At 44.1% G+C, this 144,179-nt stretch overlaps 2 protein-coding genes, 1 long non-coding RNA gene and 1 pseudogene across 11 annotated transcripts; 2 read left to right on the forward strand and 2 right to left on the reverse strand.

The window, feature by feature from the left end:
* Nucleotides 1-1,764: 1,764 nt before the first annotated feature.
* SETD9 (SET domain containing 9) lies at nucleotides 1,765-11,791 on the forward strand. 2 transcript variants are annotated; one of them, XM_051853773.2, is made up of 6 exons: nucleotides 1,765-1,936; nucleotides 3,109-3,473; nucleotides 5,989-6,112; nucleotides 6,370-6,485; nucleotides 8,243-8,348; nucleotides 9,793-10,280. In XM_051853773.2, the coding sequence occupies exons 1-6, from the start codon at nucleotides 1,839-1,841 to the stop codon at nucleotides 9,878-9,880; spliced, it is 897 nt and encodes a 298-aa protein (XP_051709733.1). In that variant the 5' UTR covers nucleotides 1,765-1,838; the 3' UTR covers nucleotides 9,881-10,280. The 2 variants fall into 2 exon arrangements, with proteins under 2 accessions (XP_051709733.1, XP_051709734.1); XM_051853774.2 differs by having other exon boundaries at nucleotides 1,769-1,936; nucleotides 10,247-11,791.
* Nucleotides 11,792-12,023: 232 nt separating this feature from the next.
* MIER3 (MIER family member 3) lies at nucleotides 12,024-45,774 on the reverse strand. Of its 8 annotated transcripts, none has more exons than XM_070056722.1 (13): nucleotides 45,490-45,604; nucleotides 43,755-43,779; nucleotides 41,027-41,172; nucleotides 32,360-32,494; nucleotides 31,132-31,252; nucleotides 29,814-29,899; nucleotides 29,558-29,630; nucleotides 26,578-26,729; nucleotides 23,812-23,893; nucleotides 21,678-21,772; nucleotides 16,332-16,459; nucleotides 16,106-16,248; nucleotides 12,024-15,996 (listed from the first exon to the last, which is right to left on the reverse strand). In XM_070056722.1, the coding sequence occupies exons 3-13, from the start codon at nucleotides 41,123-41,125 to the stop codon at nucleotides 15,539-15,541; spliced, it is 1,572 nt and encodes a 523-aa protein (XP_069912823.1). In that variant the 5' UTR covers nucleotides 41,126-41,172; nucleotides 43,755-43,779; nucleotides 45,490-45,604; the 3' UTR covers nucleotides 12,024-15,538. The 8 variants fall into 8 exon arrangements, with proteins under 8 accessions (XP_069912823.1, XP_069912817.1, XP_069912816.1 ...); XM_070056716.1 differs by lacking the exon at nucleotides 45,490-45,604 and adding an exon at nucleotides 45,207-45,346 and having other exon boundaries at nucleotides 21,678-21,769; XM_070056715.1 differs by lacking the exon at nucleotides 45,490-45,604 and adding an exon at nucleotides 45,207-45,345.
* A 2,751-nt stretch (nucleotides 45,775-48,525) lies between these two features.
* Nucleotides 48,526-119,535, reverse strand: LOC127492822 (uncharacterized). The gene is made up of 5 exons (XR_007922613.2): nucleotides 119,426-119,535; nucleotides 62,923-63,055; nucleotides 62,455-62,591; nucleotides 59,587-59,670; nucleotides 48,526-49,638 (listed from the first exon to the last, which is right to left on the reverse strand). It is a non-coding gene; the product is annotated as an uncharacterized lncRNA (long non-coding RNA).
* A 163-nt stretch (nucleotides 119,536-119,698) lies between these two features.
* On the forward strand, nucleotides 119,699-120,642 carry LOC100349843 (large ribosomal subunit protein eL6-like; annotated as a pseudogene).
* The last annotated feature ends 23,537 nt before the right edge of the window (nucleotides 120,643-144,179 follow it).

The following is a 144,179-nucleotide window of genomic DNA, read 5'->3' on the forward strand; positions in this document are numbered from 1 at the left end:
CAACATAGCACTTAAAAACACACAAAACACTGTTTCTCTGTGGACACATACAGCTATGTAAATACACAGAAATAACACTGCTGGAAAACTAGAGTCCGGTTACTTGGAGGAGAGGCAGCCAGCACCAGAACTGGCCAGGGCACAGGGCTGGTTAGCAGACCCCAGCCTTACCTATCACGTTCCTGTCTGTTACAAGAATGTTGTTGGCACGAATTGTTCAGCTAAGCAAAAATTATTTTTAATCCATCAATATAAAAAGCCCTTGGAAATATGTACAAAAACCTCTCTTCCTTTTGAAGAGAAAGGATTCAATTAGTTCTTTTTGGTTCATTGTAAGTTTGTACAGGCACTTTCGTTGTATGCTATTTCTTAATATGCCTGAAATGGGATTAACTCCATTTAATCTAGATTATGCCAAAAGCTACCAAACAGAGTACGATGGAAAACTCTCTAGCGTTTGCCAATATCCACTATGATGTTAGAGATAAAGGGAGACATTTGAGATACGGTTTTTCCCCCCTTTTATTTCCTTTGGAACGTAACAAAATTAGTCCTGAGGCCCCCTGGAATCTGCCTGAATTTTCACCGGAATCTCAGCTGTTCAGTAGGGATTTTAGGTTAGGATTCATTCTCTCAGGCAAAGAATAAAGAAACCACATTTGCAGCCTGAAAAACTGGCACCAAGACATTTCCTTTCTTTTTTCTTTTTAAAGACTTATTTATTTATTTGAAGGTCAGAGATGGAGAGACAGAGAGATCTTCCATCCATTGGTTTACTCCCTGGTGGCCACAACCGCTGGGCTGGGTCAAGCCAGGAGCCGGAGCTTCCTCCGATCTCCCACGCGGTGCAGGGGCCCAAACACCTGGGCCACTCCCACTGCTTTTCCCAGGCGCACTACAAGGGAGCTGGCTCCAGAGTGGAGCAGCCGGACTCGAACCTGCACCCATACGGGATGCCCGCACCACAGGCGGCAGCTTCACCCTCTATGCCACAACACGGGCCCCACGACATTTATTTCTCAGCACTCGCCGATTTAACGGTGATTAGGGGGTTCCTGGCGTCTGCCGCCACTGGCGCTGAGCGGCCCTAACCCGTCTTCGTTCCAAAGCCTGATAAAAGACATTACAGGAGAACGACAGGCCAGTAATCTCCCGCGAACTTAAACGCAAAATTCTAAACGAAGTCGAATCCGGGAATATAAAAACAGGACGATCCATCACAAGGAAGCTAACCGAGAGCGACAGGAAGCAGAAAAGCGGTGGACCGGGGCCGGGGCCGGAGGGATTCGGCTGTGTTCGCTCTCTGGAGTCCGGCGACAGCTCCCAGGTGTACCGAGCCGTTCACTGGCGTGTGGGCAGCTTGAGGTAGACCGACTGCACCTCAATAGAGGTACTGCTTAAAAAGCTGCCCGTGCCGTCCCGTCGTGGGGAGTGTGGAGCGCTCAGAGGCTCCCCCACTTCTGGCTGTCGTACCCGCAGGACCTCCGAGGTGGAAACTAAGGAACGCGGGCGCGGTGGCCCGACGTCCAGGGGAGGATGCCACTTGCTTGCCAGGGGCGACAAGGGCGCCAGAGACGAGAAGGAGCCGCGCAGGGACGGAGGAGGGCGCGGGACCCCGGGGAGCGGACGCGGGGCCGGGCCACCGCGACAGACACGAGGCGCCCGGGGCCGCGCTCCTCGCGGGAGAAACGCGCTCTGCGGTCCGGGGCGGAGGAGCCAGGCGGCGCCAGGGACGCGGAGGGCGGAGACCGAGGAGGGCGGGACCGCGCGGCGCCTGCTCCCCGCCCGCCCGCCCGCCCGCGCCCGGGCCGTCCTCGTCACGGCGCCGAGGGGCAGCCATGCCCGGCCGCCTGCTGCGGGGCCTGTGGCAGCGATGGCGCCGTTACAAGTACCGCTTCGTTCCTTGGATCGCGCTGAACCTAAGCCACAACCCGAGGTGAGCGGGCGGGACGAACCACGCCGCCAGGGCCTCTGGGCAGGAGGCGGGTGGAGCCTGAAGCAGCAAGAGCCAGCGGCGACCGAAGGGCCGGCCGAGGGGGGCGGGGCCGAGGAGGGCGGAGCCAGAGGCGGGCGGGGCCAGAGGCGGGCGGGTCTGAGGCCAGCAGAGCCCGAGGAGGGCGGAGCCCGAGGCGGGCGGGTCTGAGGCCGGCGGAGCCCGAGGCGGGCGGGTCTGAGGCCGGCGGAGCCAGAAGACGCGCGGAGGCTCGAAGGGGGCGGAGCCTGAGGCGGGCGGGGTTAGATGTGGGCGGGGCTGAGGCCGGTGAACCCCGAGGCGGGCGGGGCGCCCGTAGCGGGCGCTGGCCCGGGGTGGGCGTGGCCTGTGACTGCTCCTCTGTGTCCGCGCTGCGAGGCCTGCGAGGCCGGCTTCTCCCTTTGCTGTCTTTACTGGCTGGGGCCCCTGTATGCGCGCCAAAAGTAGAGACCTTTAGAAAGAAGACTCTGCGTGAGAGTGCGTGGCCTTTCCCCGCGGAGCCACAGTCAGGAGGTTGAATTTCCTCAGAAAAGCCAGACCAGGTTTATTTTCACGGCCCTGTGGGCATCATCTTTGTGCAGACAGTCCGTGCGGAGCTAACGCGTGAACCCGAGCAGAGTGCGAACTGCGGGCGTGGGGTCAGGACCCGGGCGACTGGGTGGGCGTGGGGCCTCGGTCTCTGCCGGCGGAGCTCCCCGAAGTCTCTAGCTTGCTGCCCAGAGTGGGGGGGCGGGAGGTGCGCCCGCTCTGTCCGCAGAATTACGGGGAGTGCAGCAGGAACCCCGGTTAGGGAAGCCAGCGAGGCAGCCCCTGGAGGGAACGTGACTGCGGGCGGCGCTGGAGCGGAAGCTGGCCCAGGCCTGTGGAAGACGCCGCGGGTGGACCAGGTCCAGGCGCCCAGCCGCGTGGGCCTGGCAGCGCCGGGCCGCAGTGCGCGGGGCCTAGACACAGGCTCCTGCTGCGGGTATTGTCGGCGCTGCTTAGCTGAGGCGACCCTGACAGTTCCTTCCTGGACCTCCTCGTCCCGTGCCCTTCGGACACACGCCTGGTTCCATCAGCCGGTACCCCGGGCCGCGTCCGGGCAGCCCGGCCTTCATCGTTCAAGGGTGGTCAACAGAAACTTTTCCCGTTTCCAGGACCCTTCGATATGTTCCAGAGGAATCCAAAGACAAAGTTCTCTCAGATGAAGATGTCCTAGGAACGTTACTGCAACTTTTCCAGGCTCTGTTCTTAAATGATTTCAGTAAACAGTCAGATATCTTGGCCGTGCTGCCCGAACCTGTTAAATCAAAATACCAAGACCTGTGGGCGGTTCAGCACCAAAGGGAAACACTGCTGGGGAACAGTCAGCCGCAGAACACCTTTAAGCCGGAAGAAGTTCTTTATAAGACGCTGGGTTTCTGTGTGGTCCGAGCACCTAGCTCAGTGATTTCTGCTGGAAAAGGTGTCTTCGTTGCCAAAGGATTGGTACCCAAAGGCGCGGTTGTATCTATGTATCCTGGTAATAGCACAATTAGTTCTTGGCTTAGAATTTCTATATATTGATACATTCAACAAAATACTTAGCCCTGTGATCTTTGAAATAGGGTCTGAATTGCAAACTTGTGTTCCCGTAAGTTTTTAAAAGTCTGATCTGGAAATTAACTTTATAAATGATGCCATGTGTTCGGCCATGCCCTAGAGTGTTGGCTGACTGGGGCCAGTGTCCGCGCACTGAAGGCTACGCTGCCGTTTGTGATGCCGGCATCCCGTATCAGGGCACGGTGTGCATCCTGGCTGCTCTGCTTCCGGTCCAGCTCGTGCTACTGTTGCTGAGAAGGCAAACAAAGATGGCCCAAGTAGTTGGGCCCATGCCACTCATGTGGGAGACAAATGGAATTCTGGGCTCCTGGCTTTGGCCTGGACCAGCCCTGGCCATTGTGGCCGCTGGGGGAGTAAACTAACAGATGGAAGATGTCTATTCTCTCTCTCTTCCTTTCAAATAATAAACATTCAATGCATTTTTAAGGAAATTTTTAAGTCAGTGTTTCCACTTGGAACACAGTATGGCCCACTTTGACAGATTACTTAGAAAACAATAAGAGAACAGCTCAATTTGGCTTATTTGATAACTAAAGAAAAAATGGTATGGGAGCTAGTGTTTAGCTTAGTAGTGAAGGTATAGGCTGAGATACCCACGTCCCACACAGGAGTACTGGGTTCAAGTGCTGACTCCTTCCTGATTCCAGCTTCCTGCTAACATGCACACTGGCTGGCAAGAGGAAGGCTCAAGTGCTTGGGTTCCTAGCACCCACGTGGGAGACCAGGATAGAGCACTGAGTTCAGGCACCCAGCTCTAGCCTGGGGTGTGTGGGAAGTGAACCGGTGATGGCACCCTCTCTCTCTCCCTGAGCCCCCTGCAACCCCCGGCCTATTTCTGTCCCTCTGTTTCTCAAATACATAAAAAAAATTCTAAATGTCATGGATTAAAATTCAAAAGGTAGACACTTAAATCCGTAAATCGCCGAGTAAAGACTTTCTTGCCATTTCTGTCCTTGGGCAGTACAGCAGCTTCTTTACAGAAGTTCACCAACTGGGATGCTGACAGACTATGTTGGTAAACTGCCTTTATCTTACATGGTATAGTGGAAAGGGTGTGGGTGTTTGAGTCAGGCTGACCTGTATCTTTAAAATGCATTCTGTTATTTTCTGCTTTTGTGTCCCTAAGCAAAGGCACATAGGAGGCATCCTGGTACATATTAATTTTTTCCTTTTCTTCCTTTGTCAGTGAAAGGAAAAACAAAGGGGTCTAAATTGCAGAGTCATCTGCAAGGGTAGTTCAAAAAGTACATGGAAAAATGAAAGGGTATGACTTTATTTTGATGTGAAAAATTTTTTGTGTACAAAAGTTTTCTTCAAGGGCCGGCGCTATGGCACAGTGGGTTAAGCCGCCACCTACAGCACCAGCATCCCACATGAGCACCGGTTGGAGTCCCAGCTGCTCCACTTCCAATCCAGCTCCCTGGTAATGTGTCTGGGAAGGTAGCAGATGATGGCCCAAGTACTTGGGCCCCTGCAGCCCACCTGGGAGACCCGGATGGAGCCCCAGGTTGCTGGCTTCAGCATATCCCGGCCCTGACTGTTGCAGCCATTTGGGAATACACCAGCAAATGGCAGATCTCTTGCTCTAGTTCTTCCAAATAACAAATAATTTTTAAAAAGTGTTCTTAGTATGTAGAAAAGGTGTATTATCCATGAATTGAAATGTGTCATGCACCAAAATAAACTCATAATATTAGTTCCATTTTCTATGAATTTTTTGTTTTTAAAAATTTATTTATTTGAAAGGCAGAGTTACAGAGAAAGCAGGAGAGACAGACTGACCTTCCATCCTCTGGTTTACTCCCCAAATGGCCAGGCTGAAGCCAGGAGCTTCTACGTGGATGCAGGGGCCCAAATAATTGGGCCATGTGCTGCTGCTTTCCCAGGCACATTAGCAGGGGGCTGAATGGAAGTGGAACAGCTAGGACTCGAACCAGTGCCCATATGGGATGCCGGCACTGTAGGCCGTGGCTCATGGCTTAACCAGCTGTGCCACAGGTGCCGACCCACCAAGAACTCTTTGAAGTACCCTTACAGTCTCATGTCTACATTATTTAAAAAATATATTTCTTAAAAATCTCTTTACTAGATGTCAATCCATTCATCTTTTTAAATGTCTACATATTTTAAAAAATATGAGTGTATGACTTTGTAAAACTGAGTCTAAACTGTGATATCATCGTTACCCAACAGTCAGATTTTATTGTGCTTTGTGAACAAGTTGGTCTGTGCACGACTTGCTGTTCAGCACTTACTTTTTAAAGGGAAAGTAACCAAAGAGAATGTAATACTTTAGATTGGAGGTGAAGTGTTAGAAAAATATGGATGAATTCATACAGATTCTTCCATTTTATGTTTATGTACCACAGAAAGCTCATTATGATGCTTAGGAGTCTTGCATGCTGGCATAATGTCTTTGTCTGATTGTATAATAGGCACAGTGTATCAGAAGCATGAACCAATCTTTTTCCAGTCCATTGGAAATCCATTTATCTTTAGATGCCTTGATGGAGTACTCATTGATGGAAATGACAAAGGAATATCAAAAGTCGTATACAGGTGAGTGGTACCCATGTTAAGATTCATTTATAGGGGACAGAACCACACACTGGATTCTGACCAGCGGCTCGTGTACCTTAAATAAAAATCGGCTTCGTTAACTGCCGTGTAGCAACTTAGTTGTCCTACTGATTAAACAAACAAACAAAAAAGCTGTTCAGGGGAATTGTTTAGTTCTAGAGTTAACTTTGTATGTGTGAACTGCATTTGGAGAAACAGAAGAACAGTCCCTAAGCTAATGCTTTCCTCTCCTGCAGATCTTGCAGTGGCAGGGATCGCCTTGGCCCTTTAAAAATGAGTGACAGTACATGGCTGACAGCAGAGACTGACAATCCACTGGCTGTGGGGCAGTATGTCAATAACTGTTCGAATGGTAAGTCGGCACGGTGAGACTGGAATAAAATCTAGCGTGGTTACTTCTCCCCTGCCACATGACTGAGTGCCAGACACATCAGTGTAACACCTCCGCTGCTCAAAAATGCTTAAGCAACGGTAACTTTCTGAGGGAAGACACCACAGAGAATTTGGGCAAATATTCTTATACGTTATTTGGATTCTTCATTATCTTTGTTCCAGTTTTGTAATAAATAGGTAACTGATAACAACTGCCCTTTCAATTATTATTTTAGCATTTTTGTACTTAGAGATTATTTTGTCACTGCCCTCAATATAGCCTTATAATTTTAAAATCCATGAATAATTTTTTCAAAGTACACATTTTCCATGATCTTTTAATACTCCTTATATGCATAAATTTCAAAACTTTTTGTACCAAAATAAAATTCTCTTTAAAACAATTTTAATGAATTTCTTTTTCATTCTATTTGAAAGGTAGAGAGAGAGAGAGAGAGAGAGAATCCTCCATCTACTGGTTCACTCCCCACATGCCTGTAATAGCCAGGGCAGGGACAGGCCAAAGCCAAGAACCTGGAACTCCATCTGGATTTCCCACATGGGTGGCAGGGGCCAGAATCCTTGAGCCATCCATCGTCTGCTGCCTGCCAGGGTGCACATCAGCAGGAGGCTGGAGTGGAAGCAGAGTGGCCAAAGCTCGAATCAGGCACTCCTAGTTGGGAAATGTGCCGCCTGCAGGCCCCCAAACTTACTATTGTTTAAAATGTTTTATTGAAATACAGTATACATAGCAAGAAATACACATACGTGTGTAGCTAAATGAATTTTTGGTCCTCTGAGCACACTTATAACCAACATCCAAATTAAGAACAACACACTCTAGTACTCTAAGAGTCTCCCTATTCCCTGACTCTCCATTTTTCTTTTTTTTTAAACATGGGAAAGAAGAATATATTGTCATTTACATGGTATGATTCAATGATAAACTTCTTTTAATTCTATTCCCCACAACCGTCTTGAAGTGCTCTTACCTTAATCACTAGACTGGAATCCCCCTCTCTGTTGCTAAGTTTGTGAATTACCATCTTGGAACTTGATGTTCTCATACATTTAATCACTGGACTACATTACACAGTCTGGTGTTAGGCAGCCGTGAACTCAAAGCCTGGTTCTTGGGGCCTGTATTGTGGCAGAGTAGGTGAAGCTGCTGCCTACAGCACCAGTGTGGTTCTAGTCCTGGCTGCTCCACTTCCAATCCAGCTCCCTGCTAATGCACCTGTGAAGGCAGTGGAAGGATGGCTCAGGTGCTTGGGCCCCTGCAACTACATGGGAGACCCGGAGGAAGCTCCTGGCTCCAGTCTGGCCCAGCCCTGGTCACTGCAGCCATTTTGGTAGTGAACTAGCAGGTGAATGATCTCTCTGTCTCTCCCTCTCTGTAACTCTGCATTTCAAATAAATATATCTTAAAATAAAAACAGCCTGATTCTTATTTAACCATTAACCTTTCTGAACCTATTTTTTGATATCTAAAAAGCAAACACACAGTGAAGCATATATATATTTATGAATATAATACAAATCTATATTATAAATATTTTTAAAGTTGTTATTATTTACCATAATATATAAATATATAAAAATCAGTACCTGGGACATAAGTGCTATTTTGATTATGTTCTAATAATTTAGAAAACCATACATCGAGTGTCCTAACAATACCATTTTCCATGACCTGGAATCGCGGCTCCTTTCTAAAGATTGTGTGCTTGTTCCTAGAGAGAGCAGCGAATGTCTGTTACCAGGAGTTTGATGTGCCTGCTGTGTTCCCTGTAGAACTGAAGCAGTACCTTCCAAACACTGCCTACAGCTACGACAGACACAGGTTAGGCTTCTAAAAGTAATTTCCCATCTTCTTTCTTAGGTTGTACTTTCAAAATAGATATTTTCTTTAAATAAGCTGTATAGAATCGGGGCAAAACTTTTTAGTACAAGATTATAAGTAACTTGATTTTCTATCTTCATCACCCCTTAATGTGTTAATTATCATTCTGCTTATCACTGTGTAAAATACATTACAAATTTTGACTTTATAGTTTTCAAGTAATTTGTTTGCCCTACCTGTAAAATCCTCAATTTTTTGCCTTTGTCATGTTTAATATAATGTTCTGTACCTCACAAGAGAGCACTCAATTGAAGAAAAAGGGTCAAATTACACCATAATTTCTTTTGCTCATTTCACTATTAGGTTCTGAAACCTAATCATAAAAAAGGGCTTTAACCAGAAGACACATATTTTTAATGTAACATTCATTTTCAGATTCATTAATGGAAAGTTTACTGAGAATATGCAAGTCAGTTTTTAAATTTTTAAAAAATGATCTGTTTACTTCCATGAAAGGCAGACTTAGAGAATTTTCCATCCGCTGGTTTTCTCTCCAAATGGCTACAATGGCCAGGGTTGGGCCAGGCTGAAGCCAAGAGCCAGGAGCTTCCTCCAGGTCTCCCACATGGGTACAGCGGCTCAAGCTCTTGGATCACCTTCTGCTGCTTTCCCAGGCACATTAGCAGGGAGCTGGATCCCAAGTGGGAACAGCCAGGACTCGAACTGGTGCCCTTCTGGGATGCCAGCACTGCAGATGGCAGCTTAACCTGCTGCACCATCGCACCACCTAACTTTGTAAACAATTCTGGAGAGCTGAGTTCCTTAACAATGCTGTAGGAGGATATCAATGTAAGATTTCACTGAGCTGCTGGCAAACTTTATTTTACATGGGAAATATTAAATTGTATTGAGATGAATGCTATTTAAAATTTGGACTATTCACCAATCTTACACTTAAATTTTCTGTCTGCATATATGTTAATAGGCTATATATTCTGGGACATGATATACGCTTCACAATGTCTTATTGTGTCCAGAAAAAGAATTTTTAAAATTTCACTTAGCCTTAGGCAGTGTTCCCATCTTTCAGAACACAAGACAAAGTAATCAAACAAAGTGAAACTGTGATCCTATTTGAGAATCCTTTTTGTGATGCCCGTTCTGGGGGCCTACACCTAGAAGCCACATTTTCAGAAGAGGTAATCAGTGGTGTAAGACACTAAGCTGTGGTCCTTTTTAACTGACAGAGAACAGACATACTGTAGAATACCTGCCTTGGGGATAAGAATTATTCCCTTATGGAAGGTGAACACATAAACTAAAGTGGAATGAATCTGTGTAGACAGAATTACCCCCTGTGAAGTCCACAGTGTTAGAGGTATGAGCCTGTGGCTGGTAATGTCTACAGTACTTACACTGCCTGTATATTTGTTTTTGTTTTCAGCCTCCTTCGCTGTGTTGTTCTCATTGCACTCAGGGACATCAAGCAAGGAGAAGAGCTTTTTTCAAACTATTACACAATTGTCAGCTAACTGTCAATTAGACATTAGATTTTTCTATCCAGTTATTAATTCTTACTGCTTTTTGCTGATCACTTCTCCAAATTCCACCTTTAGAACAAATACCTTGAGACTTAATTGGAACAATTTTTTATGTCTTGGTTATGTTCTGATTTCATGATAAAAGCTATTGGCTTCACTGCAATTTCAAATCTGTAATACAATTAGCTTTCACTGGCTTTCACCTAAATATGCAATAGCTTATTAAAACCTACTACTTGAATCTATAATTTCATTTTGTGTATCTTTGTGGTGGTTTATAAAACTGTAGCCACACAACAGCAATTCTTGTCTTACTGTGGATTTATACAAACTTCTGAAAAAACTTTTATTTTACAGAATAAAGTCAACAGGTATTGTTGTGTTGCCCTGAGAACATTGTGTGTGTATATTAAAGACTGTTCTATGTGGGTGAGAAGAAAATGTGAGGTCATTATACTGTTTACTCTTTGAACACTTTGACATAAACCCCAAATGATTAAAACAAAAAAAGAGCACCAAAGAGATTACCTTGAGATTGGAGGTCAAAGACAGCAGTGGTGGCAACACCCATCCTGCACCTCTCAGCTTTCCCGTGAAGAGCCTCCATGCTAGCCTCCTAGCCCCCTGGAGGAGCGAGCCCACACCCTGGTCGTTCCTTCTCTCTGGACTCTGCCCGCCAGCAGAACGTGTCCTGCGCTGTTCTCCACCGTGAAGCCTGTAGACAGCCCAGCCAGGGACAGAATGACTCTGGCCAGGTTCCCTGGAGTTTTATTAGCAGTTGATCTCCATCAACCTGACCCCTGCTCTAACTCTCAATTCCTAACTTGGATGAGGAAGAGGGTGCTGTTTGTGGGGCCCCTTAAATCTTCACGGAACCTGTATAACCAGATTCTGACCACCGTCACTGCTATGTCACGAGCTGGGCTCATCTGAGGATTGCAATTTCAAGACTTCTGATCGCCTTGCCTTTTCACTCTCACCCCCACCCTGCCCCCGCCAGAATGTATCACTAAGAGCCGTTCTTTCTGAAAGCGGGACCTTGACAAACTCTTGCTCAAAACCCTTCTGGAATCCCAGAGTGCGTGTCCCAGTCCTTCACCCATCTGGCTTGGCCTCACTGCTGTCCATCTACTCCTTGAACCCACCTGGGGCTCGTATTCTCTCCTCCTGCCAGGACCCCTCACCCCCTTTTCTGTCCTCAGGTGGGAGCTCTACTGAAATTTACAGTCCCCACCACGCTGATACGTGGGGCCATTTTTCCTCTAAGCACTTACCACCACCAATGCATGATAAAAAAGCCCACTGGTGATGAGAATCACAGCCGAAATGACTTTCAGTGGCTTACTCTGCGTCCCAGGGCTTTTCCTCCCTCCCCTAGAGCCCACCAACCTCAGCAGCTCCCAGAGCACTTACCTGTGTTCGTGGCTGCACTCACAATCTCTGCGCCTGTCCCTTGAAGGCATTCCTGAGCACACGGTCACCAAAGCCCTACAGTCGTGCCCTCCAGTGTCTGAGAAGGAAGGAATGCCACTCTAGACAAGTCATCAAAGTGGAGAAGTCAGGTTTTTGCTTTCGTTTTAGCCCTTTCTTGGCCTTCACAAACTCTGGATCTGATCACCGCTTAATAGGAATGGGACAAGAAAAACTCTGGTCATAGCAAACAAAATACGGGGTCAAACTTGGGAAATGCGTCTTAGACAAGATCTTCAGTTTGGAAAGATGAAGGCTTAGCCAAGACAGGACTAGAGCCAACGAAACTACAAATAGCATAAAAGAAGCCTTGTGGACCCTAAATGTGAGAGTCTGCAGTGTGTAATCAAACTTCAGGTGTCATGTTATAAGACACAACAGCCTAGACCTGTATTTGAAACACAACAGTCAATAAATGTTTCCTGAATTAAACTAAGAGCACAATCCTTGCTTTGGGATGGCTAGAAATTTACATTGAAAGCTATTATACAGGATTTGAAGAAAACTTCACCTACCAACTTTATTATCTGCCTATCAAATATCTTCCTAACTATCTAAAAGCAACTTAATGGTGGCACAATATCAACCTATTTTGTATAGCTTAACATTCGTTAACTAAAAAAAATCTACTTTTGGCAAATATTCACACAAACCAAGAAAAAAAAAGATTTCCAGATTTTTATTTCTGGAACTGTACACCAGGTATTAAAGTACAACAAATACAAAATAATGCTCAAAAAAATCAGTGTTTATGTACAAATATTAAAATCAACGCAACAATAGCAACTTCCTCTTGAACATCTGATACTAAAACTTGTTCTGATTGTCACTAATTTATCATTCTCACAGGGTACTTAGCTCAAACTGGGACAACTGGAATCACTGGTCATCTAAGAGGAATATTAATAGCTACCATATGTAACAATAAAACTAATAGCTTCCTCCTTTCAGTGAAAAAATTAGGAACTTTTTAAAAAACATAGTAATGTCAATATTTTTATAAATTATTTCAGTTTCCATTTGTAGACAATGTGCTTTGAAACTCGGGGAAAACAATCTCCTTGGTGGTCAGGTTTATTTGTTAGTTTACATTCAAAGTTGGAATATTTACTAGAGACTTTGGTTAAATTAAATAGTGTCACTATGCTCTATTAGATCTGACGTTCTCAAATATTTATGACCCTCAATTTTAAAAATTAAAAGGAAACGATTGCACAATTCTTTGACCTAATTGTACAGACTTTAGTATTTTTTAAACAGTATCCTACATCCTTCAAGTAAATTCAGCAGTTGACGATGACAAGAGGAAAACTAAACATTTAAAAAGCTAGCATGAAAAAGATGAAGTACGACTAGCAAAAAGTAAAGTATTGCTATAATCACAGCACCAGTTACACTTCTAAATGAATCCACTGTCCTCTTGAATTCCCTGTACATAAAGATGTATCAGCCAACACTGCAAATGCTCATCATGAATTTTTGGTTTGTTCATACAAAAATAATGTGGCAAAGGAAAAAAAAAGAATTTATCACAGTTTGTTATAAGAATTGTGCTTAACACTTGATAATAAAGGCATTATTGTTTCATCATATGATTGCAAATCAGATATTCCATGCTTTCAAACGCAATTCTTTTAATAAACAGTAACAAATTCTGTTAAGATGTTTCAACAGAGGAAAAAAAAACAGTAAATCCAGCTTTTAAAAGAAAATTCAATAAATAGCTATTTTACATGGATAAAGTCATAGTGGTACAATTGATGAATGCCACATCAAGCATGCACAAAATGGTATTATACATGGCAGAAGTAGTCAGAAAATATTGAATTAGATCTAAAAAGATAGGAAGAATTTACAGATATATACAAAAATCTTGCAAATTATTGCCTCATTTTAACAAGGAATTAAAAGTAAACATTACCAGCTAGTTAGCACTCTCTAAGAGGCTAAAATCAGGTTGGTATTTAAAAATCTATTAAACTAGCTGGAATTTATTTTTCTCTCATACCATTTTCTAGATTTTGGTCAAAAATCTTTATTTAAATAACTAAAGTGTCCATTCAACTTGCTGATAATCAAAACTTTAGATAAGAAACACTGTTTCCATCTTGTATCAAGATCCCAGCAATGCATAGATAAACTGAATATATTACTGCATCAGCTAATGAGAATGGGCATGTTCATTTAAGTGCAACTGGTATTAGCATTCAGTCATCTTTGTGTAAATTATTTATACAGACCAGCCACAGTAAACCCAGAGTGAAAACCAACGTTATAACAATGGAAGATTATGGCCAGTATCTTACTAAATTATAGAAAGTGTACTGATTTTTAACAAAAGAAATAAGGTTCAAAGTTTAGCATAACACAGCAATAAGAAGCTGACAACTTGGATAAAAATATTGGAAAGCGACACAGAGCCCAGGCTACCCATTATTTACTGTGTGCATACAGGAATGCTATTTTTTTAGATGTATAAATTAGAGACTGATTTTAAGTTATTAATTTAACTACTTTTGTCCACTGTGCTAAACTAAATTTATAGTAAATGTGCTACTGCGTAAACACTTCAAAGCAATCTTCATTAAAATGCTGCAAAGGAAAAATAAGAATACATATCATCCAAAACTCAGGATGTCATTGCAGTTCACAGTTTGTATAATAAATACCCTCCCTTTCAATCACTACTAAGATCACTACAGCCTATCTAATCAGCACAACCTGGAAGCAACTTAGAGTTACAAATATTAGCAATGCAGCCGAACACTTAAAGTTTTTTGCAAAGCAACACAACTAGTAAGAATCAAAACTTCTAATTAAGACGGTGCAAAAAGAAAACTGCTTTAACTGTACTAGAAAAGCAAAGCTTATTACATCCTAATACTGTATTACACATTGTTTGATTCACCTTATAACTTAAAGATGCCCATTCATAGAGCAAAATGGCCAAGGTTTACGACAATGGCTTCTCATTCACAATGTTTGGATAAAAATAAAACTGAGTATGAGATGCAACTGAACGTCTATCACTTTTTGAAACTTAAAGTGGTAACGTACCATTCTGTTTCACATAGGAACTCACATTTTTCTTGCCAACTCTTTAAGCTAAACAAAATAGCTTCAATATACTTCAAGGTTCGACTGCATTGTGTGTAAAATCTCGAAGTCCCTCTCAACATAAACACTTGGAACTGCAGTGCTACAAACAACTTAAGAGGTGTCCTCAAATGTAAACCATCGAGTGGCAACGTCCTAGGCCTCGTAGACTGTGCCTCTGCAAGTCAACTGCCCAGGACAAACTAAATCATCAACGTCTGGCGTGACAGTGAAGTTTACGATCTTGATCATGGTGGACAGAACCCCACATGCATACCACATCTTCAAATGCCAAATTTGTAGCCAATAAATGAAGTTACACAGAAATATCCTGGCAGGAAAATGACCAATTCTGTGCACGGTAGCCCTGGTCTAGAATTTTGAAACAGGATCCAAGCAAGCGTCTTCATAATCTGCACGTAGTTCTTCGTGCTGGCTTCCATAAAGATGGACTTGCTGTTTTGTAAACTGAAGTGCTCTAGTTGAATAACATGAGAGAATTTCCATTTTAAAAAAATCCTTGTATGTTTGTGCAGTTTAAAGAAACCTACCCCTGCTTTTATTAATTAAGAAAATAAAACCAAAAAAATGCTACATTGAGCAGGGATTGGGATTGGTACCTGTAAACATTGTTATTCCACTGCATCCATTACGGCAAAAGGAATTTACACAAAAAGAAGCCACACCATTCAGTTCAGAACATCTGTGCTGGTTTTGAGCTGGTGGCCTCTGTCTACAGGTGTTAAAACTGGGAGTGAGGGCAGTGGGGAACAGAAAAGAATAGAAAAAGGAGGGCATGGGGAAGAGGTATCGGGGCATGAGGAAGAGAGAAGCAGAGCTTAAAGCTGCACCACAGAGTTCAATCCTAGTTCCCAACTCTGCTGATCATAGTTCATCTCCACATTTATGGATCGAAAAATGAAAATACTCTTGATAAATCAAGATATAGTTCTATACATACTGACATCACTGATGTCATAGTGAAAAAGGTTCAAACTTCCAGTGAAAGACTATGCAAACCTGATAGCTCCCCTCAAGTTTACTGGTCCTGCACCCCCACTGTTTCGGGGCTCCCCGCTCGTGTCACTCCGAGTGAAGGGCAGCGTGCTGATGCAGAGCATGGGCACTGATGAAACCATTGGTCTCATTGGCAGACAGACTGCCGAAGTCAGCCACAGAGACAGCCATTTTGGCACTGGTGATGTGGTGTGTGTGATTTTCAAAGTCCACACCCAGATTATTTACAGAAACCTCATTCATGAAGGATTCAGGGACAGCAATGCCCATTTTCAATCTCTTTGCTGGTCTTTCTGACTCTTCACTGCACATGTTCATGGGGTTTAGTTCTGAGTGATAAAATCCAGTCTCAAATAAATTAAAACAATCACTTTCCCCATTGCTGGGCAGGGTGAGTAACTCTTCTGTTACAACAGGCACATGATTTACTTGTCCACGGGGTGTGTTGCCCAGTGGAGGAAAGCTATCATCCAAGCAATTCACTTCCGTGGGGTTGCAGACGGTCGCTACACTGTTGGTCAAAGCTGTAAAGAAATGGGAAATGGTTTCAGTAACTGGTCCTTTGACACGAAGCGAAGAGGACACAATTTCCCAGCATGTCAACTAAAGCACACCCAGGGAGTGCCATTCTACCTGTCAAGTCACTGGCAGTGAAGGAGTTGAGAATGCTCAGCTGTTGATCAGGAATCGGCTCAGGCCGGTTAGAAGTTAAGGCTGGAGAAGTCCCCGTCCCACCCAGAGCTTCTGTTTCATCTACCAAACGATCCATATAGTCTCTGAAAAACAAGTCACAATGATTCTCTCCCTGCACTTCACAGGTGAAAAAAAAAGTCACAGCAGTCAAGCCCTGGGGACTTACGTAACTCCAGGGTGATGGTTATACCGCTTCTTCCCAAACCTTGTCTGTTGAGCAAAGTAATCATAGCGTTCAGATTTCTTCCACATGTAGTAGAACGCGACACATTCCGCAACAGTTCTAGTTCTCACCTAATGAAAAAGATGGAGTTTTAAAAATAAGCCACAAACATAACTCATTTCTTAGCAACTCCTCCCCCCCCAGCACTGAAACGTCTTCAGTCTCATTTTCCTCGTCCCAGTTATGGAATTCTGAACATGAGGCCACTTTCAAAAGCCCAACGTGGTGGTGTTTTGACCAGATGTACTAGTTTATAGAACAAATGTGCATTCACAAGTTTCCTTACACCTGTACTGAGGAATCTTAACGCTGGCCTCTTTTCCTTTTCTTCACTGAACTCTCACTATGATTCCGACTACAGCAGAGGTTCTAACCTTAGATTAGCAAACCCTCAAGGGAACTATGAATGAGTTTCACTGGGATCTATTAATTCCCAAAATTATATGCAGATGCACTTTTGTGGGGAGAAAGAATGCAGCCTCATTAGATTATCAAAGGGTTCCATTATCCAAAAGATATATGAACCCTTAGGAAAGGAATCAGCGATTTATAGTATCTGGAATCGAAGATGATTTGCTAACTAACGTGAGGTCTTTGCCTCTACAACATATGTTTGAATCTCAGTTCCAAAAACTTTCAGTAATAACTACAATAATACAATTTGAGCCTCACCAACATGGCTCCATACTCAAATGAGGGCTCTTCTAGCTACTACAGCCATAAGTACAACTTTGCATACACAGACAACATTCGTAACCCTTAACCCCATAAACACTTCCCTCCTCCTTTAATCAGTACTCAGTAAAAAAGTTTCAGCATCTCTGAATGAGTTGCCGTGTAAGATCACTAATGTAAGTACAAGCATTTTAAACCAAGTTGCAGTGTAAGATCAGTAATACAGATACAAGCTTTTTAAACCAAGAAATACAGTATACCTTTCAATAAACATCATTAACTATAAGTCTTCGCAGAGAATGCAGGCTTCTCGGAGCTACAGACCTTTTCTGTCTTATTCACTGAGGTGTATCTCTAGTGCCTAAAATCGCTGGTAAGTGGAAGGACATAATCGTTTACGGAATTAATGGATGGAGGAAATTTCATAAGTCAATGCAAAATCGATGGCTTTCTTTTGCCCTAAAAGGACAACTCAGTCTTCTTTAAAAATGTTTACTCACTATATTACACATTCTATCTTTGGGAAAACATCAGGTTTTCACACATATAAACAGCATGAAATTTTCAACATCATACTAGAAAGTCTAGCTACTGCAGTTTTAAAGAAAAAGAAAACATACACAGTTTGCAAAGGAAGAAATAAAACTGTCTCTGTTCACAAATAACATAATTGTCTATGAAGAAGACCCCAAAGAATCAACAAAAAGTCTTCTGGAACTAATAAACAATTACAACAAGGTTTACACAATACAAGGCTGATAAAAAAAAATCCATTGCTTTCTTACGTATTAGTAATGAACAACTGAAATTTGAACTTAAAATCACCACTGCACTCACATTAGCATCCCCCAAAACTAATTATTTCTGTATAAATCTAACAAAATACATGCATGGTCTAGCTGAGGAAAACTAATTCTGGCTAAAGAAATCAGAGAAGACTTAAACACACAAGAGAGACAGTCTATGGGGCCAGGAAGATTCACTATTGTTAAGACGTTAGTTCTTCCCAACTTGATCTACAGATTCGCTGCAATTCCATTTAAAAACTCCAGCAAATTATTTTGTGCTTACCAACTAATTTTATGTTTAAAGGGAAAAGACCCCAAATACACTGAAGCAAAAAGGATGAAGTCACAGGACCAACACCACCCAGCTTCAAATCTTCCAGTACAGCTACAGTAATCAAGACAATGTGGTATTGGGGTAAAAAAAAGACAAACAGATTACTAGAATAGGAAACAAAGACTATAAATATATCCACACAGCTCCAGTCACCTGATCTCTGAGCAAGGGGCAAAGACAATTCAATCAAGGCAAGATAATCTTTTCCACAATGGTGCTGAAACAACTGGATATCCAAATTAAAAAAATAATATATCCAGTTTCAAAAAATTAACAGACCTGAATATTAAGTACAAAACTAAAGCTCCCAGAAGGAAAAAAATCTAAGTCACTGTTAAGTTTGACAATGACTTTTTAGATATATCACTAAAAGCATGAAGAATGGAACACATATACCTGATAAGGGACTAGAATCGAATACAAAGAACTCCTGGATTTTACTATGAAACTTAAAAACAACACTACTAGTCAAACAATACCCTATACCTTGTGCGGTTGTGTGAGTGCAGCCTGTTGAAATCCTTGCTTAACATATACTAAGTTGATCTTCTGTATATGAAGGTAATTGAAAATGAAACTCGATGAAGGGCGGGATGGGAGAGGGAGTGGGAGAGGGGAGAGCCGCGGGAGGGAGGGAGGTTTGGGGTGGGGGGAGCCACAACAATACAAAAGTTGCACTTTGTAAATTCACATTTATTAAATTAAAAAAAAAACTCCTCGAATTCAACAATAAGAAAACAGTGAATTCAAAAATGGGAAAAATATCCAAATAGGTTAAAAATACACAGAAATGGAAATAAGCATTTAGAAAAGGTGCTCTACGTCATAAGTCAGTAGGGAATTTGGAAATTAAAATAAGATATCACCAAAAACCTGTTAGAACAGCAAAAATTCAAAACACTGACAACAACAAATGCTGGCAGAGAAGTGAACGACAAAATTTTAATTCACTGCTGGTGGGAATGCAGCATGATACACCCACTGGAGCAGTTTCTTACAAAATTAAACACACTTAACCATGCTATTAAGCAATCTGACTCTTTGGAATTTAACCAAAAACTAGAAAACATACACCTACATAAAAATGTGCTCCCGAGGGGCTAGCACTGTGACTTAGGGGGTTAAAGCTGTTGTCCGCAGTGCAGGCATTCCATATGGGCGCCAGCTCCAGTCCTGGTTGCTCCACTTCTGATCCAGCTCCCTGCTAATGACCTGGGTGGGCAGTGGAGGATGGCCAAAGTGCTTAGGCCCCTGCACCCATGTATGAGACCCAGAAGAAGCTCCTGGCTCCTGGCTCCAGCCTGGCCCAGCCCTGGCTGTTGCAGCCACTTGGAGAATGAACCAGCAAATGGAAGCTCTCTCTCTGTCTCTCTTTCCCTCTCTCTGTGACTCTACCTTTCAAATAAATAAATCTTCAAAAACAAAACAAAACAAAACCAAACCCTGCACCTGAGTGTTTATACAGTAACTGCCAGCTTTTGGAAGCAACCAATATATCTTCCAATAGATGAATGAATAAACTGGTATATCCATATAATCAGCTAATACTATTCAGAGATATAAAAATGAGTTATCAAGCCACAAAAAGACATAGTGGAGGGGCTGGCACTGTGGTGCAGTAGGCTAATCCTCCATCTGCAGCGCCGGCGTCCCATATAGGCACTAGTTTGAGTACGGGCTGTTCCTTTTCCAATCCAGCTCTCCGCTATGACCTGGGAAAGCAGTGGGAGATGGCTCAAATGCTTGGGCCCCTGCACCCATGTGCGAGACCCAGATAAAGTTCCTGGCTCCTGGCTTTGGATCAGCGCAGACCCAGCCGTTGCGGCTGCTCCACTTCTGATCCAGCTCCCAGCTCACGGCCTGGGAAAGCAGTGGAAGATGGCCCAGATCCTTGGGCCCCTGCCATGCGCATGGGAGACCTGGGTGGAGTTCTAGGCTCCTGGCTCCTGCCTGGTCCAGTACTGGCCATTGTAGCATCTGGGGAGTGAACCAATAGACAGAATATCTCCTTCTGTCTCTCCCTCTCTGTTATTCTTTCAAATAAACAAATCTCAGCAAAGCTGAGCACCAGTGCACAGAGTCCCCATATACACACTGCTGCTCTGCAATCACAGCTTCCCTCAGCATCGACATCCAGCACCAGGATGGCGCATCTGTCCACCTGGAAACCCACTGACAGCACTGCCACGCAAAGTCCACCGCTTACATTAAGGCTCATGTGAGGTACATTCTTTGGGTTTTGACAGATGTGTAATGATATGTATTTACCATTACAGGATGACACAGGGCAGTTAGTTTCACTGCACTTAAAATCTTCTGTGCTCTGTCAATTCATCCTTCTTCCTTCTCAACCCCTGGCAGCAATGATCATTTTAAAGTCTCTGTAGATTTGCCTTCCAGATCGTCACACTGTTGGATTTATATGGGACTTTGCTGATTGCACTCTATCACTTAGTAACAGCCTGGAAGATCTCTTTTTGTGCTGAGTAACAGTCCATTGGCTGGACATGTCAGTTTATCCATTCACCTCAAATACAGATTGGTCAAGCTTTGGCAATCATTTGGGTAAACAATAAGAAACAATGTTGCTAAATCATATGCTTAGAGTGTGTTTAGGCTTTTTTTTTTTTTTTAGAGTCATATATTTGAAAGGCAAAGTTAGAGAGAGAGAGAGAGAGAGAGAGAGAGAGAGAGAGAGAGAAAGATATCCTCCACCTGCTGGTTCACTACCCAAATGGCTGTGACGCCCAGAGCTGAGCCAGTCTGAAGCCAGGAGCTTCCTCTGGGTCTCCCATGTGGGTGCAGGGGCCCTGCTTTCCCAGGCACATTTTTCTTGCAGCAATTATAGATCTCACAGCTGCAGGAAAACATTTTCGAGGCCACAACTATCTGAATAGCTTGGAAAGACAGGAGAATCAAGAAAAATGCAGGGGCTGGTATAGCAGGCAAAGCCGCCACCTGTGACACTGGCATCCCATATGGACACCGAGTTTGAGTCCTGGCTGCTCCACTTCTGATCTAGCTCCCTGCTAATGACCTGAGAAAGCAGCAGAGGAAAGCTCCTGGCGCCAAGCTTTGGCCTGGTCCAGTCCTGGCCGCTGCGGCCATTTGGGGAGTGAACGAGCTGGGAGAAGATCAGTCTTTCTCTTCCTCTCTCTCTGTTTTGTCCTCTTGCTCTGTAACTCTGCCTTTCAAAGAAATAAATTAAGAAAAAAATGTAGAAGTGTATGACTTCCTGAAAAATACAGTAAACACAATTTCCGTGGATAACTATGTCAAATGATACATGAGTATACTATCAGCCATCCCTCGAGCAGGCTGTGTGGCATTTGTGAACAATTCCAGTCGTGTTTAGAGTGATATTAGGAAGGCTAATGGTTGAAGAACATTAACAAGGTTTTGCTTTTTTTCCTACTCAAATCAATTATAAATTAGTTGCTTATATTCATGGTAACTAGTAGGCAATTCTCTGTCTTAATCTGTCTGATTTACCTTGTTCTTCTGTATAAGATGAAAATCTTTTCCAAAAAGCATGAGTGCATGTTCAAAGCTTCGGCATTCTTCCTCCGTCCATGCAGTCATTCCTTCTAAAAAACATTTAAAACAACATTTACTGGCATCAAAACTCTTACATGAACCACTGATTTTCAGTATGTTGTCCTTTTTGTAAAACACAAAACACACTGCGTGCACACACACATATACATTCTGTATATGGGAAATTTCAGTGTGCTGAAGTATCCATATTATAAATCTTATCAAAAAATCTAGAATACAAAAATATAAACGTTTTTCTTCTGTATTTAGGAATAAGAATTTACCATTTCCCCCACAAATCTTGCCTGTGTTCTTAACAATGAGTACACACTACTTCTAGCTGGGGGAGGGCTGTTTTATTTATGGGAAAAAATGCCTTATTTTGATCTTACCTCAAATCCATAAGTTCTTTAATTAGAGATCATAAGTAAAATATAATCAATGCACATTTATTTAAAGTTAAAAACACATCTGGGAACATAAAAGAGACAGTCCATGCTCTCAAAATACTAAACCCCATTAAACTTCCCAGATGTTAATGTTGAGGAATTCAAAATTTGCTTGGGGCAGTGACCTGGAAGGTCTTCCGAGAATAACAGCATAGACTTAAGAATCAATTTATTATTCCCCTTTATCTCTAAAGAATCTCACTCCATGATACTGGGATCCAGGTTCCCAAAGCCATTTAGAGTAGTCTGCTGGGGTCTGGTGCTGTGGCACAGTGGGTTAAGCCTCCTCCTGCAGGGCATCCCACATGGGCGCCCAGCTGCTCCACTTCCAATCCAGCTGCCTGCTAATAGGTCTGGGAAATAGCAGAAGATGGCCCAAGTGCTTGGGCCCCTGCACCCAGAAGAAGCTCCTGGCTTCTAGCTTTGGCCTGGCCCAGCTCTGGCTATTATGGCCATTTGGGGAGTGAATCAGCAGATGAAAACCTCTTTCTCTCTCTCTCCTTCTTTCTCTCTGTTAACTCTGCCTTTCAAATAAATAAGTAAATCTTTTTTTAAAATTTAAAATAAAGGTATGAATAGGTTCAACTAAAGAAGTTAGTTTTTTAGTTTTGAGAGCTTGAAACAATTTTTCAAAGAATCAGTTTCTATAAGGGAAAACATCTCAATAGACTATTTCAGCCTGTAACTTTAAATGTACTATTTATAGTTTTATATTTTTCTAAACCATTTATGTATTACTATTATTTTCACTCTGTAGTGTTAATGAAAACAAAACAAAAATGACAAAAACATTGAAATAAGTTAATCATTTTCCAGGTATAGATAAAACAAAATCTAAGCATTGTAAAAATGTTATTATATGATTACTAAAAATATATCATTTGCAATAAATTTAATGGAATATACTATACATATTTCTTTTTTTACTCTTTAATCTCCTTTTCATTTCCTGTCTGGTTGAAAAAAAAGAAAAAGAAAAAATAACTTTTTTTCCAATGAAGTCATAAAATCATTCTTTTTTTTTTTTTTTCTTTTGACAGGCAGAGTGGACAGTGAGAGAGAGAGACAGAAAGGTCTTCCTTTGCCGTTGGTTCACCCTCCAATGGCTGCCGCGGCCGGTGCACCACGCTGATCCAATGGCAGGAGCCAGGTACTTCTCCTGGTCTCCCATGGGGTGCAGGGCCCAAGCACTTGGGCCATCCTCCACTGCACTCCCGGGCCACAGCAGAGAGCTGGCCTGGAAGAGGGGGGCAAGTGGGACAGGATCCGGCACCCCGACCGGGACTAGAACCTGGTGTGCTAGCGCCGCAAGGCGGAGGATTAGCCTAGTGAGCCGCGGCGCCGGCAAAATCATTCTTTTTAAATTACTTTGGATACACTGTCATCCCTGGGCTCTGCTTTGTTTTGTAACTATTTCTTCAAGAAAGTGGAGGTGACATAGGGCTAACTAATTTGCATTTGGACAGTCTCTGGTACATCTAAAAAGAGAGGGCAAGGAAAGGAAAAAATTACTTGCTATGAAGATGAACGCAGATCTTATAAAAGTGTTATAGGTTTACTCTGTCCTTTTTGATACTTAGCTTATTCTGATCCCCAATGACCATCCCATTACTTCCCTCTCTTGAACCCGTGTTCCTTACCTTGAGATGCCTTTCCATTGCAGCAGTACCTTTCAATCGCTTCTTTTATATTATGGTTACACTTGAGAAGTTCATATAAAGCCTAGGAGATCGAGAGGGAAAACTACTCAGTAAAAATTACCAAAGTTCACATCCAGCAGCATTTTAAAACCACAAGTACCTAGTGAGAGTCCTGACAGGTACTGGCTGAAATGCCTGCTGCTTTCAGGCCACCTTAGGGCAAGTGCGCCCGGGGAGTCAGTCTACACGGCATCCCGCGGACGGACTGCTAATCCGTGAGCCTGCTCATCTTCATTCTGCCTCTCAGAAGCCATCTATTAATACCACATTTTTTTAAGATCTATTTATTTGAAAGGGAGAGTTACAGAGAGAAGGAGAGGGAGGGAGAGGGAGAGAGAGGGGGACAGAGGGAGTCAGAGAGATCTTACATCTGGTGGTTCACTCCCCAGATGGCCACAACAGCTGGGGCTTGGCTGGGCCAAGCCAAAGCCAGGAACCTGGAACTCTAGCCTGGTCTCTCATGTGGATGACAGGGACCCAAGTACTTGAGCCATCTTCTGCTACCTTCCCAGGCACATCAGTAAGGAACTGGATTGGAAGTAGAGCAGCCAGGACTCGAACCAGCACACAAAATGTGGTTTAACCTGCTGCACCACCACAGCGGCTCCAGCAGTATCATTCCTGACTTTATTTTTTCATTTTTTTAAATTGTTAGGCCTTTCTGAACAGGGAAATTCCCCCATTTTCAATTCCAATTGGGAGAAATTAGAATTATCGTCTGTCTGCTGATGTCATTTCCTGCGTCGTTTAGTTCTGATGAAAGGGAATATCATCAGGCCTGGAAAAGAATGGGCACTTCAGTGACTGGGGCTTTATTACGGCCTCAGTTAATTCTACTATGAAAGGTATCGTTTCTTAAATTATAATTTCTTCCTTTTCAATCTGTTTGGAACTATGAATATAATGAATAGAGGCAGACAGAATTCTACTGAAAGTTTAGTAATGATTATCAAACTTCCCATGAAAGTTTTGAGGAAAACTTTAGAAACAATTTTAGTATATAATAGATTACATCAGAAACAGCCATCTCAACAGCTGCTAAAAAAAGCACCTGATTAATCAATATTCCTTCCTAAATTTAAAAGAACAAAAACTGTAATAGTTTTAAGTAGATGCATACTGCCTTGCTACAATGTAAACAGCCTATATTAAACCAAGGACCAGTATTATTCTTAATGTAAAAACTTAGATGTGTTATTTCTATCAAAAGCAGGCTCAAAGTTATTATTATTACCAAATGTCTTTGAGAGTTATGGCTAAGGGGTTAAGCTATGTAGCAGTAATAAGAGCAATATTAAAGGCAAGGAAGAAACAAAACTACAATTTAATAATGACCTTAAGCTAGAAAACTACTCCATAAATGAAATTATAATTTTTCAATTAAAATATTGATAAATTTTTTAAAACTAGAAAACCTGAGAAACTAAAAAATGAAATAAAGTTTCGGTAACTTAAGATAAAATAAATTTTATAATAACTGGTATTTCTCAACATCAATAATATACAACTATAAATATAACAGAAATTCCACCTATAATGCCATTAAATCTCACATACACATACATTCTCAATACAAAAATCCAACAGGATTTCTTTTTGGTAGCTGACAAAACTACTTTTAAGATAAGCTATTATGGCTGGCGGCGCGGCTCACTAGGCTAATAATCCTCTGCCTGCGGCGCCGGTACTCTGGGTTCTAGTCCTGGTTGGGGCGCCAGTTCTGTCCCAGTTGCTCCTCTTCCTGTCCAGCTCTCTGCTGTGGCCCAGGAAGGCAGTGGAGAATGGCTCAAGTGCTTGGGCCCTACACCCGTGTGGGAGACCAGGAGGAAGCACCTGGCTTCTGGCTTCAGAATGGCACGGAGCGCCAGCTGTAGCAGCCATTTGGGGGGTGAACCAACGGAAGGAAGACCTCTCTATCTCTATTACTGTCTAACTCTATCTGTCAAAAGACAAAAAAAAAAAAAAAAAAGATAAGCTATTATGACTTCTTTGTTATTCTATGTGACTTGGAATTAAAGTTTGAGTCTACCTACTTATGGGTACTCACTAGTCGTGACTACAGAGGTTGGGGACATAGAAGATATGGAAAGGGGTAAAATGACGTCAAAGAGGCAAAACTAGGGACATTCAAAAACCCTTAATAGGCGACACTCACAACCCCAGCACCTTACACGAACCAAAGAGTACTCCGCAGCTACAGGTACGTTACATGCTTGACAAATGCTCCTAAATCAAACACCCAGTATCTTAACACATGTTACCTTTTAATCACTTCCTAAATAAGGAATAATTCAAATACCTGTAGCATGAAATCTAAAATTCCAGCCACAGAGACAATGTTTAAATAAGCGATATTATAAGGAAAGGATGGAACATACAGTCGTCAAGAATGAGACCATTAGAGAATTTTCAATCGCAAAGGAAAATATTAAGTGATGAAAAGGATATAAAATGGTATCTAAAGGAAAACTTGTGTATATATGTAGAAAAAAGACCAGAAAAGACAAAACTATGCAAAGTTGTTCACCTTGAGGTCTCAGGATTATGCTTTCTTTAAAAACCAGTACTTGTATTTTGCAAATTCAAAAACTGAATCCAAAAAGGAATTATCCAACTTACATGTGAGAAATACTTGAATTAAACACAGGAAATCGAGAAGATACTTTAGGTTAGCTGCTGTTTCAACAGAAGTTGAAGTAAGCATACCTGTTCATTGTCCCTTGTGTGTGTTCCTGCAGCCATCTTATCCATTACTTTTTCATTTCCAGTCCTTAATGAGGTCTCAACAAGGTACTCCTTTACTTTACTCTCCAAAACCACATCTGGACGCCAAAGTAACTGGTCTTCATTTTCATACACTGATAAAGAAAATCCCATCAGCATATTAAACAGACTGAACACACTGAAAAATGGACATTAACTGTTCTTCTTCCTTAATAGGATGCTATCCACTGGGACAACTGAGTACACCACTAATTTAATTGTCTATCAAGTGGAGCCTTCACTAGCTTTAAAACAAAAAAATGTTTTTTACAGTAATATGGGCTCAGGGCCGGCACTGTGGCATAGTGGGTGAAGCCGCCGCCTGCAGTGCCTGTATCCCATATGGGTGTCAGTTCAAGTTCCGGCTGCTAACTTCCAATTCTCTCTCTCTCTCTCATTCTGACTTTCACATAAATAAATAAATCTTAAAAAAAAAAAAAAAAAAAGGTCATATGGGCCAGGGGTTTCAGCAGCCAGAGGAACTTTTTTAGTGGTTGGATTTATTGAGAAATCAGAAGGCTTCCATGCCCAGCAAAGTCTAATGTAAAATCCCACATACAGAAGAGTGTGTGTGTGTGTGTGTGTGTGTGTACGCTCTTATAATAAACAGGTAAAAAAAAAAAAGTGTATGACTTCACTGGTATTTTCTCTTAAATTCCCTACATTGCTCTGTAAACTGTCTGCAGGTTAAAAACTGCAAACAAATAAAAGCTAAACTATCTGGTAATAATGAAATACCTAAGAAAGTCCTATTTTCCCTTTATTGATGTCTTCCCAAAAGGAGAATTTTTTTATTTAAGGCAGGAAGCAGATCAAGTGAACCTCTCTTGGGAGGTTTCTGGAAAGAAAGGGAAATAAGTAACAGAACTAAACTTTTCACAATCTTACTGAGACTTAGAATGAATGAAACATTATTATAATAAGCAAAGTTTATATTTACTAATGCATTCTACACTTTACAGCTTTTATTTACACCATAAAGCAGTCCAGATGCCACAAGTATTTATCTCAGTATTTCACGTGCAACACACTTCTCAAGTACATAATAAATACTAAACATAGGGCCAGGGCTGTGGTGTTCCAGGTGAAGCTGCCACATGTGACACTGGCATCCCCACATGGCTGCCATTTGAGTCCAGGTTTCTCCACTTCCAATCCAGCTCCCTGCTAATGCACCTGAGAAAGCAGTGGAGGATGGCCCAAGTGCTTGGACCTGTACAACCCAGATGAAGCTACTGGCTCCTGGCTTCCAGCTTCCTTCTGGCTCAGACCCAACCACTTAGGCCATGTGTGGAGTGAACCAGCAGATGGAAGACTTCCCTCTTTCTGCCTCTGCCTCTCTGTAACTCTGCCTTTCAAATTAATAAAAATAAATATTAGAAAAATAAATAAATGGATTATATTAACTATAACTAACAATTTATTGAGAGCTCATTAAGTACTAAGGACCATGATAAATGGCTTATGTTCACAAGTATATGAGGTAGACAGTATCATTCCCACTTAACAGGAAAGTTAAAAATTAAGTGTGCCTGTGAAGCAGTAAGACTGACTTTGAATTCAGAGTAGTTTCTGGAACCAGTTTCTTTGCTCTTTGGTTACAACAGAAATAGGTAAAAATAGTTTGGGTTTATTCCCTCAAAGATAGGAAAGGTATACCCTCCCTCCAGAATTGTTCAGAGTGATTACCGCTGTCATGTTTGACCCACGGACCTGTGGCAATCAAGCAAATACTAGACCTTGAAGGTGTGTGTGGCATCCGAAGGCCATTAGCTGTTGTCTGCTTCCTCTGGACAACTGTCCTCCCGCACTTTGGAAGCAGTTCAGAAGCATGGTGTTGCTAGTGGTGCTAAGGTTAATGACCCCACGGCAGTTAGGCCTCACTACTGTTTTTACAATTTTTAATTTATTTATTTGAGAGGCAGAGAGAGACAGACATCTCCTATTCACTGGTTCACTCCCCAGATGCCTATAACAACGGGACTGGGCCAGACTGAAGCTGGGAGCTGGAAACGCCATCTGCATCTTCCATGTGAGTGACAGGAACCCAGTTCCCTAAGCCATCCCCTGCTGCCTCCCAGGGTGCACATTATAGGCAGCTGAAACCAGGAGTAGAGCCAGGACTCAGACGACGGTGCCCTAGGATGAGATACAGGTGTCCCAGGCAAGGTCTCAACCACTCCTCCTTCCTTTAAATGGGAGCTGGGGTGGAGGAGGCGGGAATTTTGAGTGGCTTATGCTGCTTTTGCCATTGTTACTTCACAGAGACAAACCAATTAGGGACAAGGCCAAATGCCTATGGAACTATTCCAAACCTACTTGATTCCTGAGTTCAGCTGGGAAAATATACCTGCATTTTTATTTCCTACAACCTTACCTCTCCAGACTTTCAGAACCACCTACACCTGGAGCCTACCAAAAGCTGTGAGGGAAAACTGATCACAGGTAAGTAGGGGTGTCCTTGGAAAAAGTATCATATCAGAACCTTTATATTCTACCTCCGGCTCTTGGAGGGCCGGCGCCAGAAAATTCCTTCTAGTCCTTTTCCTCAAGAGTGTTTTTCCCACAGGATATCTTCCTTAACATTCTCACTGTATCAGCAAATGAAACTACTGCTCCCACGTGGGTGTGGGCCATGTGCTGAACCTGGGAAGCCCTCCACTGTTCTAACCAGCACTGAACATTCTGGCTAGGAAGTACCGTGTGTGTGCCTGGCACAGAGGGCAGGACGACTCTGAGTCTCTTGGTTAATGTGGCAACATTTTTCCTAAAATCAGACTTAAATATCCTGACTCAGGAAGCTTCTCTGGCCCCAAATTATCTTCATATTGCCAAGGTTGCTTAAATAATCAGGTATTTAAATAAATGTATTAAGTGGTAGTAACCTGGCCTACCAAACATCAAAATCCAAAGCTGTCCTTACCTTTCTCATTACCATCATACTCTCCAAGATAAGGGGGAATCTCTGCTTGATATTGTAAACCAATCATTATTTCCTACAGGGAAATTGAGAAGTAAAAAAACAGATTATAAAAAATATTTTAAAAAATTCCCAAACCATTAATCAGTTACTATAACTCAAAACAAAGTGTATCTTGCCATAAGAAAATTATCAGTAATCATTTCAGAAACATTTTTAAAATCACTTTAGTCCAAATGGTCTACTATCCTAAACTTACCTTCCTCAAATCTTCAGGTGAGTTACCACTGTCTGTTTCAACATCTTCAACCTCTGATTCCTTATCGCCATCATATGTAGTATTAGCTTAAAAGAAGATTTAAAAGGTTTTTATTGCCTATTTTTTCAGCACCTGAGAGAATGCCTGTAGTATTTTACAAAAATTAGTTAAATAAATGAAATCAATATAAATATACTAAAGTTTCTTTCTGTACTATTCTCACAATTAACCCTAGTCAAAATGAGACAGTGTAGGGGCTGGCACTGTGGCACAGTGGGTTAAGCTGCTGCCCACAGAGCCTGCATCCCACATAGGCGCCAGTTCATGTCCCGGCTGCTCCACTTCTGATCCAGCTCCCTGCTAATGCACCTGGGAAAGTGGTGAAAGATGGCCCAAGTATTTTTACTCCTGCACCCATGTGGGAGACTCAGAGGAAACTCCTGACTCCTGGCTTCGGATGGGCCCAGCATCAGCCATTGCAGCCATCTGGGGAGTGAACCAGCAGATGGAAGAACTCTCTGACTCCCCCCCACCTCTGCAACTCTGCCTTTCAAATAAATAAATAATAAATATTTTTTAAAAATGAGACAGTGTAAAGCCTAATAAAACACGTAGTATCTTTATAATTGCAATTATTATGGTGTGCTGGTAGGATAGTTTAGGAAGTAAAGTCAACTATCGTGGTCACCTTAGAAACAAAGTAAGGCAATGGCACTGTGATGACACTGATCCAGAAGGAGACACACACACAGAGTTGCAGACCACACTCGTCAAATTGTGCTTGCTCACATACCTAGGCATGTGTATGTGAGCTTGCTGACGGTTCTTCCATAAACATACCCCCCAAAATAAACGAGACTGTGTATAAGAAACTACTCAGTCCAAAACTTTTTTAACACTACCAATAAACACCAAGGAGTAACACCAAGAACTAAAAGGGGAAAAAAAGTTAAATAATCACTAAAATTTGTGAGCCCTGATACATTTTCAAATCAGGAGAACAAAGGCCTTTTAACAGAAACCCAAAAAAAAAATTCTATAAAATTTCATGAATAAGACTGGTTACTAAAGCAACATGTGTGTCTTGGGAAAGAAAACACAGAGCCTTGCAAAACTAAGAAAACATTTCAATTTTCATGGCATATTAGTACACCTCTATCCCAATAAAAAGGTTATGATTTTGCTTGGATTACAGTAGCATTTTATCTCAACTATATAAAGCATTTAGAATGTTCTGACACAAACCACTACATAAAATAAAACTACTCAAACTATACTATCAATGCTAACATTAGTTAGCAATGATTGGGTTTCTTACATCGTAAAGGCCTGGGGAAGAAATCCGAAGTTTCGTGGGAAGTCACAGACGGCATCAGATCATCTGCAGAAGACTGAGTTTCCTCATCATCGCCTGACAAGAGATCCTTTGCTATTTCTTCCTGGAAGAACAGCAAAGTGGTGCTAGAGTTAGAGGTGATTATACACCATCATTGAAGACAAAGAGCTTCTTACCACCCAAATACAACTAAGAGCTAGTGGAAACCCCTCTAGTTTCGAGACAAGTAAATTCAATAGCATTTTATTTTTAAATTACATGTAATATTTAATAATATATGATAAATAGTAATAGCTGAAGTGCTATTATACCCTTATAACAACTTGCCTAATTATAGAGTATATGAAAAGCTGACTGTGAAGTTGCAGGCTAATTTCTAGTGAATTTATAAGAAACATAATCTGACTTCTATGTAGTTGACACATGTACTACCTGCCATTAATAAGTAAAACAAAACAAAAGTCTCCAAATTCTCCTCTTCTGACCATTTAAAAAGTCCACATAACGACCAGCTCGCCTGTCTGAATGAACTCCCTAGGAAGCACACGGCAGGACTCCCACAGGACTCCCTACGCTGCTGACTGGGCACGCTCACTGAGCTCTGTGGCACACTACAATCACATCTGACTGAAAAAGGCGACAACTCAACTCACAGGAAGAGGCTCCAAGCTGCACTCCCTCTCCCCATCTGAGACCTGAAAGGCAAAAGGGAACTGCCCAGGGCTCTGAGAACAGAGCCGCGGCTGCACGGGCTGCCCTGGGCGAGCACTGTGCCTCCCACAAGCAGCCTGTGTAGGACAAGTCACCAAGGCCTGGGCGGCTGGCACTACCAGAGCAGGTTTTAACCACTCCACGCCTAAGCTGGCTTGGTCTGAAGATGTCTCGGGGATTTAGTAAGCAAGACATTCATTTGTCTACAGAAGCAAAAGAAATCAAGCAAAAATTAAGCTTAGATAAAATGTGTCTATGCAGGAAAGAAGAAAAAGCTGTGGGGCGGGGAACTCAGCATGCAACACAGCACACAGCTACCACTGCTCTTCAGAAACTATGATCAAAGCAAAACAATTTCTTAATCAATTACCCAAATAACAGCCATGATCACCAAGAAGTTTACGTTCCAGATTTTAAAAATGCTTTCAGTGAAGGAAAGCTAATAAAAACAGCCAGTGGTAATGGATCTTGAATTTCTCTTTAAGGTGCTTGTACTTACTTTGTCCAATGTCATATCTGGTAATTCATCGGCAAGTTCACTTGGGGAGCTATTTGCACTGGAGTTTGCAACTGCTGGAATTGCAGGTTCGTAGCCATAGAATGCCAGTAAATCTTCTAGCGGCATATTTCCTTCCTATTCAAGCCAGGGCAGAAACAAGAACTCAGTAGATACCACATACTGAACTGCAGATAAATCGAGATGTCCTTAAATTCATACAGCTATCATCAAAACCAAGTTAGAATTTTTCTTTTTGAACTGTTGTCAGAACCAGGATTAAACACCTGGAACTATAAATAGTGTATTAGCAAAAGACTAACAACATCTTAGTTTTTATTATCTTTTCACTTCTTAAAAAATTCCCCAAATATCTGCTCTTTAGAGCAGACTATTTTTTTAAACCTTTCATGTTAGTATAAAGATTTGCCTTGAAAACATTTCCAATTAATCAACCAAAAGCTTCATGAAAATTAGTTTGCTTCCTTGCCACGAAGGAACACGTGACTACCTGGTTTATTCTTCACGTCAGTCAGAGGATACCTAGAGGCAGCCTTCGCTGAACATTTATTAACACCGGCAATATTTATATATTAATGTCCAAAGCATAATTTTCCTTTTTGTAGTCCGTGATATCCGTTACTTTATACCAGTTTTGTTTCTAAACAATCACCTGAGGAAGGCTGCATTATCACCTTCTTACAGGTGAAAACACTGAGGCTGTGTTCTGGGTTCAAATCTCAGCCCTTCAGCTCTCTTACTGGCTGAATGGTGTGGGCGACGTTAACTACTCTGGCTAGGCTGCCAGACAGCTCTGGGAACGGAGTCACACGAAGTGAGCTGTGCGTCCGTGCCACAGGGAAACCTCCATGAATACTTTTTCTCCCAACGCAAAGAAGCCCTTGGTGGTGACCAGAGCCAAACTTCAAGCCACTCCACAGCCCACCCCCTCTGGCTCAGATGGGTCACCATATAACCGGCGCCCGCACTGCAGCCCTGGCTAACCACCCGTCAGTAGTAGTTTCCCAAAACCTGTTTCTTTTATTTTTTTTTAAAGATTCATTTTATTCACTTGAAAGGCTAAGAGACAGAGAGGGAATTATCTTCCGTCTGCTGATTTACTCCCAAAGTGGCCAGGGCTAGGCCAGGCCAACACCAGGAGCCTGGAACTCTGCCCAGATCTCCCATGTGGGTGCAGGGACCCAAGGATCTGGGCCATCTTCCTCTGCTTTCCCAGGCCATTAGCCAGGAACTGGATTGGAAGTGGAGCAGCCGGGACTCAAACCAGTGCCCATATGGGATGCTGGCATTGTAGGCCATGGTTTAACTAAGTCACAACATTAGCCCCAAACCATTCCATTTCATACTCCCTCTTTGAGCTGGGGAGACGCAACCCTCCCTCATCATGCACTGAAGGACCACCTCGACCCACTGGGCTCTAGTTACTCTGCTGAGTGCTACTGGCTATGAATTTAAAAGTGGAATTTACACAAAAACCCCTGCTCTCAAGGAATTCAGTCTTAGTGGAGAAACTGATTAGTTAACAATTCTAACACAGTGTGGAGGCTGTGACACCCAGATTCGGAACTGGCACTATACATTTAGAACACGGAGAAGAGAAGATCTACGCCCAGGAATAATGGTTCAGGCTACTGAGGCACACACAGAAGACGAAGGCTGAGCAACCTCTTGAAAGAGGAAGAGGCTTTGACAGATGAGAGCTGCGTCCCAGCAACACGTGGTCCACCCTCAAAAGCAACGTCATGCACCAGGAGGCCGCCATGCTGGCTGCTCTACAACACAGGCACTGCCCTTGGGAGCTTACAGACTGGCAGGGGGCGAGGCAGTCCCGACAGCACACAAATACAGAACTGCCAATGACGAGCGCAAAGGAAACGAGCCGAGGCCCACTGGAGGACCAGTCTGATGTGGCAACAAGGGAGAGACAGCGAATGGTCTGCAGCTGAGGCAGCCAGGTCCAGGCACGGGAAGTAACACACGAGGCCTCCTGGAGGCTTCCCACTACGCTGTGACCAAAGCTTGGTCGGCAGAGTGAGCGCACTTCACTTGAGAGGAGAACAGAAACAAAGACAGGACCAGAGCACAAAGAGCTGCATGGCCAGGGCAAGGGGAGGCCACTGAGGAGTACAAATGACATGTCATTACTCCTTCTAAAAATACTGGGTAGCTTCACAAAGACAAAGTGGGTGGAGGGCATGGAGAGACACGGGGAAGCAGGGAGATGGCTTCAACAGCTTCTTGCTGGGTTAGGCAGTGATACAAACATGGAGAACACTGCCTAGAGTAGCCATATTCCGAGGTGGGAACGAGAGAGACAGAAGAGCAGCTCCCAGGTAGCTATTTGAGCAACGGCCTAGAGCAGTCATTTTCACTGAGACAGAAAAGACTAAAGGAAGAAGAGGTTTTTAAAGTAAAACAGTCAGGAGTTCTGCAGAGGACACAGTTAAGTTTGACAGGACTAAGAAACATCCAAGTAGAAAAGTCAAGTTGGCCAGGAGCCTGGAGCTCCAAGAATCAGGCTGGGCTAAAGATATAAATCTGGCATTCATTAGTTAGATGGTATTTAAAGCCACCCGAGTTGATGAGCTCATCCACAGAGAGTACAGAGAGAAAAGAGGGGATCAATGAAGTATCAGAGGAACTTTCAGGTATACTGCGACCCTACCAGCAATGGGGTATATCTAAAAAATCTAAAAATCTCAAATGTGCTTTGCATTTTGGACATTATGTTCCAGGGGAAGCAGAACTACAGCCTGCACTAAGAAAGGGAATATCTGAATGAAATCTAGGGGAATCTGGTTCTTGACTTACTTGGTAGAGGGAATGAAAGTGACACAGGAGTCTAAATGGATGCCAGGTTTCTGGTCTGAGAAGTTGGAGAGTTGTAGCATCACTATGAGACAGAAACACCAGACAATCAACTCGAGGGTGAGACGGCAACGATGAGTTTAAGCTGAAGCAGTGGGCAACAGTGAGAAAACAAAAGCTAAAACCTTGAAAACACCAGTTAAAATATGGATAAGCAAAAAAGAGGATGTAAGTAAGACACAGAGGGAAACAGCAGAGTTGAATAAGGGGAAAGTGAGGGCTGGCACTGTGGTACAGCAGGTAAAGTCACTGCCTGCAGTGCTGGCATCCCATATGGGCACCAGTTCATGTTCTAGCTACTCTGTTTTTTTTTTGTTTGTTTGTTTGTTTTAAAGATTTACTTATTTATTTGAAAATCAGAGTTACACAGAGGAGAGGCAGAGAGAGAGAGGTTGATGGTTCACTCCCCAGATGGCTGCAACGGCCGGAGCTGAGCTGATCTGAAGCCAGGGGCCAGGAGCTTCCTCCCCGTCTCCCATGCAGGTGCAGGGGCCCAAGCACTTGGGCCATCTTCTACTGCTTTCCCAGGCCATAGCAGAGAGCCAGATTGGAAAAGGAGCAGCCGGGACTAGAACTGGGGCCCATATGGGATGCTGGTGCTTCAGGCCAGGACATTAACCCACTGTGCCACAGTACCAGCCCGCCATCTACTCTATTTCTGATGCAGTTCCCTGCTAATGGCCTGGGAAAAGCAGCGGAAATGGCCCAAGTGTTTGGGCCCCTCACATCCACAAAGCTCCAGGCTTTGCCTTGGCCCAACCCTGGCCATTGTGGCCATCTGGGGAGTGAACCAAAGGATGGAAGATCGACCTCTCCCTCTCCCTCACCCCTCCCCATCCTCTCCCTCTCTCTCTCTGTCATCCTCTCCCTCTGTAACACTTTCAAAATAAATAAATAAATCTTTAAAAAAAAAAAAAGGAGTAGGGGAAAGCAGAATTACACAAGCTCAAGAAGACACAAATATGGAAAAACCAGGGATGTTCATTTGGGTCAAATACTAGAGAAAAATCAAGTGAGAAAAAAAAAAGAGAATTCTTTACGTCTGGCCATCAGGAACTCCTGGTGACCTCGCAGAGCAGTGGAAGGAGCCGAGCCAAGGACCAAATGGAAGGGAAGAAAGTACATAGAGGTCTCGGAAACTTGGCTGCAAGAGGAGGATGACGGGGAGCAATACAGGGTCAAGAGAGAATTTCCTCAAAGCGTGAGAAATGTGTGAGGAGGAGTCTACGTTAAAATAATAGAAGAGAGAGAGAACAAACCAAGGGCAGGAAGGATGGGACCCAGGGCCTGACCTGGGACACAGCATACTTCTGTGAAATAACAGAAGGATACAGAAGTTCAGTCTGCATACGAAGAGAGATAGGCGCTTCCAGGCGGTCTCTGATGAAAACCCCTAACTGCTCTACAAAGACCCAAGCTTGACCATCTGAGTGGAACCCGCGCTAATAAATTCAAAGGATGACACTACAAAGGCTCTCTGGAGGGGGCTGGTGTGAAAACAAAAATTAGCTGTAGCAAAGTTTTTGAAGCAAAACTGGGAAAGGTGAATCCACTGTCTGAAGCACCTGACAAACGAGCTTTCTACTAAAGCATATTAATAAAGCATTTAGTCCTTTGAAGCGTAAAAACCATGTTCAGAACTGAATTAGTAAATCTCAAAATCTCCGAGGATCTATGGAAGGCTACATCAGCTCAGAAGTTTGATCCAGCACTTTATCCCAGGTACGAGAATTTTTCTCTTGTTTTTTTCCTTTGGTGTTTTGCTGAACCTATTTTAACTTTTAAGGGACACAGTCTAGTTACACTCGCAACTGTATTGCTTTATAAGTCAAAGGGTTCACAGCAGTTACAGTACAAGATTTGGAGGCAGGGGACCCACTAACTGCTAACCATGACCTCGGGCAAATCACCTAACCTCTTGCACCACCATTTCTTCATGTGCACAAAGGAAAACACCGTCACATCCTCGAGCCTATGATGCACACCAGTACCACAGGGATATAGTCCACTATCAGAATACAAATTTCCCTTGCCCCCACCTATGCTGTCTGAATGAATGGCACACCTCACAATCAACAAGGCCTCTGTGCCAAGGAAGCAATGCCAGTACTCATCTGAATGGGTCAAATGGGAATGCATACATTTGTACATAATCAATTTTATAACTAATGTAACACCTGTGTGACACCTTACAGTGGAGGATACAAAAAAAATACGATTTTTTTTAAAAAACGCTTTCAAAAAGAAAAAATATTTTCTCATTTATTTATGCTTTTCTGAATTTTTTTGGAAATTTCAATATTTATAATAAACTGGGAAATATAGAAATAAAAAAGAAGAACTCTTAAAGAAGCTGTAAATCTAAACATAAAATTATTAAATTAAAATAAGCCCTCAAAAAGGAGTAATAAAGGGTTGGCACCATGGCATAGCAGGTTAAGCTTCCCACCTGCAGTGCCAGCATCCCATAGGGGCACTGGTTCAAGCCCTAGCTGTTCCATTTCCGATCCAGCTCTCTGCTAAAAAAAAAAAAAAAAAAAAAACAACACAACACAAGCAGCAGAAGATGGCACAAGTGCTTGGGCCTCTGCACCTACGTGAGAGACCCAGAAGAAGCTCCTGGCCCATCTTTAGCCACTGAGGCCATTTAGGGAGTGAACCAGCAGATAGAAGATCTCTCTGTCTCTGCCTCTCTCTGTAACACTGCCTCTTAAATAAACAAATCAATCTTAAATAAAAAAAAGTAATATGAATAAATTAAAGCATATAAAGATGTGACATAAACTTCCTATGGATATGTCTAATAACAAAAATCTGAATACATCATCTGTACTCACCAAGAGCTAGGATAAGCACCTGATTTTGTATCTTTCATCTTATTTTTCTTATCACATGTTATACTAGAGTTTCCAAACACTAATATGAAATACAGGCTATATTTACCATTGACAGTCAAATGTAGTTAACTATGAGCATAAAACTTAAAATTTTTATAGGTGAACATTAGCATCATACCCCAAAGACTGTTAACATGTACCAATACCTAAATCATTGTTCCGGTAATAAAAGATTAAGAGAATACATAATTTTAAACTACAAAAAAATAATCAAAACATAACTTGAAATATATTCTAAAAATTTAACGGAGCTTACTCGTTATGTATGTGTCTCTTTCTACTATTTCTTCAATTCATTTTCATCTTTCATTAAAGAGCAAGAAGACTAGAGACCACATCGCCACAGTTACGCTTTACTACAGATAAGAACCACAGATCAGAAGTGGGCAGTCGGTCACTAGCAGAAACAGCTCCTCTGGTCCATTACTCAATGTGAGAGGGGTTAGCCTTCTGAATGGAGACACAGCTCTTGGGTCTTCCAGAATTTGTTTAAGGGTCATTTCTATTTTTCTTTCCAATTGCCAAAAGTGTGATAAAATGCCAACAAACAAAACTGTCCACGTATGGACAGAGAAGATGTATTCAAAGGCCTACAACTTTTCCAAAATGTCTAAATCCAGTGCAAAAATTCAAAAATCAAGACTGCACTGCTAGCATTTACTAAGCAAAATGAAAATCACAGATACAGAGATTAGAGATTTCTGTGAATACCTAACTTACCAACTCTTGGCTATTGATACTTCTCTACATCTTCCAGTTTCCTTTGAAAAACTAACTATATATAGATCAAAGTAGCTATTAATATAGTATCTGAAAGAACAAAACCTAAAATCTGAAAAAATACTTTTACCAGATCACAAATTTTCTACCAGATTATCCACACTCAAGCAGTAACTTAGTTAACACAGTAAAACAAAGGGGGCCTGCACTGTGGCACAGCACAACGCCAGCACCCCATCCGGCACCAGGTAGGGTCCTGGCTGCTCCACCAGGTCTAGAAACTGACAGCTCCTGGCCTTGCAGGCACTGGGGAATGACCCAGTAGACAGAAGATCTCTCTGTCCTCTGTAACTCTTCATTCCAAATAAATAAATCTTTAAAAAGAAAATGCAGTCTTACACATTTCCATCAAGTGTTTTCTTTTATCACATTATGATCAGACTGCTGTCTCCCTACCTTTAGTGACAAACAAGGGACCAAGGAAGGCACACTCAGAGACCTCCTGGGACTACTGCCCCACGCTCACAGCAGTGTCCTGACCCAGGCCTGCAGGGAGCAGCACTGTCGATGCGAAGAAGCTTGCTCTGAACGTCCACCTTTTACTAAATATACACACCTCTTTCCCCGTACCTCTCACTGCTTATCTTTCACGGTTCTCAGAACTGCAGGTTAAAAATCTTGGTGCCCACTTTCACTCCACACTGGACTGTGAACTCCTGGAGTCTGAGGACATTGTCTGATTGCTCACTTTTGCAGTCCCAGGACCTACCAGTTCCTAATGTTGGAGATAATGTTAGCCAGACTGAAATTCTCAGTTATTTTCAGTTAGGAAGGAATTGCCTGAATACAATCAAGGCAAATCTCAAAATCTGGGGGCGTGTTTTCTCATAAACAGTTAGCCTTTTATAACCACTCCTAAAAGTTACTATGAGCAAAAGACTTTCCTTCTACCACTTGAGTATTCCATTATAATTTCAGCTTTATTATCTCAAATCCATTTGGTTTTATAGAAACTATTTTTTAAAAAGAAAATAAATCTAACTGCAACAATGTTGGATTAATAGGTTGAATGAATAAATGTGTTCAGAAAATTTGAGATCTTCTAGAATAAGTCTGCCTTCTGTTCCCCTGTATGTTAACACGAAGGAAGAAACACAGTAATACCCTACCTCTGCCTCACAGAGACAGTATGAGAGATATGTAAGAATGTGTTTTGCTTTCTTCAATATAGAGAGGTATGAGAACTCAAAGGATTAGTATCAGTCAACGTATTCTTGAAAGCTTTGTTATTCTGGGCTGATTAGAAATGTCTAAATAAGGTGAATTTATAGATACGTATAATCCTACAACTTTTCAAGGTGGCCCCTATGAAGGTCTCTACAGACCTGATATAAATGCATGTATAAAGTAAAGTTATTTGAATTTATATTGACTCTGGGCTTAAAAGGTTATAAACTACACTCACTCCTGCCAACTTTTTAAAAAATAATTGGAAGGTACAGGTGTGATGCAACTAATTTACATTTGAAAATACAGCTAAGGGAAAGTAGTAGAAGATGGCCCAAGTCCCTGGGCCCCTGCATCCTCTGGGAGACCCACAAGAAGCTCCTGGCTCCTTGCTCCTGGCTTCAGATTGGCCCAGCTCTGGCCATTGCAGATATTTGGGGAGTGAAGCAGCAGATGGAAGCGCTCTCTCTCTCTCTCTCTCTGCTTCTCTGTAACTCTGTCTTTCAAATAAATAAATAAGTCCTTAAAAAAAATACAGCTAAAACTTTTTTGATTTTCTTAACAGTGTTCTACTGGATTGTAAGTTTTTTGAAGGAAAAGACTTCCCACTGTATCTACTCCAGTACTTAGTTAAACTCAAGTTTGATCCTCAGCAGGATAGGAGGAAACAAGGGATAGAACTAAGCTTTGTCCATCCCAATTTTCTCACCTGTGGAATACTAGATAGCCTTTCTTCACTGTGCCAGTAAAAGCTGAAACACTAGGTTAAACATACATGCACTTAGTTCCTCCTTAAAACAGTAAGAAAACCAGTGACATTTTACAAAAGTTAGACAAAAAAAGATGCTAGTGCTATTTTTACTGCAACATAATTTACAACAGAATTTCGAAACCTTTACCACAAGCTTGTGTTAAAACACCAAAGTAAACCTTTTACCTTTTCTAAGTCTTCAATTTCAGAACTGAAGTTTTTACCCTCATCCATCATTTCCTCTTCTTCCAGAGTTCTTTCATCATCATAGTCATGGACCAACATCTCAGCAGTGGGGTCAAAATCATGATCCTCAGAAGACAAAGACCCAACTGGAATGAAACAGACTGAGTCATTCTACACATTCATGAGGCTATTTACAAAAGAAAAGACAAATTTGTGTTCTTCTGCCAGTCCCTTTTCATGTTTATGTGCAGGTTTCATTAAACGGATTTACTATACACTTTACAGGTTATAAAGCAAGACAGTGTGGTTCTGAAAAGATATCTAAATCAGCAAAAGAACAAGGCAGAGTAATTTACAAACACTTTTACAAGGGATCCAGTCCATGTGAAAACAACTCATTAACACCAGCAAAGTGATTTAAATAGCATGGTCTTATTAAATAAATGTTCTTGTAGAAAAGCAGTCAAACTTGCTTATCATTGAGTTTAATACATTTGTCTAAAAGCAACAGCAAAACAGCGGAAGGGTTAAAATCCCATGAACAGAGGACTTGACAAGATCTGCTACACACTAAGGCAGATACTCCAGGAGAGAACATAAATCTTACCCTTACTCTAACCCTCAAGTAAAGATACAAAAAACCAGAAGTCTGGTTTACAGAACAAATACACACTTCTGTGAAGCAGAAATTCAGTTTTTAAAACACATCATCACTTTACATATCTGTAGCAGTATTTCAAATTCCCCAGCATTAAAACGGATTACTTTATAATGATTAAGTTTAGGTGAGGGCAATATAGAAAATCTTATCTAACGGTTTTGGAAGACACAGCCCATTGCAAGCTATATTAGTTAATTCACACTTGTTTAGAAGACTGTAATACTTTTGAGTAGCAAATTCAAAGACAACTGGATACACCAAAAAGCCAGGGAAGAAATGAGTAAAATCTAGAATCCTGAGAATTAAAGTGATTTTATGAAAACCGGGGTTTTCTTCACTTGTTCTATTAGTCTCTAAGTCAATTAGACCAGTGCCTCCCCGAGCAGGAAAGCAAAGAAGTACCAGACTCTGGGGTGGAGGAAGGAAGTCAATGGAAGCATATTCAGCATAAAAACTTTGACCTGTTTTTAGTCAAACGATTTAATATTTTTAAAATTTTAAGCTTTCGAGGACAGTGTGCGATCATTACCAAAACACTGAACCAAGCCAAAGCTTTCATTATGGAGAAAACAGAAAAACAGAACATCCACCCTCATAAATTTTCTTTTTTGAGGAAGTCCTGGAAACCCCCCTGGGATGCCAAAGCATCAAGGCTGAAAGAGAAGGGTCTGAGGGGCTGCTCCTGTCCTTGGTCTACTGAGACCTAAGCAGTCATTCACACTTTCTGAGTCTAGCTCCGGTTACCCACGTATAAAACACACAGGGTTGGCGGAAATGACCCCGGGAGTCCCTTCAGTGCTGAACTTTTCTTTTAAAACTGGCTGATTAGAAACTGGTTAAAAGTGTGTTTAGACATCAAAAACACGGCTGATTTTTTTCATTTATATGGCAACTTCTTCAAAGCAGACACTGCTGAGAAATGGAAAAATTTTATCATCATCCAGATGTGTGACAACATGTACATATTCTTTTCCTGAAGTTGTGTAAAACAAAGACATGTGTCTCAAAATTAGAAAAACTTTGAAAAATAATTTTTAAATGTGAGGACTTAGCTATTTTTGAAATAGCCACAAACTTCAACTTGGTGTTGATTTATTATATAATGCCTGAAATGAGGAGATCCTGAAAGTTGATGAAATACAAAAAGTCACGTGGCAAGGAGAGAGCATTACATTCCTAGGCAACACGCTGCAGTGCAGACAGACGTGAGAACTCACCCAAGTCCAGCTACCAGCTAGGTGGCTCTCAGTAATTAACCGTCTCTTCAACTGTAAAATACAGGAGCTGGACTAGTACAGAGCTTTTTCTGGAGACTAAGAGAGGGGAAACAGCCAGCCAAGAGGGGAGCTAACAGGGGATGAGACATAGAAACAAAGCCATTTCTGCATTTTAACCTGCGAAGAAAGCTCCTTTCCCTGCACTGACCCCAGGGGTTCCACAAGCCCCACACTGCGTAACTCTACCTATGTGCACAGTGCATGCCTTCTTCAAATCCTGCCAGGGGTTCCTGAACTCAGGGAGGTGAAGAAACCTGCACTAACCGACCTGCCGCTGTCTCCGCTCAAACATCCTCTATCACCACTTTTCCATGCCACCACTGCAAGTTCGAGATTCCTTCTCTAAGGTAGCTTTACCTACCTCTCAACTTTAACACAATGTAAATGCATTTCTTAATTATGAAAATGACAATAATGACACGGGGAGTTACAGCCAACAAGGAATCTAAGCAGCCCCTTGGAAATCTAAACCAAACTGCTGAAGTTGTTGGAAAGTCGATTTGGGATTAGCTGTTTCAGGCTTGGAGGAAAAAAACCAAGTGAAAATTTAAGACACACAACTTAAAAGTACTCTTGTAGGCCAGCAGCTCTTTAGCAGGATTATTTCCAGCCTGCAAGGGGCAAAAAGGAAGCAACCTAATAACCAAATGCACACCGAAGCTCTTAGAAACCAATGACGAAAAAAGGGATCATCTTGGGGGAAGGAAGGGAGGGAGATCTTTTAACAACGGAGCTCGGAGCCCCCGTTACCCTCTGGGAGTCACCCAAGAAGTAAGAAAACAGGACAAACCTGGGCTCGAACTTCCGAAAGAAGCCTAGGAGAGAGAAGAAAACGTGAGGTTAGATCGCGCGGCCAGGCAAGAGGCAGCGCAGGCAACAGGGCGCAGGGGAGGCGGGGCGAGCGCTCCGCCGCCGCCGCCGCCGCCGCTGCCAAAAGTGCAAGACGCAGCTCGGCTCCGCTCGCTCCAGGCCCCTTTCGGGCCCCCTCTTGGCTGCCTCGCCTTCCTCCCCCAGTCCCCAGCGTACACGCTCGCAGACCCGGGACGCAGCCCGGTCTCCAACACGCAACTCCTAAGCCGCTTCTTGGAGCTCAGCAAGTTACAAAGAGCAGAAGCAAAACCCAGACGACTCGCAGACTCGCAGCATCAGTCTCCCCACATCCCACCCGGCTCGCCGCCGCCCCCGACAACTCGTAGCAACCAAAATACCCTTTTCCAGGAAGGGACTCGCCCTCGATGCACCTCGACCGCCCCTCGGGGCCCGGGAGCCCCAACTCCGAGGCCATTCTCTTTCCGGGAACGTAGGCCGGCTCGAACCGGACACTCGACCCCCAAACCAAAGTGAGGGCCCCCCCCAACCCCCGCCCCTCGTTCAAGTCCAGAGACGCAGCCCCCCGACCCCAGGGATGCTGGCTCCTGCCAGGGCGTTCAGTCCCCGCCTGGGCCGCCAGCGCGCCCCCGGCTCCCGCGAGCTCCAGCCAAGGGGCTCCTGCCGCGCCCCCTCCCCCCAGCTCCCGAGTCCCGGGGGGCGGCCAGCGCAGCTTCGCCCGCCCAGCCCGGAGGGCAGAGGGGCTGTCGAGGCGCTCTCCCGGAGCGGGCGTCGACGGTCTGGGTCTGCTCGCTTTACCCCAGGGACTCTCGTACCTCCGGGGCTGCGGGGCAGGAGTCCCGCTCTTCTCCCGCGAAGCCCGGCGGCCGCGCATCCCGCTCGCCTCTGCGGCCGGGGCAAAGTGGAGCGTGCGGCCGCTCGGCGCCGAAGCCGGGGCGCGGTGGGCCGGGGGCGCAGCGCACTCCTCCCGCAGGGCAGTGGCGCAGCCCGCTCCCCGCTTTGCAATCCGGTCGCGGAGTGGGGGGGCTCGGCCGGTTTCCACCCACCTCGGCCCCGGGAAGAGGCGCGGAGGCGCCGGCGGCCCGCGTCAGCGGCCGGGGACACGGCACGGCGCCGTCCCCGGGCTGGGGCTCGCTGCCGCCGGCCGCCGCCCCCCGCCCGGCCCCGCAGCCCGGCCGGGCCGGGGCCGGAGCCGCCGAGGCCTAGTCCCGGAGGGAGACCGCTCCCGCGCCCGCTCCCGCCCCCCGGCCGGCCCCGCCGCGGCCCGTCGCCGCCCCGCGCCCCCCGCGCCGCTGCCCCGGCCCCCGGGGAGCCGCGGGAGGAGCCCCGGACTCCCCACGCCGGCCCGGGGGCCGCGGGGGGCCGCCGGGCGCCCGCTCCAGCCCGGCCGCTCCTGCCCGGTTTCCCTGCTCACCTCCGCCATATTGGTACCTTTAGGGCGAACGAGCAGCGCCGAGCCCAGTCCCCGGATGGGGCGCCTGAGCCAATCGCAGTCGCCGCCGCCGTCGCCGCCGCGGTCCGCCCGGCACCCGCCCGGCGGCGGAGGCGGCTCGGCCCCTTATAGGGCAGGGCGGCCCGCGACGCCCCCGGCCCGCTCGCACGCCCACCCCGCCCCGCGCCCTGCTCCTCTAGCCCCCTAGCCGCGCCCGCCGCCGTCGCCCGCGCGCCGCGCGCCGCGCGCCCGCACTCGCGCTCACCGCCCCTCTGCTCCCGGCTGGAGTAAAGTTCCTAGCGAACCGGACACAAGCCGGGGACAGACCCGCGTCCAGCCGGTCGAGGCCCAGGACCGGCCCTGGACACTCCGGCGCGGTGGGGCGTGGGGGAGACGGGCGGAGCCTGGGAGCGACCACTGGACGGACTTCCCTGAGGGGAGGCGAGCGAGCGACCAGACCGACGGGAGGGCGCGAGCCCTAGGAAATAGGAGAAGTGGCCGCCCGCCGGGCACTGGGTCCGTCCAGAGTGAGAGGACGGCGCCCCGGCTTCCCCCAGGAGACCTGCAGGGACGGGGATCAGGCACCTGCCAAGCAGGCTCTGGAAGGTAGTGAGCACAAGGAGAGACGCGAGACCGACCGGGCAGAGAATGAAGCTGAGCGCACTTGCACGAGTCAAAGAAGACGCTTGTAAAACATGAACTGTACACGTAGGGGGGGATTAGAGCAGTCCTAGGTGTTGGTAATCCCCAGATCGTCTGTGCGGTGACCCAGGGGTTGCAGGACCGACCCGTGGAAGGACAGGCATAGTGTATCCAAACCCTGGAGGGATCTCAAAAACGCGACCCCCTAAAAGGCCACTCGTGTCTTGGGAAGCTAGTCCAATGGGGAAGACAGGGCTCAACAGGTGTAGCTGCTCCTACTTCAGGCTGTTTGCTCGTCCTAGGGGGAGCCTTCACCTCCGTGAAGCCCACAAAACACAGGGCAGTGTACACTGGCAGCTGGTTGGTGGCGTCCAGAAGTGGATCCTGCCAATCTGGAAGACGCACGGTGTCCTCAGTCCTCGGGTGGGGGACCAGAAAGAATGCTGTGTGTGGAGAAGAAAGGATGCTTTCAGGCCCAAGGAGAGGTGGGGAGCACACGCAGTCAGGACTGACCGGCCCGGACCCCTCAGGGATTTGGCGAAATGAGCCCAGCTGCTTGCTAACACACGCCTGGGAGGAAATGATAGCGGTGAGGTTTCTGGTGTGATGTCACAGTTGAGAAACCTCGTAGAAGCTAAAGCTTTCAATCCAGGCGTGAAAGGTCTGGATTTTAACCTGGGGTCTCCCAGGGGGACATACTGAGGACCAGGCTGGAGAATCGGTCAGGGAGGAGGAGGGAGGGTTATTCTTGAAATGTTTTGCCAAGACATCTCAATATCAAGTTTACACCGCTGGTAAGTGTTATTTCTCTATGGAAATTTTAGGGAAAAATCACTTCAGCTATTCCAAAACATCATAAAGACATGGAAAATTACACTTTCCCAGCACTGAAAGATATCTTGTGACCTTTTGTCCAGTCAAATAACTCCAAAACAGCTGAACTTTGAAACCAGAGGCTTGGCACACGTTGTACGTACTGTCCTCAATGAGGCGTTCAGAGTTTTCGAAGTAAAAAATGGCTTGCAGCTAAATGCAAGTGATTCACTTTCAACCAGAGGCAGGGAGCACACCTTTTGCACAGAACTCCAAGTAGTCCCTGTGTGGCACAACACAGGCAAGACCCAGACAGGGGCCTCAGACAAAGTGTTCCCAGCAGCGGCGCCACAAAACACATCTTCACGGCAAACCTGCCTAATCGGAACTGTAAACGTGGCACGTCTGAGACACGGATGCACGCACTTTTCAAAGACTTAGTAGTGTTTCCGCAGGTTCTCTTTTTATTTGCTTGTAAGGATTTTTGTATAGGCAACTGTGATGCTATCCATCCTGCCACATGATTCAGGGAGTCCATGTCCCTGGTGTAAAATAAGGATGCATAAAAACACAAACGAAGCTAAATTCATTAGCAGTGTAAGGAAGCAGAGCTACTTTCTAACCCCGATAACTAGAGAAAAAGTTTGTCATCCAGTCTTACACCACACAATCCTTTCTGGATAAAGCCTGTTACGTAAATGGATGGCTCTTTCATTGTTTTTTTTTTTTTTTTTTTTTTTTTTTTTTTTTTTTGACAGGCAGAGTGGACAGTGAGAGAGAGACAGAGAGAGAAAGGTCTTCCTTTGCCGTTGGTTCACCCTCCAATGGCTGCCGCTGCAGCCGGCGCACCGCGCTGATCCTGGCAGGAGCCAGGAGCCAGGTGCTTTTCCTGGTCTCCCATGGGGTGCAGGGCCCAAGCACCTGGGCCATCCTCCACTGCACTCCCTGGCCATAGCAGAGAGCTGGCCTGGAAGAGGGGCTACCGGGACAGAATCCGGTGCCCCGACCGGGACTAGAACCCGGTGTGCCGGCGCCGCAAGGTGGAGGATTAGCCTATTGAGCCACGGCGCCGGCTATCTTTCATTGTTTTTGATGACAAGACTTCCAAGAGTCAAAACAGATAAAAAGCTCTGCTTGTTCCAGGAGATCTAAATAAAAACACTGCTTCTGACTATTTCACCATGTAACAGGTGACACGACAGAAAGTAAGTCCCATGGTGCATGCTGGGCATGGTGGGAGCACCTTCTTTTTTAAACTTTTATTTAATAAATATAAATTTCCAAAGTACAGCTTTTGGGTTACAGTGGCCCCCCCCATAACCTCCCTCCCACCTGCAACCCTCCCATCTCCCGCTCCCTCTCCCATCCCATTCACATCAAGATTCATTTTCAATTATCTTTATATACAGAAGATCAATTTAGTATACATTAAGTAAAGATTTCAACAGTTTGCACCCACACAGAAACACAAAGTGTGAAGTACTGTTTGAGTACTAGTTATAGCATTAATTCACATACAGCACATTAAGGACAGAGATCCTACATGGAGTATAGTGCACAGTGACTGCTGTTGTTGATTTAACAATTGACACTCTTGTTTATGGCGTTAGTAATCACCCTAGGCTCTAGTCATGAGTTGCCAAGGCTATGGAGGCCTTTTGAGTTCGCTGACTCTGATCTTATTTAGACAAGGTCGTAGTCAAGGTGGAAGTTCTCTCCTCCCTTCAGAGAAAGATACCTCCTTCTTTGATGGCCCATTCTTTCCACTGGGATCTCATCTCATTCACAGAGATCTTTCATTTAGTTTTTTTTTGTTTTTTTTTGTTTTTTTTTTTTTTTTTGGCCAGGGTGTCTTGGCTTTCCATGCCTGAAATACTCTCATGGGCTTGTTAGCCGGATCCAAATGTCTTAAGAGCTGATTCTGAGGCCAGAGTGCTATTTAGGACATCTGCCATTCTATGAGTCTGCTGTGTATCCCACTTCCTATGTTGGATCATTCTCTCCTTTATAATTCTATCAGTTAGTATTAGCAGACACTAGTATTGTTAATGTGATCCCTTTGACTCTTATGATCAATTATGAACCGAAACTGATCACTTTAACTAGTGAGATGGCATTGGTACATGCCACCTTGATGGGATTGAATTGGAATCTCCTGGCACATTTCTGTCTCTACCATTTGGGGCAAGTCTGATTGAGCATGTCCCAAACTGTACATCTCCTCCCTCTCTTATTCCCACTCTTATATTTAACAGGGATCACTTTTCAGTTAAATTTAAACACCTAAGAATAATTGTGTGTTAATTAAAGAGTTCAACCAATAGTATTAAGTAGAACAAAAAAAATACTAAAAGGGATAAAGCATTAAGTTGTTCCTCGACAGTCAGGACAAGGGCAGATCAAGTCATTGTTTCTCATAGTGTCCATTTCACTTCTACAGGTTTCCATTTTGGTGCTCGGTTAGTTGTCACCAATCAGGGAGAACATATGATATTTGTCCCTTTGGGACTGGCTTATTTCACTCAGCATGATGTTTTCCAGATTCCTCCATTTTGCTGCAAATGACCGGATTTCATTGTTTTTTACTGCTGTATAGTATTCTATAGAGTACATATCCCATAATTTCTTTATCCAGTCTACTGTTGATGGGCATTTAGGTTGATTCCAGGTCTTAGCTATTGTGAATTGAGCTGCAATAAACATTAAGGTGCAGACAGCTCTTTTATTTGCCAATTTAATTTCCTTTGGGTAAATTCCAAGGAGTGGGATGGCTGGGTTGTATGGTAGGGTTATATTCAGGTATGGTGGGAGCACCTTAAAAGTGCTTGTTCCTTGTGCTCTAGGTAATTACAGTCCAATTCCTGTAGGTGGTTGAGGGGGACAAGAGCAAGGAAAGCTCAGAACTAAAACCATGGTAACTTTGTCAGGAGACCCAAAATGCAGTTGGTCTTCCAGCCACCTTTAGAAACAAAATCAAGAAAAGATTATCTGTAAATGTGTGACAGATAACAGTCCATGCATATAATAAAATAGGAAAAGGTGCTTATATATTTGAGACAGGTAGCAGTCAATACAAACAATAAAACAGGCAAACATCCGTATAAAAAGTGAGTAGGAGGTTAACACCAGAGGAGAGGTAAGAACACGAATGTGCAGGTCTCACAGTGTAATACACAATTATAAGAGTTAAACCATCAATTTGGCTTAGAGCTTTCTGAGAGCCAAAGCAAAACAGAACCAAAAGCAGTAAATATAATCAGTTGCTTAACTTTCATTGCCACTGAGGAAAAATGTACAGATCCTTCCATGGGGCGAAGCTTTTCAGGATCATTTGCAAAAAAAAAAAAAAAAAAAAAAAGTGTCTGGGGACCGGCATGGTGGTACAGCAGGGTTTAGCAGATGTTTGTGATACTGGCATCCCATATTGGAGTTCTGGGTCAAGTTCTGGCTGTTCCACTTTCAGTGCAGTTTCCTGACGATGGGCCTGGGAAGGCAGATGGAGTTCCTGACTTCTGATTTCACCCTGGACCAGTCCTGGCGACTGCTGCCATTTGGGGAGTGAACCAAATGGCAGATGAAAGATATTCCCTGCCTTACTCCCCCGGCTTTGTTGCTCTGCCTTTCAAATAAATGAATAAAAAAATTAAAAAGTTTGCCTGTGCTACACAGAACAGTTAATGTACAGGGAAGCACTCTACATTAACCTAGCACTATTAGGTTTTACAACTAAAAGGTTTCTTTTAGTGACCATCCATGGAACTCGAGGGCATAATATAAGCATTTGACCCCCTGGAAGCAGCTTTTAGTAGAGCGACTGTAATATATAAATATTCAGCTTCCCACGGATTCCTTCTAACCCAGTGGAAAATCATGAACTAGCTAAAGTGAGCTTCTTGATCTCAAATACCAGTACTAGTCAGACAAACGTAAGTGAGTGAAGGAGGCTCGTGCAGAAAAAGAGGGAGCAACAGCAAACTTGGAGACGGGGCTTCTGCCTAAATGGGGCAGCCATTACTTAGGTTCAGCACGGACTCTCACCCTGTCAGCATAGTCCCAGTGCTTCCGGATATCTGAGTTTTCCAAGAGCAACTGGAAAGATGGATTTTTATGAGAAATTTCCCGGTTTTTGAAACCTGCCAGCTAATTTGCTACTTTATCTTTTCTTCCTCTTCTTCCTTCTCCCTCTGCTGGGACAGAGCTCCAATCCGTTGGTTCCCTCCCCAGATGCTTGTAATGGCCAGGGCTGGGCCTGAGCCTGCAATACAATGCAGATCATGTGGGAAGGAGGAGCCTGGTTACTCACTGTCATCATTGTGCTTTCCAGAGTCCTGGAGGCAGGAATCAAACCCAGGTACCCCCATGTGGGATGAGGGCATGCAAACTGGCATCTTAACTGCTAGGCCAAATGCCTGACCCCCAAAACTTGTCAACTACTTTTTTTTAAAGGATTGATGGATTTATTTGAAAGGCAGAGAGATAGAGAAATAGAGAGAGAATCTTCCATCTGCTGGCTCACTCCCCAGTGGCCACAATGGCCAGGGTTGAGCCAGGTCAAAGCCAGGAGCCAGGAGCTTCCTCCAGGTCTCCCATGTGGGTGCAGAGGCCCAAGGCCTTGAGCCATCCTCCACTGCCCTCCAGGCACATCAGCAGGGAGCTGAACTGGAAGTGAGGAAGATGGGACTTGAACTGGCACCCATATAGGATGCCAGTACTGCAGGTGGCAGTTTTACCCACTATACCACAGTGCCAGCCCCATCAGCTAATTTTTTTTCAAATTCAAGTACAATGTAAATCAAATCATGTTAAGTAAGTCATGATCAGTATATGAGCTTCCAATTTGCAAACTCTGACCTAGGACATCCTCATAATAATACCTCTCAACATTACTTTGGATAAGAGAATATGATGCCAACTATTGGGCCTTGCATCAAGCCAAATTACTTACATTTTTCTAATTACGTCCACTCTTCCTGTGTGGTACTCTATTAAATATTTTTTTGTTGGAATGAATGGCTACTCTCTGAGAAAGGTAATTGATTATGATAAGCTCTGCCTAAATAAAGATTGCCAACAGGAGATGGTCTGTGTAATGATTACAAAGACAGAGAGAGAGAGAGAGAGAAAGAGAAGCACAGATCAAAACAGAGAGATCTACATGGTTCTATGACTTAGTTGGTTAAAGTGCCTGTCAGGGCTGTCATTGTGTTGTAGTGGGTGAAGACCCTGCCTGTAATACCAGCATCCCATATAGGTGCCAGTTCAAGTCCCAGCTGCTCCACTTTTGATCCAGCTCCCTGCTAATGTGCCTGGGAAAGCAGTAGAAGATAGCTCAATTCTTGGGCCCTTGCCATCTACATGAGAGGTCATTGGGGGTGAGCCAGCAGATGGAAGATTCTCTCTCTATTCCTCTATCTCTCTGCCTTTCAAATAAATCCATAAATCCTTTAAAAAAAAGTAGTTGACAAGTTTTGGGGGTCAGGCATTTGGCCTAGCAGTTAAGGTGCCAGTTAGCATGCCCTCCTCCCACATGGGGGTACCTGGGTTTGATTCCTGAGAGATGAAACTCCTGGCTCCTGATTTTGGCCTGGCCCAACCCTGGCCATTGTGACCACTTGGGCGGTGAACCAGTAGATGGAAGACCTCTCTCTGCCTCTCCCTCTCTCTCTGTAACTCTACCTCTCAAATAAACAAACAACTCTTTTGAAAAAGTAAAGTGCCTATCTCAACTAAAGAGAAAAGTCTCTCAATTTGCTCTATAGGAGAATACAGACAGGAGCATTTGTTCACCATAAGTCAGAGCATCCTTAAATAAAATGGATGTATCATGCTTACACACCTGGCTAAGAAGACTGGATTTCCTCGATTAGATAGGACACAGGGAATGCATGCATGAAGCATCATATAAGCTTTATGACTGCCAAAATGATTTTTTAATAAAAAATTTAGAAAAGAAGACTGGGTTGGGTTTCCCAACTTACCTATTTTAAATTTAAGGGGCACCTTCAAATTCTTTTTAAATTTTTATTTATTTGAGATAGGTCTGGGAAAAGAGGGAAAGAGAGAGATAACCCTCCCATCTGCTGGTTCACTCCTCAAATGCTATAATGGTCAGAACTGAACCAGGCCCAAACTGGGAGCTGGAAATTCAGTTCAGGCCCTCCACATGGGAGGCAGGGACCCAGGTACATGAGCTGCTGCCTCCCAGGGTGTGCATTAGCAGGAAGCTGGAGCTGCAGCCACACAAGGAATCTAGGCATGTTACCTAAGGATGCAGGCATCTTAACCAGTATCTTAACTGCTGCACTAAATGCCTACCCCCAGAATTTTTAATAACTGCACCCTTTCCCACATATTTAGGCTGACATTTAATTTTTTCTCTATAAAAGTTCAAATACTCAATTGCAAAGGATATTCTTTCTATTTTTTTTTAAATTATTCTATTTATTTGGAAGACAGGCCGGCGCCGCGGCTCACTAGGCTAATCCTCCGCCTTGCAGCACCGGCACACTGGGTTCTAGTCCCGGTCGGGGCTTCGGATTCTGTCCCAGTTGCCCCTCTTCCAGGCCAGCTCTCTGCTGTGGCCAGGGAGTGCAGTGGAGGATGGCCCAAGTGCTTGGGCCCTGCACCCCATGGGAGACCAGGAGAAGCACCTGGCTCTTGCCATCGGATCAGCGCGGTGCGCCGGCCGCAGCGCGCCGGCCGTGGCGGCCATTGGAGGGTGAACCAACAGCAAAAGGAAGACCTTTCTGTCTCTCTCTCTCACTGTCCACTCTGCCTGTCAAAAAAAAAAAAAAAGAGAGAGAGAGAGAATTACAAGGAGAAGTAGAGACAAAGAGAGAGAGATTTCGTCCTCTGGCTCACTCCCCAAATGGCTGCAACAGCTGGAGCTAAGCCAATCCAAAGCCAGGAGCCAGGAGCTTCTTCTGGGTCTCCCACATGGATGCAGGGACCCAAGCACTTGGAATGTCCTCGGCTGTTCTCCCAGGCCATAGCAGAGAGCCGGATGGGAAGTGGAGCAACTAAGACTGGAACCTGCACCCATATGGGATGCCTGCACTGAGGTTGTTAGCTTTACCTGCTATACCACAGCACCCGCCTCTGTACTTTCTAACTTATTATGATGGCCAATTAAAATAAAACCATTATATAACACATCGACATGTATGCAATGGAATGTAAATATAGCAATTTTATATTCCATCATTCATTTTAAAAATACATAAACTGGTTTCTTTAACAGTAGGAAACTTTACATGATTCCTTTTTCTCCTTGAGCTCATATTCCCATTCTGTTTTCTCCAAAGAAGTGCAATATGCCTTATGCTTAGAAGTCTTTTGTTGATACTTCACTTTCTCTGTAACAAAAATCTCTATAAATTGATGGTAAGGATTAATAATTTTCCTCCAGATTGTTAGCACAATTATTAATTGATAACTGATCAAAGCAACATACATGTATTACAACTGAAAGCTTATTAAATAAACATTACATTGAAATCAATCAATTGAAAAGATTAATAAGATCTTTAAAAATTAATTCATGTACCTGTGGGTGAATATGACAATACTAGAATGAGAGTTTAACATCAAGTCTATATTATTCTTCAGTTGAATAGAAGTAAACTTTGAGAAACCACATTCATACAGTAATTAGATAGGAATGAAAGGGCTGTGTTACTAAACCATCACTTAACATTTTGATCTATTTAGAAATGTATTATTATATTCTATTACACATATTAATGATCTATATGCCAATATTTTAATTATATCCCTTCACTTATGTTGAAAGCAAAGAATTAGAAGCTACCTGACTTGCAAAAGGATTTGTTACTGAAATCTTTTTTTTTAAAGATTTATTTATTTTGTTTGAAAGGAGTTACACAGAGAGAGGATGAGAGGCACAGAGAGGAGGGGGGGAGAGAGAGAAAGAGAGAGAGAGGTCTTCAATCCACTGGTTCACTCCCCAGTTGGCCGCACTGGCCAGAGCTGAGCCAATCAGAAGCCGGGAACCAGGAGCTTCCTCTGGGTCTTCCCACGTGAGTACAGGGGCCCAATGACTTGGGCCATCTTCTACTGCTTTCCCAGGCCACAGCATAGAGCTGGATCAGAAGTGGAGCAGCCGGGACTCGAACCAGTGCTCATATGGGAGGCCGATACTGCAGGTGGTGGCTTTACCTACTATGCCACAGTGCTGACCTCCAATTATTGAAATCTTATGGTCTTTCAGTATAATTCACCTCAATTTTGATGAAGATTACTAAAAACAACTTTGCCAAGACTTATCAACCAAGTGTTTAGTTGTACTTGTTAGTTTTTTTTTTTTCCTTAGAGGCAACTATTTAAGTCAACATACTCTGAAAAGGGATATAAGTGGAAATATTCTCAATTTCAATATTCTTTTGACTAAACATATTTTTAAGTAAAATGCTTATATCTTATAACACATTTTAAATATATCTTTGTCAAAATGTTGGAACCATAGATTTAGCCTTTTCCATTTGTGGAAAATGTTTGCCACATAACCTAGCTAGCAAAGCCTTTTCTCTTTGTCAAACCAAACTGCCAACTCGAACTGGCATGCTTTTAGGAAAGAGTCCCATTTCATTATTTTATTTCTAATGAGTATGTTAATTCTTGTTTTGATATATATTTGCTCATTTTATTTATTTGAAAGGGAGAGAGGCAGATAGACAGACAGAGTCTCCCGTCCACTTGTTCACTCCCCAAATGCCTACAACAGACAGGGCTGGGCCAAACTGAAGCCAAGAGCCCGGAATCCAATCTGGATCTCCCACATGGGTGGCAGGGATCCAAGTACTTGAGCCATCACTGCCGCCTCCCATGATGTGCGCTATTAGCAGAAAGCTGGAATGGGGTGTGGAACCAGGACTCGCACCCACGTGCTCTGATACTGGACAAGGGCATCCCAAACAGCATCTTACCACTGTGCCAAGTGCCCACCCCTGAGGTATATTTAAAATCACTTAGAAATAAATGACAAAACATGTGTTATTAGATAGATCATTAAAGGAGCAAGTACATTATAAAGCAAAAACAACCAAGATGCAGTTCCTCATTATTTAATTATAATTCAGTGTAACATGTACCTAAAACTGATATTATCTGTCTTGCAAGGAATAAACGTTTTCTCTAATAAACATGTGTTGTGGACTGAATGTGTTCTCCCCAAATTTGTATGTTGAAGCCGTAACTTCAACATAATCGTAATCATGTGGCTGTATTTGGAAATAGGACCTCTAAGGAAGTAGTAATTAACGTTAAATGAGGTCATAGGTGGGGCCCTGGTGTGATGGATTAGTGTTCTTATAAGAAGAGATCTTTCTCCCTCTTGGGTGCTTGCTTGTTCTCTCATGCGCTTTTCTCCCTCCCTCTGTGCATGTGTGTACAAAGGAAAGACCACGTGAGTGCATACAGAAGGCATCCGTTTGCAGCCAGGAAGAGAGCCCTCACCAGAAGCTGGCCCTGCCAAAACTTGATCTTGAACTTCCCAGCTCCTGGAACTCTGAGAAAATAAATTACTGTTTAAGTCACTTGGCCCGTATTTTGTTGTTAGGGCAGTCCAAACAGACTCCAACAACACATGTGTTCAAACTTTTCTTTCTTTTTCTTTAAATATCTTATTTATTTATTTGAGAGGTAGAGTTTGAGAGAGAGAGAGAGAGAGAGAGGTTTTCCATCCGCTGGGTCACTCCCCAAATGGTCACAACCGCTGGAGCTGGGCTCATCTGGAGCCAGCAGCCAGGAGCTTCTTCCAGGTCTCCCATGTGGGTGCAGGGGCCCAAGGACTTGAGCCATCTTCTACTGCTTTCCCAGGCCACAGCAGAGAGCTGGATTGGAAGAGGAGCAGCCGGGACACAAGCCAGCGCCCAAGTGGGAAGTAGATGCCACAGGCGGAGGCTTAGGCTACTATGCCACCACAGCGCCGTCCCCTCAAGCTTTTCTTATATTTGATGATAATGAACAGTGTAGCAATATATGCTGCGAAGAAGCAGTCAGTCCAGGAACTAACCTATCATTTCGTTGTTACTAGGAAGTGGAAATGTAATGTGAAATCACATAAGGATTTTGTTGGAAGCCTTTACCTAGTGCTCCTGGAAAGAAAGCCACTGAAAACACCTCAATTTCTTCTCAAAATCATGGCCTACAGACAAGTATTAAGACTAATTGAAAACACCAGCTTAAACTTCATTTGTATTTAGCAGTTTCCCCCAATGCTGGCTTCTTCATTTTGCTCCTTTGAGATCCTCTTCAAGAGCAATGCATTTTTTTAAAAGATTTATTTATTTATTTGAAAGGTAGAACTACAGAAAGGCAGAGGCAGAGAGAAAGAGAGAGTGAGCGAGCAGAGTCAGTCTCCCATCTGCTGGTTCACTCCCCAAATGGCCGCAACTTTGGAGCTAGGCTGATCCAAAGTCAGGAGCCAGGAGTTTCTTCCGGGTCTCCCACGTGGGTGCAAGGGCCCAAAGACTTGGACCACCTCCTACCACTTCCCTAGGCCATAGAAGAGAGCTGGATCGGCAGTGGAGCAGCTGTGTCTTGAACTGGTGCCCATACGGGATGCCGGAACTGCAAGTGGCAGCTTTAACCACTATGCCACAGTGCCAGTCCCGAGCAATGCATTCTTAGATGAGGGTTGAAAGAGAAGAAATTCAATGATGTGACCCTCCCACAAGGATTCAACCAATCTCAGATCCACAGTGTTCTTTTTTATATAAAAATTGAATCTGTACTAAACAAGTAAAGACTTTTCTTGTTATGATTCCCTAAAATAATGCAGCATTAACAATGATTCCTATAGCATTTACAATGTATTAGGTGTGTTAAATAATCTGTAGAAGACTTAAAGTATACTAGAGGATTGTATAAATTATATGCAAGTATTGGGGGTCAATGGGGTGCAGGGAGTTAAAGTCACAGCTTGTGATGCTGGCGTCCCATATTAACGTGCAGGTTTGAGTCCTGGCTGCCCCACCTCCAATCCAGCTTCCGGCTAACATGCTTAGGAAAGCAGCAGAATATGGTCCAAGTACTGGGCTCCTGTCACCCTTCTGGGAGATCCGATGGAGTTCCTGGCTCCTGGCTTTGGCCTGGCCCAGCCCCAGCTGTTGCAGGCATTTGTCCAGTCTCAGAGGTTATTCCAGTACTTAGGACTTTCAGTTTAGCACTTTTTTCCTCAAAAGAGATTGCTTGATCTCTCTGTCACTCTGACTTTAAAACAGATAAAATACAAATGAAATGCCATCTCTAAAGCTTATTATACTTCCTTTATCTTAATGTATATTTAAAAATACATATTGTGAGGATTTCTTCTTATATCTTATTAACACTAATTATATATATATATATATATATATATATATATATAAAGATAGGCCAAAAAGTCTGAGCAAAACAACCATAAGTACCAACAATGGCTTCGTGATTCCAAGTTGGACTGTATCAGAATAGAAGCTAGAGAGAGTTTTATTTTTAGACAGCTTAACTTGGGGCCAGCATGGTGGTGTAGTGGGTAATACCACTTCCTGGGAGGCCAGCATCCTATATGGGTGCCAGCTAGTGTCCTGGCTGCTCCACTTCCAATTTGGCTCCCCCGATGAAGCTCCTGGCTCCTGGCTTTGGCTTAGCGTGGGCTTGGCCACTGCATTCATCTGGGGAATGAATCAGTATATAGACATTTTCTCTTTCTCTTTGTAACTCTACCTTTCAAATACATAAATAAATATTTTCTTAAAAAAATAAAAAGCTTCACAATTTAAGAATTTTGACACAAAGAAACTGGGGGCAAACAGCTTAGAGAACTGAGTTTAAGATGGGACGCAGGAGCTAGCACTGTGGCATAGCAGGTAAAGCCGCCACTTGCAGTGCTGGCATATCCCATACGGGTGCTAGTTTGAATTCTAGCTGCTCCACTTCTGATGCAGCTTTCTGCTGTGGTCTGGGAAAGCAGTAGAAGATGGTCCAAGTCCTTGGGCCTCTGCACCTGCATGGGAGACCCGGAAGAAGCTCCTGGCTCCTGGCTTCAGATTGGCACAACTCTAGCTTTTGCATCCATCTGGGAATGAACCAGCAGATGGAAGACTCTCTCTCTCTCTCTCTCTCTCTCTCTCTGCCTCTCCATAACTCTACCTTTCAAATAAATAAATGAATCTTAAAAAAAAAAAAAGATGGGATGCATAAAGCAAGTACAGAGGGGCTTCTCCCCAGGAAGGAGCATTAGTACCTCCCAAGGCAAAGAGTACAACAGCAAGACTTACTTTCTGCTTATGTGAATGATTGCGAGGAAAGACTGCAGGACCTGAGGTGTGCCAGTGACGGCTCTCCATTTCACTCCATGAACGCACTCTGGGCTTACCTGGCTGTGGGAGGCATGCCTCTTCTGCACTGGTGGCTGGCCTCCCACAGCGTGGCCATCTTGCTGCACTGAGTGTAATTCTGGTATGTATACATGCATTCATACATATGGATACATATGGGTACACACATATGTGTACAGCAGGGTCTGTAAGTACAAGCCAGCTCTTTCATCTGGTGTTCAACTCATAAACTAAGGGAAAATTGGCTGCACTGGACTTGCAGTTGTGGTATATATATATATATATATATATATATATATCCAAGAAAGTATGTGGTACTTTTTAAAGGCTTCCTAATGTTTAATTTCTTTTAAAATTAGTGTTGCAAAATATTTCAGGAATATCTAAAAAGTGTGGCTTCAATTTAAATAGGTTTTTTTTTCTTCATTTGGTTTGCACAAACTAAATGTAAATGAAAGGATGTGATTCCATGGTATAAGCACTTACTGAGTATGTAGGGAGTGCATAGTATTTCATATCTCCTGACCACCTAGGGGGGTGGTACTGTAAGGAAATGAACACATACTTACTTGTAAATGATCAAACTGAATCTGGACTCATGTCTGCTTGACTTTAAAGTCTGGGCACTTCTCTTCATATCATAATATTAATGACTAAACCAGGAACCATTAAAAAACAAAAAGACAGCGTGTAAGTGATAATTATGAATGGAGACTAAGCAATCCATTTGGGAAAAGAAAACATTCTAAGCAAAGGTCCTAAGTTTTAGAATAACTTCTGAAACTGGCCAAAAGAAAAAACATGTTTCAGATTGACTTCATTGTAAAAGTAATTCGTAGACAGAAAGTCATCAGGGCCACCCAGCTCTGCTGTGATCTGGAAATAGGTTGGATGTGTCTTGCTGCCCAATGGGGTGGAAGCTTTATGGGGCAGGGCTCAGTGGGAGAGGATTAGGTCTTGGGAGGACCATTCCCAGAAGGGATTAGTGCTGGTCTTGCCGAGTGAGTTGGTTCTCAGTAGAGTATGTTGTCGTAAGGTGAGGCATTCCATGTGCTTGGCCTCTTCTGCACTTGCCCATTTCCTTACCTGCTTCTCATCCATGTCATGACCCAGCCAAGGGGCCTCATCAGAGACCAAACCCATGGAGGTACCCAATCACGGTTATTCAGTTTCTAAAACTGTAAGCTAAACAAACCTCTTCTCTTTATGAAGTAGCCAGTATTTTTTAGAGCAACAGAGAACGGGCTACTGTCAGTACTTTAAAGGTGATAGGCCAAGAAAGCAGAGACCACATCAGTTTCAGTCCCTCCTTGCAAATATTTGTCCCAGCGCTGTGCTCAAGACATACTTGTTGAATGAATGAATTGGGATCTAGTTCCACTGCAGTGACTTCCTTGGAGAGAAACCACCCAAGATGTCCATATCGATGTTGATAGAAAATGTACCCCAATGCTTCATTAGGTAGAGTGTTAGAGAGGAGCAATCATTCATTTACTGATCCATTCACAGATCATTTGCCTCCCTGGCTTTGGCTGGAGTAGGCCTGTCCATGCAACTCATGGACCAGCTAACCCAGCCTTGGTCACCAGCCCTCTGCCTTCAGCATGCAGTGAGGCAGCCCTGGCGCTCACCTGCTCTCACCTGGTGTCCTCCCTTCTCCCTCCTCTGCCTCAAGGCCCTAATTCCCCCTTGAGATTGTCTCTCAGAGCAATGCCCTGCAGGGCCCCCTTCTTCATCTGACTCACTGGGATGTGTTTCTTTGGCTTTCACGCTCAGCATTTTCTCCAGGACATCATTTGGTGCCTTCAGACATCGCTACTCATTCACGGTAGCCTGGTCCACACAAGCCCTGGGCTGTGCACATCAGATCAACTTGACCTTTCCTTCTTGGGGAGGAGACTTACCCAGCTCAGGGTGCTGGGCTCTGCAAGGGGATACGTTACAAATCTGTCCTGCACAACTGCTCTCTTCACTTACCAACATCTATGAAATAGTAGACCCCCAGCCCTCATGCCATACCTTGCACGGAGTGGGTTTCTTTGCCAAATGACAATGTCAATGTTTATTCAAGAACAAGACCATCCTTTGGGACACCCTCTCTACATAGAAGGAATTTTAGGAACTCCGTGTATCAGAGACATCACAGTTTCAAAAGTTAGAAGTCCAAGGTCAAGGTATTCGCATGTTTGATTTCCTCTCTCTTCAGCTTGCCACGTTTGTGCTTCCTCACATGATTTTTTCTGTGTGTACATCTTCAGCATCTCTTTGTGCATCCTAATTTCCTCTTATAAGGGCACAGTCACATTGGATTAGGACCTCCCTTAAAGACTTTGTATTAATATGATCACAACTTTCAAAAGCCCATCTCCAAATACCATCACATTCTAAGGTATCTGGGGTTAGGGCTTTAAGCATCTGAATTTGGGAAGGACATAATTCACTCCCCAACGTGTGCCACTGGGTTCCTCCCACTCCACCTGCCTCTCGTAGGCAGAGCCTCCCCCTGGGGTGACCAGCGGGATGCAGGCAGATCTGGAGTTCAGCTTCTTGTGCCTGCTTTGGACTCACAGCATCTGGCTCCCCGAGCGACTGTCTAAAGGCACTGGGCTGTCTAAGCCAGAGATTTGGACATACTTACTCTTGATGAGGCAAACCCTGATGAAGGGGGAAAGGCAGGTGGTTAAATTCCTTGGGTGGATGACCCTGTTTCTCCACACAGGTGCTGTTTCTGCACACAGCCTGTCCTGAGAGGTGCAGAGAGGTGGAGCAGATGTGCCTGCTGAGAAAGCTGCCTGGGGCTTGGTCATGGTGCAGTGGCCAGCACGGTCAGTGTACCACCCTGCAGGGACTCCCATCTACACTCTTGCCCTTTCCTTCACTCTTGCTGCCATGGCTTTGCACCTCCCGAAGACTCCCCGGTACAACGGCACTACTTCAGTCTTTCTTGATTTCCCAGGGACTGCAGGCTAGAATACTGGTGGACTTACCTGCTGGAAAATGAAACTGAAAACACAAGCCCGGGTAATTAAAGGCCAACAGTGACCAGGGATCTTTTGGACTAACTCTGGGTTGGATATCATTTTATCAGTGAGATCTTCTGCATCCAGTATGTTGAGTTCAGAGGAAACATCATCACTCTTTATGAAACAGAGGATTAGAGAATGTTTGTCTAGCTGGCAAAACAGAAATCATTCTAAGAATTAAAACAAAGGAAATTGGCCTGCGAATTGGTTATACGGGTCATGCAAGAGCCGAAACACCGAACAGAAGGCTGTGAAGCAATCCAGAGGCTCACAGAAGCAGAACATTGATGCCACTCCTGAGCTGGAGGGACAAAGGAGGAGTGAGTGTCACTAGGGTCAGAGGCCAGAGCCTCTGGGGGAAGCTGGAACCACAGTGTGTCACACTAGGTGGAGCTGAAGAAGTGGGAGCTGTACCTGGAGACACAGACACACAGCCTGACTTCTCTCTTCCTCCCTCTGCTTTCTTCTTGGTGCCTCTTATTGCTGGAACCCAGGAAGAAGCTAGTGGATCCTGGAGCCTGAGAAATACAGCCTCTGGGATTTGTTCCTCTCTGTTCAGAGGAAGGAGAGGAAATGAAATTAATGGCACAGGCTCAGAAATGGACAGTTCCAGAAAATGAGATTATGTTAACTTGGAAAAATTGTTACATGGCCAGTAACACTATGGGCCAGGGAGATATACAGTAGAAGGAATATATAACAGAGTAACAGCATAATAGGCATTGGAATAAAACAAATCTGGGGTCAGATGGAAGAGTCCCCTGTTGATTGGCCATGTCACCGCAGGTAAGTCATTCAATTTAAATGAACTTTAGTTTCCTCCTCTCAATCTGTGTGTAAAGATGACATGAGATCACTTATGTAGCATGCCTCTCATCTTACCTGGCACATTAGAAATGGTGAAAGAAAGGCAATTCTTCTAACAACGAGGTGGAGCTCCGTGCCTCATTGACTAGGTCTGAATTCTTCCAAAAACAAAGATTTGGATGAAGTCATTTATTTGGAAGATATTGCACTGCAAAAGATGAGACGAAGAAGGGAGGAAGTCAATAAAGGGTGCATTAGTGAGAGGTTGCCAGCAGGGTGGGTCCCACCAAGGACCCTCTTAGAAATGGTGTGTAACGCCTGAAACCTGTGCAGTACTGTAGAGGGCCAAGGAAACTGTAGTTTCGTCCACCAATTCCCACCCTACCCCAGCATTAACTCCTTGACACTTTATTTTCCAAGATTTAATTATTAATTTAATTGTATATATTTATGGGGTACAATGGGATAATTCAATACATGTATGCAATGTATAAGAATCAAATCATGTTAGCTAGCATTGTCATCTTCTTAAACACTTAAAATTTTTTGATCAGCACTTAAGTATACATATTTATGGGTACAGTGTGATATTTCAACAAATGCATACAAATTAGGATAATTAACATTTCCATCTTCCTATCATTATTTTATAATTGGAGTCTTTGAACTCTTCTCTCCTATTAATTCGTAAAATATATACTTGTTATTGTGAACTACAGTGTCCCCCACGCCATGCGATATTAAGTTGAATTTATTCTTTCTACCTTACTCCTTCCTCTACCTCTCCCCACTCTTCCCAGCCTCCAATAGAATCACTATTCTCCATTCAGACTTATCATTTTTTTAAAAAAAGAACTAATTTTCTTTTTTAAAAAAAGATTATTTTATTTATTCGCAAGGCAGAGTTACAGAGAGAAAGAGAGGGAGAAAAGAGAGAATGATCTTCCACCTGCTGGTTCACTCCCCAAGTGTCTGAAACAGCGAGGGCTGGGCCAGGCTGAAGTCAGCAGCCAGGAGCTTCACCCAGGTCAAAACACCTGGGACTTCTCCCGCTGCTTCCCCTGGAGCACCAGCAGGGAGCTAGATTGGAAGTGGAGCAGCTGGGATGTGAACTGGTGCCTCTATGGTATGCCAGTGTCGCAGACGGCAGCCTAACCCAGCACATCACAACACTGGCCCCACTTTTGATACATTTTGAGTTGACCTCTGTGTAGAGTAAAATATAGAAGCCAAGGTTAAAGCTCTTTTTCTGGGCTTCTAACCCACCCTTCATGAAGACTGAGCTACTGCATCGCCCAGAGGACACCTTCAGGCAGAGATGAAGAACCAGGTGCTGCCTGCAGGGGACTCGAGTAGACCGAGGAATGCGAATCAATCGCAGTCCCTGCTGCCGGTGTGTGGCTGAAGATCTGGGAGCCAAGCGAGCCACCGTCCAGCCAGAGATCAGCACAGCTGTTTCCATATTTCCTTAGGCCAGTGCTTTTCAATATCCCCAGTTAGAAACTTACAGTTTTTACATTGTGACCCAGTACACGTGGGTGAGTGTTTGTATATGTACACATAGATGCTGAGACAGTAGTTTTATAAAACAATACTTTCCCTTTCTAATTAGCATATATTCTGTTAGTTTTCTATTCTGTTAGTTTTTTTTTAAAGGTTGAAGTTCCCAAAATTGATTTTATGACCCCCCCCAAAGACCTTAGTTCATGATCAGAGCTGCTCCAAGTGTGGACTGCGGCAGCGACAAGTCATGGAGCTTGAGCCAGAAAGTAAATAAACTATGTCACCATGCACTGGAGTCATTAAGCACGAATCTTAGCTGACATTTTTGCACAGCAAAACATTCTCAATAAAGGAATCAGTGAGTAGACTGAGACTGCAATATCAGCCCCTTAGGGTCAGAGACTGATAACAGTCTGTGGGACCACACTTTGAGTAACACTACCCTAGACCATGCTCAAACAGCATGTTAAAAATTATCGGAAGAGTGTGACAGGTGTGACGATGCAGGAAGTTAAGTTGCGCTTGGGACACCTCATCCCATGTCAGACTGTCTCAGATGGAGTCTTGCCTCTTCCATTCCAGCTTCCTGCTAATGCCCCTGGGAGGCAGCAGATACAAGAACTCCAGAACTCAAGGACTTGAGTTCTCAACACACATTTGGGAGACCTGGGTGGAGTACCTGGCTCCTGGTTTCAACATAGTCCAGCCCTGGCTGTAGCAGGCATTTGAAGAGTGAAGAAGCAGATAGAAGATATTTCTCTCTCTTTCTCTCTCTCTCTCTCTCTCTCTGCCTTTCAAGTAAATGAATGAATTAAATGAAATAAATAAAACATTTAAAAATGGACTGAGGGGGTAAAACAGAATTTTTAAAAGATTTATGCATTTATTTATTTGAAAGGCAGAGTTACAAAGAGGCAGAGGCAGAGAGAGAGAGAGACAGACAGAGAGAGAGAGAGGTGTTCTATCCACTGCCTCACTCCCCAAATGGCCACAATGGCTGGAGCTGGGTGGATCCAAAGCTAGGAGCCAGTAGCTCCCTCTAGATCTCCCACATGGGTACAAGGGCCCTAGGACTTGGGCCACCTTCTACAGCATTCCCAGGCCATAGCAGAGAGCTATATCAGAAGTAGAGCAGCTGGGACTTGAACTGGAACCCTTTTGGGATGCTGCCACTGCAGGTGGCAGCTTTACCTGCTAAGCCACAGCACTAGCTCCAAACAATAATTTTTTTTAACACTTGTTAAAAGATGCCTATCCCTCTACAAGTCTTTTTTAGTAAGAGTGTTAAAGGTCTCATAGGGATATCCCTGATTAAGTTCTAAAAACCACATTAGGTGCCAATGGCAGAAGCAAGGCTGGAGACCACTGTCCACCCCCTCAGTCAAGAGTGACCCTTGGCCCATACTCCCACCTCTGCACACTCTTGCTGCAGCCCAGCATGTTGGGACACAAGATTCGGGTTCCACTTTTGTGGACCAAGAAGGGAAGGGAAACTCAGTCTCACACTGCAAACAGATTCTCCATGTTGGAGGTGGGGCCTTTGTGTGGCCATCAGATCATACAGTGGGTGCACATGAATGGGATTCAGACACATAAAAGCTCCCTCACCCCTTCCTCCATTGAGGATACAGGAGAAGGCAGCCATCTGCAAACCAGAAGACATGGAATCTGCTGGCACCTTGAGCTGAGACTTCCCAGCTTCTGGAACTGTGAGGAATGAATGTTTGTTGTTGTTTTTAACATTGATCCATTTGCTTGAAAGGCAGCATTACAGACAGAGAGGGAGAGACAATGAAAGAGATCTTCTGTCCAACTGATTCACACTCCAAATGGCTGCAATGGCCAGGGCTGGGCCAGGCTGAAACCAGAGGCCAGGAGCTTCATCCAGATTTCTCAAGTAGAGGTAGAGGTCCAAGTACTTGGGCCATCCCCCACTGCTTTCCCAAGCACATTAGCAGGGAGCTGGATTGGAAGTAGAACAGCCGGGACTTGAACCAGCGTTCACATGGACTTAACCTGCTGTGCCACCACTCGGGCTCCAAGGGTTTGTTCTCAATGCCACCGAGTCATTGTATTTTTATTAAAGCATCCTGAGTGCACCAAGGTACCCTCTGCTCAACACCCTTTACATCCTGAAACTCCCCCCGACCTTCCCCTCCACCCCTGCTGAGACTGAGTTCTACTTCCTCTCCCTGATCCCCCCAGATCCTATCCTTTCAGAGTCACAAACCTCAGGGTCAGAGGGAGTGTCCTTGTTCCGGTAGTCCAAGGTCAAGGTGCTCCATCCTCTGAGAATCCTAGCAGCTACTCATACTGCCTCCCCTCCCAGCCACTGTCATTTACCGACTGACCACTGCCAATCATCAACGAGGATCTTAACACCTGCTATACACACAGCCTCTCCACTCTGATCCTCTTGTTCTGGTTCAAGTTGTTTTTTTTTTTTTTTTTTTTTTTTTGACAGGCAGAGTGGACAGTGAGAGAGAGAGAGAGAGAAAGGTCTTCCTCTCACCATTGGTTCACCCTCCAATGGCCGCCGTGGCCAGCACGTTGCGGCTGGTGCATCGCGCTGATCAGAAGCCAGGAGCCAGGTGCTTTTCCTGGTCTCCCATGCGGGTGCAGGGCCCAAGCACTTGGGCCATCTTCCACTTCCTTCCCAGGCCATAGCAGAGAGCTGGCCTGGAAGAAGGGCAACCGGGACAGAATCCGGCGCCCTGACCGGGACTAGAACTTGGTGTGCCGGCACCACAAGGCGGAGGATTAGCCTATTGAGCCATGGTGCCGGCCGTCAAGTTACTCTTAAAGAACAGAATACTCTCATTTTAATGAAATCCAGTGTGTCAATTTCTTGCTTTTGTGCTTAATTAATGATAATTTGTGGCTTTTGTAGTTTTTACTCCAAGTTTTCAAAGATTATCTCCTTTATCTTTGTAGTTCTTTAATTTTTATTTGAAAGGCAGAGAGACAGATCATAAGAAATCTCCCATCTACTGAGTCACTTTCCAAATACCCACAACAGCCAGGGCTGGGCCAGCCTGAAGCCAGAAGCTGGAAAACTCAATCCAGGTCTCCCATGTAAGTAGCAGGGATCCAACTTGAGCTGCCAGCCGATGTCCTAAGGCATGCATTAGAAGGTAGCTGGAATGGAGAGCAGAGGGTGTTCCAAGCGCAGCAGGTTAACTGTGGCACCAAACACCTGCCCCATGCCCATATCTTTGGGATGGTTAATTCAAGGTGTCAGTTTGAATAAGTTAAGGCACACTCAGGTAGCTGGTAAAGCATTATTTCTGAGTTAAGACTGAGGGTGTTTCTGGGAGAAATTGACATTGGAATCAGTGGACTGGATTAGGAAAGTCATCCTCATCCAGTGTGAGGATGGGCAGGTGCCATTCAATGAGCTGAAGGCAGAGATAGACCTAAAACACAGAGGAAAGGATTCATTCTCTCATCTGGAGCTTCTCCTGACCTTGGACATGAGAACGTCAGGTTCTCTGGCCTTTGGACTCTGACACACCAGTGGCTCCCAAGTTGTCAGGCTTTTTGGACTGCAACTGAGCCACAAACTTCCCTCCTCTAATGTAGTGAGACAATTCCCATAAGAAGTTTCTTCTCATAGACAGATTGTCTGTCTAGCTAGCTCTCATCTATCTTTCTGTCAATAATTTATTTAGCATCTATCTTTCTGTCTGTCTATCTATCTATCTATCTATCTATCTATCTATCTATCTATCTATCACTTCTGCTCTCTTCCAACCCATGAACATGAGAATCTTGACTAATGATAGCTTTTTCAAGATATATAATAACTTTAACTTTACCATTTAGAGCAGTGGTGCATTTTTAAAATTTTCATTAATTTTATTTGTTTATTCAAAAGGTGGACACAGAAACACACACACACACACACACACACAGAGAAAGAGCGAGATAGTGTCAGAGAGAGAGAGAGAGAGAGAGAGAGAGAGAGAATCTCCCTTATGATGGGTCTCTCTTTAAATTCCATAACAGCTGGGGCTGGGCCAGACCAAAACCAGGGACTCAGAACTCAATCCAGATTTCCCACATGGGTGTAAGGCACTCCCCCACCCCCAAATACTGAAGCCGTTATCTGATGCCTCCAGGGTGCACATTATCACAGAGCTGGAATCAGGCTCAAACTCGGGCACTCCGATAGGGGATGCAAACATCCCACATGATGGCTTACCTGCCATACTAAATGCCGACCCAGATGATCAATTTTGAGTTAATTTTTATGTATAGTATCAGTTTAATAGTCAAGGTTAATTTTTCTTACATATAAATACACAATTGTCTATCATTTTGGGGGAAATTTTTTCTATTAAAATAATTTGGTGAGGGTGGTATCCTGGCACAATGTGATGCCAGTATCTCATATTGGAGCTTTGGTTCTAGTCCAGTTGCTCTGCTTCTGATCCAGCTCCCTGCTAGTACAGCTAGGAAGGCAGCAGATGGCCCAAGTACTTGGGCCCCTGACACACATGTGGGAGACCTGGATGGAGTTTTGAGGTTCTCGCGTCAACCTGGCCCAGCCTCAGCTATTGCAGCCATTTGGAAAGTGAACCAGAAGATGGAAGCACACTCTCTCACTCTCTCGCTCGCTCTCTCCCTCTCAAGGAATAATTTTTAAAAAGAGGAACTTAGTTCTTTTCCCTTTGAATGTGGACTGTAGTTAGTGACTTTCTCTATTGACTAGACTCTGGTGGAAGTGATGGTATGTGATCAATAGAGACTAAGTCAGAGAAGGCATTGCAGAGGTGGGATTTGGTCTAGCAGTTAAAACAGCCACATCCCATATTGCAATACCTAGGTTCAAGTCCTCCTGGTTGTAGCTTCCTGATAATGTGTACCCCCGGAAGCAGCAGGTGACAGCACAAGTAGTTAGGTCCCTGCCACCCACATGGGAGACCCGGATTGGGTTCCCAGCTCTTGGCTTCCGCCAGGCCCAGCCCTGGTCATTGTGGAGTAAACCAGCAGATGGAAGTGCTTTCTTCTTTTCTCTCTCTCTCTTTCTCTCTTTCTCTCCCTCCCTCCCTCCCTCTAAATAAAAAAAAAGGAAAATAAATAAATAACATTTTTAAAAAGGCATAGTGATTTCCTAGTTGCTTTCTTTCTCTTGGATCACTCACTCTGGGGGAAGCAATGTTCCAATCCATGAGGTCACTTGAGAGATCTGAGGAAGGGACCCATACGGTGAGGAATGGAGGCCTCCTGCAAATAGCAACATTGGACTTGAAGCCTTCCATCAGCAGCTTGTGAATGAGAGACTTTAGAAGTGAATCCTCCTTGGGGCCAGCGCTGTGGCGCAGCAGGTTAACGCCCTGGCCTGAAGCACTGGCATCCCATATGGGCGCCGGTTCTAGTCCCGGCTGCGCCTCTTCTGATCCAGCTCTCTGCTATGGCCCAGGAAAGCAGTAGAGGATGGCCCAAGTCCTTAGGCCCCTGCACCCACATGAGAGACCTGGAAGAAGCTCCTGGCTCCTGGCTTCAGATCAGCACAGCTCTGGCTGTTGTGGTCATTTGGGGAGTGAACCAGTAGAATGGAAGACCTCTCTCTCTGTCTCTACCTCTCTCTGTAACTCTGTCTCTCTGTCTTTCAAATAAATAAAATAATCCTTTTAAAAAAAAAAAAAAAGTGAATCCTCCAAACTCACTCAAGCCTTCAGATTACTCTAACACCAGCTGACATTCTGATTGCAACTTCATGAGAAAACTTCAGCCAAATCCACGCAGTAAACCTGCTCTCAAATTCCTAGCCCCTAAAATTATGAGATGGTAAATATTAATTGCTTAAGTTGCTAGATTATGGGGCGATTTGTTACACAGCCATAGATAACCAATGCAGCCATTAAGATTCTTTCCTGTAGATGCCCTTTTTCACATTGAGGACATACCCTTCGATTACATTTGCTGAGAATATTTATCATTATTGTGGCCTGCATTTTGTCAAGCACCTTTTCTGCATATTTTCAGACAATCTTGTGTTTAGGTTATCACCTTTATCTGGCCATGCAGTGAATCATAGTTACTGATTTTCAACGTTAAACCAGTTTTTCATTCCTGAGTTAGCAACTGGTATATATAAAACTATGTGGCTAAATCTCAAAAACACTGTTGTTCTACTTACATTAAACCCTTGAGGAGATCCAAGATGGTGGAATAAGGAAGGAGCTTATTGCTTTAGTCCAAGAGAAGATAGTTTTTAAAAAGTGGAGAGAGTGCAGCCTCAGGGAACAGTTAGGGAGAAAATGGCAGAGGAAACCTCACACAAATTAGAGTGACACAGTGGAGGGCTTGGATGCCCACAACTCAGGACTCCAACAGCCAACAGCCTCCGTACCAGTAATGGAAAGTGAGGTGAGACCAGACCATAGCAGCCCAAGCCACTGGCACTAAAAGCTGCCGGAAGAGCCTAGAGGGAAACTGGCTGGGAGCATGGTGGAGGATAGTGTACCTGCCAAACTAGAGGAGAAAAAAAAGGAGGGACACATTTCTCCCTCCCTGATTACTCTACAACGGCATCCTGTATCAAGCCAATAGAGCAGTGCCATTTTGGACATACGTAACAGCTGGGCCCAGCAACCAGCCAAGTGGAGACTACTGACTTTGGTGGTGAGAACTAACAGGGGGCTTATGTGCTCGTCACTGTGGGAGACTACTGTGCCGGACTGTGAAAAAAACTGAAGGTGTGTGGGAGGACTCATGGTGTGGCTGGGACTTTGGGCAGTCACTGTGGGAGACCCCATGTGCTCAGGGCTTCCTGGTTCCCTGGTGAGGAACATTGCTGAGGAAGCTGAATTTACACTGAGGACTGCACGGATCCTTGTGTGGTCTTTGAGGCAGAGTGGAAGAATATTATACCCACGGGGGCTAGCACTCAGGCACTGGTCTCCTTTGAGGAGAAGAGCTCAGCTGAACAGAATAAACTTCCCATCTGATTTTTAAAAAAAGAGAGAAGATTTACCTCGCCAAATCTGGCTGTGTCACTTTACACATGCCCTTCATCCTGGAGAACTGAACAGAGCTCCCTGGCCACACCCACTACAAGCCTCTAGATATTCACTGAAGGGAGGTACTCGACTTATCTACAGAGGCGTAGTACAAAGATAAAAGCCATCACAGCAAAAAAACACAGAAGAAACTAATGAGTATCTCCACAACTGAGGAATAACAAATGCATCAACTCGGGAAACAAGAATAAGGAAGACAACATGACACCCTCAAGAGAATACAACACTTCTAGATAAAAATTATAAAAAATTTTTAAAAATTAAAATTAAAAAAAGGTAACAATAGACTTCTGTAATTACACAATAAAAAAAAAGAATACAACACTTCATACTAGCTTGTGAAGATGATGAGATGGAAGAAATGCAAGAAATGGAATTCAAAAAATTGATCATAAGATTACACAGAAGTAATCAGAAGCAAATACATGAACTACTGAAATCCATACAGGACGTGAAAAAAAATTTATCTCATGAAATTGAGATCTTAAAGAGAAATAAAGATGAAAAGAAGAATTCAATAGAAGAAATTTTTTAAAATGCAGTGGCAAGCCTTAACAACAGAATCAGTGAAGCAGAAGAAAGAATATCAGATTTAGAAGACACAGCACAGGAAATTATACAGTCAAACCAAAGACAAGAAGAGGAAATTAGAAAACTAAAAAACACTGTTGGGAATCTACTGGATACTATCAAATGACCCAATCTACAGGTTCTAGGACATCCTGAAGATGTGGAAAGAGAGAAAAGATTAGAAGGCCTTTTTAGTGAAATAATAACAGAAAACTTACCTAATTTGGAAAAAGAAAGGGACATCCAAGTATAGGAAGCACATAGAACTCCTAATAGACATGACGAGACTAAATCTTCACGACAACGCATTGTATTCAAACTCACCACAGTAAAACATAAAGAAAAGATTTTAAAATTTGTGCAAGAGAAACACCAGATTACTTTCAGAGGATCTTCAGTTAGACTCACAGAGGACTTCTCATCAGAAACCCTAAAGGCTAGGAGAGAATAGTGAGATATATTCCAAGTATTAAGAGAAAAAAAACTGTCAACTCAGAATACTATACCCTGCAAAGTTCTCATTTATGAATGAAGGTGAAATAAAGACCTTCCATAATAAATAGAAATTGAAAGAATTTGTCACCACCCATCCAGCCTTACAAAAGATGCTTAAGGATGTGCTGCACACAGAAACAGAGAAACATGGTCATCACTAAGAAAGAAGGTAAAGGAAGAAAATCTCTCAGTAAAAGTTCAAAGGAAATTCAAAGTAAAAAAGGAATATTTTTAGAAAAATGGGAGGACAAAGTTGTTACTTATCAATAGACACCTTGAATGTAAATGGCCTCAACTCTCCAGTTAAAAGACTCAGACTGGCTGAATGTATTAAAAAAAAAAAAAACAAAACAAAAACCCTGTATTTGTTCACTATAAGAAACACATTCCACCAACAAAGATTCATGCAGACTAAAAGAGAAAGGATGGAAAAAGATCTTCCATGCCAACAGAAACCAAAACAGAGCTTATATAGCCATCCTAATATCAGACAAAATAGACTTTAACACAAAAACTATTAAAAGAGACAGAGAAGGGCAATATGTAATGATTAAGGGATCAATTCAATGGGCAGATGTAGCTATTATAAAAGTATATGCACCTAATTACAGGGCACCAGGCTATTTAAAAGAAATGTTCAGGGAGCTAAAGGGAGACATAGGGCCAGTGCTGTGGCACAGTGGGTTAACGCCCTGGCCTGAAGTGCCTGCATCCCATATGGGCACCAGTTCGAGACCCAGCTGCTCCACTTGCTGTCTGGCTCTCTGCTATGGCCTGGGAAAGCAGCAGAAGATGGCCCAAGTCCTTGGGCCCCTGCACCCACGTGGGAGACACGGAAGAAGCTCCTGGCTCCTGGCTTCGGATTGGCACAGCTCTGGACGTTGCGGCCATTTGGAGAGTGAACCATCAGATGGAAAATCTCTCTCTCTCTCTCTGCCTCTCCTCTCTCTGTGTAACTCTGACTTTCAAATAAATAATAAATAAATCTTAAAAAAATAAAGGGAGACATAGACTCCAATACAATAGTCATGGGGGACTTCAATACCCCACTATCAGCAATGGACAGACCAACCAGACTCAAAATCATCAAGGAAACAGCAGATTTAATCGATACTATATACCAATGGATCTAACAGATATCTACAGAACTTTTCATCTTAGAGTTGCAGAATACACATTCTTCTCACCAGTGCATGGAACTTTCTCTAGGATCAACCACATACTAGGCCATAAAGGAAGTCTCAACAAATTCAAAAAAATCGAAATCATACCATGCATCTTCTCTGACCACAATGGAGTGAAGCTGGAAATCAGAAACCCAGGAATCTCTAGAACATATGCAAACACATGGAGACTGAACAACATGTTCCTGAATGAACAGTGGGTCATAGAGGAAATCAAAAGAGAAATCAAAAAATTTCTGGAAGCAAATGAAGACAAATACAACATATCAAAACTAATGGGACACAGCAAAATCAGTGTTAAGAGGAAAGTTAAGAGGAGCCTACATCAAGAAATTGGAAATGCACCAAATGAATGAGCTATCAATGCACCTAAAGGATCTAGAAAAACATCAGCACACCAAACCCAACTGTAGGGGAAAAGAAATAATTAAAATTAGAGAAAAATCAACAAAATTGAATAAAAAATAAAAAATCAGCAAAACAAAGAGCTGTTTTTTTGAAAAAATAAACAAAATTGACACACCATTGGTCCAACTAACCAAAAAAAGCAGAGAGAAGACCCAAATCAATAAAATTAGAGATGAAAAGGAAATGTAACAGCAGACACCTCAGAAACAAAAAGAATCACCAGAAATTACTATAAAGAGCTGTATGCCAGCAAACTGGGAACCGAGAAGAAATGGATAGATTCCTGGACTCACACACCTACCTAAATTGAGCCATGAAGACATAGAAACCTAAATAGACCCATAACCAAGACAGAAATTGAATCAGCAATAAAGACCCTCCCCACAAAGAAAAGCCCAGGACCAGATGGTTTCACTGATGAATTCTATCAGACATTTGAAGAAGAACTAACTCCAATTCTTCTCAAGTTATTCAAAACAATTGAAAGGGAGGGAATCCTCCCAAATTGATTCTATGAAGCCAGCATCACCCTAATTCCTAAACCTGAAAAAGATGCAACAAGGAAAGAGAATTACAGACCAATTTTCCTGGTAAACGTAGATGAAAAAATCCTCAACAAAATTCTAACCAATCAAACCCAACAACACATCAGAGAAATCATCCTCCCAGACCAAGTCGGATTTATCTCTGGTATGCAAGGATGGTTGAACGTTTGCAAAAATCAATGTGATACATCACATTAACAAACTGCAGAACAAAAACCGTATGATTATCTCAATAGATGCAGAGAAAGCATTTGATAAAATATAACACCCTTTCATGATGAAAACTCTTAGCAAATTGGGTATAGAAAGTACATTCCTCAACACAATCAAGTCAATTTATGACAAACCCACAGCCAGCATCCTATGGAATGGGGAAAAGTTGGAAGTATTCCTACTGAGATCTGGTACCAGAAAAGGATGTTCACTCTCACCATTTCTATTCAATATAGTCCTGAAAGTTTTAGCCAGAGCCATTAGGCAAGACAAAGAAATCAAAGGAATACAAATTGGGAAGGAAGAAGTCAAACTATCCTTATTTGCAGCTGACACGATTCTATATATAGGGGATCTAAAAGACTCCACTAAGAGACTATTGGAACTCATAGAAGAGTTTGGTAATAGGAGGATATAAAGTCAGTACACAAAAATCAATAGCCTTTGTATACACAGATAAGGCCAAGACAGAGATCAAGCTTCTAAGATCAATCCCATTCACAATAGCTACAAAAAAAGTCAAATGCCTTGGAATAAATTCAACCAAAGATGTCAAAGATCTCTATGATGAGAATCACAAAACATTAAAGAAAGAAATTGAAGAAGGTACAAAAAATGGAATATCTTCCATGTTCAAGGATTGGAAGAATCAATATCATCAAAATGTCCATTCTTCCAAAAGCACATCCATTTTGAGTGATCTTAATCTATGACCCAACACTATCAAATTATTAAAGAACATTGGGGAAATCCTCTAAAAATTTGGCACAAGAAAAGAGTTCTTGGAAAATACCCCAGAGGTACAGATGGTCAAAGCCAAGATTAACAAATGGGATTACATCAAATTGAGAAGTTTTCTGTACAGCCAAAGAAACAGTTAGGAAAGTGAAGAGACAACTAATGGAATGAGAGAACTTATCTGCAAACTATGCAACCGATAAAGGATTAATAACCAGAATCTACAAAGAGATCAAGAATCTCCACAACAACAAAATAAATAACCCAGTTAAGAGATAGACCTAGGACCTAAATAGATATTTTTCAAAAGAGGAAATCCAAATGGCCAACAGACACATGAAAAAAATGTTCAGGATCACTAGCTGTCAGGGAAATGCAAATTAAAACCACAATGAGGTTTCACCTCACTCCAGTTAGAATGGCTTTCCTAAAGAAATCAACAAACAGATGCTGGCGAGGATGTGGAGAAAAAGGTTCCTTAATCCATTGTTGGTGGGAATGTACACTGGTAAAGCCACTATGAAAAAAAGTATGGAGATAGATCAGAAATCTGAATATAGACCTACCATATGACCAACCCAGCCATCCCACTCCTGGGAATTTATCCAAGGGAAAGGAAATCAGTAAACAAAAGAGCTATCTGCACCTCCATGTTTATTGCAACTCAATTCACAATAGCTAAGGCATGGAATCAACCTAAATGTCCATCAACCAAAGACTGGATAAAGATATTATGAGATATGTACACTATGGAATACTACACAGTGCTAAAAAATGAAATATGGTCATTTGCAACAAAATGGATGAATCTGGAAAGCATCATACTTATTGAAATAAGCCAATCCCAAAGGGACAAATACCATACATTCTCCCTGATCTGTGAGAACTAATAGAGTACCTAAAATAAAATCTGTAAATGTGAAATTGACACTTTGAGAAGCAATGACTTGAGTTGCCCTTGTCTTTACTGTCAAGAACAGTTTCATCTTTTTTTTCCTTCATACTATTTGTTGAACTCTTTACTTAGCACAGAGTTAATCATATGTATATGAAGTCAATTTCAAATAGATCTCTTAAAAATAAGAGTGGGAATAAAAGAGGGAGGAGGAAGTTTGTAACAGTAAAGCTGTATAGTTCTGCATACATTCCTATGGATTTTTTTCTAAGGATACAGTTTAAAAATTTGTCATGGAACTCCAAATCCCATTAAGCTTGGTGGCGAAAATGCCATCTTAATTGTTAAGGTGATCATATTTTGTGTTAAAATGAACATATATATATAGGATTAAGTGTTAAAGTGATCATGTAAATATGATCATGTGCCTGGTAATAATAATAATACATAGAATTAAAAAGGAGAAAGTGTTCCAACACGGGAAGCAGTCCACACAGCAGACTCATAGAATGACAATCCCTTTAAGTAACACTCTGTCCTCAGAATCAGCCCTTAAGTCTTCCTGGTCTGGCTGAAAATCATGTGAGAATATTTCAGGCATGGAAAGCCAAGACACTGTGGCAAAAAATGACCTTCATGAAGGATCTCTGTGAGACCCCAGTGGAAAGAAATGATCATCAAAGAAGGATGTACTTTTCTCTAAAGGGAGGAGAGAACTTCTACTTTGCTTATGGCCTTATCCAAATACTGAAAGAGTTTGTAGACTCAAAGGCTTCCATAATCTAGGCAGCTCATGTCAAGAGCTTCAGGTGGTCACTGACATCATACATTAAAGTGTTAATTGTTAAATTAACAACAGGAGTCACTGTGCACTAACTCCCCATGCAGGACCTCTGTCCTCAATGAGTTGTATTATGAGTTAACTGTAAAACTAGTTCTCAGTTTGTGTGTGTGTGTGTGTGTGCATGCGCATGTGCAAATTGTTGAAATCTTTACTTAGTATAGAGTTGGTCTTCTGAGTACAAAGTTAATTGAAAATGAATCTTAATGGAGAAAGGGACTGGCAAGGGGAGAGGGAGGAGGAGGGGTGGTAGTGTGGGTAAGAGGGGGTATGTGAGAAGACTGACTTCATTTAATGTTGTACTTATGAAATTTGTATTCCTTAAAAAATAAAATAAAAAAGTGTAATACAATAAAAATATATATTTAAAAAATAAACCCTTGAAATTACAAAACTAACCTACTAACAGACAATAGTTTAGTGCTTTTCAGAAGGTAGATGAGGATTGGCAGCAAAAGGCAAGAGGAAAGGGTAGTAGAAATATTCTATTGGGGGCTGGCACCACGGCTCACTTGGCTAATCCTCCGCCTGCAGCACCGGCACCCCAGGTTCTAGTCCCGGTTGGGGTGCCAGATTCTATCCCGGTTGCTCCTCTTCCAGTCCAGCTCTCTGCTGTGGCCCAGGAAGGCAATGGAGGATGGCCCAAGTGCTTGGGTCCCTGCACCCGCATGGAAGACCAGGAGGAAGCACCTGGCTCTTGGCTTCAGACCAGTGCAGCTCTGGCCCTGGTGGCCATTTAGGGGGTGAACCAACAGAAGGAAGACCTTTCTCTCTGTCTCTCTCTCTCACTGTCTAACTCTGCCTGTCAAAAAAAAAAAAAAAAGAAATATTCTATATTGGGGACAGGAGGTTAAGTCATCACTTGGGATGCCTGCATCCCCCATTGAAGTGCCTGGGTTGGAGTCCCACCTCTGCTTCTGCTCTAGCTTCTTGATAATGCATCCTCTAGCAGGCAGCAGGTGATGGGTCCCTGCTTCCCACATGGGAGGCCTGGACTGAATTCCTGGTTCCTGGCTTTGGACTGGCCCAGTCAAGCTATTGTAGGCATTTGGGAAGTGACCCAGTGGATAGGAGAGCTCTCTCTGTCTTGCTCTGCCTTTCAAATAAAAATAAATAAATAAATAAACAAGCTAAAATTCTTAGAAGACATAGGAGTATTCATTATAAAAAAAGATAAATGTTCTATATTTTTTAATGATTTATTTATTTATTTGAAAGGTAGAGTTATAGACAGAGAGGGAAAGACAGAGAGAAAGGTCTTCCACCTGCTGGTTCACTCCCCAAATGGCCGAAACAGCCGGAGCTGCGCTGATCCGAAGCCAGGAGCCAGGAGCTTCTTCTGGGTCTCCCACACGGGTGCAGGGGCCCAAGGACCTGGGCCATCTTCCACTGCTTTCCCAAGCCATAGCAGAGAGCTGGATAAGGAGTGGAGCAGCTGAGACTGCTACCCCATACCGGATGCCGGCACTGCAGGCAGTGGCTTTACCTGCTACACCACAGTGCCGGTCTCAATATATTTTGCTTATGGTAGTGGTTACACAAACATATAACTCATTAGGGCAAGTGTTTGTGGTGCAGCCGGTTAAGCTGCCACCTGCAATGCTGGCATCCCATATAAGTGGATGTTTAAGTCCCAGCTATTCCTCTTCTGATCCAGCTCCCTGCTAATTCTCCTGGGATTTCATCGAAAAATAGCTCATGCACCTTGGCCCCTGAACACATGTGGAAGACCTGGATGGAGCTGCTGGCACCTGGATTTGGCTTGGACCAGCCCAGCCCAGGCCAGTTCAGCCCAGCCCTGGCCATTGCAGCCATTTGGAAAGTGAATGAGTGGATAAATGATTCTCTCTCTCTCTCTCTCTCTCTCTCTCTCTCTCTCTCTCTCCATGCCCCTTCTATCTCTCTTCCCCTCTTTCTCTCCCTCTGTCACTCTGCCTTTCAACTAAATACAGTAAACCTTTTAAAAACGCTTGCATTTTAAAATGAAACTAAATTGATTGAGTCATTTCTATTAAAATGCTAGGACAATGTGTGGGATATCTTTAAATGTGGTTGTCTGTATTTTAGCTAAATCTAGCAATTTGGTGAATGACCACAGTAAGGGAGAAAACACTGGTTAATAGATTTAATCTGTTTCCAGTTTAAAGGGTTATTAGTAAAGGTCTCTGCAAAGTATAGAAAAATTACTGCAGGAAAGTGTACTCACTGAGCCTGGTTTTTCTGGAGTGAAATTCAAATAGATTTGAAAAAATCCAAATCTAAGTCAATTTTCTGAGACAGAAACTTCTACTCAAATGATCCCAGCTTGAGAACAGAGCATTAAACAGAAGCACAGTCCATGACTTTCCTGATTTTTTTTCTGAGGGCTGGTAGCATTTCTCCTGTAGTCATGATAATCTTAAGATCTGTTTGTTTCACCTTGAACTAGAACTCTTCAGCCTAGAACACATAGAAATGGTACAACTGCCAACAGGGTTTCTAAATAAACCAGCCAAAAAGAGAAGTCATTGATAACAGAAACAATTAACATTATCAATTGTGAATTACTCTCAGTAAAACAGTGATTTATTATTTTTATGCCAAATGCTGATCCTCTTCTTTCTTACCTTTGTATGTGTTGGTTGTGCTGTCACCCAGAACTGGCTACTGTCCCAAGTCAGCAGGCGCCGGCCCCTCAGTTCTGTTTTTCTAAGTCTACAGCTCTTTTATTTCTCCTTTGCTCCAGTTGCTGGCGTGACAAGCTAAGGGGTCCACAATGCCGGCATCCCATATGGACGCCGGTTCAAGTCCCAGCTGCTCCACTTCCGATCTAGCTCTCTGCTATGGCCTGGGAAAGCAGTAGAAGATGGCCCAAGCCCTTGGGCCCCTGAACCCACCTGGGAGACCAGGAAGAAGTTCCTGGCTCCTGGCTTTGGATTGGCACAGTTCCAGCTGTTGCGGCTAATTGGGGAGTAAACCAGCAGATGGAAGACCTCTCTCTCTCTCTCTCTCTCTCTCTGTCTCTGTAACTTTGACTTTCAAGTAAATAAATCTTTAAAAAAAAAAAACAGAACTGAGAGAGAGAGAAAGAGACAATGGATAGATGGATGGATAGATGGACAGATAGAGATTTCTTGTGAAATTGGTTCATGTGATTAAGGAGCCTAAGAAGTCCTACTATTTGTGGTCTGCAATCTGGGATCCAGGAAAGTTAAGTAATTCTGCCTAAGTCTGAGAGTCTGCAAATCAGAAACTCTGACGTCTAAGAGCAGGAGAAAATGGAAGTCCCAGCTCAAGAAGAGAGAACAATGCAGCCTTCCTCCACTTTTTGCTTTCTTTGGGCCCTCATCTGGATGATGCACACACACATTGTGAGAATGATCTCGCTTTTCTCAGTCTATTGATTCACACCCTAACCTCTTCCAGAAATGACTCCACAGACACACCTAGAAACGATGTTTTCTCCACCATCTGGGTACTCTTTAACCCAGTCAAACTGACATATAAAAGTAACTATTACAAGGGTTAAGGTAACTAACAATGAATCACCTTTCATTTCCCCATTTTTGTACTGTTTTATTTTGGAGTAGAATCTGAGAACCTTGTTATCTGCAACCTTTTTTCCCAGGGGAGGAAGCTGAGGACTAATTTTCCCAAGGTGGCAGAGGATGCCTTTCGTAGAAAACCCTGAATTCAAGGGAGCATGCCAAGTGAGTGTAGGACAGCTACAGTCAGTGATTCCAGGGGATCCAAGAGCAGTAACAAGAACTGGGGAACCATAATAAGAGACATAGGAGCAGGCATTGGACGCAGCACTTAAGATGGCTAAATCCTATATTGGCTTTCCCTGGGTTGAGTCCCTACTTTGCTTCCAATCCAGCTTCCTGCTAATGCATACTTTGGTTGGAGAGGGGGGACAGAAAATGATAACTTAAGTACTTGGCTCTGTGCCACCCACATGGGAGACCTCAATGGAGTTCTGGGCTCCTGACTTTAGCCTGGCCCAGTCTGGTTGTTCCTGGCCTTTGGTGAGTGAACCAGCAGATGGTAGACCTCTCTCTCTCTCTCTCTTTCTTTCTCTCTCTCTATGTCTGTCTTTCTCACTCTCAAATAAACAAGCAAAAAAAATTTAAATTTTACATATTTAGAAAAGACATGATTGTATTGGGAAAACTGGGCTCTCCTACACTGCTGTTGGAATGTAAAATGATGCAGCTGCTTTGGAGGCTCCTCATTGGTTCCGCAAAAGGTTACACAGAGAGTTCTCACGTGACTCAGCAGTTCCACTCAGGGATATACCCAAGAGAAACGAAACCATGGATCTTCACAAAAACGTGTACACAAACGTCTATTGCCATTATTCATGATCACCAAAAAAGTGGAAACGACCCAAATGCTTATTAACTGAAGAAATTTAAACAAAATGTGCCATTCCACAGAACAGTCAGCTCTCAGGAGGAATAAAGAGCTGGCATGCACTATAGCACACACGAACCTTGAAGACCTTATGCTCCACGGAAGAAGCGAGTCACAAGGACCACATCCTGTGGAACTCCATTTATATGAAATGTCTGGGACAGACAAATCTATTTGTTTAGTAGATTAGTGGTTATCTAGGCCTGGGGTTGGGGAGGAATTGGGGATTGATGGGTAATGTGCAATGTTTCTTTTAGATGATGAAAATGTTCTAAAATTGGTTTAGCGTTGGTTGCACAAAGCTGTAACTACAGAAACCATTGAATGATATACTTTCAATGCATGAATTGTCTGGTCATGAATTATGTTTCAATGAAGCCATTACAAGAACAAGCAAACAAGAGACCCAGAGGAGTGGGCAGGAAGGGAGACTCCAGTAGCTACCCAGCGGGAGAGTGGAGTAGGGTGGGCAGACAGGTGGCTCGAGCAGCTCCCTGGGAAGCTGGGTGCTGCTGCTGTGGCTGAATCTGTATTTGCTACAAGACGAGGCCGTGGGCAGAGCCAGCTGAATCTAAGGGGCCACAGGCAGGGTAGACATCTACCCTGCATGGAGCAGTGATATTTATATTAGAAGAATGCTCCTCTCGTTGCTGTGATAAAGAATTCAAAGAGGCTGTTTCTGTGCTTGGGCCTTTGGGAGAGGCAGGAGGTGGCCCCTGTGTTGATGCCTTTAGGGATTCTCAGGGCCATGAGGCTGAGTTATTCGTCCCCCACTCAAGACACTCTGCCTTCCCTGAGCCCAGTAAGACCTTTGCGTGTGAGTTCCTATCTTCAGTCCTTTTTCACGCTCATGTCCCACCCTAGCAACCATTCTAAAGGGACGCAATGAGAGGATTTTGGCTGATTTTGTGTACGTTTGCATATTGAGTGGTAGCATTTTGTATGCATGTACATATGCATCTTAAATTTAGGACAGGCCATTGCACTGGACGCTCATTCTGTTTCCCCTTCGTTTTTCACTCTGCACTGTTTTGAAGTCCCGGGCATGCTGTTAGGCATACATGCCATTCTTCGCGAGTTAGAACAGCTTCCTGATCTGTGTGCAGTCCATATTGTCTGCCCACATCCCTGAGATGGACAATCAGGTTGTCTTTCTCTCCCTATGACTCCATATGTGTGGCCCCCGTGAGAACATGCCACACCCACCTCTTTCCAAAGGCCCCAGCTGCTGTGCTCTGAAATCCATCCCAGGGGCTGCTCCCAGCCGTGGCTGAGCGCGGCAAGGACATTAAGGCCCAGTCTGGAGACAGCATTCCTCTCACTGCTGTGGCCAGCAGGCTTCTGGTGGCTTAGAGGAACTTTCCTTAGCTGCTTCCACCACCCTTTCTGTCCTCTCTCCTGCACTGCAGGTCATATTTGCATTGTGTGATGAGGTCACCCAACCCTCCCCATTTTTTCCCCTCATAAAATCTGTATATATTTAATGGGTTTAACCCACATATAGGCATCTCTGTCTTAGTGGACCCAGGTTAACCCATTATGCTGTACTGAACATCTTGTGCATAGCCCATAATAACATTCTATGAAGACGTCTTGGGGATGGACACCTAGGGGAGAAACTGTGGGGTGACTGGGTGGGGCCAGACAGCCCGTGGAGTCGCTCCTGCGATCTGCATTCACACCAGCAGGCCATGCAGCTTCTGTACCCTTGCATCCCCACCTACTCCTGCCACTACCCAGCCAATTAATGCCCTCCTGAGACGCACTCTTATCTCCTTGTTGTTTGAAATTCACTTGTTCTGATTACTAGAACTAGTCATCATTTCTTCAACATTTATTAAGCTCCAGGAATTCCTTTCCTGTCAATCGCCCATTACACACTTTGCCCACTTTTATGTTTGGATTGCTTTCTTTTTCTTTTTGGGTTTCAGGAATTCCTTTAACTCTAGATCTTAAACCCTGGTTGGCTTTAGATATTGCAAACATCTCTCAGTTTTCATCTAATAATTTTGTCTGTGATGTCTTTGATTATGCAGAAGTCCTTAATTTTAAATTTATTTATTTAGCAAGGCAGAAAGACAGTTCCATCCACTGGTGTACTCCTCCAGTGCCTGCAAAGCCAGAGCTGAGTCAGCACAAAGCTGGCAGCTGGGAACTCCATCTATTTGAGTCATCACTGCAACTTCTCTGGGTTTGCATTAGCAGAAAGCTGGAATGGTGAGCTGAGCCAGTACTCCAACCTAGGCAGGTGGACACGACATGCAGGTATCCTGACCAACGTCTTCACCCTGAGCCAAGCACCTGCACCTCGTCATTGCTTTTCATGTGCTCAAGAGCATCACCGCAGGGGTATGGGGAGCTGATGTTTGTATATCACGTGGTGGCCAAAGCTTGAACCATGGTCAGGAGCGCCCAGGCCTCATTCCTGCCTCACCATGAGCGAGATGTTACCTGATGTAAATCTCTAATTTTTTTTTCACTTTCACTTTCCCCACCCCAACTACAAGTATTAGAATGACTAGACCAAATGTTACCAAAACAAGCACCACAGGTAGCACCAAATCCTTTGCAGATGACTGTCCTAAATATTTCTTGTTGCAGGTAACCTTTGTGGCATGGGGGATGACCTTTTTCTTTTTTTTTCTAATATTTATTTATTTTATTTTAAAAGGCAGAGAGTGAGAGAGAGGGAGAAATGTAGAGAGAGCTCTTCCATTCTCTGGTTCACTCCCCAAATGGCCACAATGGCCAGGGTTGGGCCAGGCCAAATCCAGGATCCTGGAACTCCATCTGGGTTCCCCACGTGGACGGCAGGGCCCCATGTCCCTGGGCCACCTTCTGCTGCTTTCTCAGGCTCATTAGCAGGGAGTTGGATTGGAGGTGGAGCAGTGGGGGGTTGAAAAGGTACGCATATGGGATACTGGCCTTGCAGGTAGCAGCTTAACCTGATAAGCCACAACGCTGGCCCTAGAAAAGTATCTTAAATCCTTATAAGAGCAGCTTTGACAGTTCTGGTCTGTCTGTGATTTTCAGATTTAAAAAAGCAACATCACGCTTCCCAGGTACCAGATATACTTTCCTGAGACCAGAAAACTGATTAAACAACACGAATAACATCATCTCCCTAGTTTCTGGTGGTAAATAACTAATGAATGAAATGAAGTTTGGAGGGTAATACAGAACCAGAGGATTCGCTGTTGAATTTGCTTGAGTGTGAACTGAATTTGCTGCTTGCTGACCAAGCTTGTCATGTGCTATTGTGCAGCCTGATCCATAGTTTTTTCTTTTATCTTCTCATTGTCAGCAAATGTGCTACACATTTTAGACATCATATCAGAATTTGGTTTTGCAGACTGGATTTACATTGGTTTGACATTAAATGAAAATCATCCTGGCTCAAGGCAGTCATGGGTCAGCTCAGTTTCTTCCTTTTTTTTTTTTTTTTTAATTTCATGCTATTTGGAAGGCAGGGAGATAGAGATCTTGCATCCACTGATTCACTCCCCAAATGCTCACAATTGCCAGGACAGGACAAGGCCACAGCCAAGAACCAGGAACACAAGTCAGGCCCCTCACACGGGTGGCAGTGATCCCATACTTGAGCCGTTAGCTGCTGCCTCCCAGGGTGAGCATTAGCAGGAAACTGAACTCCCTCGTGGGATGTGGACATCTTAATCACTGTGCCAACTGTCCACCCCAAAACTCAGCATCTAAAACACAACAATGGCCTGCTGCCTCATCTTCATGACCTTTGAAGCCACATTAACTACCATATGACCAAACTGCGAACATGAGGCAGGGGCTGGCATGGTGGCATAGTGGGCAGAGCTGCCTCCTGAGAGGCCAGCATCCTGTATGCATCCTGGTTAATGTCCCAGCTGCTCCACTTCCCATCCAGCTCCCTGCTGATGGCCTGAGGAAAAGCAGTGAAGGATGGCCCAGGCACTTGGGCCCTAGCTACCCATGTGGGAGACCTGGAAGAAGAGCCTGGCTCCCGGCTGCAGCTTCGCGCAGCCCTGGCTGTTGCAGCCACGTGGGGAGTGAATCAGCTGATGGAAGATCTCTCTTTCCTCTCTCTCTCTCTGCAACTCTGACTTTCAAATAAATAAATCAATAAATCCTTAAAAGGAAAAACAAGAACACAGGACATAGAGGGATCTCTTCAGTTCTTTTTAAAATTTTGTCATGCATGTGGTTGATTTACAGTTATATGGAGCCCAAGGCCTGCATTCTTTCTTGCAAATGCTGGACAATTCCCTGTCTTGCAACTTTTCATGTTGAAGATAGGGTGATGTGAGAGAACCACACTCCTCTGAAGTAATTAAGAGAAGTCGTTAACTGATAAACTAAAAACACAGTCATTCCTTCTGTATGTCTGCCAAACATCTGTTGGGGCTGGTGCTGTGCATAGTGGGTGACACTGCTGCCTGCAGCACCAGCATCCTATATGGACGCCGATAGCGTCCTGGCTGCTCCACTTCTGATCAGCTCTCTGCCAACGTGCCTGGGAACGCAGAGGAAGAAGGCCCAAGTGCTTGGGCCCCTGCACGCATGTGGGAGACCTGGGGGAAACTCCTGGCTCCTGGCTTTAGTCTGGCTCAGCCTTGGCTATTGAAGCCATTTTGGGGAGTGAACCAGCAGATGGAAGATTTTCTCTTCCTCTCTCTTTGTAACTGTGCCTTTTGAAAAAAAAATAAACCTTAAAAACTGCTGTTCACGTAAAACATGCAAATATGCATTTATGTATACGTCCTCATGTATGGCATAGGCCTTTTCTGTGTGAGTGAGCTACTAACTGGACCTCATACAATTTTCCTTGCCTCATCCAGATCCAGAAGGCATTGGCAACAATTTCCAGTTTGGGATTCTCTAAGTGCAACAAGAATTTTTAAAAAAATATTTACTTACTTATTTGAAAGGCAGAGTTACAGAGAGGCAAAGGCCGGGGGTGGGGGGGAGTGTCTTCCATCCACTGGTACACTCCGTAAATGGTTATAATGGCTGGGGCCAGGATGATTCAAAACCAGGAGGCAGGAGTTTCTTCTTGGTCTCCCATGCAGGTGCAGGGGCCCAAGGACTTGGGCCATCTTCTACTGCTTTCCTAGGCCATAACAGAGAGCTGGATCGGAAGTGGACTAGCTAGGACTTGAACCAGCACCCATATGGGATGCCGGCACTGCAGGCAGTGGCTTTACCCACTACGCCACAGTGCCGGCCTCTGAAACAAGAATTTATATCTTCTAGGTTCTGACAAAATGTGCTGCCGTCTTACAGTTGTCCTTCTTCATATTTAATTGAGCAAGAAGCTTTTTTTTTTAAATCATGTCTTCCCAAAGTATCCCACTTAATTTTCTTAGAAACAACTCTTCTCACTCCTATTTAATCGGCTTATGTATTCCTTAATTAAAATGTACAATTATAGTAGGTACAATGGGCACAGATAGATTTGGGAGCGAATGCGTGTGACTCCACAGATGCCACGCTGAGCAGAGGCGCACGGCCAGATCGGAGCCCTTGCCTGCAAGCACCCACCCTTCCCCTGGCGTGCCTTACGGGGATGGCAGCAGATGGAGATCCTTGGAGAACTGGATGCACTGTCGAACTGGAAGTGTTTCTGTGCCCGGCACTGAGCAAGTGCCCAGTAACAGACCATTATCAATCCTGACCAGTGCTTCTCTACCCTGAGTGATCTGCTCCTTCCTCCCGCCAGGATCACTTGGTAATGCTGGCAGACATTTTTGGGGTTGTGTAATAGGAGAGATAGAATCACTATCTAGGGGCTGGCTCACTTGGCTAATCCTCCGCCTGCAGCACTGGCATCCCATATATGCGCCGGGATCTAGTGCCAGCTGCTCCTCTTCCAGTCCAGCTCTCTGCTGTGGCCCGGGAGTGCAGTGGAGGATGGCCCAAGTGCTGGGGCCCTGCACCCACATGGGAGACCGGGAGGAAGCACCCGGCTCCTGGCTTCAGATTGGCGCGGCTCCAGCCTTGGTGGCCATTTGGGGTGGGGGGGTGAACCAACAGAAGGAAGACCTTTGTCTCTCTCTCTCACTGTCTAACTCTGTCAAATAATAATAATAATAATAAAGAATTACTATCTAGTGAGTAGAGGCCAGAGAGCCTAAACATCTTCCCATGCCCCAGACAGTCCCCACAACAAAACATCAATAGCATCCAGGCCGTGCGTTCTGCTGTGGCCTGTGACTCCAGCATCCCACATGAGTGCCAGGTTAGAGTCCCAGCCATCCCACACCTGATCCAGCTCCCTGCTAATGCATCTGGGAAAGCAGCGGAAGGCGGCCCAAATATCTGGGCTCCTGCCACCCATGTGGGAGGCCAAGATAGAGTTCCAGGCTCCTGACTTTGGCTTGGTGCAATCCTGGCTGGGGAGGCCATCTGGGGAGCCAACCAGAGGATGGAAGATCTCTCTGTCTCTATCCCTCAATCTCTGTAACTCTTTCAACTACATAAATAAATATTTAAAAAATAGTGACCAAGTACATCAGAGCAAGACCCATAGGCAGTGAGTGTTTATTCACAATTATATCTCTAACACTTGGCACATCTCATGTTCATAGAAAGTTCTCAATAAATCTGTGTAAATGCATGCATGTGAACCAAGTAAACGAGTGAAAGGACTTGGAAATGAGTGAGGGTGCCTCCTCAGCAGCAGACCCAGGCTTTCAAAGGGGCACACAGAGACATTTTCCTAGAAAATTCATCCGACCGCCCTGTGCCTGAACCTGACTCCAGTCTAGCACCTGGTCAACTGCAGTTGGTCTGAGCTACATCTCCCTCTGCAGCATTTGCACGTCATATTTACTCACTCAGGTTTTCTTTTTCATCCCCTTGGAAATCGATTGCTGGCTAGATCCCTAGACTTTGCTCCTGCCCTGCAATTCAACTTTGGCCCCCAGCTCCGGGGAGCCTGGCCCTCCTCCCCTCTTTGCTCTCCTGCCTGGCACCAAGAGCTTGATACAGCTGTGCCCTGGCACAGAGGTTAGACACAGGGAGGACGTGGCCCCGAGTGGAGGAGAAACGCCTCTGCCTGTCCAAAAAAAATAATCAATAATAAAAATAAAAAAATAAACCAAGGAAAGCCTTTTGTGAACTACAGCATTTGTTAATGAGCAGACCAGATTCCATGTGTGTCTGAGCAACTGAGACTTGAACCACCACTCTTCTCAGGGATGCTAGAGTGGGAAGCAGCGCCTTGACTCACTGTGCCACAATGCCAGCCCAATTTATTTTTATTTATCTTAAAGGCAGAGTGAGAGAGTTGGGGGGGTGTCTTCCATCTGCTGCTTCATCCCACCCCTTCACTCCCAATGCCCTCAATAGCCAGAACTGTGCTAGGCTGGAGCCTGGAGCCAGGAACTCCATCTGGTTCTCCCACATCGGTGGCAGGGACTCAAGTACTTGAGCCATCATCTGCTGTCTTCCCAGGGTGCATAGTGGCAGGAAGCTGGATCAGCAGCAGAGGCAGGACTCGAACCCAAACACTTTGACGTAGGATGCGAGTGTCCCAAAGCAGCAGCTTAACCTACTGCACCACAACGCCCACTCTGAAAATCACCCTTTATACTTGTTTATTTATTTGAAAGGCAGAGTTAGAGAGAGAGAGAGAGAGAGAGAGAGAGAGAGAACCCAGGAGTTTCTTCTGGGTTTCTCATGCAGATGCAGGGGCCTTCTTCCGCTGCTTTCCCAGATGTGTTAGTAGGGAGCTGGATCGGAAGTGGAGCAGCCAGGACTTGAACGGACGCCCATATGGGATGCCAGCACTGCAGGCTGTGGCTTTACACGCTACACTACAGTGCCAGCTCTGGTGCGTGCCTCTTAACATTAAACTGCACCACAGAGCCGTCCTGCCCTGCTACCTTTAATATGATCATCATTTTCAATCTTTACTCTTTCCTTGGGCTTTTTGTCAGCCATAGCAAGTGCTGGAGTCTCCTCAGCTGCCACTTCCCAAAGAGGTGCCAGATCCGCCAAATGAGCATTTTTTACAGGATAATTTTCAGAGAAGTTTACAAATAGCCTAAAACAAAGGAAAGTAACACAGTTGTACACTCACAGCCATATCTGACATTTGTATAACGCTTAAAGTTCCTGAGGGGCTTTGATCTTCACAGCCTTGTAGGGCAAGCAGAGAAATGCTGTTCCCACTCCACAGATGGGAAAACTGAGTCACATGAAGGTTAGTGGTCTCCCTGGCTTAGCCAGTCCATTCCAGAGAGACTAGACCAGGACACAGTCCTGTGCTCTTTCCACCATGATATATTGCTTCTAAGCAGATCCTTTGAAAACATCAAACTTATTCAGAAGGGCAGGTGTCAGGGCACAGGTGGTTAAGTTGCACACCTTGGGATGCCTACATTCCATATTGGAGTTCCTGGTTCAAGTCTCAGCTACTCTGCTCACGATCTAGCTTCCTGCTGATGCATCCTGGGAGGCAGCGGACGATGCCTCAAGTGCTTGGGCCCCTGCTCCCTGTGTGGGAGACCCAGATAGAGACCCAGCTCCTGGCTTTGCCCTGGTCCAGTCTTGTCTGTTGTAGGCATTTGAGGAGTGAACCAGTGAATGGAAATCTCTCTCTCTCTCTCTCTGTTCTCTCTCTCTCTCTCTCTTTCCCTTTTCCCTCTCTCCCTCTCCCTCTTGCAGATGAAGATAAATATTTAAAATGAGTTAGATAAAATAATATGAAATAATCCCACCTCAAGGGGGTTTGGAGTAAAAGGAAACTGCCCAGAGTGTGCCCTGAGGCCACGCTCCCGGTGGAGATCCAGGGTGCAGAGTGGGGAGAGTGCCCAGCCAGACGGCATCTCGTCTCTTGCTTCGAGCCTTTTCCTTTGAGGAGGATTTGCCTTTGGCCCCGAAATTCCTCTGCTCATTCACGTGTTGGCTCTTCTTTTCATGGCATGAATCGTCAGAACAGTGGACCCCATAGCTTTCCATTCACGCATGACTGCTGTCTGTGTCACTCTGTGGGATTCAGCTGGGCCTCCACATCCTTGCAGATGGCTGAGAGTGGAGGCATCAGGAATGGAAGGATCTCTGTCCCCAGGGCAAGGACACAAGGGAGGGAGACGAAGTCAGCAGCTGCAGCTGCAGACATTCTGGTTTTGTGCGCAATGCAGAGCAGGTGCAACCACAGGAGGTCTGAGCCAGTGGTGGAGGAAGGAGAGGAGTTCCAACAGGTGTGTACCAGCACCAGCATGGGGTGTTCAAGATGGCCCCTAAAGTAGCCTCACAGGTGATACCCCAGTGCTGTTATTAGAGAAGTAAAGGAAAATCTGGGCAATGCTCTGGGTTGAGGCTTTAAGTATATAATTCTCTGATCTTTGGTAAACTTTTGCTCCCTGGTCCCAGCCCTGACCACCTCAACCCATGAGCATTCTCCTGGAGTGCAACTCACCAGAGGCATCCCATGAGGTGGGGACAGGAGGAAATGAGCAACAGAGGGGAGCAGACCAGCTCTAAACCGGAAGGATGCTGAAAAGGGAGTGTTGAAGGGACACAACGCAGGTGGCTGTCTAAAGCGTTCTATGCTGGGACTGAGTCACTCTTGTGTATAAACCACTTCAATGCAGAACTACAAAGGAACAAATAAGTGAATGAACGATTGAATGAACAAATCAGTGACTGAATCAAAGAATCAATAAACTTATCAATGAACGAATGATGAAGACAGGAAAATGGCAAAGTTCAACCATCATTATACAAGTGTAGGGATGTGTGTGTGTGTGTGTGTGTGTGTGTGATTGTGTGTATAACAGGAAGACTTCAAAGGTTGACAGGTGTAAAAGGCACACAGAGGACTCTTAGAGACTAGGGTTGCAAGCCCCAAAATGCTCCAGAAGCCTCACCCCTAGAATGGTGAGAGACACGCATAGCAGCTGCACCCTCACAGCTGCCAGCTGTCATGGTCAAGGCTCCTATTCGCCCATCCAACCACAGCGTGTGAAGCAAAGAGGGGCCCAAGTCACACGATGTTCCGCTTCACCAGCCTTTTCTCTCATGAGTCCTCGGGTTCACTGCTTGACACTACAAAGACAGAGTCATTCACAGAATCTATATGACTAATGCATTAATGCAAATGAAACCCTGGGCTCTGAAAGACCAGGGACCCAGCTTTGGCTCAAGTAATTCTTTGTATATGCACAGCATAGCAGACTGGCAAAACTGTCTCTGCAGTAGGGTGACCTCCAGGTGGATTTCATCTCACCAATCTACTGTGGAAACCTGCGTCCTGGTTGTTGTGTTCTGATGGACACTGAGTTCCCAACTGATAAAGAATGAGCCCCAGGAACACTTGGGGAGCTTTGCCAAACTTCACATGCTCCAGTCTCCCCAGGCCTCCACCTCATATTCCCCACCTGCGATGTAGCTACTAGAGGGCAAGGGATGAGGTGTGAAGTTGTTTATGGTATCACTAATACTCAATACAAAGCCTGCCACATAGTGTGGGCTCAACATATGTTGATTGGATAAATGAATTCAGAATTATTATAATCTTAGTATTACTGGGAGCTAGAACAACCCTCAAGATCATCCAATTTCCCTCCTATTTAGTAGCAAAATTGGGTCCAGAGTGATAAAGTGATTTGTCCAATATCACACATCTAACTAACTGCTACTAAAAAGGCAGGATAATTCAATGGCTAGTGTAAAATTATAAATTAGCCAGCAAACATAATTATTTTCTACAAAGAACAAAGCACCAGTTTTAGGAGTTGGTCACATGGCCAAACTGAAAGAAAGAAAAGACATGGCAGGATCACACTGTCAAATGCGGGAGGTATGGGGCTGGTATTGTGCTGTAGTGGGTTAAGCCGCTGCCTTCAACACCAGTTTCACATTTGGACTCCGGTCTGAGTCTGGATGCTCTACTTTCAATCTAGCTCCCTGCTAATACACCTGGGAAAGCAGTGGAGGATGTGGGAGACTCGCATGAAGCTCCTGGCTCCTGGCTTCAGCCTGGTCCAGCCTGGTCATTTCAGAGTCAATTTGGGGAGTGAACCAGCAGAGAGAAGATTCTCTCTCTCTCTCTCTCTCTCTCTCTCTCTTTCTCTCTCTCTTTTTTCCTTTCTCTCTCCCTCCCTCCTGCTTTCTCTAACTCTATCTTTCTAACAAATAGTCCAAAACTAAAACCACAGTTTCTACTTGCAGGTTAAGTTTTATTTTTTTAAATACGTCACACTCCAAAGATCTATAAATAAATCTATTTGTCTTTGAGTTGCTAGAAAGTAATCTGTGATTTTAAACAAACAATCTTTCCTACCGGAAGTGACACATCCCACTAAGATACTACCTAGAGAGAATACTGATGCAGCACTTCATCTTCTCACACTGTGCCTTGGTAATTGAGCAACTGGAAAGGAGCATTGACGTGGAAGGAGCGTAGCCTTATCAAGAAATGATCCAGTCTTGTGTTAACCCTTTTTGTAATAAGGACACCTTATGAAATTGGACCCTATGAAGCACTTAAGCCAACTGTCTATCTTCTTCACACTCTATCCATCCATCTAAATGGCTTAAACCAAAATAAAGTGCTATGAAATATTTTGAAAATATTCGTGTGTACTCCTGATTAAAAATTGTTTAGGGAGGCCATTATGTTTGTAGCCATTATGTTTCAAAAAAAAAAAAAAAAAAAAACCAACTCTCCCATAAACCTGCAGTTGAGTATACAACCTGTGTTAGCTGTGCCTTCACCCATTTGCACTGTTGAAGTCAGCTGTTGGAGGGCACTGACTACAAGATTAGTCGAAGTCACTTTGGTAATGGCACACACAGTTGTCTATGGGTCGAGCTGGTCTAGTTGGATGCAATACTATACATATAGTAGACAGAAGATAAGAGTCTTTACAACCATGTGTGGCCTGCGTGGTTGCACAAAGTCGGTGAGAACAGAGGTGCTCCTATGAGAGCAGGGAGCTCTTTCTGACAATAAAAAATATATACTTCTGCCTTGTTCACCATAAGATAATTGACTCGGGGCCAGCGCCATGGCTTACTTGGTTAATCCTCCACCTGCGGCACCAGCATCCCATATGGGCACTGGTTCTAGTCCCGGCTGCTCCTCTCCCACTCCAGCTCTCTGCTGTGGCCTGGGAAAGCAGCAGAAGATGGCCCAAGTGCTTGGGCCCCTACACCCACATTGGAGACCAGGAAGAAGCACCTGGCTCCTGGCTTCAGATTGGCACAGCTCCAGCCATTGCGGCCATTTGGGGAGTGAACCAACGGAAGGAAGATCTTTCTCTCTGTCTCTCCCTCTCACTATCTGTAACTCTACCTCTCAAATAAATAAATAATTTAAAAAAAAAAAAACAATTGACTCATGAAAACCACCAATGAACTAAGCTTTTGAATCGTGAGATGGTGAGACTTGCTGTATGAGGGTGTTCAGAAAGGGCTGGCATTTGTATGCCCACATCCAACTTTGGAGTACCTGAGTTCAATTTCTGGCTCTGGCACCTGATTCCAGCTTCCTGCTAATGCAAACCCTGGTAGGCAGCGGGTTTGGGTTCAAGAGATTGGGTCTCTGCCACCCATTGGGGAGACCTGGAGTGAGTTCTCAGCTCCCAGCCCTGATCATTGCAGGTCTACCACTCTGCCTCTCCAATTAAAAAGGTTTGTAGAAATGGAATAAAAAGATTTATTTTGGTGCAAAAAATCTTTTGAAAATTCATGCGGGGGCTAGTGCTGTGGCGCAGCGGGTTAACGCCCTGGCCTGAAACACTGGCATCCCATATGGGTGCCGGTTCTAGTCCTGGCTGCTCCTCTTCCAATCGAGCTCTCTGCTGTGGCCCAGGAAAGCAGTAGAGGATGGCCCAAGTCCTTGGGCCCCTGCACCTGCATGGGAGACCTGGAAGAAGCTCCTGGCTCCTGGCTTTGGATCGGCATAGTTCCGGCTATTATGGCCGTCTGGGGAGTGAACCAGAGGATGGAAGACCTCTCTCTCTTTCTCTACCTCTCTCTGTAACTCTTTCAAATAAATAAAATAAATCTTTAAAAAAAGAAAATTCATGCATAGTTTATTTCTATATGTATTTTCTATGTATTTTTGAAGTGCCCTCATTTGTGAAGCATTCTGGGAGTTCATCCTCAGATAACTAAAATCATACCTGGTCCCGCATATTTTCCTCTAACTCTGGTGTTAATTAGTTGAAATAACCAAATTTAAAGGAAGTTGTTTCTTAAACAAATAATTACTCATGCAAAATTGAAAACAAAAAGCCTTCTGCCAGAATGATTTCCGTAGAACATCATGGGTGCAGTCTTGGATTACTATGTATAGCAGTGTTTAGCCACAGCCTGCACAGCAGATGTCAGACACAGGAGAGTGTGACAGAATGGCAGGGGGCCTGCCTACCCGGGATAGGCTCACCTCTCCAAGGAATTTCCTGTCCAAGGAATTTCAGTAGTAATAAATGCTCATGAGGGACATGTTATGGTGAGAGATTGTCATCAAAGTTATAAGAGCCAACATTTCTTCTTCAACTACCCATGATATGGTGATAAAAGTTGGTAAACATTCCCTCAATCCCATTTACAATCTATGAAATGAAAGTGTGATTGTGGTTTTGATCAAGGCCAATGAAATCAGACAATTTTGCTTATAAGAATAAAATGCTAAATTGGCAATTCCACCAAATTTATTTAAAACTATTATCTAAAAATATTCTTATCTAAAAATATAAGGATGAGAGCAAAGATTAATGTGAAGGGATATTCACAGCATGATTTGTTTTATGGAAAAAGTGGGGGAATTATTAATGTTCTATAACAAGGTGTTAAATAGATAATGGAACAACTACTAAAAAAGGTAATATAGATGAAAGCTGTTTACATTAAATGTTAAATAATGAAAAATGATATAAAATACTAAAGATGAATGAGCTATTTTTATAGGGAAAATGTATCTACATAGACTTGGTCCAGATATATGATATAATTGTGGCTTATTTTAATCTTTTTTCTTAATTTTTCTGGAATGTATATAAAAAGATTTGTATGACTTTATTTTTAAAAACACATTTCCATTTTTTTTTTTTAAATCAGAAGTCAAAAATACTTCTTGGGGCTGGTGCTGCGGCTCACTAGGCTAATTCTCCGCTTGCAGTGCCGGCACACCAGGTTCCAGTCCTGATCGGGGCGCCGGATTCTGTCCCGGTTGTCCCTCTTCCAGGCCAGCTCTCTGCTGTGGCCCGGGAAGGCAGTGGAGGATGGCCCAAGTGCTTGGGCCCTGCACCCCATGGGAGACCAGGATAAGTACCTGGCTCCTGCCATCGGATCAGCACAGTGCGCCGGCCGCAGCGCACCGGCCACGGCGGCCATTGGAGGGTGAACCAACGGCAAAGGAAGACCTTTCTCTCTGTCTCTCTCTCTCACTGTCCACTCTGCCTGTTAAAAAAAATACTTCTTGGCAGATGTTTGCCGTGGATCTCTGCAGTCCCCCCTTCCTACTTGAGAAGTCAGGATAAACTAATTGATTCAACAGGAAAACCCTACATCTTGGTGACTGCACTCAGTAAGAGGCTGCTTTTCACAAACACAGGAGTGAGATGAGCTGTTAGTCAGGCAGGTGTCTGGGGCGACTCGTCTGTGAGCAGGGAGTCAGGAACCAAGGTCCTGTCAACCCGGAACCTTCACTGAACGCATCGCATGAGGTCAGGGAGAAGAGAGAATTTGGAGGGTTGCACCGGAGATTTTCTGAAACCAGCCCTGAAATAACTCATGATTGCTTCAGCCTGATTCCATTGACCACAGCTCATTCATATGACCATATCTAATGGCAAGGAAAACTGACAAATATTTATTTGTGGAGCTAGGAGGAAGAAGGAAATAATTTGGTGAACAACTAGTCAATTGCAACCACACTAGCATAACCAATATGTGTAATGCTTCCATATGGCAACTCTATCTAGGACATGGAGGTAGAGTGGGAACTAGACAATGAGGAAATGAAACAATCTGACAGCAACCCAGGCACTTGAAATGTACCTAATTCTCACCTCTGAGCAGTGAACAGGAAAGCATTAAATGGACTTTGCAAAAGAGGGATTCTCACCCCTTCCCTGCATCCCAGGACTTAGTTCTCTCAACCGTTCAACTCGTGATCACCTTACCAGAATGGGATGGATTAAGCTCCCCATGACTGCAGCCAATAGACTGGCTAGGCTTAGACGCCTGGGCCTCTGGGGCACTCATGCCGAACCGGGCCCATCTGGCGCCATCTTCAGACACACGACTGTACAGGTGGATCTGAAACTGTGGCACAACCTCCAAGCAGCCAGATCCATCACTGTGAAATCTGACTGGTGAGGCTTCCTGTCTGAGGAAAGGGGGCACGAACAGGAGGACAAGCTCTTCAGAGAACTTGGTTAGAGGAAGAGCTAAAGAGAAGAATTTGGCAGTTTATTTATCATCACTCAGGAAGGGCCATAAAATCACAAGTTTACCTAATATCCATGAAACCCTGTGCCTCGCAGCCTTCCTTTCAATGTGCCATGTACATTGTATCACTGAACTCCGTAACAACTCTATGAAACAGTTCCCAAGACAGTAGATGAGATTTCTTTCAACAGGTGAAGAAGCTGATGGTCAGAGGGCGTGAGTCTTCAGTTTGTGTCAGAGTCAGGAATGAACCAAGGGCGTTTGTCACCAGGACCTGAAGGTCAGTGGCGTTCTGGGTTCCCAGCAACGTGTGGGACTTGAAACTCATGGTCACCTTAGAGGTGGAAAGGCCGTAATGATTCATCAGGTTCCATCTTGACCTTGGTGAAATATGTCCCCAATCCCAAATTTGACTGGTGTCATCTAGGAAGCTGATAAATACACTAGCCCAGGCATGGGGCCCATCTTCTAAGAAAGCTCCTATGGTAATTGATATGCAACGACTGTTGAAATCAATACTCCAGACTTTTTCTCCTTGGGTTCTAATTCCACACACACGTGGACGATTCTATCTAGAAATTCAACTGTAGGGCCACTTGGCACAACAGTTAAGTCACCTGCATTTCATATCAGAGTGCCCGACTGGAGTCTTGACAACTCTACTTTCTAATCAGTTTCCTGCTAATGCACCTACTGGAACACAGCAAACGATGGCTCAAGTGTTTGGGTCCCTGCCACGCATGTTGGACACCTGGATTGAGTTCTAGGCTCCACACTTTGGCCTGACCCAGCCCAGGATGTGGCAGGCATTTGGAGAGTGAGCTGGCAGATGGAAGATCTCTCTCACTCTCACTCTCCCTCTGCCTTTCAAAGAAAGTGAAAATAAATAAGCTCAAATAAATAAAAATTTTACTGTGTTGACAATGGGGCACAGTACCCTAGATAGAATACAGAAAGTTGCACTCACAGAAAAATGTGTACTCTGTAAATTTTGTACATTTGGCATATTTGTTTTCTAGCAGCTTGGGCTGCACGAGTGGGGCTCCCCAGATCTGTTCGTCTCATCCCATGGTTTGGGTAGGGCAACCAAGCTTCCTGGTCTGCCCACGGCTTTCGTGGCTTCAACACTCAAAGCTTCACATTCCAGGAGGTTTCTCTGGTCAGACTGGGATAATTGGTGGGGTGCCCAGCTCTTTCCAGTTTGCACGAAACTGTGCTGTTGTTTAAACCTGAAGGTTGCCCGTCTTTGTAACTGACTCCCAAGCACACTGGGTCAACAAATCACCCAACTGGCCACTAGTAACTGCCTCCCTGTGAGGCTCTGCTGACCACAGACAAATTCTCTATTTCATCTTTTACTGAAATAAAGACTCAGTGATAGCTAGAGTTTTCAGGGAATAAGAATTTTGTCTGTAATGAGGCTTGAGAAGTATGAAAACATACAGCTTATAGGCCACTGTGGAGACCTAGAGAGAAGCTAATCGTGATTTAGAATTTCTCAGAAATGTAATGCTCTGGGATTTCCTTCTACCTTTTCATAAATTGACTAAAAAAGCAAACCACAGGGTGCTGCTGCATGTTCCAGATCCTGATAGGAAGGGATGGAAGGGCCATACCAGAAACGCAGTGTGGAAACTCCAAGGTCCCTGGGTCCTACACAGAAGACTTTTGCTTGGTCAGGCTTCCCAAAGGAAGCCCCAGTTCCTTCCTCTGTGGCCTAAAACCTCTCTGACAGGGTCTCAGGCTACATCCCCACCTCCCAGACTGATTGCATTTCAAGCAAGCAACTTGTCAAGTGAGTGAATTCGCCTAATAGGTTTTCTTTCTGTTTTTGAGATTTTTTTTTCTTCATGCAGGAATTGGTTAATGTTGGGTCATTCATTTATATATGAACACATTTGAATATTCATCAACAGGGGCTGCTTTCGTGTTCCCAAACTGTGCTTCATGAATAATGCATATGTTTGACAGCAACCTATGTTATTCAATTTATTTAAAGACTACAATCAATATAGCATGCTGCTTCAAAACATAGCAACCAGTCCGTTAACTGTAGTGTGCTTTCAAATTTCTTTCCAGTTACTCCTCCATCACATTGAACCTCAAATGTAGGGTAATTACTAATAATTCTATCTCCATTTTGCATGTCACCACAATCAACATATTGATTGCTTTTTGATTATAATAAATGGTTGGTTAAATTGAGGGTTTGCGATTAAGAATGTTAAACTCTGATATTTATTTAATTCAGCTGCACCAATTTAGGTTCCACATGGTAATTTCATAAAAAGCTATTGAGAATCAGAGTAGTTATTTGAATCAAGTTATAAAGAGAGCCCAGTTTCCCCAGGAGAGAATCTGGCATTTAAGTAAATTACACCAAGTAGGGGTTTGGTTTTCCTCTCAGAGCACACAAAAAACTCCAGCACCACGCTCATTTTGATATGTAAATAGAGTGGAGGAAAACTTAGGAAATTCTTTCGTTAATTTTCATTTTGGGATTTAAAGAAACACATCTCAGAGAAAGACTAGATGAATCCTTATTTACACAAAATTTTGCCTCTTTATAAAAAGGAAGGGTCTAAGCTGGCTAGGAACAAACAAGAATTATGGGGTGAAGAAATGATAGAACAGGCACTTCGGTGGAAAATTTGAGAGATTATCTTAAAGTCAGAAAACCCATTTCAAAGGAATGAAAATTCATCATGTTCCTCAAGAGGGAACCACTAGGTTTTTTTGTGTAAACCCAGTGTTGTGATGAACAAAGGTCAGCTCAGAGCAGAATGAGCGGTGTTAGGAAATTCTCCCTAACATCATCCAGACTGTGTTTTCATCTTATTTTTGCTGATTCTTTCTGCATGCCCACATCTCAACACCTTCCTCATTTACTCATTTAAGACAGGCAGTGCATTCCTGGAGGCCTCCCCCTCCATCAACCATGGATGTGATGAAGTTATTCAGAAGGAGTTTTCTATTTTCCTGACTCTAAAGTACAAATATTTCATAATGGGGCCAGCGTTGTGGTGCAGCAGATTAAGCCATTGCCTGTGATGCCAGCATCTCACAACAGTCTTATTTGATCTAGCTCCTTGCTAATGCACACAAGAAAGCATCTGAAAGTGGCCTAAATTTTTGGCTGCTGCCACCCAGGCTCCTGTCTTTGGCCTGGCCCAGCCCCTACCAGACCATTTTGGCCATTTGGAGAGTGAGCCAGTGGATGAAGGATCTCTCTTTCTCTCGCTAAGTCTGCCTTTCAAATAAGTAAATCTTTTTTTAATAAAAAATAAACTAATGTTTCATGTTATAATGTTTTTGAAATCCTGATGCATGATTAATATACCATTTCTTCCCTTGCCCCCAAGGTGATTATTAATTGGAACGCCTCATAATTCACCTTGTCTTTCAGTAGAAAACCTGTGATCCTATCATTACTCACGGGCTCTTGGGCCTCAGACTGGAAGGCCTTCAGAAGTGTGACCCACCTGAGCTCTGCCTGACGTCTAGACACCAAAGTCCTTCCTGTCCATGAAGGCCCTGTGGGGATTTGTTCTTCCAGAAGTCCTGCTATAAGCACTTCTTGTCTCCATCCGCGTCAACATCAAAGAGCACTCAGGGCGCAAACTCCTTGTCCTCTCTTCTCTGCCAGGCCCGCTGCCCCTTGCCGCGTTGGCCTTCCTATCTCCTGCCTCCATTCATTGTTTTTCCTCTCCCTCCAAAAGCTGCCCACTGTGCTCTTGGGAAGTCCTACACACAAATTCCACGGAATTTTCAACATCATACAATGTTTTCTACATCTCTTTTCCTAAGCTAAAACCCAGACCATCCAAAGGATACTGTTTGCCTGTCAATCCTCTGGCACTTCTCACCCTTCCACGCTTGCTACGTGCTAAGGAGGAAAGATCGGCTGGACAGCCTCTTCTCTTGACCACACTATGTTCACGCTACTATTCTTCCATCCTTGCATACATTTTTTTCTTTAAAGTCTGTGATCTATAATAACGTCTCCGTTCTCCCATCCTCATCTCTTATTTGTTGGTCTCCTCATTATGTCTTATCATTTCCTGTAAACCCTGGCTCCAGATCTACCATCTCCTGCTTTCCCCAGGTCTGTCATTGACGGTTGCTTCCAGGTCCCTATCAAAGACCCCTTGAGCACTTCCTGCCTTGCTTATTCACTCCAAATACCACCGTGTTCACCTACTCCAACCGTCATACCATAGACCTCACTGCCACCAAAACTTTTAAACATCCCACTAACTTGACCATGATCTCCTATCCTTATATTTCTCTGACTCAAATTTCCATTGTCAGTTCTTGGCTTTGCTCCATTATCCTATCTGCATTTCCTTTTCTATCTCATGTAGACCCCATATGCCACCACGGTACTACTCTTTATCCAGTTTCCTGTACTCTCCCCCATGTAGCTGTTCCATTACCACTGCCTAGCAAACCTCCAAGCCTGGAGAACTCCATCACTGGCCTTCTGTGCCCTGTGGTATTTCAGGGACCAGTGGAAAGAAAGGATAGAAACACATAGAGCTAGGGCTCTCTGAGCCCATGGACTCTAGCCAGGTCCTCGGTGCTGCCTGGCAATCCATCTGTTGTCTGGGTAGCTTTCCTTACACTTTCAAGAGAAATCATTTCCACCTTCCCCCTCTTTTAAAAATTCATATCCCATTATTCCTCTCTCACTTGAGAACTCATCTCAAGGAAAATAGAAGCTATATTATAGGAATTCCTTCAACTATGTAGTCTCTAATGCTCAAATTTACTTGTGCCTTTACCTCTTTTATCTTTTCCCCATTGCCAAAATGGGGAGATAATAAAGTCTACTCTCTCTGTTTCCTAACCTGAAATCATTTGTTTCTACTATCTCCCAACACTGTGTCTTCAATCATGCCCCATGCTCCCTCCTTCTTAGAAGCATTTAGGGGTTAGCACTGTTTAGCCGCTGTCTGCAATGCCAGCATCCCATATGGGCACCAGTTTGAATCTCTGCTGCTCCACTTCCAATTCAGCTCCCTGTTAATGTGCCTAGGCAAAAAGCAGAGGATGGCCCAAATGCTTGGGTTCCTGCAACCATGTGGGAGACCTGGCTCCTGGCTTCTGCCTGGCCCAGTCCTGGCCATTGCAGCCATTTGGGGAATGAACCAGTGGATGGAAGATATCTCTGTGTGTATGTCTCTCTTTCTCTGTAACTCTGGCTTTCAAATAAATACATAATTTTTTTTTAAAAAAGAAGTATTTAAATGTGCCTGAGTAATTCTCATCTTAAAAAATGAAACCAGGAATCAGAGCACTTGGATTCCACCTTGGGTTCCGATTCCCGCTTTCTGCTAATACAGATCCTGGCAGGCAGCAGGTGATGGCTCAAGTAATTGAGTTCTCATCACCCCTTTAGGAGACATAACCTGAATTTCCATCTCCTGGTTTCACCCTGGTCCAGCCTCAGCCATTGTAGGCGTTTGGGGAGTGAGCCAATGGATGGAAGCTAGTGTACTTACTTACTCTCTCTCTCTCTCTCTCTCTCTCTCTCTCTCTTGCTCTTTTGGCCTGTCAAATGAGTAAATTTTTTAGAAAGAAAAAAAAATCCATTCTCAACTCTATATTTATCCTATCTTATTTTTAGCCTTTCAAATCCAAGGCTCTTCAGAGATATCTGCCTCCAATGTTTCCACTCCCTTACCTGTCATTTATTCCTCTGTTACTGAAGAATGGGCTTCTCACTCCACTGAAGGCTCTCATGAGAGCTCCAGTTCTGTTAAATCCAGAGGATATTTTCATGTACTTAGTTAATTTCTGTGGCATTTGACCATATTAGCCATATCATTTTTAAAGCTTTTATTTAATGAATGCAAATTTCATAGGTACAATTTTAGGAATATAGTGGTTCTTTCCCCCACACCCTTCCTCCCACCCCCACTCCTGTACCACCTCCTACTCCCTCTCCCATCCCATTCTTCATTAAGATTCATTTTTAATTTAACTTTATATACAGAAGATCAACTCTATACTAAGTAAAGATTTCAACAGTTTGCACCCCCACACACCCACATACACACAACACATACTGTTTGAGAACAAGTTTTGCAGTTAATTCTCATAGTATAACTAACCCATTAAGGACAGAGGTCCTACATGGGTAGTAAGTGCACAGTGACTTCTGTTGTTAATTTAGCAATTAAAACTCTTATCTATAACGTCAGTGATCACCCGAGGCTCTTGCCATGAGCTGCCAAGGCTATGAAAGCCTTTTGTGACCACAAAGTCTGTCAGTATTTGGACAAGCCTGTAAGCAAAGTAGAAGTTCTCTCCTCCCTTCAGAGGAAAGTACATCCTTCTTTGGTGGCCCCTTCTTTGCACTGGGGTCTCACTCACAGAGATCCTTCATGTAGGATATTTTTTGCCACAGTGTCTTGGCTTTCCATGCCTGAAATGCTCTCATGGGCTTTTCAGCCACATCTGAATGCCTTAAGGGCTGATTCTGAGTCAGAGTGTTACTTAAAGCAATTGTCATGCTGTGAGTCTACTATGTAGACTGCTTCCCATCTTGGACATTCTCTCCTTTTTAATTCTGTTATTATTACCAGGTAGTTGGTGCTGTTTATAAGAACTCTTTAACACTTGATCCTATCTATATGTTCACTTTATTTTTTTATTTTTATTTTTTTGACAGGCAGAGTGGACAGTGAGAGAGAGAGACAGAGAGAAAGGTCTTCCTTTGCCATTGGTTCACTCTCCAATGGCTGCCAAGGCAGGTGTGCTGCAGCCAGCGCACCACACTGATCCGATGGCAGGAGCCAGGTACTTATCCTGGTCTCCCATGGGGTGCAGGGCCCAAGCACTTGGGCCATCCTCCACTGCACTCCCTGGCCACAGCAGAGAGCTGGCCTGGAAGAGGGGCAACTGGGACAGAATCCCTTGCCCCGACCTGGACTAGAAACCGATGTGCCGGCACCGCAAGGCAGAGGATTAGCCTAGTGAGCCACGGCGCCGGCCAATATGTTCACTTTAACACTTAATATGATCACTTTAACAATTCAGATGGCATTTTTACCACCAATTTTAATGGGATTTGGAATATCATGACAAATCTTTAAACTGTACCCTTAGAAGTCCCTAGGACTATATGCAGAACTATATATCTTTACAGATACAAACTTCCTCCTCCCTCTCTTATTCCCCTTCTTATTTTTTAAATAACTTTAGTGTGTGTTTTCTTTTTCTTTTTTTAAAAGATTTATATATTTATTTGAAAGTCAGAGTTACACAGAGAAAGGAGAGGCAGAGAGAGAGTGAGAGAGGTCTTCCATCCATTGGTTCACTCCTCAGTCGGCCCCAACAGCCGGAGCTGCACCAATCTGAAGCCAAGAGCCAGGAGCTTCCTCTGGGTCCTCCACACGGGTGCAGGGGCCCAAGGGACCTGGGCCATCTTCTACTGCTTTCCCATGCCATAGCAGAGAGCTGGATAGGAAGTGGAGCAGCTGGGTCTCAAACCAGCGCCCATATGGGGTGCCAGTGCTTCAGGCCAGGGTGTTAACCCACCATGCCACAGCACCCGCCCCTCCCCTTCTTATTTTTTTTTTTTACTGGGATCTATTTTCTTTTTCTTCTTCTTCTTTTTCTTCTTCTTCTTCTTCTTCTTCTTCTTCTTCTTCTTCTTCTTCTTCTTCTTCTTTTTACAGGCAGAGTGGACAGTGAGAGAGAGACAAAGAGAAAGGTCTTCCTTTGCCATTGGTTCACTCTCCAATGGCCACCATGGCAGGCGCGCTGCGGCCGGCGCACTGTGCTGATCCGATGGCAGGAGCCAGGTACTTATCCTGGTCTCCCATGGGGTGCAGGGCCCAAGCACTTGGGCCATCCTCCACTGCACTCCCTGGCCACAGCAGAGAGCTGGCCTGGAAGAGGGGCAACCGGGACAGAATCCGGCGCCCCGACCGGGACTAGAACCCAGTGTGCTGGTGCCGCAAGGCAGAGGATTAACCTAGTGATCTGCGGCGCCGGCCCGGGATCTATTTTCAATTGACTTCACATACATATAATTAACCCAATGTTAAGTAAAGAGTTCAACATATAGTATGAAGAAAAAAATTAAAAATAAAAATAGAAAACTGTTTCTTGACAGTCAAGATGAGGGCTGTTCAAGTCGGTGTTTCTCAAAGTGTCCATTTCAGGGTCGGTGCTGTGGCACAGTGGGTTAACACTCTGGCCTGAAGTGCCAGCATCCCATATGGGTGTCAGTTCAAGACACGGTTGCTCCACTTCCAATCCAGCTCTCTGCTATGACCTGGGAAAGCAGTAGAAGATGGCCCAAGTCCTTGGGCCACTGCACCCACGTGGGAGACCCACAAGAAGCTCCTGGCTCCTGGCTTCGGATCAGCACAGCTCTGGCTGTTGAGGCCAGTTGGAGAGTGAACCAGCGGATGGAAGACCTCTCTCTCTGCCTCCCCTCTCTCTGTAACTCTGACTTTCAAATAAATAAATAAATCTTTTTTATTTTTTTTTTTATTTTTTGACAGGCAGAGTGGACAGTGAGAGAGAGAGACAGAGAGAAAGGTCTTCCTTTGCCATTGGTTCACCCTCCAATGGCCGCCGCGGCCTGCGCGCTGCGGCCGGCGCACCGCGCTGATCCGATGGCAGGAGCCAGGAGCCAGGAGCCAGGTGCTTTTCCTGGTCTCCCATGGGGTGCAGGGCCCAAGCACCTGGGCCATCCTCCACTGCACTCCCTGGCCACAGCAGAGAGCTGGCCTGGAAGAGGGGCAACCGGGACAGAATCCGGCGCCCCAACCAGGACTAGAACCGGGTGTGCCGGCGCCGCTAGGTGGAGGATTAGCCTAGTGAGCTGCGGTGCCGGCCTCAAATAAATAAATAAATCTTAAAAAAAAAAAAAAAAGCCTAAGTGTCCATTCACTTCTACAGCTTTTGTTTTAGGTGCGCTATTAGTTCTCACAGATCAGGGAGAACATATAGTATTTGTCTGTTTGGGACTGGCTTATTTCAGTAAGTGTGAAGATTTCCAGATTGATCCATTTTGTTGCAAATGACTGGATTTCATTGTTGTTGTTTTTACTGCTGTGTAGTACTCCATAGTGTACATATCCCACAATTTCTTTATCCAATCTTCGATTGACGGGCATTTAGATTGATTCCATGTCTTAGCCATTGTGAATTGAGCTGCAATAAACAACCATGTCATTCTTTTTGAATCAAGTTATCTTGGTTCCTTCCTATTTCTTTACTGCTGCTGCTTAGTCTTTTTTCTAGGCAATTCTTCCATGCATGTCCTGAGACTGTAGGGGGTCATCAGGATTCTTTCTGGCTTTCTCTCCTCTCTTCTTCTCTCTTCTTGATGACCCTAATCACTTCTGTGCCTTCAATTATTCATATTGTGTCACTTCAAGCTTTCCAAGAAGCATCCCCTAAGATGTGATTAGATATACAAGATATTTATTGGTGAAAATGCCTGAGAAATGTTCGGAAAACACTGAGATAATGGGCACTGTGGCTCACTTGGTTAATCCTCCTCCTGCGGCGCTGACATCCCATATGGGTGCTGATTCTAGTCCCGGCTGCTCCTCTTCCAGTCCAGCACTCTGCTGTGGCCCGGGAGGGCAGTGGAGGATGGCCCAGGGGTTTGGGATCCCAGAAAGAAGCACCTGGCTCCTGGCTTCAGATCGGCACAGTGCCAGCTGTTGCAGACATTTGGGGAGTGAACCAATGGAAGGAAGACCTTTCTCTCTGTCTCTCTCTCTCACTGTCTATAACTCTACCTGTCAAATTAAAAAAAAAAATGAGATCATGATTTTTTTTTTTGACAGGCAGAGTGGACAGTGAGAGAGAGAGACAGAGAGAAAGGTCTTCCTTTGCCGTTGGTTCACCCTCCAATGGCCACCGCAGCTGATCCGATGGCAGGAGCCAGGTACTTATCCTGGTCTCCCATGGGGTGCAGGGCCCAAGCACTTGGGCCATCCTCCACTGCACTCCCAGGCCACAACAGAAAGCTGGCCTGGAAGAGGGGCAACCGGGACAGAATCTGGCACCCCGGCCGGGACTAGAACCCAGTGTGCCGGCGCCGCAAGGCGGAGGATTAGCCTAGTGAGCCGCGGCGCCAGCATGATGCTGTTCTAACATTTGTGAAAGAGGAGGAAAGATGGAAGGCAGGATAGAAAGACTCTCAGACAGCCACAAAGTTCTAAACGAATTCCAGTGATGCCCAGAGAAGAATCCTGGAGGCAAAGTAGCCTATGTCACTGGAAAGTGTGGTCTCAGCTGAACACAGCGCTACATCCAAAGGGGACCAACCAGCTGGATCTCTCAGACAACTATGCTGCCTTTTTTTTTTTCTAAAAATTTATTTATTTATTTGAAAGGCAGAATTACAGAGCCAGAGAGAGAGAGAGAGAGAGAGAGAGAGGTATTCCATCTGCTGATTTGCTCTCAAAATGGCTGCAATGGCCAGGGTTGGGCTGATCTGAAGCCAGGAGCCTGGAACTCTTCTGGATCTCCCATATGCCTCCAGGGGCCCAAGTCCTTCGGCCACCTTCTATTGCTTTCCCAGGCCATAGCAAAGAGCTAGGTCAGAAGTAGAGAAGCTACAACTCAAACCTGTGGCCATTTGGGATGCCAGCATTGCAGGTGGCGGCTTTACCTGCTATGCCACAGCGCCAGCCCCACAACTATGCTCTTTAAAGCAGTTTCTCTTAAAAGAGTAAATTTCCCTGAACCATGCATTTTCATGGTTACCTCATGTATCAACACATTTCAACATTGGCAGGGCAACAGAATCCCAAAGGAGCTCTTAAGAAATGTAGGTTTGTAGACCTTGTCTCTTGGAAATTAAGATTCAGTTGGTTTAGGATGAAGTCAGACGTCTCCATTTGCAAAATACCCTCAGGCAATTCTGATTCCTAACCAAGTGTAGAAATGGTGATCTCTGTTGACGACTCAGATTGTTCCATTCAGTCTAGATCACCATCCTGAGGTCCAGGCGCACCTAATCAACTGTCTGCTTGCTCTTTGTATTTGGAGATCCAAAGTTGAAGTCAACACAACCAGCCCCAAGTCTGTTCCTCCTCGGACATTCCTATTTCAGGGAGCATCAACACCTTTTACCTTTCTATCAAAAAATCAGAAATCACAGTACTATAGTCAGCTCTTTCTTCTGCGTATTCCTCGTGGTCAGTTCATCATCAAATCCTGTTGATTCTGCCTTCTTGACATTTCCTGAAGATGTCTCCCTGCTCAAGTGCCACTACGTTAGTTCCAGTTATCACTGTTGCCTCCTATAGTCTAGTTCATTCTTCACACCATAGCCAGGTGATCCTTCCATAACACAAGTCCAATAACATCATGACATTAGCTCTTCATTGTTCTCAAAGTGAAGTTCAAAATCCTTTTTATATTACATAAGGCTCCACACATTTGGACCCGTGTTGTATCTTTTCTCCTGCCATCATCACATCTTCTCCTGAGCTTCTGGGAGATCTCCATGCCTTTACCAGCTGTAACCTCTCCCAAGAACACACTGCCCCACTTTCTTTCTTCATTAATCCTTAGATGACTCTCAAGGCTCCATTTGAATGCAGTTGCTTTGCAACCCTTCCTTGGGGTCAATGTCTCCTTCCATTTCCCCAAGATTTATTTAGTTGCCCTTATATCTCCCATCGTATGCAATTATTGCATGTTTTATAATGATTAATGAAATCCTTGAAACTGTGAATGTGTCTACTTCACTGTAATATCCCCAGTACTTACTGTCATGTCTATAACAATGTAAGCACTCAAGAAATACTCATGTGTGAATGAATGAGTGGCATTTTGTTCTCTGTACCGCATGTTGGAGCTCTAAGCTCTAAGCATGGAAGACATGAACAGCAGAGAATACAGGCTTAGAAGCAGAGCATGGCCACTTTCTGGGTAACCCTGGGCCAGGGCTTAGCCTCTTTGACTTCCAATTTTACCACACGTAAACTGAAAAATATCCACTGAGTTGTTGTGGGGATGAAATGAATTGTCATTTGAGACATGGTACCTATCACATGAAAGGCACACTCCAAATTTTGAGTTTAATTCTCTTCATTTTAAAATATCTCACTTTAACTCTCCATCTAATCGAATCCTTCGCCTTCTTCATTCTTTCTCTCTCAGAGCTGGTTCCTTCCTGTGCATTAGAGCATCTTCCCACAACTCATCTACATAGCCACCTTCCTCTTTGCTGTGATTTCTTCCAAGAGCCAATTCCTCTACCTCATTGCTCAGGCAGACACCACTAATGGTTTTTGCAGAAACTGTGGCGTCAGACTCTGCATCAAATCCATAAGTGACTGCACATCCATGTGAACAAAGGAGAGGGCTTGATTCCCAGGTGGGAAATGATAAATATAATTGCTGCAGTGAATACCATTAATGGTTTTTGCAGAAATTGTGCTGTCAGATCCTTCATCACATGCACACTTGAACTCCCAACAGCAACCAGGGTAATAAATTCTGGTGTAACAGAAGTTCTTAGACAGATCTTCAGCATTAAAACACAATCTCATGTAAGCATTCGGTGGAGACAAAGCAAAAGCTAGTTAACAAATTCTCCTCACTCCGATGTTCTTCCAAAACCTGCCTTAGGACTCCAGTCCCACTTAGGGTACTTAGCTAACTAATTAAACCTGCTAGTGTTTAGTGGATGCCTTCTTTGTACCAGATACTGTGAATTGCCTAGGATTAGTACAGTTTAGAATCAGAAACAAGTTAGCGCAGTAATTAACAGCATGGGTTCCAAATGTTGTCTGTCTGAACTCCAGCCTAGGCCTCACAATGAATTCCTTGTATGATCGTCATCAATTAAATTAACCACTCTGAACCTCAGTTTTCTTGTCTGTAAACTGAGGGGTAATTATCATACCTTTCTGATAATGTTGTAGTGGAGAAATTAATGAACACACATCAGGGTTTATTTAAAATGGTATCTGCTACAGAAAAAATTCAAAATGCTAACCACTACCACAGTTTGACTATTTCTTCCCTAAACTCACACAGGAATGTAGCTCCCACATTCATATGTTACTGGTACCAACAGGGTTACTTAAGGGAAACTTAATCTAAGTATTATGGGGGATATTGGGAAGTGATTAGTTGAATTAGTTCATTAGGATGGAGCCCCCACAATTAAATCCTTGTGGCTTTATAAGGAGAGAGGCTAAACAGATACAGACAGACACGTTTACTTCTTGTCTGTTGACAAGTGGTGTCCTATTCCATCACAATGCTGCCAGTAAGAACGCAATCAACAGAGGTAGAATCAATCTTCTACTGTGAACCTCCATAACTGTGAGCCAAAAACCAACTTTTTGTTATAAAGTTATGTTGCCTCAGGTATTTCATAATAGTGATGAAATAGTTATGAAAAAGTAGTATGAGCACTACTATTGTGAGAACACAGAGAAAGGGTGTCCAGCTCGGGCTTGTGGACAATATTATTAGCCAGCTTTGCAATACTACAATGAAATACCTGAGGCAATCAGCTTTATTAAGAGAAAAGATTTATTTAGCTCACAGTTTGGAAGATTCAAAGTTTGAACCACTTGGTGCAGGCTTTAGCTCTGGTGAGGGCCCAAGGCAGGTGCTGGGCCATGGACAGAAGAAGGACTGTATGACAGGCTAGCAAAGAGCGGGGAAGAGAGAGCAAGCAAAACAGGGGGCACAAACTCAAATGTTTAATAACAGCCATCTTGTGAGAATTCCAGGGGTCACACGAGAACTACCTTCTGAGGACATGCCCCCAACGACCTAAGGATCTGCCGGTGGCCCTAACTCCTAAACACCACAATTGGTGAAGTTTCTTGTCCTCTTGGTACCATTAACTTTTGATTCTGGGGGCCCAAGCATATTCAAGCCATAGCAGGGATCAAGAAAGTCTCCCTGGAGGAAATGCTACCTGAACTGAGCCTGGAAGGATGAGCGCAGGCGAAGGAACAGCATTTTAGATGATAAGAACATGTGCATTGCCCCATAACACAGTGACCCTGCGCCAAGGTAGGGGGCTGTCAGGTTGAGAGTCGCTGAGCTGCTCTGTGTGCATGTGTGTGCATCCCTGCAGAAGGGCCACAGAGAGATGAGAGAGCTTTGCAGATGTGCCATGTCTCCCTTGTGGCCCTCTAGTTACAATTTCCTCTATGCTGCTCTGTGCCCCAAGGCTGACTTGTCTGGATTGCCTCAGCAGCTTCTAACTTTGTTGGCCAGTTGTCTCTGGCCAGTGAGGCCTCCCGAAAGGCCACTAGGGGGCGGGGGGAAGTGAGAGTGGGATGTTTCTCCCCTGGTTCGCTTCCTGTGGGGTCTCAGTGAGCCAGAGCTCCTTTCAGGCAGCTCTCCTCACTCAGCCATCTCCCCCAGCCTATGGTGGGGGGCGGGGGTGGGGTGGCCAGGAAGGACGCCAGCCCAGGACAACCCTAGTGAAGGACTTCACTGTGCCTGATAGTCTTGGGATACCTGGATGCTTCTAACACCTCCCCAATGTTTCTTTCCACTTCCCAAGGGTAGCCTGAGGAGCAAATAGGAAAAAAGTCTGTTTCTCTTTACCTACTCCTCCTTTCCCTTAAAATCTCATAGGACAAACAGTTGTTTCAATTTTTCTCTTTATGTTACATCCTGGTTCACTAGAGGAGAAAGTTTCATGGCCTAAGCATTTGTTGCAAGTGGCATCCATTTTATGTTACCGTGGACGTGGAAACCTCTATGTTCTGAGTATCTCATGAGTATGCTCAAAAAATGGTATCCATAGGGTGATAGCCATAGCCCCAGGGACTGCTTCAATCAAACGCTTCCATTTCATAAGCTCAGGATCTTTCACCTGTGACAAGAAGATTCAGAATAATGTATATATAGCAAGCCACACAATCCTGGCACATAGAGAGCACTTATCAAACAGCATCTATTATTATTTTGTGACTCAGAAATGATGCAATAATGTATTGTTAGTTCTTGGGCAGTGATTCTGAAAGGCTCTCTCCACTACCCTCAGCCAGCAACAGGAGACTTGAATAGCCTTTCTTCTTTTTAAATTTTTGTATTTTGTATCAGGGATTCTTCTGTGTGGAGCAGTGGTAGGAAGAGTTGTCTTCAACACTCCAAGACATTGCTGTAAGTTACAACTTTTTAGATAACACCCCTAAAGCCCAGGCAACAAATGCAAAACTAAACAAATGGGATTCTATCAAACTCAGAGCTTCTGCACAGCAAAGGAAATGATCAACAGAGTGAAGAGACATCCAACAGAATGGGAAAAAATATTTGTGAGTCCCTATCTGACCAAGGACTAATATCCGGAATATATCAGCTACTTAAAAACTCAACAGCAAAATAATCAGTTAAGAAATGGTCAAGGGACCTCAGCAGACAGTTCTCCAAAGAAGAAATACAATGGCCACAAACATTTGAAAAAATGCTCGGCTTCACTAGCTGTCAGGGCAATGCAAATCAAAACCACAATGAGATATCCCCTCACCCCTGTGAGGATGGCTAAAATCCAAAACACAGAGAGTAACAAATGCTCTCTAGGATGTAGAGAAAGGGGAACACTTACACACAGTTGGTAGGAATATAAAATAGTTCAGTCACCATGGAAAACAGTTTGGAGATTTCTTAAAAAACAAGAAATAGATTTGTTGTATGATCCAGCAATCCCACCTCTGGGTATATACCCCCCAAAAACAAGAACATATTATATCAAAGAGATAATTTCACCACCATGTTTATAGCAGCGTTGTTAATAATAGCCAAAAAATATGGAATCGTCCAAGGTGTCCATCATCACATGAATGGATAAAGACAAGGTGGCATACATACACAATGGAATATTTTCAGGTATAAAAAAGAATGAAATTCTACCATTTGCAGTAAAATGGATGCAACTGGAAGACATCAGGTTGACTGAAATAAATTGGACACAGAAAGAAAAATATCACATGTTCTCCCTTATATGTGGGAGCTAAAATTAAAAATGGAAAAAAATCAAAAAACAAAAACAAAAACAGAAATGCCTATGTGTATCAGTATTGCTGCAAATGTAATTTTGTCTGACTTTTGTCTTATACCTTTGTAAAACTAATGGTTATGAGTGTTATACTACTATAGTTTTAATGACTTGTTACTAGATTTACTATATGTGAGTGCAATGGTTACCTTTCCATTTGATTATTGTTTACAGCCCTCGCCTATATTTACACTAAACCATGGTATTTTTACTTTTTACTTGTTGAATTCTTTACTAAGTAGAGCATTAAGTCCTTGACTGCAAGGTAAATTAAAAATATGTTATATCAAAAATTAAAGAAAGAAAGTGAGAAAGTAAGAAAGAAAGAGGGAGAGAGGAAGGAAGGGAATATCATTATATTCTTAGAATTATATCTATGAACAATACCGAATTTGTTAAAAACTTAAAACAACTAAAACTAAAAATTAATTAAAAAAAAAAAAAACACAACGAGAAATAGTTGTCCCAGTCCTGTTATCACCTGCCAAACTTATCTGATGACTGTTATGGTGACCAACGCTCCTCCACACTGCCCTTGGGAGTACAGCTTTCTGGAAAGGAACGAGGCAGCCACTACGGCTGTGCCTGATTCTAGCTGTGCAAAACTCTGGCCTGAGTAACTTCTCGGGGCCACTATTGACTTCAAACTGCCGGATCTGAGAACTGCTAACAGTACCAAGATTGGCCTCTAGGAGCACTCTGTTCTCTCCAGCCACCAGAGATGAACTAGTAAAAACTGGCACTTTCCCACAAAACAAGTGCAAGACCCTAACACAGCAAGAAGAGCCCCAGGCTGGTGTTGGTTGCACAGCTTCCGGGGCTCCTGAGAACCAGAACCTTCTCTTTGGTGTTGTTTCACGTGGGCAGTAGAACAAGGTGCATGAGCTCTGAGTTCAGTATCGTTTTGGGTGGCACTATTATAAGGCAGGTGGTTTCCTAAGTCTTTCCAGAATCTTATTAATCCTTCCTTTGTGTGGGCCCCCAGCCCATCTTCTCTGACCCTGAGAAGCACTGGACACATGCTGCATGGCAGCCCAGTTTCTGGAAAGGAATTCTACCTAGTCCCTGGACTTTTCACTTCCATCTTGGGCATTATGAGGCCTTCTAGACACTGAGAATTCTTAGTTCATAATAGATTTCCCTGAATTCTGTTCATTTTGCCTGACTTCCATAACTCAACCTAGCATCTTTTAATGTGATCTGGGTACCAAAGACAACAGAACTTCTGGTATGTTCATTAAAAGCAACCATGTCCCTCATCCTTCCCCTCCCATACCCCTAGATAAACACAAAATTTTAGGAAGTCAAATCCAACAATGTATAAAAGAATAAAACACCAGGACCAAGAGGGACTTATTGCAAGTATGCAAGTTTCAGCATTTGAAAAGTAAGCAATGTAATACCACATCAACATGCCAAAGAGGAAGCATATGATGCTATCAATTGACACATACACACAGAAGTCTTATAAAATTCAACAACCATTCAGGATAAAACATTCAATATACTAGAAATGGAGAGGAACTTCCACAACCTAATAAAGAAGGTCTACAAAAGCCTTACACGGAAGAGTGAAAGACTGACTCTTTTCCTTAAGACTGAGAGCAGGTAAAGATATCTGCTCTCGGCCGATGCCGTGGCTCACTAGGCTAATCCTCCACCCCGACCGGGACTAGAATCTGGTGTGCCAGTGCCACAGGCGGAGGATTAGCCTATTGAGCCACAGTGCCAGCTGGCAATTGGTTTTTACATACATGCAAAAGCAATTTAATGGAGAAAAGATAACTTTTCCAACATTTGGTGTTGGAGCAACTGACATCCACAGAGCAAACACAAACATAAACACAGACACACAAAATTAAAAACTAACAACAACCTAAGTCTCACACCTATAAAAATTAACTCAGACTGCATTATAGACTTAAACATAAAATACAAGATATTTTTTAAAGATTTATTTATTTGAAAGGCAGAGTTACACAGAGGGAGAAAGGAAAGACAGAGAGAGAGAACTTCCACTGGCTGTTTCATTCCCCCAAAAGGCCACAATGGCTGGAGCTGGGCTGATCCAAAGCCAGGAGCCAGGAGCTTCTTTCAGGTCTCCTACATGGGTGTAGGGGCCCAAGCACTTCGGCCACCCTCTGCTGCTTTCACAGGCACATTAGTAGGAAGCTGGATTGGTTAACGCCCTGGCCTGCCATGACAGCATTCCATATGGGCACTGGTTCTAGTCCTGGCTGCTCCTCTTCTGACCCAGCTCTCTGTTACAGCCTGGAAAAGCAATAGAAGATGGGAGACCCAGAAGAAGCTCCTGGCTCCTGGCTTCAGATTGGCTCAGCTCCAACAGTTGCAGCCATTTGGGGAGTCAATGAACAGATGGAAGGACCACCCCCCACCCCGCCTCTGCCTCTGCCTCTTTGTAACTCTGCCTTTCAAATAAACAAATTAAAAAAAAAAAACTATAACTCTTCAAAAAAAAAAAAAAGGCAGAAAATCTTCAGGATATAAGGCTAGGCAAAGAGTTACTGGACTTGACAACAAAAGCACAATTCATCAAAGTAAAAGTGAATAAATAGAACCATATCAAAATTAAAAACTTTTGTCCTACAAAATATCTCATTCTAGTCCCAGTCAGGGCGCCGGATTCTGTGTGGGTGTGGGGACCCAAGCACTCGGGCCATCCTCTACTGCTTTCTCAGATGCACTAGCAGGGAACTGCATCAGAAGTAGAGCACCTGGGACTCGAATCAGCACCCATACGGGAAGCCGGCACTGTAGGCCGGGGCTTTAACCCACTGTGTCACAGCACCAACCCCAGTGTAAAATGCTTTTAAGAGTTTATTTTAGGCCTGCGCTGCGGCTCACTAGGCTAATCCTCCACCTAGTGGCGCCGGCACACCGGGTTCTAGTCCCGGTCAGGGCACCGGATTCTTTCCCGGTTGCCCCTCTTCCAGGCCAGCTCTCTGCTGTGGCCCGGGAGTGCAGTGGAGGATGGCCCAAGTGCTTGGGCCCTGCACCCGCATGGGTGACCAGGAGAAGTACCTGGCTCCTGACTTCGGATCAGCGCGGTGCGCCAGCCGTGGCGGCCATTGGAGGGTGAACCAATGGCAAAGGAAGACCTTTCTCTCTGTCTCTCTCTCTCACTGTCCACTCTGCCTGTCAAAAAAAAAAAAAAAAGAAAGAAAAGAAAAGAAAAGATAAGCTACAAAACTGGAGAACATATTTACAGACTGACAACTAGTATTTAGAATATATGAAGAACTTTAAGACCTTAACAGTAATATTAAACAATTTTATTTTTAAAAACTGGCAAAAGAAATGCAGAGACATCTCACTGAGGAAGATATACAGATGGAAAATCAGCCAATGAAAATAGGCTCAGCATCATTAACCATTATGGAAACGCAAATTAAAACCACAATGGGATAACACTGTGCACCTATCAGTAGAAACTAAAATCCAAGATACTGACAACCACAAATGCTGTCAAAGATGTGGAGAAACCCTAAGACTTACATACAACTAATGGGGTGGAAAACAGTACAACTATTGCAGAAAATAGGTAGTTTCTTTAAAAAACAAAGCATGCAGCTACCACACCACCCAGAAATTTGCACTTAGGCGTTTATCCCAGGGAAATGGAAAATTATATTTACCCAAAATGTACACAAGTATTTATAGAGACTTTATTCATAATATCAACAAACAGGAAACAACCCAGATGTCCTAAATTGTCATCCATCCATCCAATACAACAGAAAGAAAATGGAACAAATGGTGGACACAACCAACTTGGACGGATCTCCAGAGAATTACGAGTGAAAAAAGGCAACATAGAAGATTACAGAACGTATGATTCCACTTACACAACCTTTCAAAATGACAAACCAGAGAAAGACATGACTGGAGGAGCCCGGGGTCAAAGACCATAGTCAAACATTTGAATGAGCACCTTTCCAAAGAAGATACACAGGTGGAAAATAATCCTCATGCGATGTCAGTGTCATTAGCCATTAGGGAAATGTAAATTAAAATAATAATGAGAGACCACCATTTATTTGTTAGAAGTCAAAAATCAAAAATACTGATCATACTAAGTCGGGAAGAGGATATGGAAGAATTGGAACTTCTGCACAATGCTGATGGGGATATAAAATGGTACAAGCACTTTGGAAGACAGTTTGGCAGTTTCCAGAAAATTGAAACATACACCCACCATATAATTATTTACCCAGGACAAACGGGTAATTTACCCAAGATAAATGGGTACATACATCCATACAAACACTTGCAAAAAATGCTTATGGTTGTATTTGTAATGTCAAAAAACTGGAAACAGCCTAAATATCTACCACCAGGTAAATGGAAAAATACATTATAGTATACTCATACAAGAGATTACTACCCACCTCCTTTTTATTGCAAAATGAAACATTAATGAATCTCAAAATAATGCTGAGTGAAAGAAGGCAGACAAAACAATACATTTATATGACTGCATTTTTGTAAAATTCTAGAAAATGAGAAGATCTGTAATGAAAGAAAGCAAATCCTTGTGGGTCTTCATTTAGGCAGGAAGAAGTAGGAAGGGAGTGAGGCCTCACAAGGGCAGGAGGACATGGAGATATTTTTATTATCTTGATTGTGCTGATGCTTTCATGGGTGTATACATTTGTCAAAACTTAAATTATACACTTTAATGCAGCTTATTGTGTGTCAATTTTACTCCAATAAAGCTGTCAACAAAATAAACAAGGGAGCTTTATGAACTCAGACGTGATCTGCCTTGGCGGACTCCATCTGTTGGTGGAGACTGAGACTGAGGGCCCTAACAGCTTGGAATTTTCACTCTGGGAAACAACCGAGGAAGTCAACCTTGGGTGAAAGCAAATGTTACTGAGCAACGTGGAGAGTGTTAAAGAGATAAAAATGGTTCATTTGCTCTGCATTTAATCAACAGGGAAGGCCTCAAAGTTACAAGATTTGGGAGCAAGAAGGGATCTCAGAGAGATGACAGGCCCATGTATTCTGCAAAAGAAGAAATGAATCCAAGAAATAAAGGGACTTGCCTAGGTCTCACAGTTTATGGAGCTAAAAATAAAATGTGGATCCTCCAAGGCTTACACCAATGCTGATTTTTTAATATAGTAAAGATCTATAATAAATCTTAGGTAATTATTAACCTAAGTTAAGCTCTGAATACATGGGGTAAGTCAATACCCAAAGCATGCTAAGTTCCTCCATGGCCATGTGGATGGTTCAGAAGGCAGAAGGGAAAAACACATCAACCTTCATATTTTGGTTCCCAAACCCTCTTAGATGGACAGTTCTCCTTGTAGCGTAGCCTTCCTGGCCATCCTGAGGGGCTAGCCCACAGGGAACCATTACACACGACGTGAACTTCCCACAGCTATGTCAGCTCTACTGTAACACTCAACTTGAAAACACAAATTCCTTCCAAATGTGAGCAGTGAATTAGGAAATAATATTTGCCTGGGCCTATGTGAGTTGATCTTATGAGTGAGGAACACTAAGCGAAAACAAAAAAACTGCACTTAGCTGAACAGAGCTACTTGGGAACACCCCCCCACACACACACACACAAAACACAACCCTCAAACTCCTACCAACTACCACTGTTCCCATGACTTTGTTAGAAGTCACACCCACCCACCTCTGGTGTCACAGCTTTTCCTCTGAGCTCAGATAACTTTCCTTCCTACCACTTCACAGCACACCACAAGCTGCCAGCTTCCAGTGCCCACTGCCACTAACAGCTCTCTATTTTGAAGGCTACCTTCTCTGTTTATTGTACTATTTATGAATTTATTAACCAATGAACATGTTTAAGACTGTTATACCATGTTTACTGGAATATATATATTAAATTTGTTGCTAAAGAACTTCTGCATATGGTTCCCTAAGCACATTTTTCTCTTTATTGAACTATTGTGCGTAGCATGGTGATTTTTGTGAAGACATTTGTGGCATTAGGGAAAGAACTATACTGGAAATATGGGGTTAACCCTTGAAAGATTATTTTGGATTCAATAGCTGTACACATGCATGCTGGTACACACACACACACACACACACACGGGTCTTGTTTAACTAATACCAGCTGGGTGTCCTGTCATATAAGTTTGAGAGCGTTTAGGGGGAGAAAGTACTCTTTTCAAAGTCAGCCACACATTGGTTCTTTTCAGTTGCAGGGTATGGAACTCTTGTACCCCCTGATTAGCGACTCGTCCAGGATGAGATGGAGACTATAGCACTGGTCAACCAGCAAAGACAAGCATTAAATGAATCGACACATGATGCATCAGGCTTAGCAATGACTCACCCTCATAGCATCTCAAGTGCTGGAAAAAAATATAGGTCAAAGCATGTCCACCATGGTCTGCATCAGAATCCCTTAGGAAACCAAACAGAATGGAGATCCTTGGGCCTCACTCAAGATCTACTAAATCAAAATTCTAGAATTAGAATCAAGGAATCAGAATGTTGACAGGCAATCCGAATTTTGATCCTTGGGCTCCTAAAACTTTGAGAACAACTGGATTAACCTGTTTACCTGAGTTGTAAGAAAGTACATGATGGGGGCCCTTAGTTCTCTTTCCCGTCTTGCAAGATGGCGGGTGAAAAAGCTCCCACTGCAAAGCCGGACGCTACCAAGAAATCTCCAGCAAGAAAGCCGATCATGCCCGCGGCAAGGCGAAGAAGAAGACCCTCGCGGAGAAGAAGCCCAAGAAGGGGAAGCCCCACTGCAGCCGAAACCCCGTCCTGGTGAGAGGGATTGGCAGATACTCCCGCTCCGCCATGTACTCCAGGAAGGCCCTGTACAAGAGAAAGTACGCGGCTCCCAAGTCCAGGATTGAAAGGAAGAAGAGGGAGAAGGTGCTGGCTACCATCACAAAACCAGTTGGTGGTGACAAGAATGGTGGCACCAGGGTGGTCAAGCTTCGCAAAATGCGGCGGTACTATCCCACTGAAGATGTCCCTCGGAAGCTGTTGAGCCACGGCAAAAAGCCCTTCAGTCAGCACCTGAGGAAGCTGCGGGCCAGCATCACCCCTGGGAGCATCCTCATCATCCTCACGGGGCGCCACAGGGGCAAGAGGGTGGTTTTCCTGAAGCAGCTGAGCAGTGGTTTGCTGCTTGTGACTGGGCCTCTTTCCCTGAATCGGGTTCCCCTGCGTAGAACACACCAGAAATTTGTCATCGCCACCTCCACAAAAATTGACATCAGCGGTGTGAAAATCCCGAAGCATCTCACCGATGCTTATTTCAAGAAGAAGAAGCTGTGGAAGCCCAGACACCAGGAAGGCGAGATCTTCGACACGGAGAAGGAGAAATATGAGATAACAGAGCAGCGCAAGGTTGATCAGAAAGCTGTGGATTCGCAAATACTGCCGAAGATCAAGGCTGTGCCGCAGCTCCAGGGATAACCTGCGGTCTGTCTTTGCTCTAACGAACGGAGTTTACCCTCACAAACTGGTGTTCTGATTTCGGAGGGGAAGCTCATTAAATAACGAACAACAACCAAAAAAAAAAAAAAAGAAAGAAAGAAAGAAAGTACATGATGTACTTTTTTTTTTAATTTATTTTAATTTTTTGAAAGAGTTACAGAGAGAGGTAGAGAAAGAGAGAGAGGTCTTCTAACCGCTGGTTCACTCCCTAGATAGCTGCAACAGCAGGAGCTGCGCAGGTCTGAAGCCTGGAGCCAGGAGCTTCTTCGGAGTCTCCCATGTGGGTGCAGGGGCCCAAGGACTTGGGCCATCTTCTACCGCTTTCCCAGGCCATAGCAGAGAGCTGGATCGGAAGAGGAGCAGCCAGATCTAGAACCGGCACCCATATGGGATGCCAGTGCTTTAGGCCAGGGCTTTAACCTGCTGTGCAACAGCACCAGCCCCGGTACATGATGTACTTGTAAAACCACACATTCCCAGGTGTTTGGCAATATAGCTGCTATGGTTTAGGTATGATTTGTTTCCCAAAGTAACAATATTGAAAGATGGGGACCTTTGAGAGGTTGAGCCTAGTAGGAGGTGACTGAATCATGACTGACATCGTGAATGAATTAATGGAGTAGCTTAGGTCTCACATGAGTGGGTTAGTTACCACAAGGATAGATAGTTTTTTTTGTTTGTTTGTTTGTTTTTGTTTGTTTGTTTGTTTTTGACAGGCAGAGTGAACAGTGAGAGAGAGAGACAGAGAGAAAGGTCTTCCTTTTGCCGTTGCTTCACCCTCCAATGGCCGCCACGGCCGGCGCGCTGCGGCCGGCGCATGGTGCTGATCTGATGGCAGGAGCCAGGTACTTCTCCTGGTCTCCCATGGGGTGCAGGGCCCAAGCACTTGGGCCATCCTCCACTGCCTTCCCTGGCCACAGCAGAGAGCTGGCCTGGAAGAGGGGCAACCGGGACAGAATCCGGCGCCCTGACCGGGACTAGAACCCGGTGTGCCGGCGCCGCTAGGCGGAGGATTAGCCTAGTGAGCCACGGCGCCGGCTAAGGATAGATAGTTTTAAAAATACAAAATACAAAACCCTTTCTTGGCCTCTTGCTTCTTCTCTTCCTTACGAATCCCTGCCCTCCCATCTCTCTCTCTCTCTCTCTCTCTCTCTCTCTCTCTCTCTTTGCTTTTCACCACGTGTTACCTTGTGCAGCTTGGGTCTCTGCCATCAAGAAGGCCATCACCTCATTTGGCCTTTCAACCTTGGGTCAGAACTGTGAGGCAAAATAAGTCTCTTTTCTTTACACCTTAGCCAGGGTGTGGCACTGTGTTATTAATAACAGAAAAAGAGCTAAGACAATAGCCAATCTGCCTTTCACCTGAAACAGCTGGCTATAACTGTTTACCCATTGTTATTGTTCAACTCCAATGGCTTCTGTCCAATTTTAGACCCCTATTGTTGAGGATTGGTCATAGGAGCCACGTGTTGACCTAGAATGGGGTTTGATGGAAAGAAAGGAAAGTACCAGAGAGGGACTGGCTTGACATATTAGAGAGTGCTGCTCTGTAGCTGGTTCATTAAGTTCATATGCCATCTGTCTGTCAACACTTTTTTAGAACTTTGAATTAAATTCTCCAGTGTGTTCTAAAACAAAGATAGGACATCTGTAGCTTCCTAATGAATTATTTCTCTCTTCTAGCCACTGATTAACTGGCACTAAGTTTTCTATTTGTGTACAAGATGGTCTGGGAACAAAACAACAGTTAAAAATTGCAAATATATTATGAGTGCATTAAAGGATTGTAATTATTTTTCTGGAGCGGATAACCATTATTATAATGTACCATGCAGTAATGCCTTGCAGTCATCAGCAACTGCTAATGTGGTGTTTAACATCCTTCACCTTGAAAAGTGAGTATTTTATTATGATTCAAGTCACAAGAAAAATAATGAAAAATCTTAACTCTCTTCTTAATAGTCCCAGATCCATATTACACAATAGCTCTAGTACTTAATATGCTAGAAGGAAAAAAGCTAATTCTGTCTTTCAGTATGTGTAATAGGACACTTTAATGAAGATGTGTATTTGAAATAAACAATGAGGAAATGGACATGCAAGTATACAGAATTAAAATGGGTTTGCTTTGTCTCCTTTGAAGTTATTAAAATAAGGATTACCATGATGGAATTTATTATGCATGTCTTACAAAATGGCACCACTTATCAAAGAATCAATGTGAGAATTAGCTAAGTGCTGGAAACCCCCATTCCCAGAAGTCACACTGACAATTCATCTTGCCTGCCCTTTCTCTAAACAAGACTCCGCGCTTTTTTATCCATGCATTCCCCTGCTCTGATGATATGACAAGTGTCAGGCTTGGCGAAGAAAATTGAGGGGTGAAATGTCATGATGCAGAGGAAATAAATAAATAATTTCCCAAGAGAGGAAAAGGACATATGACCAAAATATGAGTATTCACTAACGTTGCATCTAAGGAGAAAACACATGGGTGTTCACGGAGCTGTACTTTCAACTTTTCTATATGTTGAAAATGTTCATGACAAAAATTAGAGATAAACAGAAATGCACAAGGTGGACACTTAAGGGCTGTGAAAGTACTCCCATTCACCCCAGAAACCCCTGAGATTGTACCCATGCCTGAGAGCACGTCAGTGCATCAGCCTAGGGTGCTGACGGCTCAGCCCTGCCTGGCTGAAGGAGGAAGTGAGACCCGAAACCACCCTACCCACTACAGAATGCATTGGCTTCTCAATGCATTCCCCTCCAGAGGTGGGGCTTGGATACGAAGTGTTGGCAAGAGTGTGCCACCTTTAGATCCATTCTAATAAGATTCTTCCTCTTTCTGGGGTTAACAAGAAACCGACAGTCACAGAGTGGATCAAAACGAGGAGCTTCTACGGAGAACAAATTTGACTCAACCCAATGAGACTGTAAAACAGGGAAAAGTTTCTAAACAGATTTGACTGAGCTCACTGAGTCTGATTGATCAAAACAAATGACAAGGTCAACTCGTACACTGTGAAGGCATGGAATCAGGATTTTCTCCTGGAAGAGTCACAGGCATGTAGTTGATCGATTGTAGATCTCTGCCTATATACCTGTATGTGTTCATTTCAGGAACTGCAGACAATAGGTTCTTAGATTCTCTTGGCCTCTTTCCCCGTCCTCATCATCTTCCTCAGCCCGCCTTTCTTCTATCTTAGTGTCTCATAACTGCAGTATGGCTCTGGGCAAAGGACCCATATCATCCACGGAATGAGGAGGGGGCTAAGGACCCAAACCTCACGATCCATCTGGGTGAGATAGTGTGGGGAGCAACTCGGACTAGACTAAGTTACTGGAATTAAGACTTATTCTATGCATCTGCTTTCCCACAATATGGCGCTGAGAAGGGAAACAGCTTCTACACAGCTGCCTCCAGTTCAACCAATAAACTGTAGGACCTGCTCCTGATTGGAGGAGAGCAGCATACTCGGCGTGTGGGTAGCAGAGTTGGGATTGGTGGATGAGGACTATAAAGGAGGAGAGAGACAACATGCACGAGGAACATCTAAAGGGAACATCTATCTGAAGGAACACCTGTGCAGCCCCCGAGAGAGCCAGCCGGCGGTGTGCTGCTCCCCCGCGGAAGTGGGGAAAGTGGCCAGGGGGAACCGCCCTTCCACGGAGGTGGAAGGGTCGGTAGCCAACCCGGGAAGAACCAGCAGCAAACCCGGGGAGGGCCGAGCAGACGAAAGAACAGCGCAGGGTCCTGTGTCGTTCCTCCACGAAGACGGGGAGCAACATAATGGTGCCGTGACTCGGATATGAAGCCTAGGCAGGGTTTAGTGTCGTTCCTCCACGAAGAGGGGGAGCGACAGATAGTAGTCCAACTTCATCTGCAATCGCCATAGAATTGTCTTGTTTGCTTTCCTCAGTCCCTGGAGACCCATCTGTCTCAAGATCTCTGCAATCAGTGATTAAATCCAGGGTAGACTTGGGATGCTCACATCCCATTCCATTCCATATCAGAGTGTCTGGATTCAAGTCCCAGCTCTGCTTCTCATCCCGGCTCTCTGCCAATGTGCAGCCTGGGAGGCAGCAGGTGATGATCAGTACTTGAGTCCCTGCCACCCGTGTGGGAAATCCAGGCTGAGCTCCTGGCTTCTGCCTGACCCTATCCCAGCTGTTGTGGACTTTTGGGAAGTGAACCAGTGGTTGAAGATCATTGTCTGTCTGTATCTCTCACTCTTTGTCTACCTTCCAAGTAAATTGAAAATTTAATTAATTAAAATTTTACAACCCTGCTTTCTTTAAACAGGAACAATACTGTTCTCTCTCTCCTCCTCACCCTCCCAATCTGCCCTTCCTCTGTCTCCTACCACCTTCCATGTCAGTCAGTCCAACCAAGGGCCACTTACTGAGTACCTAATATCGTCCTTAGATTCCCTGACCCATTAGCCCTTTCACAGCTGGCTCCCTCTCCACCTGCTGTGCCCATCATTGTCCTACTCTCCACAGAAACAAAAATCACACTTAATAAATGCTGGTTTCCACTCTCCTAAGGATGCAAGTTTATGGCAGGTGACACGTCTAATGTGGTCAGCTGGAGCTTGTCATGTTCTCTACTGAAACCCCCTCTGGTACAGCCCCGATTTCCCAGTTACTTAATATTTCCATCTGTTTCACCAGTAGCACCTGCTTCCAGAGACATGGTTAAAGATAACCAGATAGACAATAACACCTGCACAGTTTTCCAAACACCTTGAAAATGACAGGAATTGTGTATGCATTTCTGTTGCTACCACATTAGAAGCACTTCATACTGACTAAGCTGTTATTGAGGATGAAATGGATTAAGACGTATGAAGGCTAAGCAGTAAACACGTGACACAGGGCTTTTAGGGCAGGCTGGGTGGCGTGCGGTCTTTGTACCACACCTCAAGTGCTCAGCAGGGCAACCTGTGTTAAGGGCACTCTAAACAACAGCAAGGCAATCCAAAGGTTTGAATGACTCATCCAAATGGACCTTCTGCCACAGCCCAACTGACCTCAGGGGATGGGCAGGTTGGCAGCATGATGCCAGGAGAAGCATTCAGCACTGGAGAGGAAGCAAGTGCACCAACAGGTGTGCCCTGGATCGGCAGAGGAGTCCCTCTGTCCCTCTGCTTCCCCGTGAAGTTCAGGGACGAGAACACTTTCCCCCTACTTGTGAGATTGTTCTGAGACTTACAGTTAACTCCTTTTTTTTTTTTTTGATTCTGGAATAATATTATTTTATTTTATTTTATTTTATGAACATAAATTTCCAAAGTACAGCTTATGGATTACAATAGCTTCCCCCCCGACAACTTCCCTCCCACCCGCAACACTCCCCTCTCCCACTCCCTCTCCTCTTCCATTCACATCAAGATTAATTTTCAATTATCTTTATATACAGAAGATCAATTTAGCATATATTAAGTAAAGATTTCAACAGTTTGCACCCACACAGAAACACAAAGTGTAAAATACTATTTGAGTACTAGTTATAGCGTTAATTAAACACCTAAGAGTAATTGTGTATTAATTACAGAGTTCAACCAATAGTTTTAAGTAGAACATAAAAAATACTAAAAGGGTAAAGTATTAAGTTCTTTTTTTTCTTTGTTATATAGTTATTTTTTATTTAATGAATGTGAATTTACAAAGTGCAACTTTTGTATTGTTGTGGCTTCCCCCCCCAACTTCCCTCCCTCCCGTGGCCCTCCCCTCTCCCACTCCCTCTCCCATCCCGCCCTTCATCAAGTTTCATTTTCAATTACCTTCATATACTGAAGATCAACTTAGTATATACTAAGCAAGGATTTCAACAGGCTGCACTCACACAACCGAACCAGGTATAGGGTATTGTTTGACTAGTAGTGTTGTTTTTAAGTTTCATAGTTAAACACATTAAGGACAGAGATCCTACGTGTGGAGTATGTACCCAGTGACTCCCGTTGTTGATTTAACAATTGGCACTCTTATTTATGATGTCAGCAATCACCCGAGACTCTTGCTATGAGCTGTCTGGGCTATGGAAGCCCCTTGACTTCACCAACTCTGAACTTGTTTAGTCAAGGCCGTATCACAGTGGAGATTCCTTCCTCCCTTCAGAGAAAGGCGCCTCTCTCCTTGATGGCCTGTTCCTTCTGCTGGGGTCTTGTTCACCAGGATCTTTCATTTAGATTGTTTTTTGCCACCGTGTCATGGCTTTCCATGCCTGTGAGACTCTCATGGACCTTTTAGCCAGATCCGAATGTCCCAAGGGTTGATTCTGAGGCAGGAGTGCTATTTTGGGCATTTGCCATTCTATGAGTCTGCTGTGTCCCCCGCAGGATCATTCTCTCCCTTTTAATTCTATCCTTTATTATTTGCTTACACTGGTCTTATTTGTGAAATCTCTTCGACACTTACCCTATCTTTTTGATCGGTTGTGTATTTATACTTATCACTTTACCAAGTGCGCTGGCATTGGTACCTGCCTCCTTGGTAAGGTTGAGTTGAAATCCCCTGGCACATTTCTAGTTCCACCATTGCAGGTAAGTCCGAGTGAGCATGTGCCGTCCTATATATCTCCTCCCTCTCTTATTCCCACTCCTATGTTTAACAGAGATCAATTTTCTGTTAATTTTAAATGCCTAAGAATGATTGTGCATTGATTGCAGAGTTCAACCAGTGGTCTTATGTAGAACAAACAGAGCAACAACAACAAAAATACTAAAGGAATAAAATAGTAAGTTGTTCCTCAACAGTCTAGACAAGGGCTGCTCATGTCATTGTCTCTCATAGTGTCCATTTCACTTCAATGGGTATCATTTTAGGTGCTCGTTTAGTTGCCATCGATCAGGGAGAACATGTGATATTTGTCCCTTTTGGACTGGCTTATTTCACTCAGATGATGTTTTCCAGCTTCCTCCATTTTTGTTGTAAATGCCCGGATTTCATTGTTTTTTACTGCTGTGTAGTGTTCCATAGAGTACATATCCCATAGTTTCTTTATCCAGTCATCCGTTGATGGACATTGAGGTTGATTCCATGTCCTAGCTACTGTGAATTGAGCTGCAACAAATATTGAGGTGCAAATGGCTTTTTTCTCCCCTTTAATTCCATTTGGGTAAATTCCAAGGAGTGGGATGGCTGGGTCCTGTGTTGTGCTATATTCAGGTTTCTGAGGACTCTCCAAACTGTCTTCCATAGTGGCTTCACCAGTTTGCATTCCCACCAACAGTGGATTAGTGTCCCTTTTTCCCCACATCCTCGTCAGCATCTGTTGTTGGTTGATTTCTGTATGTAAGCCAATCTAACTGGAGTGAGGTGAAACCTCTTTGTGGTTTTGATCTGCATTTCCCTGATGGCTAGGGATCCTGAGCATTTTTTCATGTGTCTGTTGGCCATTTGGATTTCCTCTTTTGAAAAATGTCTGTTAAGGTCCTTGGCCCATTTTTTTATTGGGTTAAAGTTTGTTTTGATTCTGTGGTGTTTTTTGATCATTGTATAGATTCTAGTTGTTAATCCTTTATCTGTTGTGTAGTTTGCGAATAACGTCTCCCATTCTGTTGGTTGCCTCTTCGCTTTCCTGATACAGTTAACTCTAAGGCTGAGTGCTTAGAAATCCAAGATTCTAGAATCCAAATGGATGCCAAATCCCAGTGGATACGTAGAATCCTAGCCCTCCCAGAGACAGAGGTGTGTTGCTGACATCTTTCATTAATGCAAACATCATCACACGGTGATCTAATCAGACTTGGAGAGCCCTCAGATACAGAGCGCTCAAGCAAGTTGTAATGTGGCCGCCATCAAGGAGAGTCCTAGGGGTGAGGACAGAGGCAGCAAGGATTCTTGAGAAGTGCATGCTGGGCGTTGTGTCATGTACTGAGCTCCATCCGCTGCAGTGGGAGGGGCTGACAAAGAGGCAGGAAAGCAGCTGTGGTCGCATTCCACCACCCGATGGAAGAGCATCCTCTGACGGGTCCCTGTCGATCTGACTCATGGGCCTACCCTGCACCCAAGTGAAGACAGAGCAGCACTAAGGGCAAAAAGCATACCAGAGTGGACTTTCTACAGAGATCTGGCGTCTCTAGAGGATAAATAGAATAAATAAGGAAGAATAAGATGAAGTCTCTGGAGAAACACTAATGAGAGAGGAGCATCATCCTCAGACTCGGCCAGTTCCAGGACTCCTGAGGACTTCCTACGGGAATCAGAAAAGAAAGTTTGTGAAGCAGATGTTTGGCAGCCTAAGTCACAGCGTGGAACACCCTCGTCCCATACGGGAGTGCCTGCGATTGAATCCCCATTCCACTGCCCGCTAACACAGACCCTGGGAAGTGGCAGGTGATTGATAGCTCAAGTTCTTGGGTCCCTGATATTCATATGTAAGACCTGGATGGAGTTCCAGGCTCCTGGCTTTGGCCTGGCCTAGCTCTGCCTGTTTGGGCCAGTTGGGGATTGATCCACAAATAGAAGATCTTTCTCTGTCACTCTGTGTGTCTCTCTGCCTTTAGAATAAAATGAAAAAAAAAAAAAAAAAAAAAACTTTGGAAAGTGTTATATCCTCAGGAAAATGTAAAGTAATCAATTTCTTTGAGACAGAATAAGAAACCCATAGGATAGGCTGAGGTGGAAAAACAATGAAACAAAATGGAAAAAGAGGTGGATGAGATGAGATCAGATAAGAACTACAAAGATTGGGGAGTGTGGGGTCACCTTTCATGTACTTGTGGTCAAAAGCCAGAGGGCTGGAAACTGACAGGTCTTGGGAGGGCCTCAGCTGGGACAGCTCATCTCTTCACTTGGTCTCTTCACTCCCAGGAAAGTAAGCTGGGCTTATTAACGGGGTTCCTCCCAAGGATCTGAGAGCAAGAGAATCCTGAGCTGAGAAATGGCATGCTATTTCTGCCACATTCTATTGGCCAAAGTAAGTCACCAGCCTAGCTCAAATACAACAGAAGGAGAAATAGACTGGAAGTCTTGACATAAGGGTTCCAAGTCACATTGTGAAGAGATGTATCCACAGAGCAGGGAATTATTTTGGCCAATTTTGCATACAACCTGCCATGAGGATATATACCAAAATGTGCATATCTGAGATTTGGAACTACATGTGCTTTAAGCAAATCTTTTTTTACAATAGTCATGTATTAAGTTGTTATTTCCATCTTCAGATTTTACTAAGAGTTTTTGATGACATTTCAAAATGATCATAACATATTCTTAAATTTAAGAGTTCATGCACAAAACTTGCGTATCTTAAGACACAAAAATACACAAATAAAGATCTAGAAGAAAGTATAAAGATGTTAACCATGATAACATTTGGATGTGGAGTACTGGGTATGTTTGTGTTTTACTATTATTCTTACATTTTCTGTGGTTAAATGAGATTTATAATTAGAATAAGACAATAATTAATAATTTGAATTACTTGTATTCTACTTAACTAATTGTAGTTAATTAATAGATTAATGATTAGAAAAGAAAGTATAAATTGCATAAATAAAGTTTTTTAATGGTGACATTTAAAAGAAGACTGAACATTAATATCTAAAAGATATCCTGGCACTAACAATATGAACTAAGAATGATTAACTCTGCACCAGAAGCCAAATGATAGGAAAATATGTTTTGCTGAAAAACAATAAGAAAGCTATTTGTCTACTTATTCAAAAGCATTCAGAAAATGTCATTAATGTGAACTACCAGGCAAGTTCCATATCGCCCAACACAATTTAGTAGAATTCTTATAGTTTGGAGTTGTTGTGCATTCCCAGCTAATATCAAAGCTTCTCCTTTATTAGTTTGTTATATCTATTTCTAACTGATTGTATTCCAAGTGCAGGAGTGAGTGACTGACACCCTTTAATCTTCAATAGAAGGAGCCCAGAGAAAGGCCAGACTAAGGTGAAGCAAGAGCAGGCACCTAGGACACAAAATGTGAGGTGGCACTCATTTTTTTAAGGTCAATCCTGCCCTTGCATGACTGTGGGAGTGAATGTCTCCATAGATTTTGCAACCCTGTCTTAGGGAACTAGTCTCTCAGTTCCTTTTTATTTATTTATTTATTTTATTTTATTTTTGGGGGGTGGGGGCAGGCAGAGTTAGAAAGTAAGAGAGAGAGAGAGAGAGACAGAGAGATCCAAAGCCAGGTGCCAGGTGCTTCCTCCTGGTCTCCCATGTGGGTGCAGGGCCCAAGGAGCTGTGCCATCCTCCACTGCACTCCCTGGCCACAGCAGAGAGCCGAACTGGAAGAAGAGCAACTGACAGAATCCGGCGCCCCGACCGGGACTAGAACCCTGGGTGCAGGCGCCGCAGGCGGAGGATTAGACTAGTGAGCCACGGCACCGGCCAGTCTCTCGGTTCTTAACCAGAATAGAAATACTCTCCAATTATGGAAATCACATTAGGGATACTAACAATATTTTAGCCAAGGCTTCCAGAACCAAACACCCTGAAGCGGAGAGCTTGAATGTGGAGACTTTACCAGGGGATGCAATGCCACGGAGCAGGATTGCAGCTTCAGGACAGTGAAACGGGCAAGCAGCAAGAACCAATACCACGATGATTTATCAAACTGCTCACCAATTAGCACAATGAGACTGAAGGCACATAAACCATGAGATTGAGGCCACATAAACATAAATGGCAACTCAGCATTAACTTGGGGAAGGGGAATTGAAGCTTTTATTCATTGGCTTCCATCTTTCATTGGTCATACTTTCTTCCTCGGGACATTAATTCTCGCTTACTACTGGGTTACCCTCGAGCAGTTGTGTGCTACTTTTAGACCCAGGCAAGAAGGTCCCCTGCCCTGAGCTTCATGTTTTAGACTTTTCCTGCACATCACAGACTCCACATATCTTAGCACACACACATACAACACTCCACCTGCACACAGATATTAAAGAGTCTGTCACTTGAGAGCCTCCTATCAGCGCTGGCACAGCTCAACCTCCAGCAATAAACACCTGCTCTTAAGACTTATACTATTTAGGCCCCAAGGGAGTGATTCTTGACGTGGTCTGCCCTATATCCTCCTTCAAAAAAGACAGCAATGTCAACGTGCCAGGAAGACTTGTGGGTTGTTCTACTGTCCACATCAGAAACCAGCACCTTTTTGGAGTTCAGGGCAGATTTAAGCAGCAAGAGTGTTTAGGTGAGAAACGAGACAAGTTTGTTAATTTGTCAAATCCTTCTCAGAGCATGAAGGCAACAGGTTCTGCCATAGTGAAGGATTTCCCAATAGTGCTAAAGATAAGAATCTTATTGTGTGTGTGTGTGTGTGTGTGTGTGTGTATTCCAGTTCATGTTTCTGGCGTAATGGATGAATTAATGTATTCACAACAATTGCATATGGTGGCAAAGGAACAATTTGTAACATTGAACAAGTCATTTCACTTACATTTGCATTACCTGTCAGACCCCAAACCACCTGCTACCTTTTGCTTTGTGAGGTGGTTACTGGGACTACTTTCTGCCAATAGGGGATGCTAGAGAAGGTTAAAGGCCGGAGAAGGAAAGAGCTTGTTCCTCCTGTTTGCTAGGTATTCTTGACAGCACCACCTTCCCAACAGCCCTTCAAGGTGGCAGCAACAGCTAGTCTACTGTCCAACTATTTTTCAGCTGTGCCAGAACCAGTATCGTGGCGTTCCCCTGGAGACACCAGCACTAGCCAAGCAGCTTCCCTTATCCAAAGTCTGTGCCCCAGTTCTGCAGAGTCCTTCCTCCGAATTTCTACTTCTCCCAGCCTGGAAGCATGGTGATTTCTGCCGATACGGTAGTCCCATGCCCCACTCTCCCTTTCTGGGATTTCAATTACACTTCCCATGTTTTTCAGTTCAGTTATTTTCAGTCACCTGTGGTCTGAAAATGTGAAATGGAAAATTCCAGAAATCAACAATTCTTTAGGTTTAAATTATGCTTTGTTCTGAGTGGCATGATGAAACCTTGTACTGTCTTGCTGCATCTGCCAAGCACATGAATCAGCCCATTGTCCAGTGTGTGCACACTGTGTGCCACCTGCCTGCTAGTCACTTAGAAGCTCATTTTGGTCATCAGATCGTCGAGGTATCACAGGGCTTGCGTTTCCATCAGTAACCTTTATTTTACCTGCTCACGGCAATAAAGCACACCAGTAGTGATGCTGGCAATTCAGTTATGCCAAAGGGAAGCCATAAAGTGCTTCCTTTAATGAAAAGAAGAAAATTCTCAACTTAATAAGGAAAGAAAAATATTGTAGGCCGAGGTTATTCAGATGTACAGGACAATAAAACAGTTTGAGAGAGAGACCACTTTCACATAACTTTGATCACAGTGCAGTATTATTATTGTTTTATTTTATTAGTAGTTATTACTGCTAATTTCTTGATTTTAAGTTAGATGATCAGAGGTATGTACATACAGGAATATATGTACAGGTACGTATGTACTCATAGTACATAAGAGTACTTCGCAGCCGGCACCGCAGCTCACTAGGCTAATCCTCCGCCTAGCGGTGCCGGCACACCGGATTCTGTCCCGGTTGCCCCTCTTCCAGGCCAGCTCTCTGCTGTGGCCAGGGAGTGCAGTGGAGGATGGCCCAGGTGCTTGGGCCCTGCACCCCATGGGAGACCAGGAGAAGCACCTGGCTCCTGCCATCGGATCAGTGCGGTGCGCCGGCCGCAGTGCGCTGACCGCGGCGGCCATTGGAGGGTGAACCAACGGCAAAGGAAGACCCTTCTCTCTGTCTCTCTCTCTCACTGTCCACTCTGCCTGTCAAAAAAAAAAAAAAAAAAAGAGTACTTCGCAAAGCTCTGAAATCCATGCATAATTTTTTCAGAATATATATTCTCCATTTAACTCTTTGAATTCATGCAACCCCTTGTATGCATGGATTTCAAAACCTTTTGGACAGGGTGCCGGAGCTGTGGCGTAGCTGGTAAAGCTGCCACCTGCGGTGTCAATGTCCCATATGGGTGCTGGTTTGAGTCCCGGCTGCTCCACTGTTGATCCAGCTCTCTGCTACAGCCTGGGAAAGCGGTAAGATGGCCAAAGAGCATGGGCCCCTGCACCCGGGTGGGAGACCCAGAAGAAGCTCCTGGCTCCTGGCTTCTGTTGCTGCAGCTCTGACCATTGCAGCCATTTGAGGAGGGAACCAGCAGATGGAAGACCACTTTCTTTCTCTCTAACTCTGCCTTTCAAATAAATAAATAAAATCTTTTAATAAAAAAACACTTTTGGGCAAAAATAATCTTTTCAATCCATTCTTCCATGAATGTTTTGAAATATCCTCATTTATAAGATTCAGTACTCTTTGACTTCAGGACCCCCCTAGGATACTATTTTCATGTCCCCTTTTTACTTTTTGGTACTCTGATAACTGTTTAACCAATTCCTTAAGTTTTTGCTGTTAAACAACTGGAATGGTTATTGTTTTCCTCACTGGTCCTGACTCTTACAATAGATCTGAATGTAGCAAGCATGAAAAATAACATTAAAAAAAAAGATATATTTACCCAAAAGGCAGAGAGAGAGAGAGAGAGAGAGAGAGGGAAGAAGGAGGGAGGGAAGGAGGAAGAGGTGTCTTCTCTCTGCTGGTTTATGCCAAACATGGCCACAACAGCCAGGGGTGGGCCAGGAGAAGCTAGGAGCTTGGAACTCTATCCAGGTCTCCCACACAGGTGGCAGGGGCCCAAGTACTTGGGTCATCATCTGTTGCCTTCCCAGGTGTATTAGCAGGAAGCTGGATTGGAAGCAGAGTGGTCAAAATTCAAACTAGCACCCCGATATGGAGTGCTGGCCTCACAGGTGGCAGCTTAACCCATTGCACCAAAACACTGGCTCCAATAGCAACATTTTTACAATGCAATCAGATAGGCATAGGCATTGAGTTCCTAAATTGAGAATGGTGTTATTTATTCATTTTTAAATTTGTTTACTTACTTGAGAGACACAGACAGATCTCGCATCCACTGGTTTACTCTTCAAATGCCCACAATGGTCAGGAATGAGCCAGAGCTGGACCTGGACTGAAATCCAGGTCTCCCATTTAGGAACCCAATTACTTGAGCTGTTACTGCTGCAACCCAGGGTCTGCATTATCAGGATGCGGGAGTCAGGAGCTAGGGGTGGGTATCAAACCCAGGAACTTTAATATAGGATTCAGGTATCTTAACTGCCAGGCTAAGCATCCACTCACTGCCTTTAGTTCTATAAGCTTATTTAATAGGATATAATTTAAGTTCTAAGAAATTGAATAAAATTCAACTTTTAAAAAATATTTCAGGTTTAAACATTTGATATTAGTAAATCATGATTTGTACTGGGCTTTTAGTTTTAATAAATGATACTGAATGTCTTGGGAAAACATCTTATTTTTTTGTAAATTTTTATTTATTAATTTATTTATTTATTTGAGAGTCAGAGACACAGAGAAAGAGCTCCCATCAACTGGTTCACTCCCCCAAATGCCAGCAGAAGACGGCACTGGGCCAGGCTGAAGCCAGGAACCAAGAATCCAGTGCAGGTTTTCCCTGTGACAGGAAGCAGCACATTTGAGCCACCACTGCTGCCCCCCAGAGTTTACATTAGTGAAACCTGAAGTCAGGAGTGGAACTGCTCAAGCCCAGGGGATGCAAGCGTTCAAACTGATATCTGAACAGCCAAGCAAAACATTGGCCTCTAAAATCTACATTATTTAGAGCTAAGTGAAATATTTGCCTTTTGTTACTTTCTTTGGATAACTTTGCTTCACGATTTACTATGAAGGAAGAGCCCATCTGAAGGAAATTCCACCGACTTTTCTTCCCTTACCTCCGAATGTCTGTGTGTCTGATCGTCCTTCCTATTGGCTTAAAGAAATAGCCAGCGCCCTTTCCCGAGGAAAGCCTTCCGCGCCTGTCCGCTGTGAGCCCGTCTCCCTCACAAGCTTCCCACCCATGACAGCATCGCTCTGTGTTTGCCCGGCTCTCCCTGGACTCCCCCCTGAAGGCTAATGATGAGCAGCATCATTCTGTGTGTTTAGCGACTCATTAGGAAAAACACCTATTCAAATCCTGTCAGCCTTCCTTCACCGGGCTATGAATTGTAAAAATTTCCTGTGTATTGTGAATGCAAGTCCTTTATCAGATCCATGATTTGCAAATATTGTCTCCCATTCTGTGGGCTGCCGTTCCGCTTTCTTGATGATACAGTTTACAGCACAAGGTTTTTATTTTGGTTGAAATCCAACTTCATTCAATGAAGTCTGTTATTTTCTTTGATGCGTCTGCTTCTTGTGTTACATCTAAGAATGTTTGACCTAATCTAAAATAGTGAATATTTACTACTGTGTTTCATGATTTCAGCTGCTACATTCAGGCCTAGGCCCTAATATAAATTAATCTTAAGTAGGGTATGATACTCACTTCATTTTTTTTTTTGCATGTGGCTATAAAGTCTCATTATTTGGGGGAAAAAAGACGCATTCTTTCCTCCCTTGGAGTGTCTTGGCACCTTCCAAAAATTGACACAAATGTAAAGGCTGCATTTTAGGACTCTCAAATTATTCTGTTCCATTGATCTAGATGCCTACCCTAAGGCTAGTATCCTGCTGTGTTGATTACTCATAGCTTTGTAGTATATTTTAATATATAGTAATGAGAATTCTCTCATAATTCTCTACATAATCTTCTCAGATTCAATTTAATTGCTGTATTCAAAAATGATAAAAAGAATAGTTGTGGTGTAGTGGGTAAAGCCACCACCTGCAGTGCTGTCATCCCATATGGGTACTGATTCAAGTCCTGGCTATTTCACTTCTGATTCAGCTCCCTGATAAAGGGTTGGGAAAGCAGCAGAAAATGACCCAAGAACTTGGACCCCTGATACCCACGTGGGAGACCTGGAAGAAGCTCCTGGCTCCTGGCTTCAGCCTGGCCTAGCCCTGGTCATTGCAGCCATCTGGAGAGTGAACCTGCTGATGGACGTCCTCTGTCTCTCTCTCTGCCACTCCTTCTCTGTCACTTCTGAAAGCCACTCTGTCAGGAGCACACTCCTGCCACGTGATGCTGTAGAAAAAGGAATTCATCGTCAAATACGTTTGGAAAAGACCACCTACTTCATGTCCTTCTTGGAAGTCACGGTGCCATTCGGTTTGTTCAGAAACAGAGGTGGCGATGCGTGTGCGGCTGGCTGCCAGGGAGAACGGTTTGAAACACCACCTGTGAGTGTGTACGGGACTGGTGCACCATGCTTCCAGGATGGGGAGAAAGACTGGGCTGAAGTCTAGCTGCAATACATGTGCCCCAGGGCCCCGGCCCGCCCTGCAGGGAGCCCCAGAGCTAGGGTGAGCTGGGGTGCCCTCCAGAAGTGTTCGGCACTGAAGCAAGAGGAGTCGGGCCGATGCAGTCGCTGGGTGCAGGCTGTGCCAGGGCTGAGCAGGACTGAGCATGGGTCGTTCAGCTCTCTGCTGCCTGCCAGGACACCTCCCACTGAGTGCTTGTCCGCCAACACCTCCCTCTCTTACCTGGGACAGTGAGCATCTCAGCTCGGGAGGAGGAACCAGGGCTGGAGGACACCAAGGCACACACTGTAGTTGGTTCCAGCACCAAGTGTCAGACACCATGTCGGTGTCAGTTTGGTCATGCTTCTAACGACCAAGAGTTAGCACAAAGCCCTTCCCAAAGACATGGGGACTCAGGTAGCAGGAACTGAGGTGGAACAGTTTCTCACGGTTTCTGCACCCAGATAGAGTGAGTGCCTGACTCTGGGCCTCAGCCTGGCCCACTGCTGGCTGTTGTAGCCATCTAGGGAGTGAACTAGCAGATGGAAGATCTCTCTCTCTCTCTTTCTCTCTCTCTCTCTCTCTCTCTCTAACTGTGACTTACAAATAAATAAATAAATAAATAAATCTTTTTTAAAATATTAAAAGCATTCTACTTATGACTGCGGTTTGGGCATAAAGGATGCAACCCAGAAACAGCCACATGGAAGACACATAGGGCCAAGTCTGGGTGGAGAAGGACACACGACACGGCTGCCCTCTCCTCGTGGAACCTCATGGAATCCAGGTGTGCCACAGCAGTGTGTTTACCAACCAGGAAGTGTCACACGACACTGGAGTCCAGAGATTTTTATTGGGATTTTTATTATATAGGCATGACAGATTAAATCATCAGCCATACCACTGAACTCGGTATCCACCTTACTTTCCCTCCTTGGAGGCTGAGTGGCTTAAGTTCCAACCCTCTGACCCCCTGTTCAGTCTGAGCAGCGCTGTCCCAACTCTAGGGAGGCTCCTCTGTATGAATCAGCCCAGTAGCATAATAAAGACTCTCAGGAATTCCAAAGGTTTGTTGTTTTTTTTAAAAAAAATATTGTTATAGTTACTTATTTGAAAGACAGAGTGACAGAGAGGGAGAAGAAGAGAGAGACAAAGATGTAGACAGAAAGAGATCACTCATCTTGCTGGTTCACTCCCCAGATGCCTGCAACAATGGGGAGGCACCAGGCTGCAGCCAGGATCCCAGATTTTCATCCAGGTCTCCCACATGCGTGGTCAGAACTCAAGTTCTTGTGCCATCACCACCATCTCCCAGCATGCGAATCAGCAGGAAGCTGGCCGGGAAGCTGAGCCAGGCCTGAAATGCAGGCAGTCCAATACAGGATGGGGGTGTCTTGACCACTGAGCCAAGCACCCATCTCCAAAGGTTTTTGAAGCCATGTGCCAGGAACCAGGGATAAAATCAGATATTCTTTATTAAACCGCAGCTCGTTGGCATGTTAGTATCCTGCGCTGTTCTGCTATTGAAAGGGTGATTTATCTTTGCTCTGCTTGGTCTTTGCTCAGCTTCCTTGACCATGAAGCCCTCTTCGTTGGATCCTAGTTTTCCTCCAATACAATATCTGTTTGCACTTTTTGAAAACACACATTGGGGAACTGTACTTGAATATTATTATCATTATATTATTATTATTATTATTATTATTATTATTATCATGAGCTCTGTGGGGGCCTCCCCAATCCCTGACAGCAGGATGAGCTGACAGCAAACAACACCACGGGCTCCCTTGTTCAGAAGCTATCAGGATTTTCAAAGCGGCGGCAGGAGAGCGCTAAGCCAGGCCCAGGACCCTTAGGAGCTCAGCTCGCTCGCCCGCGTTTCTCTCTCCTAGCGAGCGGCGTCATCAGCCACCCAGCGTCCCTGGTTTTCCTCTCCTTCGTCCCTCACAGCCGGCGTATCACCAGGCCCTGAATTCTGCCACTCAGACCTCTCTCAGACTTGTCCACACCACCTTATCTGCACCTCCAGCCTACCCGGTCCAGGCTGTCATCACCCTCCCCTGGGAGGCTGCTTCCTCCCTCACCGCCAACTCTGCCCTCGGCCTCTCCAGGGCAGCCTGGACTCTTTCTGGAAATGCAAAGGTGATCCTGATTCCCGCATCCCCTCCGCTTCCGCCCCATGGCCCTGGCTCCCGTGAACAGCTCAGCGACACTCCTCGCTCAGCGGGTAAAGCTTAGACACCTTTCCCACGGGGTCACGGACCGTTCTGCTCCCTTGTCAGGCCCCAGGTCTCACCGGGAGTCTTTCTTCTCTGCGCTCATATATGACAAGATAGGGCCCTCGACCTCACATTTCATTAAAAATCCGAGACAAGGCCGGCGCCACGGCTCACTAGGCTAATCCTCCGCCTGGCGGCGCCGGCACACGGGGTTCTAGTCCTGGTCGGGGCGCCGGATTCTGTCCCCGTGACCCCTCTTCCAGGCCAGCTCTCTGCTGTGGCCAGGGAGTGCAGTGGAGGATGGCCCAAGTGCTTGGGCCCTGCACCCCATGGGAGACCAGGAGGAAGCACCTGGCTCCTGCCTTCGGATAGGTGCGGTGTGCCATTGGAGGGTGAACCAACGGCAAAGGAAGACCTTTCTCTCTGTCTCTCTCTCTCACTGTCCACTCTGCCTGTCCAAAAAAAAAAAAAAAAAAAAAAAAATCCAAGACAAGTTGCACGTCCAGGCCGCTGAGGGAGCGGGAGCCTCTGTACGGCCCTGGCGCAGCGCCGGGCAGCCGCGCACCGGGACCCCCTCTCCTGGGTGGAACAGGACCCTGCGGCCGAAAACAGGGCCTCTGGAACCCGCCTGCCCAGAGGCTTCATGCTTTTTCACCCCAGTTTCCTCACCTGTAAAAATGCGAATGGCAACGTGCCCGCCTGAAATTCAGGGGTAAAGGAGTCGGCGCGTGGAAGACACTGCGCGAGTCCCCTGGCCAGCAGCGGGCACTGGGCACCCCACCCCACAGCCTGCCCCGTTTCTGGGGCGCCCCGCGGCTGCCCCCAGCTGCTCCGCCCACTCTCCTTTCCTGGCTTCACCCACTGCCGGCTTTGGCTTGCCCATGGCTTCCGCTCCCGCCTGGCCGCTGCATACTGCACCCTGCGAGTTTAGCTTCTGCTCCCAGGGACCAGCGACTCCGCCATTTCTTGAAACTTTCCACACGCCCCAAGCCAGGGACTCTGGCCGATCCAGGGTGTCACTACAGCCCTGGGACAACCTGCTACCTTCGGCTGAGGCAGGAGCCAGGAGCCTGCGGGGAGCAGCCTGACTGACAACCACCGCCTGGGGCTGCCGCCCTCCGTGGGCTCAAGGGAAGGCCTGCGCCGGGCCGTGGGGAGAGCCGGCATGCCCAGTGTACATGCACCCACGTGGCCTTGCAGCTCTGTGTTGCCCTTGACGTCCATCAAGGCCTTGCCCCCTACAACTCCTAGTCTTCTTGCCCCGATCTTCTTAAAAATTCATTCTTACACTTTGTACTGAAAAGCCATATAGTACCTTCATTTTGGGTGTTTCTAATCACTGCACATTCCCCCCTTTGAAAATATGAACACTGCCTGTATTTGTGGGTAAAAGAAAATTCTAAAAATAATGTCAGTAATATAAGAAATTTCCAACTTAAATAGCAAAGAAACACATCCAAATAACTGCTGCAATGCAGTTATTTCTGAATTTTTCATGTTGTTAAAATAACTATCTTACTTAGTAAGAGACACTCAAAGGGTAATTATGTAAAAGCCAGGCAATTCCATATACCTCTAAAATCTCATTGAAAATGTGTTGGCATCAGATCCACCGCAAGTTCAGCTGCTGGGACAGGATGTGCATACCCCTCTTTTTCTTTTATATCATATGATAAAGTAAAATTCATGATTTATTAAAATATACAGGGGGGGGGGTTGGCACTGCGGTGAAGGTGCCTGCATCCCATATTGCACTGCTTGGGTTTGAATCATGGCTCTGCATGCAATTCCAGCTTCCTACTAATTATACCGGCAGTGATGGCTCAAACACTTGGCTCTCTGCCACCCACGTGGGAGACCAAGATTGAGGTCCAGGCTCCTCGCTTTAGCCTGGCCCAGCCCTGGCTGTTATGGGAATTTGAGGAGTGAACTAAAAGATTCAAGATTGATTGCATTCTCTGTCTCGGACTTTAAAATAAATAAATTTAAAAATAAAATATATGTAGTTCATGTAAAGAAATCCAGATACGAAAGCAGTAGAAGATGGCCCAAGTCCTTGGGCCCCTGCACCCGTGTGGGAGACCCGGAAGAAGCACCTGGCTCCTGGCTTCATATCTGCGAAGCTCTGGCTGTTGCGGCCAATTGGAGAGTGAACCATTGGATGGAAGACCTCTCTCTCTCTCTCTCTCTCTCTCTCTCTGTCTCTCCTTTCTCTGTGTAACTCTGACTTTCAAATAAATAAATAAATCTTTAAAAAAAAAAAAAGAAATCCAGATATGCTAGAGCCTGCGCTGTAATGCAACGGATGCTGCCTATGATGCTAGCATCACATACGGGCACTGGTTCAAGTGCTGGCTGCTCCACTTCTGATCCAGCTCCTCAATAAAGCACCTGGGAAAGCAGTGGAAAACGGACCAAGTGCTTGGGCCCCTGCACCCACGTGGGAGACCCAGATGAAGCTCCTGGCTCCTGGTGGCCATTTGGGGAGTGAACCAGCAGATGGAGGATCTCTCTCTCTCTCTCTCTCTCTCTCGGTCTCTGTAACTGCCTTTCAAATACATTTAAAAAATATTTGTTTAAAAATCCAGTTATACCATGTAAAATGTAAAATAGAAATTATCTTAAGTAATGTGAAAGACAATTTTAAAAAGCACATTTAGTACACTGTCACATTTCTTTCAAATATCTTTTTCCCTAATATCTTATTATGAAAAATCTCAAAAGTATAGAAAATCTTAGGGATTGTCCATTGATCACACAAATACACATGATTATTTGTCCATTTCCCTGTTGATGAACACTTGGATCATTTCTTGTTCAGGGCTATTATGAATAAAACTGCAGTGAACATTCTAATACAAGTCTCTCTGTAGATCTAGGACTTTATTTCTTGCTCTTACGGGTGCTTTTAATGAAACTGAAGTTTTGAATTTTGATGGAGTCCAGTTTGTCAACTTTTCTCTTACATGATTACTTTATTGGTGTCCTCATAATTTTTTGCCTACCCCAATTCCATGAATATGTTCTCTCATGTGTTTTTTCCAGAAGCATTATAATTTTCTTTTTCACAATTATATGTATGATTTAATCACAGATTAATTTTTGAACATGTTATAAAGTAGAGCATGTTGCAAGGGTCTTCCAAGTAAATATTAAATTGTTCCATTTTTTATAAAATAAAACTCATCCTTTCCTCACTGACTGTATTGGAAACTTCATCATAAGCAAGTAATAACATATGCATGGATCTATTTCTAGACTTATGTCTAGAAATTTAATATAAAATTTCAAATCAGTTTGTCAATTTCTATAAAAATCCTTCTGAGATTTTTGTGGAATTACATTCAGTCTATGCATCTATTTGGGGAGAACTGTCATATCAACATTATCAAGTCTTCCAAGCTCTGAAATAGTTTAACCCTCTACCTAGGTCTTCTTTAATTGATTTTGGCAACGTTCTGTAGTTTTCCATGCAGATCTCTTGCCTAGCAGGGCAGGTGTTTGACCCAGCAGTTAAGACACTGCTTGGAGTATTTGGCCTATGGGTTGAGATGCCACTTGGGACATCGGCATTCCATGTCCCTGTGCCTGGGCCTGAGTCCCTGCTGTGTTACTGATTCCAGCTTCCTGCTAATGTGCACCCCCCAGGGCAGCAGGTGATGGCTCAAAAGTTGGTGCCTACCACCCACGTGGGAAACCTAAATCGAGTTCCCAGCACCAGCTTGGCCCAACCTTGGCCATTGCAGGCATTTGAAGCACAGACTAGCAAATGGAAACTTTCTGCCTGCATTTTCTCTCTCTCTCTGTTTCTCTATTTCTATCCCTCTCTGTTTTTTACTCTTTTTTTCTCTGTTTCTTTCTCTCTCTCTCTCTCTTTCTGTATATGTGTGTCTGTCTCTCAAATAAACAATTTTTAAGTCTAATATATGATTAGTTTAGTTCCTGAGTATTTGATGTTGCTTTGTGTGCATGGTGGTTTCAATATTTTTATTTCCTAATTGATTGTTGCTGATATGTAGAAATGTTATTAGGTTTTCCTATGGATCCAGTATCCAGCCATCTTTGCTAAATTTAATTTGTTCATTCTAGAAATGTATTTGTAGGTACAGCTGGATTTTATAAACATACAGTCATATAATCTGTGAATAGATAATTTTACTTCTTTTTCAGAAGCAGTATATAGGATATTCTTGGCTTGTTCCCAGTTTAAAGGGAAATAGTCAATAGTTCACCATTAAAATGATATTGCTTGCTATTGTGTTGTATGTATGCTGATGAGGTTCATGTTGTGCTACCCCAAAATATGGCATTTAGGCATCTGTAAAAACAGCGCAGCTGGAATTTCATTCTTCCCCTCCCCTCACCCCTTCTTCCTCATTCCAGAGGTGCCCACCCTGTACCCAGAGGAAAGGAATGTCCATATATCTGAAGACACAGTCAAGACTCTGAGCCTGGCCGAGTTCCCCCTCTTAATTCCCATTAGATCACCCTGCTTGCCAATCACATCCTGACAGGGCTGTCCAGTCCCCATTAAACCTAAGCAGAAACACATGCAGCTTCCATGTTTCTCTGGGTCTGCATTCCTGAAGGCTCCAAGTCACATACAGCTCACACTAAGTGACTTCTCTTAAGGTGTTCTCTTGTTAATGTAGCTTATGAACACAGCAATGAGTAAGAAAATATACGATGTTTTTCTCCTACAAGACGTTACCAAATGGCCAAAGTACCCTGCCTAGTTTGTTGGGAATAGCATAAGCTTGTATTAACTTCTTGGATTTTATATTTGTATCTCTTCTCTCACACTGAAAATACTGATTCTTATTAATGTTAACGTAATTGCTCTTTGTTTTAGACTATGATATATATGAAATAGTTTGGAGAGTGTACTAACAACAGTGCCAAAGTTACTGTGAAGTGCAAGGTCTCTCATGTTTTCATCCTTACAATGCATCTCACTAAGGTTATATAAGCAGAGTTCTCTGTTCTAAATACAGTTAAAATTATTTTCTTCATGCTTTTTTTTTTTCAAAGATTTATGTGTTTATTTAAAGGTCAGAGTTACACAGAGAGAGGAGAGACAGAGAGAGGTCTTCTATCCACTGGTTCACTCCCTAGATGGCCACCATGACCAGAGCTATGCCAAACCAAAGCCAGGAGCCAGGAGC

The sequence above is a fragment of the Oryctolagus cuniculus genome, chromosome 14, assembly GCF_964237555.1.
Source record: "Oryctolagus cuniculus chromosome 14, mOryCun1.1, whole genome shotgun sequence".
Classification (NCBI taxonomy): domain Eukaryota; kingdom Metazoa; phylum Chordata; class Mammalia; order Lagomorpha; family Leporidae; genus Oryctolagus; species Oryctolagus cuniculus.

Bases quoted from the DNA above. Each gene is read 5' to 3' on its own strand.
- MIER3 (XM_070056715.1), bottom strand. The intron at 31,253-32,359 runs GTAAGTACAAGC...CTGTTCTTCCAG, and splicing joins CAGATATGACATTGGACAAA to GAAGAAATAGCAAAGGATCT. The intron at 26,730-29,557 runs GTAAGGACAGCT...TTTCTTTATCAG, and splicing joins GTATGATGGTAATGAGAAAG to TGTATGAAAATGAAGACCAG.
- SETD9 (XM_051853773.2), top strand. From the start codon at position 1,839: ATGCCCGGCCGCCTGCTGCGGGGCCTGTGGCAGCGATGGCGCCGTTAC. The intron at 1,937-3,108 runs GTGAGCGGGCGG...TCCCGTTTCCAG, and splicing joins AACCTAAGCCACAACCCGAG to GACCCTTCGATATGTTCCAG. The intron at 6,486-8,242 runs GTAAGTCGGCAC...GCTTGTTCCTAG, and splicing joins TGTCAATAACTGTTCGAATG to AGAGAGCAGCGAATGTCTGT.